This window comes from Lissotriton vulgaris, chromosome 5 (assembly GCF_964263255.1).
Source record: "Lissotriton vulgaris chromosome 5, aLisVul1.2, whole genome shotgun sequence".
Lineage (NCBI taxonomy): Eukaryota > Metazoa > Chordata > Amphibia > Caudata > Salamandridae > Lissotriton > Lissotriton vulgaris.
In genome coordinates this window covers 1,965,704,759-1,965,848,937 of record NC_141693.1, presented here as the reverse complement: position 1 = coordinate 1,965,848,937, position 144,179 = coordinate 1,965,704,759, and the positions used below count along the sequence as shown (strand labels likewise).

The following is a 144,179-nucleotide window of genomic DNA, read 5'->3' as shown; positions in this document are numbered from 1 at the left end:
TGCCTTCAGAGAACAAAGAGAAAAGTAGTATAAATATTGGGACCCAGACAAAAGGACTTTAGATCACTTCTGAGAACAAGACAAACCTTTTGCCAAGGAGAAGAACCAAGGTAGCTGCAGGAGTCTGGACTGCCCCTCTGCCGGTGTGCTGTTTGCTGGGTTGGCCTGCAGTGGTTTCTTCATTGCCAGGGAAAGGAGAAGGAACTTTTTAAGGACTTTCCTCATCTTACAGAATATTTCTCCAAGGGCTTGAACTTGTGCTTGCCTCCTGTCTCAGGGACAAAAGACTTAAATCTCCAACTCCCCCCTGAATTTCCTTGCTTGGAATTCTATCACCAAAGCCTGCGTGTCAATGGAAGCGCGACGCAACGAGAAGAATCGTGACACCGCCGCAGCTGAAATCGTCGCATCGCCAGAAAAGCGTGCCGCCGCATCTCCCAGGAAGCGTGTCTTCGTCTAAGCTGCCTGCTGTTGCATCATCGGAGAAACGTGACGCCATCGAGAGGGGCACCATAGCATCGCCGGAGAAGCGTGTCGCAGGGCCTGTCGCGGCCCCAAAGTACAGTCATTGCAAGGCTGCCAGGGCGTCTACGCATCGTCGCATCAAGGGCGCCATCTTCGTGCATCGCACCAAGATTGTCGCATTGCATTGAGGCGCCATCTTGCGCATCGCAACCGGGCTGCAGGTCGAGAACCTACGCATCACTCCCGCACTGGTAAGGATCACGACGCATCCCCTACTCTGCGCAAGCATTGAGGCGCGACGTATCATCTCTCCCGGAGCATGGAACCGACGCAACTCCCTCTGCGAGCCTTTTGTTTATTTTGCATTATGCATCCAAGTACTTTGTTGAGAACTGTGTCGCATTTATCACTAACTTGAACTAAGCAACTTTGACCATATAAGTCAATCTTAAGTACTGTATTGTGGATTTTTGTCGTTTGTGGTCTTGTGTTAAGTCTATATAAAGAATACTTATTTTTATAAGACCTGTGTGGTGTCCATCTGTAGTGTTTTCACTGTATTACTCTGTATATTCACAAATGCTTAACACACTGCCTGTGAGATAAGCCTGTCTGCTCGTGCCAAGCTACCAAGGGGGTGAGCATGGATTATCTAGGAGTGTAATCCCCTTATCCTGACTTAGAAGCAAGGGCCCCTATTTGGACAAAGGTTAATACCATTGCCAACTAGAGAGTCCCAGTTCTAACAATGCCACACATATCTTGATCGGAAGACCCACCCCACTACAGGCCCACTCCCTGATACGGAAGACATCCCGGGGTAAACGCTAATGCTAATTGATAAATGTGGCACTGATGTATGTAACCAATCTGCATAATTAACCTATTATTGTAGTTGCATTATGGGAGATACAGAACTGTGGTCGTTATGTCTGCTACACGACTTCTCTGTTGCTCCTTTAGGATAGAAAATGGGTTGCATTACTTCCTTTATTACAGTATGCTTTTATGTGTATGCTTCAAGAATGTGCATTTTGTAATGCATTATTCTTATGGTATTCTCTGGAAGCAAAGCATGTCTTTATTGTAATGTATGACCTAATAAATACAACAATAAAAAAAATTGTTATATGCAATTTTAAAAGCCCACAAATAGCTTCCACAATCTGCGCTATCTTGTAAAGTTTGGCATCTTATATACTGTTCCAGACACTGATTCAGTCTGACCATCTGTCAGTGGGTGTAGCTAGAGGAAAGTCATACCTCAATGCCCATCAGCTCACATAAGGTTCTCCAAAAATGAGAGATGAATTGTGATCCACAATTGGAAAAGAGTACAAAAGGTACTCCAAGCATTTGGATTATGGCCTACGTAATTCCTCTGCCAACCTCTTATCTCTCGGGAGACCATTTATTAAAGGAATTTAAACTATGTCTGAGAATCTCAACTGCATCAAGCACGGAATTCCTGGAGGCAGACTGATGCAGAGGGACACAAAACACTAGACCGCATTTACTGCCTCAGCTGCCCTTCTCCTCACTTCCTGTTTTGGCTGTTCCGCGAAGCCATAGCTGTGATAGATACTTTACAATACAAGTTCACAAGTTATGATACTCAAACTCAATTTCCAAGCAGAATATTGCTTTTTAAAATGAATACTTCTTTTATTTACATATAGGGAAATAGAAGAGTTAAAATAAGGAAGCGCCTTGGTACTGATTCTCCTAGTCGAACTGGTCAGGGCCCACCTGGTCCACGCTGTCCTGCTCCCCTGGTGGTGGTGTAGAAAAGCAGATTTTCTCTAGTTGTCATCAAACACTGCTTGGCTTTAGTCGCCTCTAATTCTCTTAGTTATCAGCTAATCAAATAAAGAGGCAGGCGCTGGGAGCTGAAAAGCAAAGAACAGGTTTATTTCCTCCAGAGGAGAGCACGTTGCTTCGGACACACAGAATGTCTTCAGGAGGTGTTCTAACAATTTCTCTGCTGCCCTCCTTTTTATACACTTTACAGTGACTTTATTGGTGGTCAAACATCCTAGGAATTTCTGCCTCCAGCCGGTTCCCACACAGACCCACCAGCTGTCATTCCCCCTCCCAAATCTAACAGATGATTTCCATCTTGCAGCAGAACATTCCAACAGGACATAAAAGTGTGTGGGTCGGTCAGATCTAAAAGTTGTGCAAGCGATAAGATCAAGCATTTCTGTTTGTGCAACAAGTCTTGCTGTGTGGGGGCAATAAAGTACGTCCACAAGGCTTAGTTTACAGCCTGGGACCGGATCAAGTGGCCAGGTGCAGTTGGGGCTTACCAGAAGGCCTGGCTCATGTGCAGGGGATAAAAGGACAAATATGTTTTAGGGTGGGAAGTGGCTCCGGGGCTTTGTCAGGCTGACAAGGTTTTATGACCTTAGTGCATTTGGTCATTCTGAATCAGGGCACCGGGGATGGTTGCAGGGTCAGGGTGAATCATAGGTGACTTGCAAAGCGCGAGATGGCCGCAGCACCTAAAATGGATGCCGTTTACGTGCGGACAGTGGCTTCTTGTTAGGCAAGATGGCGCTGGTGATGTTCATGCTTGTCGATTACTTTTTAACAGTTGCCCCTTTGAACATTCCCAAGACATCTTGCTAGTCTATTTTGATCCGTTTCTTCAGTCTTAGCTGCACAAAGGGTTTAGAAATAGGGAACACAAGGGCGGTGTGCAATTGGGCTGTCTATTGCGGTCTTTGGTGGCCTATTTGTATTACGGGCAGATGAAAACAATCCTGCTACCAATGCTGACAGAATCGTAAATAACCATATGTTGTCAATGTGATAGGTGAGGAGGCAGTGCATACAAAATTACATTTGTCGTATCATACGTTTATACCTGAAGATGGGCATATTTCTTAGATGATGTAGGAATTTCATTCAAATACAAACATGTTATCATACAAATTGTTCTGGCAGGATAAGGACCATTAAGTGCATTGTTTGAGGTCTAGACTCCATGGGGATCCAAACTAGAGAGCATATTCATGCGGACAACTGGTGTTCTACAATTATCATTATACAGAGTTAACGCTTTCTTGGTTATTCATATACAGTAAAAGTGACCAGTGTAAGGTTTCAAAGGAAAATCTTTTTCTTGTCCAATTGGGGCATAATCAATACGAAGTGGTTGGAAGAGAAATTCAACTTAATTTAAGTGATGGTCAGGGATGGATAATGTTCGAAAAGGCTCTTCTTTCCAGTGTCTTTTTACAACGAGTCATCCCTGGTAGACTCCCATTGTTCTCTTCTTTCGTTGGCACTATTGAGCACCAGCGGTGGAGCTATGCGTCCAGCTCTGATCTAGATTCCGCGTTGCAGGACATGGCCGTTCTTGCTCTCGGACCACAGTTCTTTTTGCTCTGTTCCCTAACTAATCTATCATAGGTACATTAGACAGGGTACTCGCACCCTATTCTTGAGCCGTGAAGTCCATCCCTACTAACCCTATTCTATCTTTGTGTTGTGTTTCTTCATTGAGTCAATTACAAAAACTCCATATGAAAAAGGGGGTGTGCTTTGGAAGGTCGAGGGAAGAGAGGGCGGAGTGGGGTCAGATCTGAAATGGACCAAGGAGGGCAGAAATTTCACGCAAGTGGGCCCATCATTCAGGCTCAATGGGCTGGGACTTTCGGCACAGGCGGATCAACAAGCTGGGGGCTTCTGGACAGCCCTACTTTCTTTTATTTTCCATGTTGGGAATGGTGCCTCGTCCAGCATCTCTTTGCTCTGCGGCTCCACCTTGGTCGAGGTCATAGGTGTTCCACGATCTGCAGCCAGGCTGTGCGTCACATCCGGCACCTCTCCTCCGATGACTGCATGATATCTTTAAATAAGTACAAAACAATTTTTATAAAACTGGCAGGGGAAGACGTTTACACAATTCAATTTCTCTTCCAACCTCAAGTAGCTGGGGAAATGTTTATCGGTTACTCAAAATGACGATAGAGTGGATTTTTTTTAATCCTTACATTGGTGCATATTATTAACTCATAAATCATTACTGTGGTGCAGGTCTGCAAGCATTTCTATGAATTTCCACTATAATTGTTATCTTTGGTGTTCATTCCTTTTACATTCGTGATTGTAGCAAGAAATCTAATATCTGTCAATTACATGGTCTGTCAAATTCAAACCGGCTCCTCCGGCAGAGACTTGTCGTTATAAACTAAATCCTGTTGAGCTATATTTTTCTTCAAGGTCTGCTAACTACGAAAAGTGTGATGTGCTATTATCAAGGGCTTATAGGTACCCTTCCTAACTATTGTTTACCATAAAGTAAACAGGCTAAGCATTGTTCCATCCTGTTAATGTTTCTTACTTTTAGCTAAACATTTTGGTTTCAGTACTCATTCAGCAGGATTTACTACAACATTCCTTTCACTTTGGTTCGAATCAATTTTTATAAACATTATTCTAATTTCTGCATCATCCTTTACAACCTAGCTACTTCATTGGTTAATGAGGGACTTGCAATGTCCATACAACTTATATCTAGGGTGACCGGAATCTTAAAGTAAAAACAACTAGGGACATTTCACAAAATTGGGAGAAGGACTACGATCTTACTTCAAGCTACGAGTGCGCTCCTTAGCAGAGAGCTACAGAACGGTCAGTAAGAACGTACATAAATTGCAAATTTTAAACCTGGCGGCTTGCTTGTCAATTAAATCTTTTCTGGAAACAACGGCTAACTTCTATCAGTTTTAGACGATTTATCTTTAAAAACCGGGTCATGAGCTACATTTCTTAAAATTTTCTGGGACAGCTGGTACAAAACTGGGACCATTCTGGAAAAAACGGGGACGTTTTGGTCACTCTACTTATGTGCAATGGGTAGGGTAATATGAACGATGAAGGTTGTGTCACTAAGGCACTAAAACAAAAGCCACTGACATATAGCTCCCTTTTATGTATTAAATATTTTATTGAGCATGGACAAAAAAATGCACCTCATCCATTTCTGCAAAGGCCGTGACCTGTTTAGGGAGGCCGACATCAGTGGCCCCTCGGACGCCCCGCCTAGGGCCAGCGGATAAGTCATCCTGTTAACACAGCAAGCCGCCTACAACCCAAAAGGGCCGGCCGCGTCTTAAGAGGTGCTACAACGGTGCAAGCTGATCAGTGCTAGTGCATTTTAAGAAAACGATAATCAGAGAACAGTAAACAACCCCAACACCCACCCCCCCCCCATCCCACCCTTCTCCTTGTCCATTTCCGGGCTCTATCTATAGGTTGTGGACCCCTCTCAACAGTTAGTGGATGCCGCGTGCGCGGGGCCTGTGCTTCTGCGAACATGTGATTTGGGGACCGGGAGGGGCGTATCCGCCAAGCGGAGCAGTCGTAGGTAGCGTGGACAGCTCACCTCCCGGAACTCTCCAGTAAGCAAGGCAAGGAATGGCTGCCAAAGGTCCGCAAAGTCCGCCCCCCTCCCCGCTGCCGCCAGCGACAGTTTCTCCATTCCCAGGATGGTCCACAGGCGGTGAAGCCACCCCAGTTGCTGCGGAGCCTGGGTCGCCCTCCAGTGCGCCACAATATTCTGGACTGCAGCCCCAAGCGCAAGCGCGATCAGGCGCCCGCGCCAGGATTTCAGCGGATACATGAGTGCATTTGGGAGGCCTAGTAGAATGTACGCAGGGAAGCGCGGCAGTTGTGTGTCTAGATGAGCATCTATAAGATCCAGGATAGGGTCCCAGTAGGGGCGCAGCGCCTTACAGCTCCAAAGCAGATGTTCCAGTGTCCCTAGTTCCCCACATCCCCTCCAGCACCTGTCACTGATTCGGGCATCCCATTGGTGTAGTCTCTCAGGGGTGTGGTACCAGTATGTTGCCACCTTTGTCAAGGTCTCGGTAAGGCCAGTGTGGTGCGCCGAGTGTCTAGCTCTGTGGTATATCCCCTCCCAGTCCTTCCTAGTGAGCTGCCTCCCCAAGTCCCTCTCCCACCGGACCTGGCCCGCATTGTATGTGTGTGCCTGCGTGAGCAGCAGCTGCTGATAGAGATCCGATATCAGCTTCTTGTCGGAGGTGCGTGTCAGCAGCCATCGCTCATAAGGCGTGAGGTGCCGTCGGGCTCCGGGCTGGACTGAGGGGTGGAGCACCCAGTGGCGCACCTGCAGGTATTGCATACGTTCAGATTCGGCCACGCCGTAATCCGTCTTGACCTGCTGGAACGACAGTACGCCCTTGAGGTCGAACATGTGTCCCGCCGCACGGCAGGGTGTTGTCCGCCACGTCGTGAACGCGCCGGCGGCCAAACCCGGAGTGAAATCGGGGTTCTCAAAGATAGGAGTCATGGGTGAGGGGAAGGTGGTCAGCCCCCTGACCACGGCCACTCTATCCCACACCCGCAGGGCTGTGCTGGTGATGGCAGACGCGTACAGGTTGTGAGGGCGGTGTCGGCGCGGGAGGAAGGGCACACCCTGGAGGGTACGGCCGGCCACTGCCTGATCGAGGAAGAGCCAGTGCTTACCGGACTCCAGCTGGAACCATTCCACAAAGGTGCGCAGCTGGGCCGCCTGGAAATACAGTGTGAGATCTGGCACCCCGACTCCTCCGTGCGCGGGGGGTAGAGTGGCGAGGGCGTGCTTGAACCTGGGTCGCCGGCCGTTCCAGATGAACCGAGACAGTTCCGATTGCGTTTGCTGGAGCCAGCCCGCCGGGGGGTCCAGGGGGAGCGTCTGGAACAGGTACAAAATCTGCGGCAGCAGTGTCATTTTGACTGCTGCAATTCTTCCCAGCCACGACAGTGCGAGCGGCTTCCAGCGCCGGAGCTGCTCCCGGAGCTTGCATGTGAGGGCCTCGTAATTGGTCCGCGCAGTGGCACGGATCGTAGGAGCCAGACGAACGCCCAGGTATGGGACGGTCGTGTCCGACCATTGGATCTGGAATTCCGATTTAATCTCGGCTACCACGTCCGAGCACAGCGAAACATTCAAAGCTTCAGATTTGGCTTCGTTGATCTTGAAGCCCGAGGCCAGGGCGAAGGTGTGCAGCTCCACGAAGAGGGCGCGCAGGGATCGCATCGGGTCAGTGAGGGACAGCAGAACGTCGTCAGCGTACAGGCTGATCTTGTGCGTGTCGGCCCCGAATTTGATGCCTGAGATGTGAGTATGTTGTCGCACCCTCTGGGCCATCGGCTCCATGTATAGTGCGAATAGGAGCGGCGACAGTGGGCATCCCTGGCGCGTGCCCCTGCCGATGTCGAATCTCGGGGAGGTGTGCCCGTTCACCCGTACCGCGGCGTTGGGCCGGCGGTAGCAGTTGAAGATGCGATGGCGGAGTTTCTCCCCGAATCCGAAGTGACGGAGGGCCTGGTCGAGATATGGCCAGTGCACTCTGTCAAAGGCTTTCTCCGCATCAATGGTGAGCAGCATGCAGCCGGGTTTAGTGCGCGATCCTGCCTCAATGAGGTGCAGCACCCGCTTGGTGTTGTCGCTGGTCTGCCGCTGGGGGATGAAGCCCGCTTGGTCGGGGTCTATCAGTTGTTGCATGTATGGGGCGATGCGGCTCGCCAGTATGCCCGTGTAGAGCTTTAGGTCTACGTTCAACAGCGATATGGGTCTGTAGGAGCCGCAGGCTGCCGGGTCACGACCGGGCTTGGGGATAACAGAAATCGACGCCTCCAGCAAGTCCGGGTGTATGGCGCCAGGCGTGTCAAACGTGTTGAACAGGTCACACAAGAGGGGGGCGAGCTGCTGACAAAAAGTCTTGTAAAACGCCGCGGTATAGCCGTCGGGTCCCGGGGATTTCCCGACCTTAAGGCGGGCAATGGCCGAGATGACCTCGTCCAGAGCTATGGGCCTCTCCAGAAAGTCCGCCTGAGCCTGGGTGAGGGAGGGGAGGTCCGCACCCCGCACGTAGGCCAGACCGGCATCCGGATCTAAGTGATCCGCATCATATAGTGCCGCATAGAAGTTGCCAAAGGCCGACGCGATCGCTGCGTTTTCGGTGACCAGGTCACCACTGGGCAGCCGGAGCGAGCGCACCTGTTGTCTCTGGGTTTGCGCCCGAAGCCTACTCGCCAGCAGCTTTCCACAGCGGTCGCCGCCGGTGTAGTAGACATGCTTAAGGCGCATCGCGGCGTATTCCGCTACATCTTGGTCCAAGGCAGCTAGCATTTTCCGTTCGGCGCATAGTTGGCGCCACGCTCTGGCTGCCCCGGTGCGTTGGTGCATCTGCTCCAATTCCGCCACGCGCTGCGAGAGTTCGGCGCGTTTCAGCTCCCTCTCTTTGTTGTTGGCTGTGGCGACGGAGATGATTTCCCCGCGTAGGACCGCCTTGAGGGCTGCCCACTGAGTCGCTTTGGTAGTGTCCTCGTTGGCGTTGTGCTCCAAAAAGTGGGTAATCGCCGCCGAGAGTCGCGTTCGGGTGTCAGCCGAGTGTAGGAGACCGTCCCGCAGCCTCCAGTGCCGCTGTGGAGTCGGCATCGTTCCTACCCGAAGCTTCGCTACCACCGGGGCGTGGTCCGATAGCGAGGCTGGCAGAATCTCCACGCTCTCCACTTGTGGCGCCAGCTGTGAGGAGCCCAGGAAGTAGTCCAGCCTCGCGTATGTTTTATGCGCCGCCGAGTAGTACGTGTAGGCGGTAGTTTGGGGGTACGCGTGCCGCCAGAGGTCGGTGAGACCCAGGTCCGACAGATGCGCGTGGCCCGCCGCTGTGAGCGCCCCCACCTGACCGGATCTCTGGCCCGAGCGATCCGCCGTGTTATGAAAGACAATGTTGAGGTCCCCCCCCAGAAGCAGATGAGTGTGTGTGGTGGCTGTAGCGGTCTCTAGAGCTGTGTGCAGGAATTTCTCCTGGCCCTCGTTCGGGCCATAAACAGAACCCACTAGCAAGGTGTGACCCGCTATTAGGAAGCTATAGAGTAGGAGCCGCCCTCTAATTTCGGCCTCTTTCTGGTGGACTTTCCCCTCAAAGGATTTAGCCACAAGGATCGCCACCCCAGCGGTTTTCTTCGGGGAAGAGGAAAAGAACTGCCATGGGAACGCGCGGGATTTGAGTCTATGCTGGTCGCTGCGCACAAGGTGTGTTTCTTGAAGCAGGCAGATATCTGCCTTGGAGCGCTCGAGGTAGGACAGAATCGCCCTGCGTTTGTTCGGGCTGTTGAGACCCCGCACATTAAGCGTGAGCACTACAAGTTGTCGTGGCATGGCAGAGGTCGCGTCAGGGAAGCCAAGCTAGTCCCGCGGCCGGGGTCGTAGGCCCGCGGGTCGCCCCACAACACTGCGCTAGGGGTCGCGGCAGAGCGCCATTTGACTGCGAAAGGCCCTGGACAAGGAGAACCCCCCCACCCCTCCCCCCTCACCCCCCAAGAACCCTCAACTTCAACCTGCCCCCCCAATCGGGACACGTATCTCGCCTGAATCCACCCCTTCAGTAGTGCAAACTCCCCCCGCAAAACTCCCCCCACCCGGAACCCCCCCCACTCCCTCCCCCCAACAAGCAAAGAAACAAGGACTATCATTGTCCCAGGTCCAGCCCCATGGCCGCTGGACCCGTGGTGAAGTACGTCCGTAGAATGGGAGCAGTGGCGACGTCGCAAGCAGGTCCGTGCACTCTGCGCGCACCAATGCTGGTAGAGCGTCAATGTCATCAGTAGGAAAGGACAGGGGGTGCGTTGCACGGGCCCCCGCCGCCGGGCCAGCAGAGCCCGGCATGACCAACTCCAGAACCACCAGTGCGTTGCCCTCCCTTCGATCAGCCGTCGCTCGTAGGCGCCAGGCCCTGTGCCACAGTCTCCACTGCAGACCTCCGCCCCTCCTCTATCTCCGTGTCCGCCGGGCGTCGCGGCCTGCGTCTGCGCCGCTGCTGCTGCCAGCGGCCCGGTCCCGCTTCGTGAGACGAGCGGGCTCCCGATGGCTCCTCCTCCGCTCGTGGTTCCTCCAGCCCCAGCACCTGGCAGGCCTCCCTAAGAGTGCGTGGCTGGTGCAGGATATTGCCCAGCCGAAACATCAGCCGGAAGGGGTGCCCCCAGCTGTAGGAAATGTCGCGCTGTCTCAATTCCGCCGTTACCGGGCGGAAGGTGCGTCTCTTCTCCAATGTCAGTGCAGCCAGGTCTTGGTAAAGCACCGGGGAGTGCCCGCCGAAGGAAATCCTCTCCATGTGGCGAGCCTTGCGCAGGATCTCCTCCTTCGTCTTGTAGTCTTGCACGCACACCAGGATGTCCGGCGGGTTTGTTGCATTGGCCCTCGGCGGGCCCGTCCGGTGAGCTCTGTCCAGGTGGAGGGGGGCATCCTCTTGACGGCCCAAGATGTGATTGAAGAGGCCCTGGGTGAACTGGAAGAGGTCCTCCGTGTCTGGGGACAGTTTCACACCTCTGATTCGGATATTATGCCGCCGGGAGCGGTTTTCTAAGTCCTCGGCGTGAGTCTGGAGGTCTACCTGCTGGTCGTGAATACGGGCCAGTTCCTGGCGCAGGGCCTCTATTTCGGCGTCACGCGCGTCACTCTTGGTCTCCAGATCAGCCACTCTCTCCCCTATGGCGTCGGTGTCGCGGCGGACCTCCCTGATCTCATCCTGTAGTTCTTTTTTCAGGGCATGGATGTCCTCCCGCAGGCCAGAGAACAGGGACTCCAAGAAGGACCGCGTGACTGGAGCTTCGGGGTCGGCCTCCTCGAGGGGTGGAGAGGCCCCCCCCTTCTTGTCCGTGCCTGTTCGGGGGGTAGCGCCTGTGGGGCCGTTCTGCTTCCCCGTGGTAGGGGGGGCGAAGAGGTCCTTGATGGAGCGGTCCTTCCTGGGCCTTCCGCCGGACATCGTGCCGCAGGGTCTTCGAGGTCGCCCCTCCGTCGGCTGCGAGGCGAATCCCAGGTCCTCTGGGCGCAAAGCCGGGCCTGCAGGGCTAAAGGTGTGGAGGCGCTATCTCGTGGTCCCCAAAATCCAGGCGGGCAGGGCGCGCCACCGGGCGCGGCAGGAGCACAGGAGAGGTCCCAACAGTCGGGGCGGAAAAAGTCAGCTATGGTGCCGTCAAGATGGCGTCTGCCACGTGTCGTCCTGCCTCCTCCAGAACCAAATCGGCCGGGCCTCCACACGTCTCGTAGACTCCCTCGCCTCTGCAAGGACTGCCGCGTGAGAGCGTGGTCGCCGGTGTAGGTGCTCCGGGGTCACCCCGCCACGACAGGCCGGGGGCCCCTCCTGGGGGACGAGGCAGGTGGGTGCAGGCCAGCAGGATGTAGTCCCGCCGGGGCAGGTCCGCTGGGGGGGGGGGGGGGGAAACCTGACCTCCCCCCTCCGCACACCCCCGCTCCGAGGTTCGCCTCCCTGTGGTCCCCTGGGCTCCCCGGGCCGACTCCTGGGCCAAGCAACGTTGCGTCCTGGTGCCCCACGTGTCCCTGTGGCGCTGTGCGTGGCGCTCGGCTGCGGCGGCTGCAGCGCGCCGAGGTTCACTCCCGCTGAGAAGGCGGGAAGCAGGAGCGCCGCCGGGAGAAGGGGGGGGCCCGCTACCACCGTCCTACCCCCCCCGTACCTCCGATCCGCTGCTGTGCGTCTCCTCGGGGCCTCACCCCTGCAGGACAGGTGCCGCCGTCTGATCCTCCGGTGCGGGCCGGTGGCGAGCTGGCCGGGGGGTGCTCCGCCGTCTCAGGTGTGGTGCAGGTCCGCAGAAGCCCCCACAGGACGCCGTGGGAAGCCTCGCGCAGCTCCGCGCGGGCCGGACCTGCCACCTCCGATCACAGGGGACTCCGGGCGGCTCCGAGGCTCCGCCTACCGCGGCCTCGCTCTCACCTCCAGCGAAGGCCTCGGGAGCGCGCTGGGCCGCCGGCGGCGCCGCACTCGCGGCGGGAATCAGGCGGGTGCTGGACACTCGGCTGGCCCAAAGGTCGTCGCTGCCCCTCTGCTGGCGCTGGGTGGTCCTCGAGGGCCAGTTGCAGCCGGGCACAAGCTGGAAATATGCTAAAGTCAACGGCCGGCGGCGGGAGCTCGGCGAGGCACGTCTGCTCACGCCGCCATCTTGGCCACGCCCCCTATATAGCTCCCTTTTAAGGGCCAGATTAGGGGACATCAGTCGCCTTACCTGTCCTTTCTTTCTCAGCCAATTAAGTTCCATAATTTTACAGAAAGGAGAGGTAGTAATATGGCAAAATATGATATTTTGTTTCTGTCAATTTGTTCAAATACTGTCATGTTTAAAGCCAATTAGTCGTGTACCGGTGAGGTACAGTATCGTCATTTATTCAAAAGTGAGCTCTCAGAGAGAGAGAGCATCGTGCACAACAATAGGCTATTCAGTACACGTACAACATAGAGAGAGATAGAGAGAGCGGGTGTACAATAATAGGCTATTCAGTACATATACAACATAGAACAGAACGGGTCGGTTTACATTTAAAACACACAAGCCGAGGGAAAACATAAATGCATAGTTTAGGTACACACAAATATTGGATAGGGCGGGACAGTACATGCATCAAGTACAAAAACCGAAGACAAAACATAGAGTTATTTTGGACAAAAGGACTTTTTCATGCATGTTGTGTATTCTCAGTACTCTACCTAATTTATTCGGGGGTCAGGCTCCTTCTTTCCTAATAGCCGACAGTTTTAGCCAGTGGCCTATTTTGAAAATACTTACGCCCTTTTAATTGGTCGGACACTAGCCCAGTCGTGCTTATACTCACGGTGGGTCCCCCAACATCTAGCAACGATGATCCAAGCTGAGGTAAAGGAGGGATGTCAGTCGGACGTGTGGCTGTACAAATCTTATTTTTCTATGTGGATGGAAGAAGAAGGGGTAAATCTAAAACATGACAATATCTCTAACTTCTGGGTGGAGGAGGATTTGGATGAGCCCTAACCTGGGGTACTCATCATTTCTCTATTTGGTCAGTACAAAAATCAACTCACAGGTGCGCATTACTTTGGTCGCACACTTGGGATATCGGTTGGAGTCGGGCTCGTTGTACTGCAATAATCCTTCAAGCTCCTGATGTAAGCTACCCTCCCATTCACTAGCTTCAGAGAGAGACTCGTTTCTAAGTATGGAATGTGCTACTTTTCTATTCGTCTTCCGCATGTAGGTATCATGTTCAGGCCTATTTTTCTCATCCCATTAACCGTTCGATCAACACTTCAGTCATAAAAAAAAGCATTCTCTTATCGACCCAGACGTACACAACACATACGCATTCATACCATACAAATCAGGACACACACACGCATTCATACCATACAATTTTTCACGCTCCCAGAGATAGCCTCTGCATACAACGTACCCTCTCACAGTACTAGCCTTTTTTTCACGTGGAACACGGTGCGTTTAGGCCTTCTCCATTCTTCAGCTGAAAACTCTGATGTAACCTAAAGAAAAAGAAATGAGGGGGTCAACATTCAAAGCACATCAGCGCGTGTTTATGATGAAAATATTTTCCTTACCATGCACCTGACTTATCTCTTGGGATGCAGTCCTTGGCATGTCGGCATTAAAGCCCAGAAGAACTGTTAGTGTGGCAAAGATAACCAATGATAAGATGCTCACTACATAGATCATCCGAGTGCTGTATTACGGAACGTGTGTAGGAAAGGGTCAGAAGCCAGAGGTACTCAGTATAAGGTGAGGGGTGAACGATCTACAGTGGCCTACAGTGGCCTAGGGCCGTTCCTATTCGTGGAGCAGGGAAACTATAGGATTTAGCAAGTTTTGCTGGGTGCATTCGTGCTTTCAATGGTATGCATTTTTGCCACACGGTAAGACCACTAACAGACTTGTCTAATGTCTGCATGTAGATTAGTTTTGCAGTCGGGTGGAGGACACAGCGCAGTTCTAGTTCGATAATGCGGTAGCACAGTTGTGCCGGAAAATCACAGATTTGTATTTGCCAAGGTTGGCAGACCTATTCATGGGGTCCATAAACACGGACTAGGCCATGCCTGAAATGTTTGTGCAAGGCATACCAATCTATAACACACAAAGAAACTGTGCCTTTCTAAAAACCGGTAATATGCATTTGTGCCCGACTGCTAAAATACAGTGCCTAGAAATGTTTTTCATATATAATCTAAACAGATCACCGCTGCGTTAGGAGATTACGAGAGGTTAAAACAGAGCAGGACTTTCCTAAAAATGTTCATTCTAATCATATGACTTGTGCAAGGACGTCAAACGCTAAAATTTAAAACGAGCTTTCTTGCGATGTTTTTCGAGCCCTGGCTTTGGCCATGCAATATGTTTTAGAGAAGATTTTTCTCTCCTTTTTACTTAATACGTTTATAACTTACTCCTGCCTAATGTTAGACTGGATGGCATTACTTTGGGAAGGCTTAGGAGCATTTGAAAAACTCCTCGGAAACACGTGGTGTGTAAAACAAAGATTACGATGTTTAGGACTCCAAGGACCAGAATGCACTTTGGTTTCATAGCTAACAAATTTCGGACTAATGTACTTCTTTGGGAACCTTACAACTGTAATGTAATCAAAAATTCCTAGTTTGAAAAAGGCGCGCTTTTGCTCCTCCGAGGGAGCTGCTTAGTAAAAGAGGTTCGATCTACTGTCCTCTTCATTGATATATCTAAATATCAGGATCTTTACCGATTGCTTACGTTGTAGGAGTGTAAAATACAACAGATCTTGACTATTCTTTTGACATTGTTTCTGCATACTGTATCTTTTTAACTTTTTATAATCGAGTTACTTCATTTTACTGGCCATTTAAATTCGAGTTCCTTCTTTGCATATTTGTTCCTCAATGAGTCATACATTATGGGACAAATACCATACCTTTTATTCAACAAACAATTCAAGCTAAAACAACCATTTTCCAATAACTTCAGAAAAGACAGGTATGATGGATGTCAAACAAAAAATCTCAATTAATCCCAAATTCAGACAAGGAGTCTGCATTACCTGTCCTTTACTATTTGCAAATAGTAACCATTATTCAAAAACTACCAAACAATCAATATTTACTATGCTAATTCCATGTTTCTCGTGAAGGGCTATTCCTAGCATTTCTATTTTAGCGGGGTCAAAAGATCCCATCAGTGGCCTACTGATTTACTCGATTTTCCTAATGAGTTTTATGCCATAGTTTGCTAAAAGCTACAGCGACTAATCCATATTTCACATACATGTCCTTTGTATTAGGGGTGCCCTCCGGTGGAGCCGGATGACTGACCTCTAATAAACGGTCCGGGCAGAACCAATAACCAATCAGTGAGGAGAAGGTAGGCATGATGTATTATTGGACAAATAAAGATGTCAAACTGTTGTGGACAAAAGTCTGCACTACCTATCCTTCGCTGTCTGCAACAAGAGAGAGAGAATATTTCTATTCTCCGTTGTTTGCAAACAGGGAATATCTCAAAAGAACCAAATAACCTAAGAACCAAAGAACCAAAAAGAGCGCAATACTAGCATTTCAAAACAATTCCAATACAAACAATCAATCAATCAGATGGATAAAACCATCCTACCAATCAGACGTATAAACGTCCTACCAATCAGACGTATAAACGTCCTACCAATCAGACGTATAAACGTCCTACTTAACCTTACCCGGACCACGTGGACAGTTCTTCGCCTTCCCCTTACAGTGTCCGATCGTCCTCTTACTCCAATTTTTCTGCAGCACTCCTTTGGGATCCGAGTCAGGACCGCAGGTCACTCGAGAGAGGTCCGTTTGGAACCTGTGAAGTTCGGATGATTGGCTGCCAGATGAGGGTCTTTCAGGCAGGTGCACTTTTCCGATCATTGCAGTCGTTCACTCCGTCGTTAGGACCTCTCTACTGGACCCACGTGTCGCTGATGGGCCCCGCGTTGGGACGCCAATTGTAGAAAAGCAGATTTTCTCTAGTTGTCATCAAACACTGCTTGGCGTTAGTCGCCTCTAATTCTCTTAGTTATCAACTAATCAAATAAAGAGGCAGGCGCTGGGAGCTGAAAAGCAAAGAACAGGTTTATTTGTTCCAGAGGAGAGCACGTCGCTTCGGACACACAGAATGTCTTCAGGAGGTGTTCTAACAATGTCTCTGCTGCCCTCCTTTTTATACATTTTACAGTGATTTTATTGGTGGTCAAACATCCTAGGAATTCCTGCCTCCAGCCGGTTCCCACACAGACCCACCAGCTGTCGTTTCCTCTCCCAAATCTAACAGATGATTTCCACCTTGCAGCTGGACATTCCAACAGGACATAAAAGTGTGTGGGGTCGGTCAGATCTAAAGGTTGTGCAAGTGATAAGATCAAGCATTTCTGTTCGTGCAACAAGTCTTGCTGTGTGGGGGCAATAAAGTACGTCCGCAAGGCTTGGTTTACAGCCTGGGACCGGATTAAGTGGCCAGGTGCAGTTGGGGTTATCAGAAGGCTTGGCTCATGTGCAGGGGATGAAAGGCCAAATGTGTTTTAGGGTGGGAAGTGGTTCCGGGGCTTTGTCAGGCTGACAAGGTTTTATGACCTTAGTGCATTTGGTCATGCTTAATCAGGGCACCGGGGATGGTTGCAGGGTCAGGGTGAATCTTAGGTGACTTGCAAAGCGCGAGATGGCTGCGGCACCTAAAATGGATGTCATTTACGTGCGGGCAGTGGCTTCTTGTTAGGCAAGATGGCGCCGGTGATGTTCATGCTTGTCGATTACTTTTTAACAGTGGGCCTCTTGGTCTTGGTTCATTTGGCCCAGGTCCTGTGGTCAATGTCCTCCCGGTCTTGCCCTTTTGGTCCTCCCGGCCTGGGTTGTATTAGCCCTCATCATATTGTTCCAGATTGCCTTCTCGTACCTAGTAATACTGTTTCCAGTCCTAACAAACCTGTTACTCATTGAGGCATTTTCCACATTTCACCACATCAGCCAAATACTATACTAACACCATCAACAAAGCAGCTAACAGAAGCAAAACACTTTACTAAACAATCAAGACTACCTCAATCCCAGCTTCACCCTACAATTCCACACTTTATGGCCAAGTGCAATGCCATAAATCACTTCCTTAGTAAAAAAATACTGAACCTACGTCACCAAATCAACAACGCCAAACCTGCTTTTCCTCTGACACCCACTCCTCCGACTGAATCCCACAGTGGTCGCCCTTAATGCCCCTACTCCCTCATAGCCAGTACCTCTGAAGATGTTGTGTTACATTCATCCTTTATAAATATCCTTACGGGAGAAGATCCCTCACCACTATTCATCATTAATGGCTCTCTCAAGAACTCTTCATTGAAGGTCTCAAGTTAAGCTGGGTCCTCCTGCTCCTGAAGAATGCAACACTAGACCCAGATGACCTTGTCAACTACATATCCAACAATCATCTACACCTCAGCTACACCTCATTGGCAAGATCATTGAAAAAGCAGACTATGCACAACTTCAAGATCACACAAATACCTATCATCTTCTATACTATGATCAGTCTGTTTTCAGATCACGCTGCAGCAAGGCGACCGCTACCTTATTATAAGTCAGAGACGATACCCTCCTAACCACATACAAAGTGGACCCCTGCCTCCTGATACCAATGGTCCTCTCAGATGCCTTCTGCCCTCATCCACACCCTGAAGTCTCAAATGGGATTCATGCAGAAAGACATTAACTGGTTCTCTTCCTATCCAAATGACACCAGTTTGTTTACATGAGCACCTGTGGGTCCCAGATGATTTCGACCACCTGCAAAATTCTCCATGATCCCATCTTGTCCAATGTCATCTTCAACCTTTACATAGAGCCCTTTGCGGCTTCACTCACAGAGAAAATCAGGCGTCATCAACACACAACTGTATTTGAAGGTCTCCTCTTCTCCTAACATCTAATACCTACAACACTGCTTGCACCTCATGCAGTCCTGGATGTCCAGCACATAGCTGAATCTTAGCCCCACCAAAATAGAATTCCGAACGACTAGTCCAGCAACATGCTCAATGACAAAACTCCAACTTTCACCCAAGGCCAAGTCACTCAGATCCACCCTAGACACATATCTTATCTCCAAGGAACACACCACCCAGAAAAAAAGATGGCTGGTACCAGCTCTCTCTCTACTACATAAAGTGAAACCATTCCTCCCAAAAAGTAACTTCAGAACTACTGTCCGATGCCCTCATGCACAAATGCATGCACATGCATCATGACACTGCTTGTAGTTCCATCATACTTCATACGCAACAATGTGTGTGCTCCAATATATATATATATTTTTTTTAATGTACTGTTGCAAGATGGTAGATGACACTTGGAGCAGAGATTGTAAAACATGGCTTTTTTTATGCACAAAAACATGTTTTTAAAAGAGAGCTGCCCAGCAACAAATGGCAGCTGCGGGCCCCCCAAAAGGAATTGAAAAATAACAATTGCATTGCTACTGGAGGAAGGAAAGCCATCAAATAGGAAGCAAGGAAAAAAGTTTTATTAACTGCAACCAATAGTAAGCAATAGGCTGCTTCTACAGCCACTGTAAGTTTTTTTCATGGTCTACAAAATGTCTTGCAAAATGTGTGTTCTGTAGAAAAAGACCTACAAGGCAACAGGCTTCTCTATGTGCCCAGGACCTGGAACAATAACCTCATATCCATTGGTACTGCAGCGACCCTTCGTTAATTTCGGAAAGAATTGAAAACACGTCTCTTTAAACATCTCCAAATCATGCTGCATGAACAATCCATCCTCTCTTACAAACCAGCACCTTCTCCTCCCCCTGTTAAATAGGTTTTTGCATCCTGCTGCCTTTCCTCAATGCATATATTCCCTCTACATTCCAAATCTTAGTTTATCTCTTTCCAGCTTGTGAAGTGACATTCTGTATATATTTTTTGCTCTGATGAGCGTCTGACTTTGTATTAACGTGCCTGGTTCCAGCTGCGCTTCTTTGAGAAGTGCTTGCAGCGTTGTTGGGAAAAAGCAGAAGCTGAGTGGCCTTTCGATGCCCCACCGCCCGCTGTAAAGGTACGTTTTCCCCAATGCCCTGCAGAACATTGCAGCACGTCTCTTGCTGTGCGTACAAGGCATCCGGACAAGCGTGGCTAAGGGCAGGAGGAGTTTCGCCAGGAATCTCACACAAATCTGAAATTTGGCTCCATAATAACTGCTTGTTAGCTCACCAACTCATTCTAAATCCCGTCAAACCTGAATTACTCCTCCTTTCTACCTCTCTCTCACCTCCTCCCATCCAATCGTGGATGGATCAGCTGAACTTACGCTACAACAAACCCATCATTGTTGACAGAGCTAAATCCCTAGGCGTCATACTTGACAAAAGACTCAACCTAATGTCCCACATCAACTCTATTGCCAAGAATGCACGATACCAGTTGCGCCTTCTATTATGTATCTGTTGGTTTTTCCACGAGAAACACTTAAAAACCTTGGTACAATCGTTGGTTCTCTCAAGACTGGATTATTGCAATTCTCTTCTGACTGGCCTACCTAAATCTCACATCTCAAATCCATCCTCCATTCACCAGCTCGCTTTATTACAGGGTCTAAACGAAGTGACCACGACCACATCACTCCTATCCTGTCCTGTCCTCTCTTCGATGGCTTCCAATCGAGGCAAGATCTATCTACAAAACTGCCTGCATCACGCAGAAAGCCTTGCATACATCCTCCCCTCGTTACCTGGCAAACAAACTGAAATTATCCGGAGGCTCTCGACCCTCGTGCAATGCCGAAAAGCTTCTGCTTGAGCTCCGCCCCCCCCCCCCCCCGTCGTCAAACGGGAAAGATCGATGGCACAATTCTATTACAGGACCGGAGGCTTCAGATTATGCTTCTCTTTCTTTACTGTATAAACACAGCAGCCAATAAACATATAGTTTAGTGCAATAAAAAACTTCAATGTCCATGGTGCTTGGCGTAGCCACGCCCCCTTCAGCACCCATAAGAGCCTAGGACACACCTTCAGCTTCCTCTTTCTTTGCTGCTCACACAGCAAGAGTTAAGTGCCCAGCCCCTTCTCTAATGCATGTGTGATGTTTGGCAATGTTTTGTGACTGATGCAGGACGATTTGCGTGTGATTTATCACTTTCAATGTGGGCAAATGCGCCCTTGTGCGTAGCGCTTCTGTGTTTTGCCTTTTAGTGCCTGCTTTCAGTTGCTAGGGGCTTTGTAAGGTAGACGCGGGTGTTCCCGCGGTGTGTGTTCCCCGCCGTAGGCGGGCAGTCTGAGGGGCGCGCTCACGCCGTATCGGAGCTCTGCTCCCACTTCCAACGGAGGTGCGCCTAGCGGCGCTGGTGTCAGGAAAGAGACCGAGTGCCGGTCACGCCTACCTGGGGCTTCTAGTCTTTCCCCGTCCCCGGTCAGGCTGCGCGAGGGCTCCCCTGATCGCCCGACCGCCGGAGCGAGCCGAGAGCCACACGGCAGGAGCGTGCAGCACAACGCGCGCCCATTGGGCTAATTCCTAGTAGGATTTGGGCGTGCGTTGGGCTACACACGCCGAAGTCCGTTTTTTCCACCGTTTTTACACACGATAGGGTCGGAGTTGGTTGTATGAACGCCTGACTGGCTGCAATAACAGTCCTTGCCTTCATTTGGAGTGGCACAAGCTCCATATATATATATAATTCGGCTCTGACGCCCTTCTGGGCTGTAATAATACTTGACTACAGCATCTGCTGAGGGGGTTACTACCTGACTCTGTTATAATATATCACTGTGTGCTTGGGGTTGACCCCCACCTGACTCCTCTGGTGCCTACCTCTATTGGATTAAGGTATATATATTCTCAGGTTTTTTGGTCACAGTCCACCATGGAGGATGATGGTTATTATTACGATGAGGAGGCGGAGGAAGGAACCTATGCAGAACAGCAATCTGCTGCAGTGGAGGACAAAATTGTGGAGGCCCTGGATGCATCAGTCCAGGCCTCAGTTAGCAAGGCAGTAGAAAGTGCAGTACCTGCTACTGTACAACAAGCATTGGTGGCAGCATTAAAGCCGATCACCAAGCAGCTCGAGAGCTTCGCCAAGCGCCATGGCTATGCCAAGCACAAGCCCGGTAAGAAGCAGACACCAACTCCGCAGGCAGGTTCATCAGACCAATGGCCACACTCCAGCGCTTTGGGCTCTCTTCCGACCCCGTCCTACTCTGATCATGCTTATGCCAACTGTAGTAAGGCAACGAGTAAGCAGCGTTACGTGGACACTGATACCACCGCCACCACTGACACCACTAACACTACCGACACGGATGAGGAGCAGCCCCCGAAGAAGAGGGCAAAGAAAGTTGCTTCTTCGGCTTCAGGACCAGCTCCCCCCAACACTCCTTTTACCTTCGACCCCTCGGAGATCATGCATCCCCGTTCCACAGAGTGGGTCCCGGCCCCGGCTGTGGCGCAGTACCTAGAGGAGAACCTGAGGAAAGGGTTCGATAAGGAGGTCCGTAACAGACTGCGGTCTGAATGTCCCCGTCCTGATCTTCCCCACAGGGTTGCTGAGACCCCGGAGATCGACGCCAGTATGCTGACGTTTCTAAAGAAGTTCGCCAAAGATCCCAAGAAAGGTTTGGATCGCGCCTGGAGGGGTTGCCAGGATAAAATGTTAGACGTGGTGGGGCCTCTGGCCAAAATCCTGGAAATGGCCTTGCATGCCAAAGAGACCAACGTCATTATCGATCCAGATATTCTGGCGGGGTGGACCCAACGCGCCATATGTCTCCTCGGTAATGCTAATTGCGCAGTGTCATCGGAACGGCGCAAATCGCTGTTGATGAGAATGGATTCGAATTTGACCGAGTTAGCCTCAGCTGAACCGGGTCCCCTAGCAGAGGGCAATCTCTTTGGAGATCGTTTTGTGAAAGACGTTTCAAAGTACGTGGGTACGTTCACCTCCCTGGACAAGGCCCAAGCAGGCATCAAGCGAGCCCTGCAGAATAACCTTTTTAATAGGGCCGGACGAGGAAGGGGACGCTCGCCAGGCCGTTTCGGCAATCAAGGTCCCCCCCGAGGTGACTTCGGAAGGGGTCGAGGTGATTGGGACTCGACAAGAGGAGGTACCTTCTACCCACAGCGTCGCAGATACGCCAGGAACAAGTTTCATGCAGGCGGCAACAGGGCAGGATTCCACGCCCAGAACAATTCAGGTGAGCGCTATGGATTGCTTTTGCATGCCTTTGGGGGGTCGCACGATGTTTTTCTTACACAATTGGAGTCTCCTGACTCAGGATGCATGGGTCCTTCAGACCATTCAAGGGTTTCACCTAGTTTTCTATCAGAACCCCACACAGAGAGCAGCCCCGAAGGTTCTCAATTTTTCCCGACTAGAGTCGAGTTCTATAGACAGCGAAATAGAAGAATTGCTGCGCAAACACGCCATAGCGAGATGCGAGTACAACCCGCACGGGTTTTGCAGCAATATCTTCCTTGTGCAGAAGAGGGGCGGAGGTCACAGACTGGTGTTAAACTTGAAAGATTTCAATTACTTCCTAGTCTACAACCATTTCAAGATGGAGGGGATCCATCTGTTAACAGATCTTTTACAGGCAGGGGACTGGATGGTACGTTTAGACCTAAAGGATGCGTACCTTTCCATCCCCATCTACCGCCCTCACCGTCGTGTCCTTCAGTTTCAATGGAAGGGACGTTGGTTCGAATATTCGACCCTTCCTTTCGAGCTTTCCTCGGCTCCTTGGTGTTTCACCAAGGTGATGAAACCAGTGGTAGCGCACCTGAGGGAGAAGGGGGTGCGTCTCATCATTTACTTAGACGACATCCTGATTTTAGCTCACAGTTCGGAACTGGTGTTGAGGCATCTTCAGATGACCATTACCCTTCTTCAGGATCTGGGGTTTGTGATAAACAGGGACATGTCTGCCCTGATTCCGTCGCAGGAGATGGACTTTCTGGGCTTTGTGATCAACTCGCGGATAGCACAGTTGAGTATGCCGAAGTCGAAGTTGAGGGATTTGAAGAAGGAGATCTCATCTCTTCTGAGCAAACAGGTGACCTCTCTCAGGTCGGTGGCCAGAGTAGTAGGGTTGTTGGCCTCGTCAATACAAGCGATTTTTCCGGGCCCACTACATTACAGGGCTCTGCAGAGACTCAAGATCCAGCACCTTCAAAGAGGGCTGGCCTACTCGGACCTGATTCCACTGACTCAGGAAGTGCGAGACGAAATGCAGTGGTGGTTGAACCACGTGGAAGCGTGGAACGGCAGAGCCATCTTCGGCTCCGTCCCGGAAGTTGTCATAGAATCAGACGCCAGCCGTTGGGGTTGGGGCGCGCGTTGTGGCGAGGTTTCCACAGGCCGAAGGTGGTCGCAAGAAGAACTAAAGTTGCACATAAATTGTCTGGAGCTCCTAGCGGGCTCCTTCGCGATCAAGACGCTCTCACCCCAGAGGCACTCGTGTTGCATCCTCCTTCGGATGGACAACGTGTCTGCGGTTCGATATATAAACAAGCTGGGGGGGACGAGATCGTCCATGCTGGTGGAGATAGCCAAGGATTTCTGGCATTATTGCCTCAGTCATCAGATCTCGGTGATTGCGGAATATATTCCAGGGCAATCCAATGTAGTAGCAGACTGGAACTCGAGACATCTTCGCGACTACAGCGATTGGCAGCTGTCGCCCAAGATATTCCATTGGTTGCAGGACCTGTGGGGTCCCTGCCAGTTAGACCTGTTTGCGTCCAGACTGAACCGTCAACTTCCCAGGTTTTTCAGCTGGAGGCCGGATCCAGCAGCGGAGGCGACGGATGCCTTCTTGCAGGACTGGTCGGGGGCGGTGAACTATGCGTTTCCCCCCTTTCTATTGATCCCACGAGTGGCCTCTCATATTCTCAAGCAGAAGGCCGAGGTGATTCTAGTGACGCCTCTGTGGCAGTCGCAACCATGGTTCCCGATGCTGTTAGAGATGTGTTGCGACCTCCCCAGGAGACTTCCATGGTCGGAGACGCTATTGCTGGGACCAGCACGGGAGCGGCACCCGCTAATCACGTCCCGGGGCCTCACGCTGATGGCATGGAGGCTTTCAGGCAACAGTGGCACGTGCCTGGAATTTCGGGAGCGACTAGCGATTACATTAAGCAAGCCTGGGCTCCCTCCACGAGGAAAAGGTACTCTTCAGCCTGGAAGAGTTGGTTATGTTGGTGCGTGGAACGGGATCTGGATCCCGTGGGGGCAGGAATTTCTCACATAGTCAATTTCTTGTCCGACAAAGCCACTAGCGGTTTGGCCTACAGATCCGTGAACAATTTCCGGTCGGCCATCTCGGCGGGACACGTTCGCATTGACGGGAAACCAGTGGGTATGCATCCCTTGGTTTGTACACTGCTTAAAGGCGTTCGGGTAGCGAATCCTCCCAAGCCCAAGTATTCGGGGCTTTGGGATGTCTCTGTGGTCATTAAATTTCTGGACAACTGGCCGTCTAACGACTTGCTTTCTAGGAAACAGTTGTCAGCGAAGTTAGCGATGTTGTTATGCTTGTCGGCGTGCAGAAGATCATCGGACGTTCGCGCCTTGGATATTGCAGGTAGAGTATTTACTCCGGAAGGAGTTTCTTTTACTTTCACAGGCCGCACAAAAACACTGTCTGGACACATTGAATACAATGCTTTTCCTAGTAATCCAAAATTATGTGTGGTCCAATGCTTGAAATCATACGAGGAGTGTACTCGTTCCATAAGGCCCGCGGGGGTAACGCAGCTTTTGATAGCTGTGCAGAAACCTTTTAAGCCTGTGTCCTCGGCTACTATTGCAAGATGGTTGAAATTTATTATGAAGGAGTCTGGTATTGATGTTCAATTGTTCGGGGCGCACTCGGTGCGAGGTGCCATGGCTTCAAAATCATTTCTGTTGGGGGCTAATGTTCAAGACATAATACATTGTGCAGATTGGTCTTCTGAATCTACATTCAGACAGTTCTATTATAAGCCGGTGGGGGACATTACCTCTATGGTATTTAATACAGCTTTGAACTAGCATAATCTGAAGCCTCCGGTCCTGTAATAGAATCAAAAATTAGCTAGCATTCGCGCCAAGAATTTTCAATTCTATTAAGGACACGGAGGCGAGGATTATCCCACCCGGCTATGTTCATTGTATGATCATGCTTGCCCACCCGTTGTTTATGAATACTCTGTTGTTTACAGCAGTTACGGGTTGTCTATTTCGTTTTTTCCAGGCAATGACAAGAACAAGGAGTAAGAAGTCTTCCGTTGAAGAATGATGTTGGACCAGGGTCCCGGTTTTTTCCATGTTGGAGAAGTTATAGACTGTTATGGTTCATGGACTTGTGCAGTTCGCGCAAAGAAAGAGGAAGCTGAAGGTGTGTCCTAGGCTCTTATGGGTGCTGAAGGGGGCGTGGCTACGCCAAGCACCATGGACATTGAAGTTTTTTATTGCACTAAACTATATGTTTATTGGCTGCTGTGTTTATACAGTAAAGAAAGAGAAGCATAATCCTCGCCTCCGTGTCCTTAATAGAATTGAAAATTCTTGGCGCAAATGCTAGCTAATTTTTGATCCTTCTCAGGCAATGCAGTGAGAATCTGGAACTCACTTCCCTCATTGCTCCGTGCCACCTCCTCCACCCGGATCTTCAAAGCTGATCTCAAGTCTCTCCTCTTTCAAAGACACTTTCAGAACTAATACTTTCATGCTCAGGCCCCTCTTGGAAGTTCACTCCTCATTGTAAATTTGTATTTTTTCATGTACATTCACTCCTGCGTGCTTTGTTGGATTTTGTGCCTATGTAACCTTCATTTTTAGTCTCCTGTTTTTCTTTGTAATGTTTTATTGTGTTTCACGGTTCTCTTGTAGTGTAACTGGCTCTATTGCACAGCGCTCTGACTCCTTATAAAAATGCACTAAACAAAAATTAAATAAATAGGTTCCCAGGTCTGGACACAACTCCCGGATAGTACTGGGCCGTACCATAACACCTCACGAGTAACGAGTCACGTATCCTGCTGCCTCTGCCCACAGTGCCCGCATGTCCCCGGAAGCAGTGGAGACATCCGGTTCCACGCTTCCGGTCCGAGATCGTCATTTCCGCGGTGTTCGGTTTCGATTCTACAATGCAGCCAGCAGGTGGATACCAGTAAAACCAAAGCAGAGGAAAGAAACTGAGCTCGGCTGAATGGGGAGTGCGTATACCTGAGAGCCCCGCCCTGGGCAGGGTCTGGCAGTGCCAGGTGGTGGGCCAGAGGAGAGCTCTGCTGCAAGGAGGTACACTCCCAGCCTACCATCTCTTTTTAAATCCCTGTGCGTAGATCCTGCAGCCTACGAGCTCCCGGCGCGAATCCAGCATAGACTGATGCCCTGAGCGCTTCGAAGCCATTCATTCTCTATGATAACTGCAGAGCCTCCTCGCCTCGAGGTCATCTAGTGAGGTAGAGCGGTGTTGTTCATTCAAGAGAGAGGACAAGGTTCATCATTTCTTGGAAGGATTAAGAACCCCTGATGCCCGAAAAATCATTGAGTTATACTGCTCAGCTGCTGCACCCACCCCACCCGGAGAGGTGTCAATGTTGAAAGTAATAGGAGGCTCGGACTGCACTAGGTGAGTATGTTTAGGGGATGCATTGGCTGTGCACTAGGCGAGTGTATGGTGGTGCACTAGGTGAGTGTGTGCGAGAGGATGCATTGGTGTGCAGTAGGTGAGTGGGGGAAAGGGTGCCTTGGATGTGCACAGGCGAGTGTGCGAGGTGCATTGGATGTGCACTAGGTGAGTTTCCGAGGGTGCGTTGGGTGTGCATTAGGTGAGTGTGCGAGGGGGTGCATTAGGTGTGAGTTAGGTGAGTATATGTGAGGATGCATTGGGTGTGCACTTGCTGAGTGTGCGAGAGAGTGCATTGGCTCTGCACTAAGTGAGTGTGCAAGAGGGTGCAGTGGCTCTGCACTAGGTGAGTGTGGGACAAGGTGCATTGGCTCTGCACTAGGTAAGTGTGCGTGTGGGTACATTGGTGTGCACTTGCTGAGTGTGCGAGAGGGTGCATTGGTGTGCACCTGCTGAGTGTGCAAGATGGTGCATTGGGCGTGCACCTGCTGAGTGTACAAGAGGGTGCATTGGGTGTGCACTTGAGTGTACGAGAGGGTTCATTGAGTGTGCACTTTGTGAGTGTATGAGAGGGTGCATTGGCTCTGCACTAACTAAGTGTGCAAGATCGTGCATTGGGTGTGCACTTGGTGAGTGTACGAGAGGGTGCATTAGGTGTGCACTTCGTGAATGCGAGAGGGTGCATTGGCTCTGCAGTAGGTGAGTGTGCAAGAGGGTGCATGGGGTTTGTCGTTTCGGGGAAAGCGCTGAGTTCGAGCTGTATTAAGTGCCCGTGTGAAGGGAGGGGCTCTGTCTGAGAGAGCAGTATGCATTAAAATTAGTGCCGACATGTACGTGGAGCATTGTATATATCCACAGGTAAGTGTTCATAAAAAGAGAATTGAGCGCACTGCAAGGGCCATGTCCGAGTGACCCACCCAGTCCAGATGTTGTTCTTTTTTCCTGTAGTTTTAATGTTACTACTAGTAACATAATGCAAAGCTCGGACTGCATGAGCTTCTCACGTAGAGACTTGGGAATCTCTTCTCCTTACCCAAGTCAAGCTTATGTGCAAATGTACTCATATCAGTTAGTAACGGAGAGCGTTCACTGCACTTACATCTTTGTTACTGTATGTGAGAAAGGACACTGAGAGTGCTCATAATTTGAGTTTCTGTCTCTGCACCCATAGTGTATGTGAATGGCTTTCAGTGTACTCATATAAATGTGAGTACACTCATGTTGAGAAGAGAACTGCGGATATTCAGTGCACTTGTATCAAAGTGAGTATGAAACGAGCCCACCCATGGCAAGGTGAGTGCGGGATGGGTATTCAGTGGACGTTTATCAGAACGAGTACATCAATTTCAAGATGGGCAGGAGAGTGGCATTTATTTTATTTATGCCAGTACGAAGTGATTATTTCCGCTTTTGCTGTCTCGTCCCGCAGCGACATCCATATCACCATGCCCGCATTCTGGCTGGTCTTGAGATACTTTGGGGATTAATATCGGACAAGCAATTTTTGTATGGGGACGCCCTTTTCGTACTTAATAAAGTTTAGGTGCCCCACGATACCCTCAATATTGGGCTCATATGACACTTAAAAAGAAATCCTCCCAAGACCGCTACGGGCCATTTCTGATTCGGTACTTGAAAGGTGAAATATGCCTCCTTTTACACTAGGCACATATGCGATAAGCAGTCGTTGTTATATGGAGATGACGGGATATTAAAAAAAAGTCAGAGAAAAGATACTTCTCGTCGCTTCTCTATTGCCATATTCGCCCTGAGGCTGGCAGATCAAGACACCTACTAAATTGGATGTTTCATTGCTTGCTACTAATAATCAACATTGAGATATATACTCCGGACAACAACTTACAATTTTATACCGTTTACGTTGGGGAACGACGCCCTTATATAGGGATGTAGCCCTGTAGATCAATTCCACTTTCTATTAAAAGAACACAGGATCACAACTTTGCACGCAATATTGCCCTTGACGGGTAACTTCAACCAGTTAGAAATTATGCACTCTACTGATCCCACCTTACTATTATTCCCTGAAGAAGCCCTGTAAATGGACGAAACGAGTCGGCTGTCCGTTGTGTTGAATGCTCTGTTTCTCCTGGAATAATAATAAAGGAAAAAGAAAAAAAGAAACATCGAAGACTTCTTTATTCTTTTTGGTCATGGACAATTGATTTGCTTTTGCTGTCAGATGCTCTGGGTGGTGCACCTTTGCTTTGTTTAAAATTGATTGCACCTATGCTTAGGTGAGTACAAGAAGAGCTAGGGTGCAGTTCTATGAAAGTGTGTGTATACAAATAGGGACGTTGAGTGCACTTATATGTCAGAAGGTCAACAGACGCACACCTATCAAAAGGAGTGAATATGAATTACATTCAGTGCACTCACATTTAGATGACTTTATAAGTGTCTTCATGTCATTGTGAGAGAAGGCATTATGTGCACCCAACTAAATGTGAATGTGTATATGGAGCCCTGATGCATGTTCCCATCTGAAAGCGAGTGTATGTAAGAAGAGCTGTGAGCACACTCCTACGAGGCGCACACAATGGTTATATGATGAGTCTGTAAAGGTGCACTCTCCGGGCATGAGTCTGGGTATAAAAACCCTTTACACCACTAATCACTTGCTTAAGACATGAATATGTTGCCTACTGCGTATCAGTTGTTTTACATTTGCAAGCACTTCTTTTGAGAACCCTTTCTTTTCTTTTTCTTTTTATTTGTTCAACATAAACTTAAAAACAAAAATTGCTTTTCCTTTCGTGCTAGTTAGAAACATTATAGGAGACACAAGAGGCCCACTTATACCCTCCATCAGGCGTTACTCATTCACCAGGATCAACACGGACTCTTAGTCCTGAGCTTTGCCACATCACTTGCAGGTGTGTAGGGTAGTTTGGTCATTTTAAGTAAATCAAGACTACGTGTCCCAGAAGTTGTTGTATCTCAGGCTTGGACTGGAAACTCCATGATCAGCAGACCTGGCTTAATCTTAACACACTACAGCCTCTGCCCCTCATACTGACTTCTGGCCCCACTCTGGCTAATGTAGGAGGAGGTCCATTATATTCCATTCATTTTCCCTCTCAGTGGTTCTTCCCCATTACCCAACTCAGATATCGCGTCTACTTTTCTTCAAATGGCCAATACAACTACTAAAAATTCCCGTTGACACCAGTAAATGCCAGCTTTATTTGATTAAGCTAAAACCATGGTTACAAATAAGTTACTTCTAGTAGTCGCTCAACATAAACAGAGTTACTTGAATGTGTCTTAAAATATATTCGTTTACTGTGGCTAGATTGGCTTACTGTTGTCAGTCAGGTTCAATAGGCGTGAACATGGCTGTTTTGGAAGCACTTCCATTGGGTAGAGTTGGCATTTTTTCTTCAACATTTTTTAGAAGTATTTCTCCATCTATTTGAATAAAAGTTTGTTCTTTCAGCACAAAATGGCCAGTTTCCATCTCACTGATCATCACTAAGAGAGGGTAATTTTGCTGGCAAGCATCCGTGAAATTTATAGATTTCGAGGTTTCTCCCACGAAGGTGGGGATTATTATTATTATTATTATATTCTTATATAGCGCCAGATTCGACCCCCGAAGGGGTATCTCCGCGCTTGCCTTGGGAACCCGTCCTGGCTTTTCCCTGTGAGATAGCCCCTACAGGGCATCCCCAAGGTGAAAGCCAGGCATCCCGCCGCGGGGGGCCGTTGTGGAGATTAAGCAAGCTTAATGCCCAGAGTTGCAGAGTGTGAACCCATGATGATTAGGTCAGGCACCGAAGCGAGAATTATCGAGTCCATGGACATTTGAGCTCAAGACCCTGCCGCGTCGGGAATTGAACCCTGGTCCCGGGTCTGACCTCTGCTTCAGGGTCTGCCTGCTCTAACCAGTGAGCCACACTTCTCCACTGTGGATCTGTGAAGCTTTCACTGCTACTGCCAGTGCAGTGGTTGCATTGAAGGCTGATGTGTTTTATGGATAGAGGGCTTGTTTGTTTGCATAAACATATGTGGCATGCTGTGAATGTGTGGTTGAGGGTCTCCGATACAATTCTCTTGAGACTCTGGAATACTAACACAATTGATTAATTCCCCTTTGATCATGAGATTGTTAGCTTCGAAAGCCGATTGAATGTCTTCATCTCTCTCCCTCTTATTTCTGCGCTGGTTAGTTCTGCTAGCTCAGCGCTCTTTTTTTTTTTTTGTTTTCCAAAAACAACCCCAAATCAGGACTTTATTTTTGAGAAACAAAGTAACAATTGTCATGACATGGAGTGAGGTTTTTCCCTGTGCTACAGGGCCATCGTGTGATTTCCCTACTGTACATCCATACCTTTCATGGTTGTCCTGGGTAGAGAAATCTAGTGCAGTGGAAAAGGACATGGCGAAGGGCGCTATGACTTCATGGTTCTCTAGAGGATGGGCCATCACGTTAAAATGGTCAACTGGTGTAAACATCATGCTGCTTCGAAATCTAAATCTGTTTGGTAGGGTAAGTAAGCTGCTGAAATTATGTTGGGGCTCAGTTGCCCCCACGTTATAATGGCCCTATTGATTTGTTTTTAGGTCTCGCCTGTCGATGCGCATGCGCATCGAGCAAGCGAGACTATGGGGGCTTATCCACTCTTTGTCCAACTTGCAAGGAATCGTGGCGATTCCTTGCAGTGCCCGTGACTTTTAAGCTCAATGCGCATGCGCATTGAGCTTAAAAGCGCGTGCACATGCCCCCAGCCGCCTGCCTTGCCTACTCTCCCGCCCCCTCACTTCTTGATTGCACGGCCGCTAGGCCGTGCCTCCCCTACTCTCCTCCTCCTACTCTCCTCCCCTCGCCGTCTGTTCCCGCACTCCTCCCACACCCCCGCTCCGCCCCCTCCCCTGCCTGCCATGTCGCGTTGCATTTCTCCTCCCCCCTCCCCACAGCAATGCCCTCCGTTTTGACTCGCTGCCTCCTCCTTGTTTGCTATTTGTTGATTGTATTCATAGTTTGAGGCGAAAAAAATTGTGCTACAAGAATGCTGCATATTAACCATCAAAGTAGGCGTCCATAATACTTTATTTTCCATTTCGACTTAATTATATTTTATTACCTGTTCAAAATCAGTTTTTGCGTTTTGAATCGTGGCATTAGTACGTGCTCCGTTCAGTGTTACAAATATCAAGGAAATAGCTTCAAGATGGCCGCTTTTTTTAACTTACAATACACTTCCCTTCCGTTGCTTTACGTGCATGGGTTGTAGGCCTATCTTCGTTTTTTTTTCTTCATTTAAAGTTCGAGCTTTCAGACGCGCCCCCTGTTGTGTTGATTTTTAGGTCCAATTAGAAGCGGTTCGGTATGTTTTTTTGTATACATTTTTTTAGAACTGTATTGACGGTGTTCCTTTCGCTCCGCCAATATTTTAAAAGAAATGTATGCCCCATAACAATAACATTCAGCAGGGGTATGCGTGTTGTGTGTACATGCCAATATAGTTCTCAATAACGACACGTACTCTTCTTTGGGGCACACTATAATCTGCTGCTCATATGCAGCCATATGCATCCATCCAATGCCCTCTTTCCCACCTCCTCATACCACTGTGCTCTTTCCTCTACAGCCCTTCTTCCTTTACCTCGGTGTAGTGGGAAGATAGATTGACAAACGGAGAGATTCAAGGTAAAGTTTATTACAAGCTCATACAAGGGCCCACAAGGAGCCTGTAGGTCGATGTGCATCAGTGGCATAGCGGGCACAGCGTCTCTGACAGCTGTGACGTCACATAAGTCATCTCCGAACATTCGGAGATGACGTATGTCTCGTGCAGCAGTAAAGAGTGAAAACAGATTCTTCACTACACAATACAAGAACAATTCTCAACATCTCCCTTTTTCCACAAAAAAACATGGAAGGTAACTTTGACATGTACAGAAATAAACGCTATTCGAGTACATAATCTCCAAAACATTTCGGCATCCTGACAATTCTTCCAGATTTAGATTTAGTACATGCAGTATCACGTGTGCTGTCATAAATCATTTGTCCTCCAGTAGTTTCATTACTCCCACTGGGCAAAACTGGGTCAGGATTAATTGGATCTGTCTCATTAAAACTGTCTTCTTCCCTGCCACTCATTGACCTGTCACACACTTGCACAATCACTCACACAAATGTGTAATATAACTTACACAGTCATTGGCTAAAACACACCCAGTGACCCAGACATGCACCAATCGTACATAGAAATGGTTCCCTCACAGCTAGTAGGCTTGGTGTCCTTTTGAGAGTTTCAGTGCCTCTTTGTGTCTAGAGGTTTCTTTCAAGTGTGCTTGTTGCATATTTCGCCCTGTCCTTCAATTTTGCAATCACAAAACAGCTTAGCAGAAGCCCTTCCATCGATACAGTTTTTGTGAGATGTTCATGAATACACGCAGCCTTTTTTTTTTTTTTTTTTTGGTTTGAATACCAACATCTGTGGAGATCTGAGAGGAAAAATAAGTTGTACGGGTATCCAGTGTGTCCTCGCAAAGCATATTTATCACTCTAACAATACTGATAAACTTTTAAAATACAGAAGTAATCAACAACCACAACCATGTTTAATTTGAATGTATTGCATTACATGGACTTCAGACTCACCTGCACTTGTGATGGCTTACTTCCTCCCATAGTTGTAACGTGTGTGCTTGTTTTTTATTATGCATCAAGCTCCTAAACCAAACGTGCCTTCCTGGTATTTCATGGTGCTGGAGTCGATAACATGGTTCTCACTCTCTCCTCCTCTATCCCTCTCCCTGCTCTCCTCTTTCTCTCTCTCCCTTTCTCCATTCCCTCTCCTCTCCCTCCTTCCCTCGTCCTCCCTCTCTCTCCCTCCCCTCACTCTCTCACTCTCCCTCTCTCCGTCTACCTCTCTCCCTTTCCCTCACTTTCCTCTCTCCTCTCTCCTCTCTCACCCTCTCCTTCTCTCTCTCCCCATCTCTCTCCTCTCTCCCTCTCTTTAACTTCCCCCTGCTCTCCTTTTTCTCCCCAGCCCCATCTCCCCCTCTGCTTGCTCTCCTCTCTCTCCCTCCCTCCCCTCTCCCCCTGTCCTTCGCTATCGTCCTCCCCCTCTCTTCTTACCCTCCCTCTTTCCCTCTCTCCCTTTCCCTCACTTCCCTCTCCCTCTCTCCCCTCTCCTCTCTCCCCGTCTCCGCCTCTCTCCCCATCTCCGCCTCTCTCTCCTCTCTCTCTCTCCTCTCTCTCTCTTCTCTCCCTCTCTTTACCCTCTCCCTGCTCTCTTTTTTCTCCCTCTCCCAATCTCCCACTCAGCACCACCACAGCATAACTCAGCACTACCACAGCATCCCTCAGCGCAACCACAGCATCACATAGCACCACCACAGCATCACTGGTTCAAATATGTTCTTTCAATGTTTCAAGCTGTTTTCAAGCTTTCAAGATTTATTACGATGTTATTATTTCACTTCTGTTCTTGGATTTTCGTCACAATAAAAAACACTGAACATAATCTTCACAAAAGTTATTTAGAAAAGTTTAAGCTATTGACATTACAAATTAAATAAATTATTTAAGTATTAATTATTTAAAAAAATTAAAAGCCACTGTTATTTGTAATATCAATACATCTAAGTCACGTAAATACAAAACATGTTGCATTACAAATGCTATAGGTGTCACATTTGCGAAAGTTATAACTATTGGCATTGTAAATGACAAAGCTATTAACTTAGCTATTTAAAAAAAAAAAAAACATAAATAAAAAAAATAGTCATTTATAAGACCAATAGCTCAAACTTTCCTAATGCGAGACCTATTGCATTTCCAATGCTTGTTTGTATTAGTTTGCATGGTCATTGCTTAAGAGTACGAATAAATTGGAACAGGTGAGAGTAGAGGTGGGCGAACCACTGAAAGCTCAAGCCAGAGGCCTAACTCTGGATCAGCTCGAGGTCATCTTAGAAACATGAGCCCAAAACAAGTCAAACTTTCACGTTAGATAATGAGGTCTAGCAGCTACAGCTGCTGACCATGGATCATTGGGAACTCGGTTCGAATCAAACTATGATCAGCATACTGTGATTCCTGTCAAATTTCACTGTGCCCAAAAAATAAAAATATGCTTTGCAATCTGTGTCTCTATGAAAAGATTTTATGTTCTTTAGCAAGGTTCGTGCAGTGTAAAACCGCCCTAAATATATAGTGGATTCTGCTTGACCCCTACTTTCTTGTCTTGTCTTGAGATCTTGTAGGACCTCGTTTGTAGTTGTGGCTGTTCGATATACTTCCTAGTGTTGTGTGGGGGATTATCGAAGAAAAAGTAAAATCTTCTATAGATTTGACCTTTTCTTCAACATTCTTTAGGGTCAGTGGCAACTGCTATGGCATTTAAGTGTGAGGCAGTGCGGGGGAGAGCAGTGCAGGAGGGGCAGGGCCGGGGTAAATGAATTACCAAAAATAATGCTTACCTGCATTCTCCAGCGTCGGTGCTCTTCTGGCCTCTGCTCCTTGACCTTGATTCCTGGCATACCAAAGAGTTCTCGATGCCAATCAAGAGGCTTCTTTCATGCTGGTATTACCCAGCAAGAGAGCAGCACTGTGATTGGTGCTAGCACCCTACTTGGGGGCCGATTAGGATTGCGGTGAATCCGCATCCTCTGGGCCGGCGGAAGCCACCGCCGGCCCGGAGGATGCATATTCACCGCTGCTGTGCCTTCAAAGACCCCCCCCCCCACATTAGGATGGCTGGGGGGTCAGCGGCGGACGGGAAGACCGTCCGCTGCTTTTCCGCCACGGTCACATTCCGACCGTGGCGGAAAAGCTCTAATATGGTGGCGGTGTCTATCAGACACCGCCATCCATATTAGGATGGGGCAGAAAATATGCTTTTCCGCGGCGGCTTTTCCGCCGTGGAAAAGCATGTGGTCCTTCGTGTCTGGGGGCCCGTTGCGAGCCCCCAGGGTGTTGGAGGGTGCACATGGGGGGTACCTATGGTACCCCCCTGCTTTGGCATGCACAGGGTGGCAGGCACCACGCGGTGCCTGGCAAGTTGTGCATGCCAAGGCTACACATGCATATTTTACATTGGGGCGGGTGCTGCTTAAGCAGCACCTGCCGAAATGTAAAATATATGGTATGTAACCGCCAGGGTGGCGGTCACATCTTAATTCGCACGGAGGGACCGCCGCTGCCCCTGCGGACGGTCCCTCCACCTCGGGGTGGCGGACGGACGCTGGTCCATCCGCCATCCTAATAGCCCCCCTTAGTTAGGCTCTCACTAAGGGTCTATGACCCTCTGCTTGTTCTTCACCAAGCAGAAAGCACAGCTCGGGTGGAGAGATCGAAGTGCAAGAGTTTGTGGCCGGCCTTTCACAGCCTTCCTGCGGCCATGCCGATATGCCGGAATGGACAGCCCGGCTCTCAGCTCAGCTGTTGATATTCAGCACATATTTCTGTTAACTCCTTTTAGGCTGAATTTAGGTCATGCACTAGTGACTAGTCACTTTCCTAAACATGGGTCTGTGGAAGGAGTTCTCCATGTCTCCGCGATAATCATTCTGCACAATCTACAGTTTGTTTTATTATGTTTTGCTATTTCTATAAATTGCCTAGAAAATAATTGTGATTACTTGTATTACGCACTTTTAATTTTAGTGGTTACAGATCAGCATTTCATTTGTTTTTTTTACAACTTTCTTTGGAATAAATATGTTATTCTGTTATCAGGTTTATCCAGCACACATAAAGTTAAGGAAATTATTGATATAAAGTAGGTTAGGATGCAATACTTCAAATCACCAGTCTTTGTTAAGTTTGAACTTAATATATTTTGTAATGGATTTTTAATGAATGGGATTTTAAGAATTTATATTAGTGAATGTTGGTAATCCTTTTATCATTTTATGCATCTTTTATGACTGCCTGGCCAAACAAAGATGGTTTTGAATTGAATTGAGCACCCAATATTCCATGTTTCTGACCTTTTACGCCCGTAGTCCGTTCCACAAGAAACCAAAGGTCTCCAAAAATCTGTTGAGAAGATGTTAAAATACATTTCTGAAAAACTAAAAGATACATCTATGCTTCATTTACAAAGTTAGAACGAGGAATTAATCATGGCGCAAAGGATTCTGCAATTATGATTTTGACTTTTTATAAAGTGAGGGACTTTCAAATATAATATTAATGCCTATTGTTCTGGGTCATTGGTTAGTATAATGTTAACAGCTATGTGTAGAGTCTAGCTTTCATTCCGTTTATAAATTGCAATGTGTAAATTTTGTTAATTTTGTATTCTTCCCTAGGGTTTTAAATTGAAGCCATGTATGCTTCAGATGCGCAGTGGTGGCCGTCGTACGGTGGGGTGCGGTTGAGCCTTCCAACAGCACAGCAGCTCTATGATGCCCCCTTCAACTTTGGCAACTACAGACCAGAGGAGATTGGTTGTGTGTCGCGCACCGCAGGGCGCATCTGTCCCAACAACACTAGAAACAAACGCTACCTGCGGACTGATGCTCAGTGGATGAGCGATGTCCAGTTCGACCTCCTGTGGGGATACCCAGACAGGTACATCAGGTCCAATTCCAAGAGGAAAGAGCGGGCTGTAAACCACATCCAGGCCTGGTGGCTGGAGGTTGGGTGGCAGCAACAGGCCACGCCTGGCTGGGGAGCACCACCATCCACGAGGTAAGGTATGCATACTGCATGGGAATGGGTTCAGACCCTTTTAATCCTCCTGGATTTTTTACATTTGGTCCACAGTTTCACTCACTTTAAACTTTGCTAAAAATGGATTGAGTGCGCTAACCGGCAGTATCCAACTTTTAAAACCCGGTCTGCTTTTGCACAGCTGGGGTAAGAGGCTTATGGTTGGCTGCATTTAAAAACGTGTATGGGCGGTGCGAACAGGACTACCACCCAGCTCAGCCCAGTGTCTGTACACAGGTAGCCTGTAGCAGAAGCAACACTATCGGGATGAGGCTGACCTGGTGTAGTAGGCCTTACGATGTAAGTGGGCGTTTGTAGTGCGAGTCTGTAGTGCTTCATTAAAAATGGTGTGTGCTTTACTGTATTATATATTGTGAGTGGAATCTACGCCTGAGGACAGATTCGCCATAGTTAAGTGTAGAGACTCCGGTGGCTCACAATAATCTGGTAAATATGAATTCAAAGTGCAGATTTAATATCACATCTGTCATATTTCCGGAGTATCGTGCTGCTCGCCAAAAAAGTGCTTTGATGTAGGGGTAGTAAGCGCTATATAGATGCAATTACAATACAATCAATATCTGCACTCTTTTGGCACTTGAAGATTTCTCATACTTGTTTGACTCCTCTCCTATTTAGATTCCTGGATTTTGTTCTCGTTGCTAGGCCATGTTAACACTACGGGCCAGCCAGAGGATCAAAGCCCCTAAAACCCTCTTCCCCTTTGAGTGGGGGATGTTTGCTTCTAAGTAGTCCTGTTCATCGGAGTGTGGATGAGACCTGATTTTGCTAATTACTTTTTACACTGCTCCAGGCCTGGTAGGTCTCATCCCACGGGGGATGAAGGGGAGAAGGTCAGAGCTCCTGAGCCACTCACAGGAGATCTCACCTAAAGTTTTGGAGGGAATGGACCAGGTAGCAGCAGTAGTCTTTCGTGCATGGTTTCAGGCTCTCAGAGATGTCTTTCAACAGACCACATCAAGTTATCATCTTGGAATGACCCAAGGAGGGTTGGGTCAGGGGTGGAGTGATGTGTCATCCCAGGATTATGTAGAGAGACCTGTCTTCTGAAACTTTCCACCCACACTTACACACCTCCCCATGGGCCATGGGAGAGCGAAGAGAGAGAGAAGATGGGGTTTGAAGTATCCAGAGGAAGACCTTTGTCTTGGATGCTGGCGCAACCTGGACTTAGTCTGAGTGGTACTCTGTGAAATTACCCCTTGCGTCCACTAAGGGACAGTAGAAGAATGGTCTCGCTGAAGCACCCTGAAGAAGAAGGGTTCCCTTGGAAATTCTGAGGACAGGGCCTGCAGAGAGGTACACTCATCAGAGGCGCACCCCATGGGGCGCTTCAGCAACATTCACAGAGTGGACGAGCCACTACCAACATTACCAAAGTTATTCTGTGGGATCCCAGGAGGGCAGCACGTCCTAACGAAGCTCCGAGTAAGAATCAGGAAGACCACCCTTGGTCTCCCAGGTCATCAGATGTGGGACCCCGAGAGCCTTCATCACCTTCAAGCACTCCTGGAGCTGATGGTTCTAGTGTCAGAACTCTTGTTGGTTGGTCCTAGGGATCCTTTGCAGCATGTGTAAAAGGAGAAAAAAAGAATCCGAGACACAATTGATTCAAAAGTGAAATGCTTTATTGACAATGAGAACATCAATATGGAATCAATAGTAGTAATGAAGTCCATTGAAATGTTTTCTAATTGTATGCATTTTAAGATGGTACAGTCCATAATGGTTTTAGAGGAGTGGCATTGGTTTATTATGACCTGTTTCTGCTTTCATCATGGAGGTGACACTGTGACAAAGCCAGTAGACATGACTTTTAATACCTGCACCCGATTTTAGGGTTCAGGTTAGTGTGTGTGTGTGTGGAATATGGAACTATTGGTGGAAAGATGTGAGGAAGTCTTGAAGGCACCAAACAACAGACTGAATGTCAGCGAGTTAACGGAGCACTACTTAACTTCAATAGGAAATATCGTCAATGACACCATGCCTCAGACACTGAAAAGAGTATCCGAGAAACCTAAAAATCCTTGGTTCAGTGAGTCACTAAATGAGGACAGGCGTAAATTGAGAATGGCCGAAAGGAAATGGAGGCAACATCCCTCCTCTCCCGAGCTCATAGCCCTCAGGAATACCAGAAGCCAGTATAACAAGAAGATAATTAAATCCAAAAAAGATTTTATAAAAGCTGAACTTGACAATGCCTCAAACAGACCCCGGAAACTCTTTGAGATCCTAAAACAACAATCGAACAAGCTAGCTAAAACAGTTCACGAGAATCCAAAAACTCCCTTAAGTTGTGAGGAATTCTCTACATTTTTCATGGAAAAAACGAAAATGCTTGAAGTGGAACTCACAACGGCCGCAATCAACATCTCGACCCCTACCTCACCTACAGAAGAGGCCAATGAGCCAGCAGAGAGTCCCCAAACAAAAAATAAGGCAAAATGGGACACATTCGAACTGTATGACCAAGATAAGATCACCAAAACGCTAATGGGAATCAGACCGAACAACCACTATCAGGACCCTCTACCGGCAAAGTGCGTTAGAGTAATTAGCCATACCCTAGTCCCGATCTGGACTGACATAATAAATGCCTCACTTACCCAAGGGACCCTGCCCGACTGCCTAAAAACAGGCCAGGTTGTGCCCATCATCAAAAAACCGACAGCGGATGCAACTGACCCGAACAACTATCGACCAGTGACCAACATACCTTTATTGGCCAAAACTATTGAGAAATGCGTACAAGTCCAACTGAGTCAACACATTGCTAAGTTCTCACTACTAGACGATTGCCAATCTGGATTTAGAGCTGGGCATAGTACTGAAACTGCGATCCTGCACATTGTGGATGACGCCCTACAAGCCCTAGACAGAAATCAAGCATGCCTACTGATTCTTCTAGACCTGTCATCTGCATTTGACACGGTAAATCATGAAATGTTGATGACCAGGCTACAAGAAAGGATGGGCTTGTCGGGAAATGTACTGAATTGGTTTAGATCTTTCCTGCAAAATAGGACCCAACGTTTCCTGGTCAATCAAGCGACCTCTTCCCCTTGTCCTACTGCCGTCGGGGTCCCACAAGGTTCAACACTATCCCCAGATCTATTCAACCTATATGTTGAACCTCTTACGGAGATCCTTCGGGGATCACAGATACCCTATCACATGTATGCAGATGACACGCAAATATACATAAAGATCGCCTCCCGAGATGACATTGACCTAATGAACAAGACACTAAAGAGAGCTCTACAGTGGTTAACTACGAACCATTTGAAACTAAATGCCCATAAAACTGAATTCCTGTTAATCTCACCGACAAAGAACCGTCCCGAGGTACAGGAACTGACGAAACTGGTGACAGCACTGAACTGCACCCCGACCCTAGTTAAGTCGGCTAAATCACTTGGAATTACCTTGGATGAGAACCTTGACATGAAAGACCACATAAACTCAATGGCCAAGGGTGCCCGCTTCCATCTGAACTATCTAAGAAAATTGAAACCATACATCTCAAAGACGGACCTAAAACTAGCTGTACAATCCCTAGTTATTTCAAGGATTGAATACGGTTGCACTACGTTAGCGGGTCTACCGAAATCATCCATAGCACCGCTAAAAGCCTGTCTCAATGCAGCGGCAAGACTGATCACGGGATCGAGGAAATTCGACCACATATCCCCTCACCTGAAGACGCTAAACTGGCTACCCTATGAAGCCAGAATTCAAATGAAGATTGCTTGTATTACCCACAGAGCAGTTCACTACAACATGCCGAGATACCTCGCCAAGAAAATTAAGCTATCAGGAAGCAACAGACTAACGAGAAGCGCTAAAGAACTGCTACTGAGGCCAGCCTTCTTCCGTAAGAAAAAGACCTACAACCGAGCGTTCTCAGGAGCCGCCCCCAGAGTCTGGAATTCACTACCTCCCAACATCAGGAAGATTAAAAACTTGGTATCATTCAAACGCGAACTGAAGAACTACATGATGAGCAAATACCTCTCTTAGGGAAGAATAATGGTTACTGATGAGAATATCTTCACCAAAGAGAGACAGCCTCGACTGGAACTTCCTGAAGATCAACTATCTGCTATCAGATTGATTCCATGTTATACATTGGACACACACGTTACTACTAACTTAAATCACAGGGATCTGATATCCATAACTCTCAGACAATACGATGTACCCTCTACCTCACTTTGTTTTATTGCCTAGGATCCCGGATACATGGCAATACTTTTTACTCCTTAATGCTATTTACACATGATATTTGCACTGCTATGCTATACAACCCTACCTCACTCACCCCCTAATACTAATTGGATAGGCCGAATAACTCTTACTTATAATCCCCCTTATAGCTGATCGCCTTAGACCTTATACCCATGTATATCTGTTGTTACTATTGCCTCCATAATTGTCTGTAACCTATCCTTACATGTGAAGCGCTCTGATACCCACGGGTCTTGTCCGCGCTATACAAAACTCTATAAATAAATAAATAAATAAAATATTTAAGTGAATGCACTGACTGGACAATGATTGCCTGGCTGCATTTTGTTGTGTCTGTGCACTTGGATGCTGGCCCACATCACCTCCCCTGAGCCGGCCTTGGACTCCACTACCTCAATTTCCTAAGAGTGCTTAGAACTGCAATGGGGTACTTGGATCCCAGTAAATTGAAGTTTGTTGACTTCTTACTGGAGAATGGGCCTCATCCATTGCAGCTAATAACCCACTGTTTTACACACACGTTGGCACAAATACTCGCAATTTGTTTTCTCATAACTACGCATTTTATGTCTGATCGGTGATAGCTGCTGCTTTGATTTTTTTTTTAATTCTTTTTATTGGTTACAGATTGAGTTTGCAATAACACGGTTACAGATTCAAGTCTTGATATACAAATCACGCTTCACGTTACATTGAATCCTCCATAAAGATGTTATAGATAATACAGTGAGGAGATTATGAGACGAATTCCGACCTGGTTTTCCACCCACATAATTAGTTTGAGTCTATTTCATATTCGACCTGAGGTGGAGTGCAAATGTTCCCTCTAAGCTGCTGCTTTGTTGAGACAAAAAGCTTCTTTAATATAAGTTGAGGACTTTGGGCCATATGTATCAAGGAACCAATTTGCGATTCTGTAATAGCGATTTTTAAGAAATCGCTATTTCAGAATCGCAAAATGGTATGTATCAAGAAAAACTTATTTTTTAGCGATTTCTTGATATTCCTTAATTGCGAATTCGCAATTAAGGAATACGTTCCCATTCATTTCTATGGGCCAGGAGGCCCATAGGAAGGAATGGGAATTTTTTCCCAATTTGCGAATTCACAATTTTCTAATCGCAAATTGGGAATAATTTCAAGGGTGCAGGGGTGTCCAAAGGACACACTGTTGCACCCCTGAAATAAGCATAGGTGCACATGTGGTGCACGTACATGCCCTAAGGGCATGTACGTGCGTCACATGGCACTTTGAAAAATGCAAAAATGTGCATTTTTCAAGGAATTCGCAACTTACCACCTACTAGAAGTTGGTGGTAATTCATGATTCGTTAAGGCCATTTAGCACATTTTTTTGCCTTCTTACATTGCATTTAAGGAATCGCAAAATTTACTATTCCTTATTTTGCATTAGATTTTCCTTCATACATATCATTTTGCGAATTCCCATTCGCAAAGGCCGAAATTCACAGAATTTCGGCCTTTGCGAATGCGAATTTCAATGATACATATGGCCCCTAGACTGTCTTTTTGGTCTGTCCATCACATGTGTCTCTTCTTAGGATACAGTATATGCCTTTCTCAGTATATAATGTATTGTTTAGTGTGCATGCTTTGAATGTGCCGGTGTTATAAAAAAAGATATGCATACACAGCTATATTTGACCGAGAAAGTGTAATAAAACTCATTCAGAAGCACGATTTTAAAGAAATAGTGAGAAATCCCCCACTTAACTGAGCAGCAGTGGGCTTCAGCTCCAAACGTTTTTTTTTGTCTTTGCCCATCCTATGTAGACTCTCGGGCTGTATTTGTCCTTCTCACATTATCTCCCTTTCCATCACTTGGTTTATCCATGAAACACGACTTTGCGTGGTGATGTATAGTGATGCGTTACTAGATGACCACTCCATGTTTTCTACTAGCTGTACGCCAATGATGTTATTGGTCACCCTCAGCCTAAAAATACCCTGTTTGCTAGATACTGTTCTTGAGTGGCACAATAGCAAGCTACTGGGGTCTTAGTTGAGGTAATTTACATTCTCCAGGTCAAATCTCTTAAGTGCTGACCACGTCCCTTGTGTAAATCACGTAAAAAATGTAAGTTTCCGGTCATTACTCATATAACATCTGTAAACAGCACAGTTGTATTTTTCCTGCTGTTGCGCCTGTTGTCAGTTGCTGTCAGAATTCCATGCAAAGACGGATCAGGCAGCTTTAGTCAATCTAGTTTTGCGTGGAATCCAAGGAGTGTTTTTGCTGTCTTTTCACCTAACACCCATTTTGCATATATTGTTAGGGTTTTCACACTGCATAATGTAGCGCTTTTTCACTTTCGGTGCAAAAATCTATTTCCAGTAAAAAGTGGATTGCTACTGTTATTTGTGGCACATTTCATTGTGTAGCACCTCTGTGCGTTGTGTGAGTGCATGTGCTGAAGTGTAATTCCTTTGTGCCTAAGTGTAGCTCCATTTTATACACAGTTCCTCTCACACACTGGGTCAGGAAAATTATCATAGCTGCTCTTTTTAAAAGGTGCAATTTGACACCCAGTTTTTAAGCTCTCAACCCCCATTTCCTCCATAATATGTTGGGAAAGGTAATATAGTGTGCACCATTTGCAGTTTTTGGGTGATCTGAGAACCACTGGTGGTTGACTTTCTTTGCAGCTGTCTAGTCTAGTCCAGTACCTGCTATTCTCTCACTCGATCTCTTTTTCTCTTTCACTTCTAGACCTCTAAACTTTGACTTTGTTGTTCGCCGGGGCCATTTAGCCAAGGTTCTCATCACGCCTCATGTCCAGAATGGCTGGAAGTTGGCAGTCACCCTGTTCCGTGGAACTTACTTCCTCTTGGAAGTAATAGATGATGAAGAGCTCTCTGAGGCCGGACATCGCATCAACTATACCGGGCATAAGTTCGAGCAGTACATGACCTCAGGTAACAGTGCTGGCCTTGAAGAGTAGCGGAGAGGTGGGCAGGCCTTTGCAGAGGACTACTGTTGTGCTGGGATCTTTAAAAAGCTGGAAAGGATTTGAAAGCCAGAGAGGATTTCCTTCTTCTGGGGAATTTTAATATACATGGAGATCTTCCCAATCATTCGGCGACTTTATCTTTGTTCTCAGATCTTTCCTTACTAGGGCTTACAAAACAAAATAACGCCCTACACATGTGGCAGGCCATACTTTGGACATGATCTTCTCTAACTGCTCTAAGATATTATGCCGACCCTCGACCCGAGTAAATTGGTCAGATCATTTCATGATTGAATTTTCACTTCTTTTCCTGGAAAAATCTAATAAACGGCCGCCACTTCCCTCTTTCTGGCGCAGACAGTGGCATAAAGTGACACTGGATGAACTCCAGAAAGTATTGGTGGAACCCCACAACTTAGTTTCTGATGATGTGGAATCCGCTCTATCTAAGTTTAATTCGGCCCTCCTACATGCAGTTGACTCATTAACTCCCATGAAACTGTATAAACAGTGTCCTGCATCCAATCAGGAAGCATGGTACACTGCACAACTTAGATCAGAGAAACAGGGTTGTAGGACATTGGAAAAAATCTGGAGGAAAACCCACTCTCAGGAAAGTAGGAAAAATCACTCTGATGCCTTGTCTTTATATCATAAAAATATCAGGCTGGCCAGGAGGATTTACCTTACTTCTCAGTTGGCGGAAGCCGGAAATTCCTCCAAGGCATTATATTAGATCCTGCAGTCCTTTACTAAGCCCATAGCTTGTGAAAGTCCCGATAACTCCTCATAATCCCTGTGCGATGACATCTCTCTATTTTTCAAAAACAAAATAGAGTTGATTTATGACAAAATTTTAAAGGCTACTAATCCTAAGGGTAGCTCTTCCACCACTCCTTCTTTATTTCCCGTACAGGATAAAGGCACATTTATCGCCTTCCCAGCTGTCAATCAGAGTGACATCTGCTCATTGATGGGTCACATTAAATCAGGGTCCCCTCTGGATCTCCTACCAGCTAAAATGATTGCTCCTCTAGGCAACTTACTTTGCCCTATGTTTCAGACACTGATGAATCTTTCTCTTGGGGAGGGCCGGGTATCGCACGAATGGAAGAAAGCTTTACTAAAGCCCATTCGTAAGAACTGCGCCCTGCCATGGACAGACCTATCCAACCTCCGCCCCATTTCCCTTCTGCCGTATTTGAGCAAGATGACTGAGAAGCATGTTAACATCCATTTGTCTAATTACATCGAGGCATCGGGAGGCTTAGATCATTCCCAATCGGGATTCAGACCCAACTACAGCACAGAATCAGCACTCCTCGCCATGACGGATATCATCAGGATGTCACAGGATAAAGGGGGCTCTATGATTCTGGTGCTGTTGGATCTGTCCGCAGCCTTCGACACGATATCGCATGATATTCTTCTCAGTCGTCTGCAGGAGGTGGCGGTCAGAGGCTTGGCTCTGTCCTGGCTAGAGAGTTTTCTCTCAGGCCACTCTCAAAGTGTCAGCTTGGGCTCCTTTCATTCCACATCTACGGAGCTCACTAAGGGGGTCCCACAAGGCTCGTGCCTAAGTCCCACACTATTTAATGTGTATGTGGCCCCCCTAGCTGACCTTGTGAGAGCACACGGATTTACTCCGGTGTCGTATGCTGACGACACTCAGCTTTTATTTCTATTCCAGACCCTCACTCCTGCAATTAAAAACTCTTTTGCTGAAGGTATGAGAGTGGTATCCTGCTGGATGGCCTCCAATTTCCTACAATGCAACGTAGGGAAAACCGAGGTCATGCTATTTGGGGAGGCTCCTCTTTTGTGGTCACCGGATTGGTGGCCATTGGATCTGGGGCCTGTCCCCAGTCCCAAAAGACAGCGAAAAATCTAGGCGTACGACTGGACCAGGGACTATTGTTAAAGGAACACGCGAATCAGGTGACGGGGTCCTGCTTTCGGGTAATTGGACTCCTGAGACGCGTGTTCCCCCTTTTTGCCAGACACCTTCAGAAAGACCCTGGTCCAAGCCCTTGTAATTAGCCGTTTGGATTACTGCAACGGTCTTCTTTTATCTGCTAATGACAATCTGCTGAGCAGACTACAAGTGGCTCAAAACACCGCGGCAAGGCTGGTTCTTAATGCCCCGCCTAGAACTCCATCCCGCCCCCTTCTGGAAAAACTTCATTGGCTGCCCATTCGGCAACGGGTTAAGTTTAAAACCTGCTGTGTCATTCATAAAAGCATACATGGCTCTGGACCTCAGTATCTGGCTGAAAAATGTACCCCTTATAAACCTGGACGTACCCTCCGCTCCAGTAATCAATCTTCACTACAGGTTCAGCCAATCAGAAAGGCGCAACTTGGTGGCCGAGCACTCTCGTTCTTGTGCCCCAGTCTCTGGAATAAACTTCCTTTTGCTCTAAGACAAAACATCAACTACCTTGCCTTTAGGAAATCACTGAAGACATTTTTGTTTCAGACAGCATAATTTCCTGCGCACTCATGAAGACACAGCCCTAAGCACATAAGGTGAACCAAGCGCGGAGATACCCCTCCGGGGGTCGAGTCCTACGGTATATAAGCCTATAAATAAATAAATAAAGGCTGAGAGAAAAGTCAGTCACACTAGAGACAGACCCATTGATTTGAATAATTTCTATGTTCATTGCCTAAATTAAATACTATAGGCCTGCTCACAAAAGCAGAACCTGAATTCACTTTCCAAGCTTCTTTGGGCTCGAGCCAGTAGCCCATAAACTAGTAGCCCTCCACTGGCTACCCATTGGAAAGAGAATAAAGTTCAAGGCAGTCTGTCTGGCCTACAAAGCCCTACATGGGTCTGGATCCCATTTTCTAAAAACTCATCTGAAACTATACAAACCATCGAGAAGCCTGAGATCGAGCCAGGCAAAGCTGATTCAGGTTCCCAAATTTAGGCAAGTTAGATGGGGAGGAAGACGCTTCCTGCTCCAGGCAGCCAAGACCTGGAACCTTCTCCCTATTACCATTAAAAACTGCCCATCTCTGCTAACATTTAGGAAAGAGGTAAAAACATTGTTGTTCACTGCTTAGGCAGTGCACGGGACCCGGCAGTCCATCAACTTAGCGCCAAGATGCCCACGGGCAATTGTGCGCTTTATAAATTCACAAATCAAATAAAATCATTGACACGTCTCAAGCCCCCTGTTTGATAGTTTCATGATGCCCTTGTGGTCCACAAAACCTATTTTGAACCCTAGCCCTTGCTGTGTGAAAAGCATTGTGGTGATCAACTACAGCATTCAGCCTGACAAATACATCCTGAGGAAAGGTCAGTTGCCATAGCAAATATGGTGAATGATGCCTTTCGAGGGATGAGGCGGCTGCACTTGATATAGTATGGGACAGTATAGTGTAAGTGTTCAGCAGATTATACCACTGTTCTGCTGGCCCTGGGGTTTAGTGTACAGGACGAGGCTTGCACCACTGATGTCAATTCAAGAGAGGTGGGCTCATCTGGTCGCAGGGCTCAACCCTCATAGCATAGCTGATAAGACAGCATCTGTTGCAGAGCTTCAATGGTACTTAGTGTAACCTTTCTAGGTCTGAGATTTTTTTCAGTGGGTACCATTGAGTTGTTTACATACTGGAAACTCAGCACTTGATTTAGACTTTGGCAGAAGGGGTACTCCATCACAAACAATAGATATACCGTCCGCCATATTACAAGGACCAGATGTACGAACATTTAATTTTGCGACTCGCAAATTGCGAGTCTCAAAATCCAATGTACAACAGTGTCTCAGACACTGTTTGCGATTCCCAGTGGGGTCTCAAATTGCGTACATCATGAATATTAATGAGGCTGTCGCACTTTGCGACCCCATTGGGAATGGCTGGCACTCCCAGGGATGATCGCCTGTTGGGGTCAGCAGACCACCATGTCTGGGACTGCTTTGTCAATAAAGCAGTTTTTTAAAAAAATGCAGCCCGTTTTCCTTAAAGGAAAATGGCATGCATTTAAAAAATAAAAATAAAACATTTCAGTTTCATTTTTTTAAGGGCAGGTATTGGATCCTGGGACCACTGCCTGCTCATAAAAAATATTTGCGCTTGCTTTCCCAAAGGAAAAGGGGTTCCCTGGGGATACGTTCCCGTTTGCGAGTGCTTTACTACCCTTCTGAGAAGGTTGGTATATTCATAAATGGGTTATAGACTCGCTATTAGGAATGGACGCCTTGGCACACCTCTTCCTAATAGCGAGTCGTTAACCCTATTTTAAGAGTCACTAATTGATTAGCGACTCGCAAAATAGGGTTAGTAAATTGGGCTGACCTATTTTGCGGTAGCAAAGGGGGCGAAATCCAATGACTGTTTATGTTCAAGGATTATCTCAAGGCAATAAATAAAGTGTTAACCCTACTAAACCCTTGTTCCCAGTAACACCACTTGGAGCTGAACTAGGGGGAACAGTTGCCTATGGGGCAGTGGTGGTGTTGGCAGGAGGATCCCTGGCCCTTGAACAATTCTATTCTATTATTCTATTAAAATTATTTATAACGCGCACTATCACCATCGGTTTCTTGGCGCTGATTGACAATTGAGTTTTCTCCTTACACAGGAAGCACCAAGGTTTCTTTTTGCTTTTATCCTTGTTAGATTGTAACTCCTTCCCCTCCCCCTCGCCCCCCCCCCCTTCCCACCTCCCTCCCCCCAGATGCACGTTTTCGGAGCCCTTGTGAAGACTTCTGGACTTAAACCCTTCTCCCCACCCTTATCTGGAGTTTAAGCATCTTGCTTCTTTTGGTCACACATTAATTCTGAGCTTTCTACTTCACCCCAGTTCTGACCCACTTATCTGCCTTCTCTCCCAATTCTTGGGGAGAAGTCAGATCAGAATCAACCAGGTACTGATGCAACAACAAGTTTTTAGAAATTATTAAGGATCTGCTCCCTCATAATTAAATTGTACAATCCTTTAAAATCATTCACTTTACTACCAAGTAACTAGCCTTCCAGGGCCTTATTAGCACAATCTACTAAGTCTACACAGCTCTTAGTCTGTGTCTTCTGAGTGTCTCTGAACTTAACCCTGTACTGGTCTATCGTTTAGCCAAACCCATCAATGAGAGCTCTCTTCAGGACTGAATAATTGTCAGCATCCACTTCTCTAACAGTGAGGAGCTCATCTCTACCTTGGTCAGCAAAGGAGAGCCGCAAGATAGCTGCCCACTGCTCCTGAGGGACCCTCTGTACCTATAGGCCCTCTCTAGTGCAGTTATCCATTTGTGGATGTCATCCCCATTCTGGTAGGGAGGGACTATCTTGTGCAGGTTCCTATTATCATGGGTGTACTCCTTAACCCAAGGGACACTGTTGCAGCCACCATGGGACTCTAGTCCCAATCTCTTTGTAGCCCTCTGGAGCTCCAGGGAATCCCTGTCTAGGGCCAACTGCTCCTTCTTGAGCCTAAGCTTGATTTTCTCAAGCTCCAGAAGTTAACACTGTCTATCATAAGAGGATTCCCTCTTATTTGATATGGAAGTTCCTACAGAAATTCCTGAGTGTCGAGATTCTACAGAGGGAGATCTGGATCTCTTAGGTAAACTCTGTACTCTTCCTGGTGGAGTAAAGAGGGGGCCACTGGGCCCTCTCCCCCACCTAATGGAAGATCTATGTTGTCCAGGTTAGAATAATTTTGACCCTCCTGGTCAGAGTTTGAGTCCAGGTCAAAGAAGGTTTCACTTCCTGGCCTTTCCTCATTCCCTGCACCACCCACTGTATCTACCTCATCAGACCCTGGGGTCTTCCTAAGGTCATCTAAGAGTGACACCTCAATGAGACGATGGTTGTTTGCCCTTCTCCCTGTCCTCAACTTCCTAGACACACACACGTGGCTTAAAATTCCTGGAAGGAGAGCCCTACTAGTGTTATGTGGTGTAGGCACCTACCTAAACTAGTGGAGACTAAACTCTCTTGAGTTGGAGAAAGGGTGTGCTAGACCCTTGACTTACCCAACTCCAAGTTCAGTAGAACTTACTTATTCTAATCTTAGATTTATATGTGCCTAATACTTAGTGGTTTTTAGTTAATCAATCAATGAGATGTATCTAGTAAAACAATGCAGGCTTGAATCACAACCGCTGCACACCAATGTGAGAAGGTGGCCTGGTATATGCTGTCCAATAATTAAAGTGGGCTCCCTGTACCAGTCCAGACGACCCTTATGATGTATGAGGTCAAAAATAACCTTATTGAAAGCAATCCTAGTGGTAGCTATGGAGAGCAGCCTTCAGGCTTAATCTTGAAGGAATGTTAAGCAGCTGGTTTTACCATAATATCGCCTCCTGACTGACTAAACGAAAGGAGAAACAACCAGCAGTTATATAAAAGTATGTATTAATATAACACTCTATACTACCCTCTACACGAGGTTAGAACACAAGAACACAATACTGGTTCAATAGAACATTCGTAAGTAATACAAGACGCAGCTAGCTCCAGGAGGAGACAGAACCATATACTAAAAAAAAATGGTATAACAATCACGATTTGACTAGACACAGTGTCTAGAGCACATAGAATCGCTGGGACCCCTAGGAACCACCCAAGGTGGTGACACAGGGAGCCCACAGAATGACGGGTGCAGTGAGGAAACACAACTAAGTGCCCCGTACAACTCTATGGGAAAGTCGCAGTTGCAAAGTTACAGTTTAAGGACACTTCTACGAGAACTTCAAGCAAACTCTTTGGAACATAGGAGTTCTAGTGCCAACCCACCAGTGTGTACCGAAGTACCTGTGTTACCTACCCCAGAGGAGCCGGGTGCATAGATAGTGGTCAATTGGTGTCGGAAACCTTCGTTTTCAGTGGAAAGCTGCAAAAAAGTATTGCTGCTGGTAAGGCGAAGAGTGTCCGGTGGAATCCAAGCATGGATTCAAGGTGATAGGAACCTGAAAGCAGAGGGGACAGAGTCTGGGTCACTTTGGGTGACCAGTGGCTTGGTAGTCAAATGCCCACCGATGTCTGGTGCTTCTGGTGCGAAGAAGGGATGCTTGACTCTGGAGCCACGGGGACCAGGAAATATCGAGGATGACCATGATCTGGAGGTGAGCTGTCCCACGAAGGATGTCGAGTGCTCAGGTGTCGATGTCCTGCCGGAGCACCACCAAGCCTTGGCAAATGCAACCAACGCAGGAAGGACATGCAGGTTATGGTGTGGACCAGCAAGGTCCAGGGGACTCTCCAAGCAATGGAAAGTCAGGGCATTTCTGGAGCAACCAGGAAAGCCCAAGAACAAACAAGGTGACCCTCACCAGGACCCACAGGCCAACGGACCAGGTAAAATCTAAAGTCCTGTAGCCAGGTAACCCACTTTATACCCACGGGAAAGGGTTGGACAGATACTGTGAACCCTCCCAGGGAAAGGGCAGAACTCTGTCCTGCCCCTGTCCAGTTTCGTGCCAGAGCAGGAGCCAATGGCCCCCAGAACTGGTTTGAGCTGGACTATGCATTTGGGGCCCAATTCACAGAAATAACTTAAGACAAAATCCTAAACTTACTACCATTTTGGTATTCACAGAAGGCACTTACTCATTTTGGTATTCACAGAAGGCACTTACTCATTTCGGTATTCACAGAAGTTAGGAGTCCTAACTTTAGGGCTCTAAATGCCTTCTGTGAATACTGAAAGTCAGGATTTTTCTCAGTTTCGGAGTAGGGCTGAAATGTGTCTGTGGCTGGCAGCATCCATTTTGTGCTGCCCGGGTCGAGAAAGCTGGTACAGGGTAGACCGATGACCCATGAAGCTCGCTGCTGAAGGGCGGAATCCTACCTCCCACCCCAGCCCAAGGTGTTAACACCAAACACAACATGTTTCTAAGCAGCCGTTTTAAAGTTAGCATTTACCGCGAGGTTATAATGCAACTTAACCTATATGTCTGGCAGCATCACAGACCACCCCGGAGAATGGTCTCCGAAGTATGCAGAGAGGCTCTTCTCGTGCAGGGGCACCCTCTCAGGTAAGTAAGTGGTACAAGCACCAGCTTACACAGGTTGCAGTAGCAGCCCTGTTGTGTCGTTTTGAATTGCTTCTAATGGGTGGCACAATACATGCTTCAGCCCATTGGAGGCTTTTGGGGTACCTATGCCCTGGGTACATGGCGTACCATATACTAGGGACTTATAAGTGTACCCCAGAATCCAATCTACAGTGTACCTAAAGTACATCCATAGCAATTTAAGGGAGAAGGCAGATAGACTGGAGTCCTGGATAGCAGGATCCCAGGCAGACTAGTCCAAAAACAGTGAGACATGAGCAAGAAGTGGGGGTAACCATAAGAGGCAGGCCGTACTTACCTACACTAACTCTTCATACTCCGTAGATAAACTGAACTCTGTTATGTGGAGACTAGCACTCGCATAACCAAAAGCTCTTTCACATTGTTGAATGATCAAAAAGTTCCTGCCCTTTGCGCTCGCTCATTCTTTCTTCTGCACAAGAGACGAAGTCCAAGGGAGTATTTTCACACTGATAAACTCAAAAAGTAAAACGCTCGTCACTTGGAAACAATTGTGAAACAGTCATCTTAACAAGACTATTGCGAAACACACTGGCAAATGACCCAGATGTTCACTGCTCGCCCATTGCAACGTATTCACCATTTATACATGTAATCTTTTCAAGTATGTGAAAAAAATACCTTTAAATACCTTTAGCATGCAGAATAAATAAGCAGAAAGGTTAGTATCTTGCATCATATTGGACATCTGCCAAACCAGAATGGTTATTCGCCTTGGATAATTTGTCTTTTTTTCAGTTGATGCGTTAAGTAAGAATTCAGCACTCTCTATAATGAATATAAATGAGCTGATAGATTTCGGAAGCAAATGATTTCTGAAAAGTACCCACATAGGAGCTGTAATTTCCCTTCGTGGGAATGGTGTCATGCTATCTTCATCTAGTTTAAGGGGTAAGTAATTTCAAACATTTTGCGGTAGAATGGCTGAAGGGCCAAAATATTTAACACTTACCAAATCAGCATTGCTGTATAACGCAGATGTGGAGAAATCAAATTCTGCAGCGTAAACATGTGTTTTACAGGTTCAGAACTGAATGAATAACACCGGCCGCTGTCGTAAAAATAAAAGCACGCATGGTGCACTGAAAAGAACAAATAAATAAAACTGAAAGCGTGCATGGGGCGCTGAAAATGAAAGAGGACGCCATTATTCCTTTATTCCAGTATTACGGCAGCATCCTGTGAGTGGTGTGTGCGATCACCATTACAAAAATTACAGTGCATTGTGTGCTGAAAAAAAATGAAACCAAAAGCGCACATGACAGCAGAAAGTAAAAACAAGAAGTGGCCGCCATTATCCTCAAGGGCTGCGTCCTGCCATTGGTGTGTGCGGCTGCCATTGTAAAACTAAAAGCGTATAGTGCGCTAAAAAATAAACCCATGGGCGGAGGGGTGATGTACGCCACGCTAAAGCCTGCTTTCAAGAGGCAGTGCTGTGTCAGGCTGGATATTAAAGAAGCAGCCACCAGTGCTATGTGCTCACACAGCATTTCATGCCTGCTCTGCAAGCCATTCATTAAGTAAATAGTTCTCCCTAATGGCTAATAAAAACTGCGGAGTAAGGACGCATGTTAAAGGGGGTGTACTTATGGGAGGAAACAACATGAGCGAGGGACGAACTAAGGAGGGACTACTAGACTTATTGACCAATCAAAAGCCATTTACAAAGGACAGGAAGAGGAGCCAATTGTAAAGATGAATGGAACATCGGCGGAGCTTAATGCTCATATCCTGAATACAGCATGTCTTGAAGAGACTGCGCAAACGCTGCCTTGGTGAGTCTTAAAAAATCATTGAGGTAAGCTCCAAAGAGAAATTGGTGTCCTGAGATTTGATGACCTCTCTGAAGAAAAGGACATAGATAGTCCAAAGATCTCCAAAACATCTATCAGTACTTTTTGTACTGTCCAACTTTCCGAGGTAGAGTGCAATATTTCTACCACTGTGCCTTACCAAATATAATCATACTGATGTAGGATCAACTGTATAAAATGGCAACAATATCCTTTAAGATTGTGTTATTCTCTTCTTTCAGATGGGCCAGGTCAAGCTCCAAACCCATCACAAGTGCTGGACATCAATGAAGCATTTTACTCTCTGGTGAAGGCATCTCTAAAGAACCACTCTCTGCTCCTGTGTGCCGAGGTGGACTCGGAGGACCCCTTAGTCCGACACCTGAAGGCTCCCGCCTGTTACGTGGAACTGAAAACCTCCCCACTGCGAGGAGAGCCTGGGAACGTTTCGAGGTCAGATTCCAATTTATTTGTGTAGAAAGGACGCATGCCACACCTGATTATTACTCACTTATATGTATGTTGGGCTTGTAAGGCGGGTGGACCAGCACAGTACAAAATACTAGTCAGATGTGCAGGTGTGTTTTGAGTCTCTTTGAGGATCCTTTATTAGAATGATCTCATTATCGGGGTTTCGGTGTGCTTCTAGGGCCTCTTCCCCTCTGTGGTCATGTGGTAGGTTTCTCTCATGGTTTCTAGTTGGTCTTAGGGTCTCTGTTCTTTGGTGATCTCGTGGTAGATTGCTCTCACTATACAGGTTTCTGGGTGGTGTTTGGGTCTTACCTCCTTGGTAATCCTGAGGTAGAATACTCTAATGGTGGTTTCTGGGTATTGTTAAGTTCTCTCTCCTTCGTTGATTTTATCGTGAAGTTCTCTCATATTGGTGGGGTTTGGGTGGTAGTAGGGTCTTCCTTTCTTTGTATGTCTCTTGCTGTCTGTATCCTAAGACTCCCTCTCCAGAACCTCCATGGTGGGCTTGTGGTCAATCAATCAATCATTTGTAAAGCCCATTACATACCCGCAAGGGTCTCAAGGCGCTGGGGGGGCTACTGATCGAACAGCTAGGTCTTGAGTATCCTCCTGAAGGTCAGCAGGTCTTGGGTCTGTCGTAGGCTCAGTGGGAGGGTGTTCATGTCTTGGCGGCGAGGTGGGAGAACGATCTCCCACCGGTGGTTGTTCTTCTGATGCGCGTGACGGTGGCGAGTGAGAGGTCGGTGGAGCGGAGCTAGCGGTTGGGGATGTAGAAGGAGAGCCGTCTGTTGAGGTAGGTTGGGCTGGTCTTGTGGAGTGCCTTGTGTGCATGGATGAGGAGCTTGAAGGATATCCTCTTGTTGACGGGGAGCCAGTGCAGGTTTCTCAGGTGGGGGTGATGTGGCCGTGGCGTGGTATGTTGAGGACCAGTCGTGCCGAGGCGTTTTAAATGCGTTGTAGTCATTTGATGAGCTTGGTCGAGGCTCCCGCGTCGAGGGCGTTTCCATAGTCGAGTCTGCTGCTGACGAGGGCCTGAGTGGCTGTCTTTCTTGAATCTGTCAGGATCCATCTGTAGATCTTGCGGAGCATGCGGAGGGTGTTGAAGCAGGAGGAGGAGACGCCGTTGACTTGCTTGGTCATTGAAAGCATTGAGTCGAAGGTGATTCCCAGGTTGTGTGCGTGGTCGTTGGGTGTCGGGGCTGCCCCCAGTGCTGTCGGCCACCAGGAGTCGTCCCAGGCTGAAGGGTTGGAGCTGAGGATGAGGACCTCTGTCTTGTCCGAGTTCAGCTTCAGACGGCTGGTCTTCATCCAGTCGGCGACAGTCTTCATTCCTTCGTGGAGGTTGGCTTTGGCAGTGATGGTGTCCTTGAGAGGGAGAGGATCAGCTGAGTGTCGTCTGCGTAGGAGATTATGTTGAGGTCATGCTGTCGGGCTACGTGTGTGACCGGGGTCATGTGAATGTTGAACAGCGTCGGGCTGGGGGAGGATCCCTGGGATACGCCACAGATGATCTCTGAGGCTTTGGAACGGAATGGGGGTAGGCGGACGCTCTGGGTTCTGCCGTAGAGGAAGGAGGCGGTCCAATCCAGAGCCTTGTCTCAGATCCCTGCGGCGTGGAGACGTGCGCGTAGTGTGCGGTGGCAGACTGTGTCGAAGGCGGCAGAGAGGTCTAAGAGGATGAGTGCTGCGGTCTTGCCATTGTCCAGCAGGGTCCTGATGTCGTCGGTGGCGGCGATGAGGGCAGTCTCGGTGCTGTGGTTGCTGTGGAACCCTGGCTGGGAAGGGTCCAGGATTCTGTTTTCTTCGAGGTATCGGGTTAGCTGTCTGTTGAGGGTTTTCTCGATGACCTTGGCCGGGAAGGGGAGCAGAGAGATGGGCCGGAAGTTTTTGAGGTCTCTTGGGTCTACCTTAGGTTTTTTGAGTAGGGCGGTGATCTGGGCGTGTTTCCAGATCTCTGGGAAAGTCGCAGTCTCGAGGGAGAGATTGATGACGTTGCGCAGGTGGGGTGCGATGGAGCTGCTTGCTCTGTGGAAGACATGGTGCAGGAATGGGTCTGACAGAGAGCCGGAGTGGATTGTGCGCATGGTCTTAATGGTGTCATCGATGCTCACGCTGGCCCAGGCTATCAGGGGGTCGTGGTCGATGGTGTAGGGAGGGTCTGTTGTGTTGCTGTCTGTTGGGGCTGTCTGGGTGTTGAAGCTGTTGTGGAGGTCTGCTATATTGCGGAGGAAGAAGGTGGCGAGGGAGTCGCACAGGGCTTGCGACGGCGGGATGTTGTTGTTGGTGTTGAAGCTGGGGTTGGAGAGTTCCTTCACGATGTTGATGAGCTCCTTGTTATTGTGTGCGTTGATGTCGAGGCGGTCTTTGAAGGAGGTCCTCTTGGCCGCCCTGATGATGTGGTGGTGGTTGCGGTGGCGTCCTTGTGTGCTGCGTGGCTGTCCGGAGTTTGTTCACTGTGCCATTTCTTCTCTAGTTTGCTTGGAGGCTATGAGTTCTGGGGTGAACCAGCTGGCCCTCTTGCTGGTGTCTCTGTAGAGGGGGGGTTCTTCAGCGGGGCGAGGGTGTTGGCGCAGTCCTCGATCCAGCGCCTGAGGCTGTGGGCAGCGTCGTCGGTGTTGGAGGGTTCAGTGGGTGGGCTGAGAGCAAGGTTTGCGTGTAGTTGGTCTTTGGGGATTTTGCTCCAGCAGCGGTGGGGGATCTGTTGGGTGCGGTGGTTTGTGGAAGGCGAAGTGGATGCATCGGTGGTCGGTCCAGAGGAGCTCGGCGGTGTGGCTGACGGAGACGTACGGGCTTGAGGAGAAGACTGGGTCGAGCGTGTAGCCGGCGGAGTGGGTGGGCGTTGTGAGGAGTTGCTTCAGTCCGAGGTTGTCGAGGTTATCGATCAGGGTTGTGGAGTTGTTGTCGTTATTGTTCTCAAGGTGAAGGTTCAGGTCCCCGAACTAGAACGCTTTCTTTATTGAAGCTTCTCTGTGGCTTTAGGGTCTTTCTCTTGCTCTTTTGTCTGGTGATCCTCTGGTAGGAAGCTCCTATTAAAATGTGATATAGCCTCTTTGGCAATACTGTAGTATAATGCTCTTATTATGGAGATTTCTTGGTGGCGTGTTAGGGTAACCCTTCTTTTGGTGATATTGCTGAATAATTTTCTCCTTGAGGTGGTTCTGTCTGGTGCTTGATGGTCTCTGTTTTGGTGATCAGCTTGAAGCATGGAGGTTCTAGGTGGTGTTAAGGTCCCTTGTCGTGTAGTTCCTATATTACCCATACAAGACCTACGTGTTCGGAAACATAAACTGTGGGTTTGGTGGCAGACTGATTCCGAGCACCCCAACCGAGAATGTTAACCTGTTTCCATTAGCTAGCTCACAGTGCCACTAGAATCTCCTCTTATCGAGGAGAGAATAGTTTCTGGCAACCTTAGAACATGACAACCCTGTTCCCTCAGAATCGTGGAAACAATGTACTACCTTTCACTCAGTCACTCGTGCTCAGTTATTCGGTCTCAGAGAGTTTACGCAGAAGAAACAGTCGGGCGTGTTACAATAAGAGTTTATTGCACAGTTGTCCTTCTTCTTTCAAACCTGGCAACAAGAAGGCCTCATGGTTCAACGATGATCTCAAGAAGTCCAAGAAACTCTGCCGCACCCTTGAAAAAGCTTGGAAAAAAGACCCAACCACCAGCACCAAGGACGCCTTCAAAAACGCCACCCGCACTCACCACCAACTAATCCGAAAGGCCAAGAAAACAGCATTCAAGGATCGACTTGACAACAACGCCCACAACAGCAAGGAACTTTTCTACATCGTCAAGGAGTTTTCCAATCCCTCGGCCAACTCCAACAACATCACCCCCTCTCAAGCCCTCTGCGACTCCCTAGCCTCATTCTTCCACAACAAGATTGCAGACATCCACAACAGCTTCGACAACCAACCCGGAGTCCAACACACCCAACCACATGCTGAACACTCTCCCCCCGCGAACACCCTTAACGACTGGAACCCAATCTCCACTGAGGACACCATCCGCCTGATGAACTCCATCCACTCAGGATCCCCCACAGACCCATGTCCTCACCACATCTTCAACAAAGCAGACTCCGTCATAGCACCGCAACTCCGAGACGTCATCAACTGCTCCTTCAACTCTGCCACCTTCCCGGAAAACTGGAAACACGCTGAACTTACCGCCCTTCTGAAAAAACCCACAGCGGACCCCACCGAACTCAAAAATTACCGACCCATTTCGCTCCTTCCATTCCCAGCCAAAGTAATCGAGAAAGCTGTCAACAACCAGCTCGCCGCTTTCCTCGAAGCCAACAAATCCCTCGACTCCTCACAATCTGGCTTCCGAGCAAAACACAGCACCGAGACCGCCCTCATCGCAGCAACAGACGACATTCGAACTCTACTGGACCACGGAGACACAGTCGCCCTCATCCTCCTCGACCTCTCTGCAGCATTCGACACAGTCTGCCACAGCACCCTTCTACAACGCCTCAGAAACATCGGAATACAAGGAAAAGCACTTGAATGGATCACATCGTTCCTCACCGGAAGAACCCAGAGAGTCCGCCTTCCACTATTCAAGTCCAAGGCCACCGAGGTCATCTGTGGCGTACCACAAGGATCCTCACTCAGCCCCACCCTCTTCAACGTATACATGAGCCCCCTCGCGACCATCGCCCGCCAACACAACCTCAACATCATCTCCTACGCGGATGACACTCAACTAATCCTTTCTCTCACCAAGGACCCCAGCACCGCCAAAACTAACCTACACGAAGGAATGAAAGAAGTTGCTGAATGGATGAAACACAGCCGTCTGAAACTGAACTCAGATAAAACAGAAGTCCTCATCCTAGGTACATCCCCCTCCGCATGGGACGACTCTTGGTGGCCGGAAGCCCTTGGAAAAGCACCCATCCCGACAGACCACGCACGGAACCTAGGCGTTATCCTGGATTCTTCACTTTCAATGAACAGACAAGTCAGCGCCGTATCCTCATCCTGCTTCAACATTCTACGCATGCTCAAAAAAACATTTCGCTGGATCCCCACCGAAACCAGGAAACCAGTCACCCATGCTCTGGTCACGAGCCGACTGGACTACGGGAACACCCTCTACGCAGGTACTACCGCTAAACTCCAGAAGAAACTCCAACGAATCCAAAACGCCTCAGCCAGAATCATATTAGACATCCCACGCAACGAACACATCTCTGGTCACCTGAAAGACCTCCACTGGCTACCCGTCAATAAGAGAATCACTTTCCGACTGCTAACCCACGCTCACAAATCACTCTACGACATCGGACCAGAATGCCTCAACTCACGACTGTCCTTCTACACCCCCTCCCGCCAACTACGTTCTTCCAGCCAAGCCCTCGCCACTGTACCCCGCATCAACAAGACCACCATGGGAGGCAGATCCTTCTCATACCTGGCCGCTAAAACATGGAACTCACTCCCCACTTTCCTCCGCCTTACCCAGAACCACCTAGCATTCAGAAAGCAACTTAAAACGTGGATATTTGACAAGTAATCATCCTCCCCTCCTTAGCGCCTTGAGACCCTCTGGGTATGTAGTGCGCTATATAAATTATCTGACTTGACTTGACTTGACTAGTGTCAAATTGATGTGCTACAACAACCGTTAGACAGTAGCAGATACATATGATTAGCAGCACAGTCAATAATAAAGGATAGTACAGTTCTACTATCTTGCAATAATCATGAATACATACATAAATATAAAATGCATGATAAAAGAAAGCACATACTCCTACGATGCCTGTCTAGATGTACCTAAGTGTACCTAGGATGGGAGTAGGTGTGAGGCCAAGAATCCCTCTAGGATTTAGTCTAACACTATTACCTGAAGTGAGCCGTCATGGTCTTGAGTTGGACACCACGCAAGGGATGTGTCCGACCACTGTCAGCTGGAGCGTCTGCATGCAGGAGCCTCAGCGTCTCTTGTCAGTGTGTGGGCTGGGAAGTCTTGGTCTCCTCTCGTTAACACTAGTAAGATGTGCTGTATTTATACAGAAAGTATCTAGGGTTCCTATGTGCCTTGTTTCTTGTATTAGCCATTGTTAGATTTGAGGCTGACGTATGGGATGAACCTTGTACGTAGATATAATGCATGTGGTGTAGCCCCTGCCTGGTTTCCAAGAACCCTTATGAATATTCATTCATATTGTGTGAGTCTATTGATTAAGTTATAGGACGCTATTGTTCAGGGAAAACCCTCCTTCTGCGCTCAGGACTAGAACTAGGTAAAAGTTCAATCCTAAAAGGTTTGTTACTGTGTAGTGTTGGGAGGTAATGTAGATGAAGGTGTATGATATTACCCTGGCCTATATTAGGGTACCTATATGGAACACCGACTCCTCTTCCGACTAGTGAACAATAATAAAATGCTATCAAACTACTTTCTTTACTAGGTAGCAGCGCATAAAACTATCAGTGAGCCTCGTAAAAACATTGTCTTTAAAATCATTTAAAAATAGTTTAAGACGGGGGAAAAGTAACCAATACACCTCTGTAATCCGCGTTACAGCTCTTGTTTTATGTCCCTCCCCTCCTCAACCGTACCCAGTACCCCTGTGGAGTCCATGTTACTGTACTTGATATATGTGCCCCAATCCTAAACGGTACCCCATCCACATGTTGAACACATGTTACAGCTCTTGGTGTATGTGCCTCCACTCTTGAACTCTACCCCATACACATGTTGGACACATGTTACAGCTCTTGGTGTAAGTGCCTCCACTCCTTACCTGTAACTGATACACCTGTGGCACCTGCGTTACAGCTCTTGGTGTATGTGCCTCCACTCTTGACCTGTAACTGATAGACCTGTGGCACCTGCGTTACAGCTCTTGGTGTTTGTGCCTCCACTCCTGACCTGTAACTGATACACCTGTGGCACCAGCGTTACAGCTCTTGGTGTATGTGCCTCCACTCCTGACCTGTAACTGATACACCTGTGGCACCTGTGTTACAGCTCTTGGTGTATGTGCCTCCACTCCTGACCTGTAACTGATACACCTGTGGCACCTGCGTTACAGCTCTTGGTGTATGTGCCTCCACTCCTGACCTGTAACTGATACACCTGTGCCACCTGCGTTACAGCTCTTGGTGTATGTGCCTCCACTCCTGACCTGTAACTGATACACCTGTGGCACCTGCGTTACAGCTCTTGGTGTTTGTGCCTCCACTCCTGACCTGTAACTGATACACTTGTGGCACCTGCGTTACAGCTCTTGGTGTTTGCGCCTTCACTCCTGACCTGTAGATACACCTGTGGCACCTGCGTTACAGCTCTTGGTGTATGTGCCTCCACTCCTGACCTGTAACTGATACACCTGTGGCACCTGCGTTACAGCTCTTGGTGTTTGCGCCTTCACTCCTGACCTGTAACTGATACACCTGTGGCACCTGTGTTACAGCTCTTGGTGTATGTGCCTCCACTCCTGACCTGTAACTGATACACCTGTGGCACCTGCGTTACAGCTCTTGATGTATGTGCCTCCACTCCTGACCTGTAACTGATACACTTGTGGCACCTGCGTTACAGCTCTTGGTGTTTGTGCCTCCACTCCTGACCTGTAACTGATACACCTGTGACACCTGCGTTACAGCTCTTGGTGTATGTGCCTCCACTCCTGACCTGTAACTGATACACCTGTGGCACCTGCGTTACAGCTCTTGATGTATGTGCCTCCACTCCTGACCTGTAACTGATACACCTGTGGCACCTGCGTTACAGCTCTTGGTGTTTGTGCCTCCACTCCTGACCTGTAACTGATACACCTGTGGCACCTGTGTTACAGCTCTTGGTGTATGTGCCTCCACTCCTGACCTGTAACTGATACACCTGTGGCACCTACGTTACAGCTCTTGGTGTATGTGCCTCCACTCCTGACCTGTAACTGATACACTTGTGGCACCTGCGTTACAGCTCTTGGTGTTTGTGCCTCCACTCCTGACCTGTAACTGATACACCTGTGGCACCTGTGTTACAGCTCTTGGTGTATGTGCCTCCACTCCTGACCTGTAACTGATACACCTGTGGCACCTGCGTTACAGCTCTTGGTGTATGTGCCTCCACTCTTGACCTGTAACTGATACACCTGTGGCACCTGCGTTACAGCTCTTGGTGTTTGTGCCTCGACTCCTGACCTGTAACTGATACACCTGTGGCACCTGCGTTACAGCTCTTGGTGTTTGTGCCTCGACTCCTGACCTGTAACTGATACACCTGTGGCACCTGCGTTACAGCTCTTGGTGTATGTGCCTCCACTCCTGACCTGTAACTGATACACCTGTGGCACCTGCGTTACAGCTCTTGGTGTTTGCGCCTTCACTCCTGACCTGTAACTGATACACCTGTGGCACCTGCGTTACAGCTCTTGGTGTATGTGCCTCCACTCCTGACCTGTAACTGATACACCTGTGGCACCTGCGTTACAGCTCTTGGTGTTTGCGCCTTCACTCCTGACCTGTAACTGATACACCTGTGGCACCTGTGTTACAGCTCTTGGTGTATGTGCCTCCACTCCTGACCTGTAACTGATACACCTGTGGCACCTGCGTTACAGCTCTTGGTGTTTGTGCCTCCACTCCTGACCTGTAACTGATACACTTGTGGCACCTGCGTTACAGCTCTTGGTGTATGTGCCTCCACTCCTGACCTGTAACTGATACACCTGTGCCACCTGCGTTACAGCTCTTGGTGTTTGTGCCTCGACTCCTGACCTGTAACTGATACACCTGTGGCACCTGCGTTACAGCTCTTGGTGTATGTGCCTCCACTCCTGACCTGTAACTGATACACCTGTGGCACCTGTGTTACAGCTCTTGGTGTATGTGCCTCCACTCCTGACCTGTAACTGATACACCTGTGGCACCTGCGTTACAGCTCTTGGTGTATGTGCCTCCACTCCTGACCTGTAACTGATACACCTGTGGCACCTGCGTTACAGCTCTTGGTGTTTGTGCCTCGACTCCTGACCTGTAACTGATACACCTGTGGCACCTGCGTTACAGCTCTTGGTGTTTGTGCCTCGACTCCTGACCTGTAACTGATACACCTGTGGCACCTGCGTTACAGCTCTTGGTGTATGTGCCTCCACTCCTGACCTGTAACTGATACACCTGTGGCACCTGCGTTACAGCTCTTGGTGTATGTGCCTCCACTCCTGACCTGTAACTGATACACCTGTGGCACCTGCGTTACAGCTCTTGGTGTATGTGCCTCCACTCCTGACCTGTAACTGATACACCTGTGGCACCTGCGTTACAGCTCTTGGTGTATGTGCCTCCACTCCTGACCTGTAACTGATACACCTGTGGCACCTGTGTTACAGCTCTTGGTGTATGTGCCTCCACTCCTGACCTGTAACTGATACACCTGTGGCACCTGCGTTACAGCTCTTGGTGTATGTGCCTCCACTCCTGACTTGTAACTGATACACCTGTGCCACCTGCGTTACAGCTCTTGGTGTTTGCGCCTTCACTCCTGACCTGTAACTGATACACCTGTGGCACCTGCGTTACAGCTCTTGGTGTATGTGCCTCCACTCCTGACCTGTAACTGATACACCTGTGGCACCTGCGTTACAGCTCTTGGTGTATGTGACTCCACTCCTGACCTGTAACTGATACACCTGTGGCACCTGCGTTACAGCTCTTGGTGTTTGTGCCTCCACTCCTGACCTGTAACTGATACACCTGTGGCACCAGCGTTACAGCTCTTGGTGTATGTGCCTCCACTCCTGACCTGTAACTGATACACCTGTGGCACCTGCGTTACAGCTCTTGGTGTATGTGCCTCCACTCCTGACCTGTAACTGATACACCTGTGGCACCTGCGTTACAGCTCTTGGTGTATGTGCCTCCACTCCTGACCTGTAACTGATACACCTGTGGCACCTGCGTTACAGCTCTTGGTGTTTGTGCCTCCACTCCTGACCTGTAACTGATACACCTGTGGCACCTGTGTTACAGCTCTTGGTGTATGTGCCTCCACTCCTGACCTGTAACTGATACACCTGTGGCACCTGCGTTACAGCTCTTGGTGTATGTGCCTCCACTCTTGACCTGTAACTGATACACCTGTGGCACCTGCGTTACAGCTCTTGGTGTTTGTGCCTCCACTCCTGACCTGTAACTGATACACCTGTGGCACCTGCGTTACAGCTCTTGGTGTTTGTGCCTCCACTCCTGACCTGTAACTGATACACTTGTGGCACCTGCGTTACAGCTCTTGGTGTTTGTGCCTCCACTCCTGACCTGTAACTGATACACCTGTGGCACCTGCGTTACAGCTCTTGGTGTTTGTGCCTCCACTCCTGCCCTGTAACTGATACACCTGTGCCACCTGCGTTACAGCTCTTGGTGTATGTGCCTCCACTCCTGACCTGTAACTGATACACCTGTGCCACCTGCGTTACAGCTCTTGGTGTTTGTGCCTCCACTCCTGCCCTGTAACTGATACACCTGTGCCACCTGCGTTACAGCTCTTGGTGTTTGTGCCTCCACTCCTGACCTGTAACTGATACACCTGTGGCACCTGCGTTACAGCTCTTGGTGTTTGTGCCTCTACTCCTGACCTGTAACTGATACACCTGTGGCACCTGCGTTACAGCTCTTGGTGTTTGTGCCTCTACTCCTGACCTGTAACTGATACACCTGTGGCACCTGCGTTACAGCTCTTGGTGTTTGTGCCTCCACTCCTGACCTGTAACTGATACACCTGTGCCACCTGCGTTACAGCTCTTGGTGTATGTGCCTCCACTCCTGACCTGTAACTGATACACCTGTGGCACCTGCGTTACAGCTCTTGGTGTTTGTGCCTCCACTCCTGACCTGTAACTGATACACCTGTGGCACCTGCGTTACAGCTCTTGGTGTATGTGCCTCCACTCCTGACCTGTAACTGATACACCTGTGGCACCTGCGTTACAGCTCTTGGTGTATGTGCCTCCACTCCTGACCTGTAACTGATACACCTGTGGCACCTGCGTTACAGCTCTTGGTGTTTGCGCCTTCACTCCTGACCTGTAACTGATACACCTGTGGCACCTGCGTTACAGCTCTTGGTGTTTGCGCCTCCACTCCTGACCTGTAACTGATACACCTGTGGCACCTGCGTTACAGCTCTTGGTGTTTGTGCCTCCACTCCTGACCTGTAACTGATACACCTGTGCCACCTGCGTTACAGCTCTTGGTGTTTGTGCCTCCACTCCTGCCCTGTAACTGATACACCTGTGGCACCTGCGTTACAGCTCTTGGTGTATGTGCCTCCACTCCTGACCTGTAACTGATACACCTGTGGCACCTGCGTTACAGCTCTTGGTGTATGTGCCTCCACTCCTGACCTGTAACTGATACACCTGTGGCACCTGCGTTACAGCTCTTGGTGTTTGTGCCTCCACTCCTGACCTGTAACTGATACACCTGTGGCACCTGCGTTACAGCTCTTGGTGTTTGTGCCTCCACTCCTGACCTGTAACTGATACACTTGTGGCACCTGCGTTACAGCTCTTGATGTATGTGCCTCCACTCCTGACCTGTAACTGATACACTTGTGGCACCTGCGTTACAGCTCTTGGTGTATGTGCCTCCACTCCTGACCTGTAACTGATACACCTGTGGCACCTGCGTTACAGCACTTGGTGTTTGCGCCTTCACTCCTGACCTGTAACTGATACACTTGTGGCACCTGCGTTACAGCTCTTGGTGTATGTGCCTCCACTCCTGACCTGTAACTGATACACCAAGAGCTGTAACGCAGGTGCCACAGGTGTATGTGCCTCCACTCCTGACCTGTAACTGATACACCTGTGGCACCTGCGTTACAGCTCTTGGTGTATGTGCCTCCACTCCTGACCTGTAACTGATACACCTGTGGCACCTGCGTTACAGCTCTTGGTGTTTGTGCCTCCACTCCTGACCTGTAACTGATACACCTGTGGCACCTGCGTTACAGCTCTTGGTGTATGTGCCTCCACTCCTGACCTGTAACTGATACACCTGTGCCACCTGCGTTACAGCTCTTGGTGTTTGCGCCTTCACTCCTGACCTGTAACTGATACACTTGTGGCACCTGCGTTACAGCTCTTGGTGTATGTGCCTCCACTCCTGACCTGTAACTGATACACCAAGAGCTGTAACGCAGGTGCCACAGGTGAATGTGCCTCCACTCCTGACCTGTAACTGATACACCTGTGGCACCTGCGTTACAGCTCTTGGTGTATGTGCCTCCACTCCTGACCTGTAACTGATACACCAAGAGCTGTAACGCAGGTGCCACAGGTGTATGTGCCTCCACTCCTGACCTGTAACTGATACACCTGTGGCACCTGCGTTACAGCTCTTGGTGTATGTGCCTCCACTCCTGACCTGTAACTGATACACCTGTGGCACCTGCGTTACAGCTCTTGGTGTATGTGCCTCCACTCCTGACCTGTAACTGATACACCTGTGGCACCTGCGTTACAGCTCTTGGTGTTTGTGCCTCCACTCCTGACCTGTAACTGATACACCTGTGGCACCTGCGTTACAGCTCTTGGTGTTTGTGCCTCCACTCCTGACCTGTAACTGATACACTTGTGGCACCTGCGTTACAGCTCTTGGTGTTTGCGCCTTCACTCCTGACCTGTAACTGATACACCTGTGGCACCTGCTTTACAGCTCTTGGTGTATGTGCCTCCACTCCTGACCTGTAACTGATACACCTGTGGCACCTGCGTTACAGCTCTTGGTGTTTGTGCCTCCACTCCTGCCCTGTAACTGATACACCTGTGGCACCTGTGTTACAGCTCTTGGTGTATGTGCCTCCACTCCTGACCTGTAACTGATACACCTGTGGCACCTGCGTTACAGCTCTTGGTGTTTGCGCCTTCACTCCTGACCTGTAACTGATACACCTGTGGCACCTGCGTTACAGCTCTTGGTGTATGTGCCTCCACTCCTGACCTGTAACTGATACACCTGTGGCACCTGCGTTACAGCTCTTGGTGTATGTGACTCCACTCCTGACCTGTAACTGATACACCTGTGGCACCTGCGTTACAGCTCTTGGTGTTTGTGCCTCCACTCCTGACCTGTAACTGATACACCTGTGGCACCAGCGTTACAGCTCTTGGTGTATGTGCCTCCACTCCTGACCTGTAACTGATACACCTGTGGCACCTGCGTTACAGCTCTTGGTGTTTGTGCCTCCACTCCTGACCTGTAACTGATACACTTGTGGCACCTGCGTTACAGCTCTTGGTGTTTGTGCCTCCACTCCTGACCTGTAACTGATACACCTGTGCCACCTGCGTTACAGCTCTTGGTGTTTGCGCCTTCACTCCTGACCTGTAACTGATACACCTGTGCCACCTGCGTTACAGCTCTTGGTGTTTGTGCCTCCACTCCTGACCTGTAACTGATACACCTGTGGCACCTGTGTTACAGCTCTTGGTGTATGCGCCTCCACTCCTGACCTGTAACTGATACACCTGTGGCACCTGCGTTACAGCTCTTGGTGTTTGTGCCTCCACTCCTGACCTGTAACTGATACACCTGTGGCACCTGCGTTACAGCTCTTGGTGTATGTGCCTCCACTCCTGACCTGTAACTGATACACCTGTGGCACCTGCGTTACAGCTCTTGGTGTTTGTGCCTCCACTCCTGACCTGTAACTGATACACCTGTGGCACCTGCGTTACAGCTCTTGGTGTTTGTGCCTCCACTCCTGACCTGTAACTGATACACTTGTGGCACCTGCGTTACAGCTCTTGGTGTTTGCGCCTTCACTCCTGACCTGTAACTGATACACCTGTGGCACCTGCGTTACAGCTCTTGGTGTATGTGCCTCCACTCCTGACCTGTAACTGATACACCTGTGGCACCTGCGTTACAGCTCTTGGTGTTTGTGCCTCCACTCCTGCCCTGTAACTGATACACCTGTGCCACCTGCGTTTCAGCTCTTGGTGTTTGCGCCTTCACTCCTGACCTGTAACTGATACACCTGTGGCACCAGCGTTACAGCTCTTGGTGTATGTGCCTCCACTCCTGACCTGTAACTGATACACCTGTGGCACCTGCGTTACAGCTCTTGGTGTTTGTGCCTCCACTCCTGACCTGTAACTGATACACCTGTGGCACCTGCGTTACAGCTCTTGGTGTTTGTGCCTCCACTCCTGACCTGTAACTGATACACTTGTGGCACCTGCGTTACAGCTCTTGGTGTTTGCGCCTTCACTCCTGACCTGTAACTGATACACCTGTGGCACCTGCGTTACAGCTCTTGGTGTATGTGCCTCCACTCCTGACCTGTAACTGATACACCTGTGGCACCTGCGTTACAGCTCTTGGTGTTTGTGCCTCCACACCTGCCCTGTAACTGATACACCTGTGCCACCTGCGTTACAGCTCTTGGTGTTTGCGCCTTCACTCCTGACCTGTAACTGATACACTTGTGGCACCTGCGTTACAGCTCTTGGTGTTTGTGCCTCCACTCCTGACCTGTAACTGATACACCTGTGGCACCTGTGTTACAGCTCTTGGTGTATGTGCCTCCACTCCTGACCTGTAACTGATACACCTGTGGCACCTGCGTTACAGCTCTTGGTGTATGTGCCTCCACTCCTGACCTGTAACTGATACACCTGTGGCACCTGCGTTACAGCTCTTGGTGTTTGTGCCTCCACTCCTGCCCTGTAACTGATACACCTGTGCCACCTGCGTTACAGCTCTTGGTGTTTGCGCCTTCACTCCTGACCTGTAACTGATACACCTGTGGCACCTGCGTTACAGCTCTTGGTGTATGTGCCTCCACTCCTGACCTGTAACTGATACACCTGTGGCACCTGCGTTACAGCTCTTGGTGTATGTGCCTCCACTCCTGACCTGTAACTGATACGCCTGTGGCACCTGCGTTACAGCTCTTGGTGAATGTGCCTCCACTCCTGACCTGTAACTGATACACCTGTGGCACCTGCGTTACAGCTCTTGGTGTATGTGCCTCCACTCCTGACCTGTAACTGATACGCCTGTGGCACCTGAATTACAGCTCTAGGTGTATGTGCCTCCACTCCTGAACTGTGCCCCATACATATGTTGGACACATGTTACAGCTCTTGGTGTATGTGCCTCCACTCTTGAACTGTACCCTTTACACATGTTGGACACATGTTACAGCTCTTGGTGGGGTGGCAGGGCATTAGTCTCGGTCACTTCTTTTTGCGATAGCCTGCTAGGTAACCTCGCGCTCTATACTCCCAATTGTAACATTGAAATAGCCATATTTAGTTGCTCTTTTTTAATCGAGTTTTGTTTTAACCAAATGGCATTATTTAGGTTGTGTTTTTAAAACGTTAACATTTGCACTTTACTTTTGAATTGAACTTCTCACTCTCACCTCAACTCGCAGCCTGAATACTCCCAAACAACTGCCAGCAATCTGGCGTTCGGACCGTGCGGTACCCGGAAGTTAGCCGGGACCGCACTGCACTGGGGTTGATGCTCTATTTTCTCTGCCTACCACCACTATATCTGACAGGCTGGAGTGGGCGCGCCAAAGGCAAGCCCGTCTGCGCCCATCGGCGCCTAGAGCACGACCAGCGCCAGAACCCCTGGACAAATCGGACCCCACACATATGGTAGGCAAAAACTGTTCGATTTACGAAGAAGCGTGTGTTCTTCTCATTTTATACTCCCTCAAAACATTATAGGGACTGTGGTTCAATGTATAAACTGCCCGTTCAGAACCAACCTCAAAGCATGCTCGACCCCTATGCCCACAAACAAACCTAGAAAAGGGTGGGATGAAACAGAGTCTGCCACCGGTGGAAGCGGTGAAAATGGAAGCTAGGACAAGGACACACACGGGACAAACAGGGTCTCTATGACAACATCCATGGAGGATACCAAGTGCTTGCTGCTCAATGCCCGCTCTGTAGCTAAGCACAAACATGAGTTGGAAGATTTAATCTAACTCTCCACCCCAGATTTAATTTTTATAACTGAAACCTGGACAGACACTACATCAATACCAGACTGGAATATCGCCATACAGCAGGGTATGCTTTCTTTTCACAGGACAGAGGGACAGTTAAAGGGGGTTGGATAGCGATTATCTATCGTGACCATTTTAAAGTACAGGTGGAGACGATCTCTGCTCTGCCTGCAGAAGTACTGCATTTTCGCATAAAGCTAAACAACTTCCAGATCTTTCATGGGATACTTATCTATCGCCCACACGGTACAAAAGCAACTTTCCCCCAAGCTCTCCTGACATTCCTGGAAACTTACACTGATTCTCACTCCCTCACAATTCTTGGGGATTTCAACTACCACATAGAATCTAAAAGCAACACCGATACCGCTAGGCTGCTTGATAATCTTGAGGCTTTTAATCTCAATCAAATTGTAACCGAACCTACCCATCAAGTCAGGGCACAGGTAGATTGGATTTTTACAAGTAATCCTGATATCACCCTGTCCAGTCTGTTCCATGGACAGACCACAAGGCCATATACTTTAACCTTAAAGCTAAGCAGCCACATTTTAGTGCACAGGCTATATCATCCAAGGTGTTAATCAGGCGGTGGTGTAAACTTAAAGATGGCGTTTTCGAGTCAGCCCTCAACTCTTTTCCTGCCTTTTTAGAATCCGACAACAACGGGGCTGATTAGCTGTTCAACAACTGGCTATTGTCAGCCGCCGACCAGGCTGCGCCAAAAAAACTAGTGACGGTAAAAAGAGTTAAGATATCGTCACTGTAGTACACTACAGAGCTCAAAAGTTTAAAGACCTGTTGCAGAAGCGCTGAGCGTCTTTGGAGGCAGGACTACGATAGCCAAAAAAAGATCCACCATTTTTCAATACAAGGAGGCAATCACTGTCGCAAAAAAACGGTGTTTCACAACAAAAATTAAGGAGACGGGAAATTCCACAAAGGTACTGTTCAAATCTGTTAAAATGTTAACCAAACCTCAACAAGACAACGTTTTCAAGCCTGATCTAGGCATCTGTAACAGACTAGCTGAATATTTCCAACAGAAGGTGCAAGGAATCTATAACTATTTCCCAAGGGCCCCAGAACCTCAAGACATGAAAACACCGGTGGCATGCCCTCTTTGTAGACTGACTTGTTTTCAGTCTATAAATAATGAAGTAACACAAAAACTCCTACTCTCCCTAAAATCAGGTGCACCCACTGATCCCTGCCCCCCTTCCATTATGCATCAAGCTGCCCATAAGATCTGTGAAAATCTCACCCCAATCCTGAACCAAGTTTTGGAATCTTGTTGCTATCAAAAAACCTGGAAAACAGCCTCTACCACTCCCCTCCTAAAGAAACCCAGCCTGGACCCAAATAACCTTAAAAACTACTGATCTATTGCTGGTTTACCAATTGTGGCCAAAGTTCTAGAGAAACAACTGAACACAGTGCTGACTGAATACCTGGATGCAGACAACCTGCTAGACGTCTCTTAACACTGCCTCCGCTCACGCCATTCCACCGAATCTGCCTTAATCCTTGCAGCTGAAAAGATCCGCAGGTTGGTGGATGAGGGGGGGGGGGGGGTTATGGAAGTCTTCGTGCTCCTTGATCTTTCAGCCGCCTTTGACACCGTGAACCATACTATTCTGGTGCAGTGGCTCGGGGACATAAGGGACCGCCCTGGCCCTCCTGTCCTCCTTCCTGGAGGCAAGAGAGCAGAGGTTGTTCTGGGACGACATGAAGTCGGACAGTTTCCATCTCCCATGCGGCGACCCGCAGGGGTCCTCCCTTTCCACAACCATGTTCAATCTTTACGTTACCCCTCTGGCCAATCCCGTCAGGAGGCACGGTTTTGCTCTGGTCTCGTACACTAATGACTCCCAACTTGTCATCTCTGTCACCAACCAGCCAGAGACCACAGCAGCCAGGTTCCACGCTTGTCTCACCGAGATAAGGGCCTGGATGAGTCAGAGCTACCTAAAAATAAACACAGACAAGACAGAGGTGATGGAGTTCGGGCCGAGCAAGCCCCTGTGGAATCGGTCCTGGTGGCCTATAGAAGCCGGAGAATGTCCTGGTCCAATAGAGAAGGTCAGAAACTTATGGATCATCTTTGATGGTAAATTGAACCTCGGCCCCCAGGTAAACAGCCTCACTTCATCGTGTTTTTTTCTCTTAAAAACTCTGAGAAAAATCTTCCATTATATCCCCCAAGAGCTACATAAGACAGTGATGGTTGCTCTTTTTCTATCCAAACCGGATTATTGTAACACTCTATTCTTGGGAATTGATAAATACCAGCTGCAAAAACTACAATCTCTGCAGGAGCCAGACTTCTACTGGGCATCCCCAGAGGACAGTCAACCTCGGCCGGTATCATATCACTCCATTGGCTACCCATCAAACAACGCATCAAATTAAAAAAGTTAAGTCTTGTGCATAAGGCAATCTATGGTGGCGGTGCCGAGGACCTTCAAAAACTTCTCACCATATGTTCCTCCACGCGATCTTAGATCGGCTAGTCTAGGTATCATTACAACTACAAAGGTAAGGCGGGCGAGAAGGGGGGGCAGAGCAATAGCACACTGCACGGCGAAGCTCTGGAACAAACTGCCGCTCCCCATGAAGCTTCAATCCAACCTTCGGCTTTTCAGGAGGAGTCTTAAAACCTGGCTGTTTACAGCCACATAGGCTTTAACTATAATGTTCCTTCCTGCCCACACGTCACAGCGCCAAGACCCCTCGGTAATCGAGCGCTATACAAGCACATAAACATGTTGGACACATGTTACAGCTCTTGGTGTATGTGCCTCCACTCCTGGACTGTACCCGATACATATGTGGCACCTGTGTTAAAGCTCCTACTTCTCCTTTTCGTTGAGACTTTATCTTTCTGCCTCACCCAGTTGTAGGTCAGCAAGAGGTCTTGGGAAATCTTATCTCCTGAAGGTTTGCAAGTTGTTTTCTGTTTGTTTAAAACATGTTCATGCGCAATACTGCCTCAGGGAAGGTGTTACCTGGTTAGTGTTTTTAGGTCTGGCAACAGGCAGTATTGGTGTGAGCTCATTACACCCATTTTCTCTCGCCTGCTCCCTCTCCTTCTCTTCTGTTAGGCAGCACCTTATGCTATTGACTATCTATCAGATGGCTCTAAGTATTAGCTTTAGATGTTGTCCATCAGCACTGATATCAGCCCGTGGCAAGTCAAGGCTGTGAATTAACTAAAAAAAATCACTCTATGGACATATTGGTTACTTTTTTATTGTTTTTTTGTATTTTATTATGTGGAATGCCCCAGTGTTGTGTTTTTAATTTACTCCTGGTGATGTAGTTTGGAATCTAGAGGGGGTATAATCCCAGAATGTTGGGAGAGCGAGCAAAGGGATCTCAGTCTCCTGGGGATGTGTTGGGGGTTTTCTAATTGAATCATAAATCTGCATTCGTTGAAGGTTCTTTACACGCAGCTTCTCTCCTTAGGTTCTCAACGCTCAATCCCCTCCACCTCTGCTCATCTGTTTCTCCATAGTGCTCCCCACCCATCTCTGTCCCTCTCCCCCTTTTTTCCTTTTTCAAGGTGGTGGAGGCTGCTAAATGCTACAGGGCTGCTCGCTATATACAATGCGCTCGCGCACATATTTGGTATTTTTATTTTGCTTTTCTAAAACGGTTGTCAACCGTGTTGAATGGTAAAGAATAAAAGCCTATTGGTTTATCAAGATAGCTACTGGGGGAGCAAAGGTGAGTGACAGGTTTATTCTGAAGCAGTAGAGAACAATAACTTGGTCATGCGAAGTGAAGCTGAACGGTTGGATGGGTAATTCTGAAGCAGCTGAGTCATATGACTGGATCTTGCTAGGGTGGCAGAGCTGGGTGACGGGCTCCTACCGAAGCAGCTGAGTTGAGTGGCAGGATCATTTTAAAGCAGCAGCCTGTGGTTCATTCTGAAGCAGCAGAGCTGGGTGACAAGTTCTGTTCATTTTGAATCAGCAGAGCTACGTGACGGGTTCAGTTAATTTTGAATTAGCATAGCTGGGGGACAGGTTCTGTTCATTCTGAAGCAGCAGAGCTGAGCGATTGGTTCAGTTCATTCTGAAGCAACGGACTTGGGTGACTGGTACAGGTCATTCTGAAGCAGCAGAGGTGGGTGACTGTTTCAGTTTATTCTGAAGCAGCACAGCAGAGTGATGGGTTTATTTCATTCTGAAGCAACAGAGCTGGGTGACGGACTCAGTTCATTCAGAAGCAGCAGAGGTGGGTGACAGGTTCAGTTCATTCTGAAGCAGCAGAGCTAGGTGACGGGGGCAGAGCTGAGTGATGGGTTCAGATCATACTGAAGCAGCAGAGCTAGATGACTTGTTCCATTCATTTGGAAGCAGCAGAGCTGGGTGACAGGTTCAGTTCATTCTGAAGCAGCAGAGCTGGATGACATGTACCATTCATTCGGAAGCAGCAGAGTGGGGTGATGGGTTCAGTTCTTTTTGAATCAGCAGAGCAAGGTGACGGGTTCAGTTCATTCTGAAGCAGCAGAGCGGGGTGACTGGTTCAGTTCATTCTGAAGCAGCAGAGCTGGATTACATGTTCAATTCATTCTGCAGCAGCAGAGCTGGAATACATGTTCAATTCATTCTGCAGCAGCAGAGCTAGGTGACGGGTTCTGTTCATCCTGAAGCAGCAAAGCTGGATTACATGTTCAATTCATTCTGAAGCAGCAGAGCTGGATTACATGTTCAATTCATTCTGAAGCAGCAGAGCTGGATTACATGTTCAATTCATTCTGAAGCAGCAGAGCTGGATTACATGTTCAATTCATTCTGAAGCAGCAGAGCTGGGTGACGGGTTCTGTTCATCCTGAAGCAGCAAAGCTGGATTACATGTACAATTCATTCTGAAGCAGCAGAGCTGGATTACATGTTCAATTCATTCTGAAGCAGCAGAGCTGGATTACATGTTCAATTCATTCTGAAGCAGCAGAGCTGGATTACATGTTCAATTCATTCTGAAGCAGCAGAGCTGGATTACATGTTCAATTCATTCTGAAGCAGCAGAGCTGGATTACATGTTCAATTCATTCTGAAGCAGCAGAGCTGGATTACATGTTCAATTCATTCTGAAGCAGCAGAGCTGGATTACATGTTCAATTCATTCTGCAGCAGCAGAGCTAGGTGACGGGTTCTGTTCATCCTGAAGCAGCAAAGCTGGATTACATGTACAATTCATTCTGAAGCAGCAGAGCTGGATTACATGTTCAATTCATTCTGAAGCAGCAGAGCTGGGTGGCGAGTACAGTTCATTTTGAATCAGCAGAGCTACGTAACAGGTTCAGTTAATTTTGAATCAGCAAAGCTAGGTGACGGGTTCTGTTCATTCTGAAGCAACACAGCTGGATGATGGACTCAATTCATTCTGAAGCAGCGGAGCTGGGTGACTGTTTCAGTTTATTTTGAAGCAGCACAGCTGAGTGATGGGTTCAGTTAATTCTGAAGCAACAGAGCTAGGTGACTGGGTCAGTATATTCTGAAGCAACAGTGCTGGGTGACAGACTCAGTTCATTCAGTAGCAGCAGAACTGGGTGACGGGCGCTGAGCTGAGTGGCGGGTTCAGTTCATTCTGAAGCAGCAGAGCTAGGTGACGGGTTCCATTATTTTGAAAGCAGCGGAGCTCGGTGACTGGTTAAGTTCATCTGGAAGCAGCAGAGCTGGATGACATGTTCAATTCATTCGGAAGCAGCAGAGAGGGGTGACGGGTTCAGTTCTTTTTGAATCAGCAGAGTAAGGTGACGGGTTCAGTTCATTCGAAAGCAGCAGAGCTGGGTGACCGGTACAGTTCATTCTGAAGCAGCAGAGCTGGGTGACAGGTCCAGTTCATTCTGAAGTAGCAGAGCTGGATTACATGTTCAATTCATTCTGCAGCAGCAGAGCTAGGTGATGGGTTCTGTTCATCCCGAAGCAGCAGAGCTGTGTGACTTTCAGTTCATTCTGAACCTTCTTTGCCTTCTACATTTGTGATTTTCAATGCCGTGGAACTGCATGTCTTGCTGTTTTTTTCCTTTCTGCTGTGTATATCAAACGTATGCTTGTGCTCTTTCCCATACTCCCTGGGCACCTTTATCCTATATTTGTCTTCTCACCTGAGTCTTTCTCCTTCACTCCACCTCTCTCCCGCTGCTCTGAAACCACTCCATGCTGGCTGTCTCTAATGGCTTTGTGGTTGCCAATACTTTTAAAACTTCTCCAGTATTAGCAAAGCCAATAGCAGCAGCCGGTCATTTTGAAAGTGTATTTTGTATCATTTTAACATGTCCACTGTAGGAAAGTAGATTATTATTTGTGGTACACAAATGTCCACCTCAGAAAATAAGGCCACCACCTGATAGATGTGACACAAATTAAATAAAAATAAAAATAAACCTGATCTCAATCCCTGGTAACTTGACATGAAGCAGTCCGGATTAAAGAAAAGGCGCAATGTGTAAAGAATTTAAACAGTGCATGTATAGTAGAAAAAGTAACAAGCATTGGAAATGCAATACGTCTCGCATTAGGAAAGTTTGAGCTATTGGTCTTATAAATGACTTTTTTTTATTATTGTTTTGTTTTTTGAAATAGCTAAATTAATAGCTTTGTCATTTACAATGCCAATAGTTATAACTTTCGCAAATGTGACACCTATAGCATTTGTAATGCAACAGGTTTTGTATTTACGTGACTTAGATGTATTGATATTACAAATAACAATGGCTTTTCATTTTTTAAAATAATTAATTCTTAAATAATTTATTTAATTTGTAATTGCAATAGCTTAAACTTTTGTAAATAACTTTTGTGAAGATTATGTTCAGTGTTTTTTATTATGACAAAAATTCAAGAACTTAAGTGCTTTGGCCAGGGTTAAAACATTGCGTAAAAGGCGTGCATGGGCACGAACAGAGTGTTGTGTCTCAGAGACCCGCTGCATGATTACACTACGCAAACTATGGGCCTTATGGCCCGATGAGGGAGAGACACGGCCTGGCGGCCGTGAATAGTGTAAGCTTCACTTCAAAGGTGTGTGAGGAGTGAGGAGTGAAACAAGTTTTTAAAAAAATGCGGCTGAGGCAGAGCGCACGCTGGGGGAAGCTTGTGGGAGGGAGGCTGCACTGACAAATATGCGACATGTAAAGCGCATCGCCGCCCTCTTGAGCTTGTCTGCGCTATATAACACTACTACATGTAAGTAAATAAAAGGTGAGCATGTCCAGCAGGCGAAATGCTTCTTTCTGCACAAAAGTAGAGTGAGGGCGGTGTAAAAAACAAAAAGAGCGATTCCAAGAAATAAACACAACACCAAGATGAACATAAAAAAGCAGAAATATATAGAACCGGCAGTATAAAACCACAAAGACAACACGTGACATGAGACAAATGCCACAAGAGGATCAAATTATCTTAATATTTACTTTGTCTAGTTAATCGGGGGGACATTAAAAGATTAAATAAAAAACCGTGATCAGGACTTGATTACGCCGTCCTATAAAATATATAAAAGAACAGGCTCCTTACATGCGATTCCTTTCTCACTCCGGGAGAGAGGACGTGAGAGCAAAGCAAATGGGCAGCCTGTGAAGATTTATGGCCCGATGAGGGAGAGACACGGCCTGGCGGCCGTGAATAGTGTGAAGTAGGGGCCTTTGAAGTGAAGCTAAGCTTCACTTCAAAGGTGTGGGAGGAGTGAGGAGTGAAACAAGTTTTTTAAAAAAATGCGGCTGAGGCAGAGCGCACGCTGGGGGGAGCTTCAGATGCCTGTCACCCCTTTAAACCTAATGTCATCAGAGGTAACTGAACAAATATGTTACACTATACAAGAGAAGGTATCCTCCTTAGAGTGCAAGCCAGAAGAGTCTTGAATGAAGCAAAGGCTTCTCCGGAGTTCTTCGCGTACTACATTTCATTACTAAATAGTCGATATCTTAATGCGTGCTGTGTCAAAACATGAGAAATAAGCACACAACGATTTATAGGAAACCTCAGCAGCTCTCTTGAATGAATTTGCACCAAGACCTTTTACAAAATATTTGGCTGTAGTAAGAGCATACCTGAAATGCCAAGCCAATCACGTATATATGCTCATGTAGAATATTAGCTGCCGAAGGGGAGCACCTTTAGACTATAACATGATAGTATTCAAAAAGTGTTAGAATTATATCGCCTTGGCTCCACTAACACCACAGCCCGCATCGTCAGACTTAGAAGTACCACCCCACGGCTAATATATCGATTTTGCGTATAGCTAACCAAACAAGCCACGAATAAAAAAAGTGAAAGTCCGGCCGGCGCAAGCCATGAATAAAAAAAGTGAAATTATGGCCAGGGCAAGCCATGAATAAAATCCAATGGGAGCACTCATGAAGGGCTCTGATGTTAATACGAGTGAGGCAAGCACAGTATTTGTTTCATATAAACCTATGCTGCAAGCCATGAAAGACAACACGTGACACGAGACAAATGCCACAAGAGGATCAAATTATCTTAATATTTACTTTGTCGAGTTAATCGGGAGGACATTAAAAGATTAAATAAAAAACCGTGATCAGGCCTTGATTACGCCGTCCTATAAAATATATAAAAGAACAGGCTCCTTACATGCGATTCCCTTCTCACTCCGGGAGAGAGGACGTGAGAGCAAAGCAAATGGGCAGCCTGTGAAGATTTATGGCCCGATGAGGGAGAGACACGGCTTGGCGGCCGTGAATAGTGTGAAGTAGGGGCCTTTGAAGTGAAGCTAAGCTTCACTTCAAAGGTGTGGGAGGAGTGAGGAGGGAAACAAGTTTAAAAAAAAATGCGGCTGAGGCAGAGCGCACGCTGGGGGGGAGCTTCAGATGCCTGTCACCCCTTCAAACCTAATGTCATCAGAGGTAACTGAACAAATATGTTACACTATACAAGGGAAGGTATCCTCCTTAGAGTGCAAGCCAGAAGAGTCTTGAATGAAGCAAAGACTCCTCCGGAGTTCTTCGCGTACTACATTTCATTACTAAACAGTCGATATCTTATTGCGTGCTGTGTCAAAACATGAGAAATAAGCACACAGCGATTTATAGGAAACAGCAGCAGCTATCTTGAATGAATTTGCACCAAGACGTTTTACAAAATATTTGGCTGTAGTAAGAGCATACCTGAAACGCCAAGCCAATCACGTATATATATGCTCATGTAGAATATTAGCTGCCGAAGGGAAGCACCTTTAGACTATAACATGATAGTATTCAAAAAGTGTTAGAATTATATCGCCTTGGCTCCACTGACACCACAGCCCGCATCGTCAGACTTAGAAGTACCGCCCCACGGCTAATATATCGATTTTGTGTATAGCTAACCAAACAAGCCATGAATAAAAAAAGTTACATTACGGCCGGCGCAAGCCATGAATAAAAAAAGTGAAATTACGGCCAGCGCAAGCCATGAATAAAATCCAAGGGGAGCACCCACGAAGGGCTCTGATGTTAATACGAGTGAGGCAAGCACAGTATTTGTTTCATATAAACCTATGCTGCAAGCCATGAATATAAAATAAAACGAGACAAGGCCTGCCGGCCGTGAAAGTGAAAGTACGGCCGGCCGGCCGTGAATAATTAGGGGAGGAGCAGGCAGGAGAGAGCAGGAGCGGAGGCACCAAGCTGGGGAACAGATGGCTGACGATTTGATGCTGTGCACGCGCATTTTAGCTCAATGCGCTTGCGCATTGACCTAAAAGCGCACGGGCACAGCATCAAATCGCCAGTCTAGGTAAAGTCTGTTTAAGCCCCTATAGTCTTGCAAGCTCAATGCGCATGCGCATTGACAGGCGAGACCTAAAAAGGAGGAGAGGTTTTTCCCAAAGTTTCCAAACTTTCTTTAGGTACCCAAATAGCCACAAAAGTACACTTTTAAGGCCCTGGGACCTCATAGAAGGACGCATAGACACTCTCAGGGTGTCATCCACTGGCTAAAGAGCAGCCCAGACCCAGCTGACATCGGTAAGCTGAATACTTCTAGGAAACGGCCACTGGCAGCTTGTTGTGTCCCTGTAGCCTCACAAGAGGTCATCCAGCTGATCCTTTGAGGCCCTGTCCTTCAGGGCTTCCCTCAGGTCACAGACAGCAAGCCAGGTCCTCTTCTGTTCTTCCTCAAATCCAGAAAGTATTTTAAGGATGGTGCCTGTGGATGCAGCATTTATGCTAATGGATGGGGAGACTCTTGGGCACCCCGTAACCAATAGAGTAAAGTTCTTATGGGCAACAGAGGGGCAGCTAGATATTGTTGCTGCTACCTGCACCCAGAGCACTACCCTTGTTACGCCTATTCACAGGGGTCAAGAAGGCTGCTACGGAAAAGTTATTATGACTGTAGTAGTCTAGTAACCCTGTTAATTTTCTGTAGTTTACATTCTGTCTCTGGATCTAAGCACTGCAGTAAATTGATGAATGAGTAAGTGGGTGTCCAAAATGTCAACCCTGTGGAGTCTTGTTACTGGTGTGAAAGGGGGCGTTGTGTCACTTCTACTATCTCCACACACACATTTGGTTACATTGATGGCCATTGTGTTGGTGTCAACGTTGAACATTGTTGCTTCCTCACTGCTCGCCACTTACTGATGCCACATTCAGCGAAAAAGCTGTTGTTAGATCACAAGAACTCCCCTCGCTTGTGAGTGCACAAACACAATGCTATTACGAGAACACAAGGACTCCTACCTGCTCCTCACTTGTTTAGAACACAGCCAAGAGGCCGGTACCAGAACACAAGACCCAAGCATGAGGCAGGATGTGAGTATAGTTCTCAGAGAGAAGAGCCTGGGACTGCAGCACCTGGAAGCTACTGGAGGTTCATTTATTTTGGAAGATCGGGGCCCCTGCCTAAAGTGATGAACCCTAGCAAGGAAAATAACTTTTTTTGGAAGGAATAAGTCAGGTTATTAACATTTATATTTTGTGAGTGAGCTAGACGCTGTTTAGATCAAAAATTCTACCAGATCATCACTGTTCAGAATGTTTATTTGTATTTCATCTTTTTGTTTTTTTCTTCCCCTCCTTTTTTTCCCCTTCTTATTTCATTTCTATTGTTTATACATATATTGACGCTTTTTTGTTTTTTTTATACACATACTTTTTACATATAATACATTATGTAATACATTATGGTTACTGTACAATAGAAAATATTTAAAACATTCGACAATACGCAGAGATTATTCCTTTCAACGCGTTTCGGCCGTTCGCCTTCCTCAGGAATTCTGAATTTTTCTTTTTTAAATCAATAGTAGCTTAGTTATTCAGACTTGATTGCGTTTGGATTGGACCTGTAACGTGTCCTTTGAACGTGGTACACAGCCAAATTATTTCCTGATTATAAGCGTGGCTGCCCAATGTATATTCAGTTATAGTTCATGCCCGGTTGCATTAGGAAAGATACTTTTTAGATGTCTTCTGGATAATATTTCTGTATATATGAGGCTGCTCCGAGTATGGTTCTTCTTATCAAGTTAATGGTATTGTCGCCTCTGTTAATAGGGCTGGATGTCGACTCGTATTATGCCTCTTTAAATTCTTCTGGCTTCAGCTTTTTAGGTTGAGCATTACGTCGTGTCCCTCCTATGGATGCTTCTGGAGGTTCTTAAGAGTAGAGAGGCTGAAACAAAGCACTCACAACTGGTAATCCTGCGATGAGCTAAAGTTTGTACCAGCGGAAGGTATCAAAGCAGGTATTTGGGGATTCCAATATAAAGAACATTTTAAACATTATCATAGACCTTAGGAGTTAAAATTGTGAAGCTAACCTGTGAGGTAAAAAGAAAAAGACTGACACAGTCAAGAACCACAAAGTGTCTAAAGTACTAAATCCACACTTTTTACTCCACTAACAAAGGACTGCCCTTCTAACAACTGAGATTTATTCCAAAACAAGGTTGCATAAAGTCTTAGAAACAATAATATTCGTAGTTTCAAATTCAATGCCAAAACTAGACTTAATTAGGCATTTCTTCTCTAAAATCAATATGTTAGGCATTTCTTCTCTAAAATCAATATAGTTCATCTTGCCCAAGCATTAAATTGAGATTTAGTCTGATCAATGACATTACATAGAGTTTGTGGCATGTGGGATCAGGGAAGACATTCCAGCATTGAGTGGTCCAGCTCCTAGCCCGCTCTCTGATTAGCCGGGTATTTAGGATTATCAAATAAACATCACAGACCACATTTCATGTTAGCTAAAACTGCCAAAAAAGATAGATTGTATGGATCTTTTCAGTAGTCCAGAGAATAAGTCCCCCGAAACATTTACAAAAAAGTGTGCAATTTTGCAGCAAAGTAACAGTCGAAAGGACAGCGCGGAGCATGTAAATCTGTAGGAAGGCATAACGCTATGAAAGGGTTGCTATAGATGTAACTTTTGTGTCTGTAATTTGAAACCTCCACTACCAGGATACCTCCGTCTGCCTATGAAGAAACATAATAAACCTAAGTATACTGTTCCAAAAGCTACGTCAGAGAGAAACTATCTCAAGCTGTCAGCAGGTACTCTTGGAAGCTTGTGCTTTAAGGAACAATTGCCCACACTCACCCGAAAGTGACATGCTTCATCATCGGGCTATGCTCCTCGCCGGCCCGCACTGCAATGATCATCGAGCCCTTCAAGACGGTACTTTACCGGAGATCTTTTTCAAAATGCCCGATGAGCACAGATCGACAGAGAATGGTATGTCCACAAGGTGAGAAAATTGACAAATGTGTGAGGCTAAAATCAACTATGACCACATGTATCAATGTATTTAACGTGATCTCACCGGTCAATGTCAAGATCAATATGCTTCATCTTAAACCCTACGGAAGCGAGGACAGGAGTGAGTGCAAGTAGCACGCACTTCAGATTCACTCTCTGGTGTGGTATCCTTGTTATCTTAATGGTCACTTTACCCTGACTTTGAGGAGGGTTATCTCATATGGAGCTCGCTGTAAGCCATTGCTCCCCAATAATGGCAAGATGTCAATGGGCACTTTATCACCTATGCATTTTGTGGGAGTTTAAGATGTTACTGAGCTCCTCACTCTTCGGAGAAAATTAGGTCACATTTATTTGACTTTGGTCCTGACGAAATACCAACAGATCGCTTCTCAACTATGTAAGGCATGGAACATGTTGACCTTGTTTGTAGACCCTAACACATAAGCAGGTCTATGACCAACACTATTGCAAACAAAGATAGGGACCATTATTTCCTGATCCCTCTGTTACATTTGTTTTCATCTCAACATTGACCAGTGAGTTCACATTATATACATTGATACATACAGTCCTTAGTTGATTTTAGCCTCAAACATTTCTCAATTGTCTCGCCTCCTGGACATACCATTCTCTGTCCAGCTGTGCTCATCGGGCATTTTGAAAAATATCTCTGGTAAAGTACTGTCTTAAAGGGCTCGCCAGGCATTGCAGTGCCGTCCCGGCAAGGAGCATAACACGATGATGAAGAATGTTACCTTCGGGTGAGTGAGGGCAATTGTTCTTTAAAGCACATGCTACCAGGAGTACCTGCTGACAGCTTGAGATAGTTTCTCTCTGACTTAGCTGGTGGAACAGTATCCTTTGGTTTATTTTGACACATATGAGGAGAGTGTATACTGGATTGCTAAATCTCCTTGTCCTCTTACGTGATTTGGGTATGAAGAAACACAGCCTCATAGCACATCTTGGAAGAAGCCAGGCATGCCTGTCTGTCAAGCACACAATTCCCCAGGATACACAGCATGAAGGATACATTTGTGTACGTATGTGGCTGGAGTTGTTGAAGAGCAGATTAGTGAGTGTAAGTTCATGTTCTGAGTTTAATGCTTATACATTTTCCTTTGTTGTACTTACAATTACCTGGTTCTACCTTACACTTTGTTGCAGTATTAAAAAGTTGCGCTGGTGGGCCCAGTCCTTCCTCGGAGGGGTACCGCGAATCCTCGTGGGCTTCAAGTGGGATGAGCGTACCGTGGTGAATTGTAAGATGTTTGACGTCACAGCACGTGGCCTGACTCAGGTTCGTAAAACACTTTTAGAATCTACCAGAGTGGTGTGAGGCTGGAGTGCCATGATAATAAGATAAGTGCTCTGAATCAGGTTCTGGAGTTAGGTGAGATCTGGAAATTGCTCATATGTTACACTATACGAAAGTGATGCTGCTTGGTATTAGGAGAGACCTGGGAGGTGACACAATAACGTATGTTTCATTTATATAGTTTACACCATAAAATAGATTTTCTGTAGGGTGCTTTAATGTCATGTGTTCCTGACACCTAATTTCCTGGTGCTTAATCTGCTTCACGAGGAAAAAGGCTAACAGGCACATGCATCAAAGCCTTTTGCGATCGCAAACGGTGCGATTCGCAAAAATCAGCCGTTTGCGATCGCAAAATTAGCTTTTGCGATGCATTATGGGTCAATCCCCTCGCAATTTGAGAATTCGCAATTAATTGCAAGTTCTCAAATTGCGATTGCAATGCAATGCAAGAACCACTTTGAAGTAGCGATTTCGCTTCTAGGGGGCGCAAATTGCCATGAAGTTGAACTTCATGGTAATTTGCAAAAACTTTAAAAAATGCACTAAGGTGCATTTTTTAAAGTTCAATTTTACACACACACATGCCCTTGGGGGTATGTGTGTGTGCAAGATGTACTCATATGCAGATTTCAGGGGTGAAGCAGGGTGTCCTTTTGACACCCTGGCACCCTTGAATTGCATTTTCAATTTGGGATTCTCTAATTGAGAATCGCAAATTAAGAATGTCTTGAGGGCTGAGGAGCGGAGATAGCACCAACAACGCGGCTGGGGGCTGAGACGAGGAGCGGCTGGGGGCTGAGACGAGGAGCGGCTGAGGCGAGGAGCAGGAGCGGAGGAAGCTTGAAGACGAGAGGAGGATACAGCGAGGACCCGCGGGTGAGATTCCTGCCCGGGAAATGAACAATGCTGCAAATAAGCAAATGAGGCAGCACTCGAAGCGGCGCGCCTGACCCTAACATGGCGGCCGCTTGAGACACTCGTCCACCCTGTACTGCTTGAGACATTTAGTCCACCCTCTATTGCATGCCAACAGAAAACTACGTGGAAGCAGGAAATAAAAAAGGGACTACCAAACAGAGTAAACAGAAGTCTACCAACAGAATCTATCTGGAGCCAAGAAAGGGAAAACGGACTAATTAAATTAAGGGGAAAGAAAGAAAGTCCTTCTGCCCATAATAGTAGTACCAAAATAGCGGACATACTGTAATATTCAGTTTTAAATACAAGAGCACAACAGGGGTCTGCATAAATCCTGGATTAATACGGCCATTTGAAACCACAACTAATAAGTTGCCACGAAATCTATTAGAAATCTATCAGAAGAGAACCTGACATCTATCACTATCACTATCATAGAAGGAGTTTACTTACAGAGAAACTGGATTTATCACTACCATAGAAGAAACTCACTTAAAAGACATCTATGCCTATCAATATTCTTCTATAATCACTGGAACAATTAAGAGACAAACAGTGAAGAGTCACCAAAAGACATATAACGCAAAGCGAACATGGACGAAAGATACCCAGAGGCGGATGGCTCAAACGCCCAGATCATAAAATATCCACCTAAGTTATCTAAAAACGGAGCCAAAAAATTCAAACACAATACCCTGAAGAAAAACGCGGACACACTGTTCTCCGACCCATACTTTAATTCAGATAAAGGCAATATAACTAATGACCTGATATTCTACACTAATAAAACGGCTAAATGGCGCAATGCCTTCACAAGAATGCTTTACATAAAAGATATGAAAAACATCCCACATGGAACAAAGATATTGACCTCACCATCAAGAAGATGTAGAGCAGAATTATGCATCACCATATATAAAACTGGAATAGTGTTGATACAGGCAGCGAACAGTGAACTTATGAAGTTCGACAAGGTATTCCCTACCATAAAAGAATCACTAGAGGGCGTAAGAAACCAACTACACCTAACTTCTCCAGAACTCACTCCTGAGAATATTACTGGCAGAGACGCAAATCGAACTGGAGAGAAAACTGAAACAGAAGCGACTATATCGGAAAATGAGACAGAAAGGACAGAGAGGTCTACGAACCATGAGAATAAAGAACAAGACCAGCTCCAAAAGGAAGCGTCAACACCGATCCCAAACGCCGGGCCTTCCCAAGCAGAACGTACAGGGGCGCCGAGTAAATCACTCAAGGTGAATCAAGAAACGGCTAAGATAGGAGACATCATCCATGTGAATAAAGAACAAGAACAGCTCCAAAAGGAAGAGTTGACACCGCTTACAAACGAAGAGCCTTCCCACGTAGAACATACAGGGGCGCCGAGTGAATCACTCAAGGTGAATCAAGAATCAGATAAGTTAGGAGTTATTAACCATCCTCTGCTCACTCCGAATACGTTACTAAAGCCTTGTACAACCTCACACACGAAATCGCTCCTAGCCTCAAAAAACTCAGGTAATTCTCATAACATCTCAAGAAGGAACGGAACCGACTACCAAACTAAGGATATAAATAATATGACTGGGACACTAAAAAAAGATCAAAAACAGAGAAGAGCAATATACAATCCTCGGACACTCAGGTTAACCATCCCTAAGAATTCAACCAGGAATCTGAAGGCTATTAAAGATCTTCAGAAACTAGTCTGCAGCATAACACAAGTCACAATGAATACCCTACAAGCGACTGAAGAAATACTGGTAATGACGGCAAGCACCAACTCCAAGATCACGAATATTCAAAATCTCGTACATTCCTTGCATAGAAAGAGTAACGAGATGGACATGTCATTAGCGAATAGGATCAACCGACCGAATAGGACGAAGGCCCTGCCGAAGGAGGAAGCCCTTGCCTTACTCCGAACCTATGAATCACCAGACCGTGAAAAAGAGAAGAACATCAAAACAGTTCCGATCGACTCTAATAGAACAGCAAGAAAGAAGGATAGGAAACCCATCCTCAACAATTTAAAGCAAGTCCAGCTTAATTCCGAATATGAGAATCTGAATGGTAATACCACTAGAAAACAATTGACTTGCCTCCTACTCAACTGTCGATCGGCTACCAAACATGCATCAGACATAGCAGACCTCATCATTAACAAAGAAATCGATCTGGCAATCCTGACAGAAACGTGGCTCTCGGAAGCATCATCTCCAACCATGGATCTCTTAGTACCACCTCAATATAACATTGTGAGACTAGACAGACCTATAAAGTCTGGAGGAGGAATTGATTGCATTCACCGATCAGATATCGAGGTCAACCAAATTCAAGCCGATCCCCTAGAATCCTGCGAATACTTAGGTCTCAATATAAGATCGGCAACCAACCAAAGATGCAATTTACATGCGTTCTACCACCCACCAGGAGAGAACGCTAAGTTCATAGAGCAGTTAATGGAGATCATTACGACCAACTCTAACACGGATGCCAACAACATTTTCCTAGGAGACTTCAACTTACACTGGGATGACTGCAACGACAAACTAGTTAATACACTCAAGGATTTCCTTGCCGAGCTAAACCACAATCAAGCATGCACACAACCCACACATTCTAAAGGAGCAACACTGGACTGGATTATCTCGGGCAACAAAAATTCATCAATCCTCTCAATAGCCCCTTGTGACTGGTCGGACCACTACGCGATAACTTTCTTGATACCCATATTGAGAAAGGGCAAGACCGTTCAACCTGCCAACAGCAAAAAATGGATCCGAGACACAAGGGAGGCTAATATTGAGCTACTAGTAGAAAGCTGTGAGAGAGACTTAAAGCCTCCTAGCTACCTGCAGAATGCAAATGAGCTGACAGATCACTACCTAACCTCGGTCGGGAATATTGTCAACAACACCTTGCCTTTAAAACTAAAAAGAACCACGGAGAAGATGAAAAATCCATGGTTTGATGGATCACTGAACGAAAACAGACGCAAACTGAGAATGGCCGAAAGAAAATGGAGACAACACCCATCATCCCCTGAGCTGAAAGCCCTCGGAAAAATTAGAAACCAATATAACAAAAAGATCATCAACTCCAAAAAGGAATTTATAAGATCAGAATTGGATAATTCCAAAAACAGACCTCGGAAACTCTTTGAAATCCTGAAGCAACAATCAAACAAACTTGCCAAAACAGCACATGAAAACTCAAAAATATCTCTAAGCAGCGAGGAATTTTCTACATTTTTTACAAAGAAGGCTAATACGCTGGAAACAGAGCTCTTAAGCGCTGCGAGTAATCTCTCCATCCAACCACGGACTACGAGCGATCATAACCCAACATCAGTATGTAGCAAGTTAAAAAACAAGGCAAAGTGGGACACATTCGAACTTATTTATTTTATTTATTTGCGGGTTTATACCGCGCTAGGATCACCTCCTGGAGGAGTATCTCCGCGCCTTGAAAACCTTTACAGCTTTTGGCAGTAGGTACACAGATATCACTAGTTGGAAAATAGGAAGGTTTTTAGCTGTTTTCTGAACGGGAGATAGTCCTGGCAGAGTCTTAAAGAGAGAGGGAGGCTGTTCCACAACCTTGGTCCGGCTATGGACAGCGCCCTTCCACCTTGCCTGGTCTTTCTAGCTCTTGGGACCTGTAGTAAGGCTTGATCACTAGATCTCAGGGACCGTACAGGTTTATAGAGGGAGAATCTGCTGTTTAGATACTCGGGCCCTCTGTTCTGGAGGCTCTTATGTATAGTACATCCAATCTTGTACTTCACCCTTTGTTTAATGGGTAGCCAATGTAAGGTGTTCAAAAGAGGCTTCGATGATGATGAACTTGATGATCAGGACACGATCGCCAAAACGCTATTGAAAATCAAACCCAACAACCACTACCAAGATCCTTTACCTGCAAAATGCTTAAGAGGAATCAGCCATATTGTGGTGCCAATCTGGACCAAAATAATAAACGCATCATTGTCACAAGGGATCCTCCCGGACTGCCTAAAAACAGGTCAAGTGGTTCCCTTGATCAAAAAACCAACGGCGGATGCTACAGACCCGAATAACTTTCGACCAGTAACTTACATCCCTGTATTGGCCAAACTTATTGAGAAATGCGTGCAGAGCCAACTGAGCCAACACATCATTAAGTTCTCCTTACTAGACTAATGCCAATCAGGATTCAGACCAGGACATAGCACGGAAACAGCGATCCTCCACATTGTGGATGACGCGCTTCAGGCTCTCGATCAAAATCAAGCATGCTTACTAATTCTCCTGGACCTGTCATCGGCATTTGACACAGTAAACCATGAAGCATTACTGGCCAGGCTACAGGACAGGATGGGAATATCTGGAAATGTGCTGAAATGGTTCGACTCTTTCCTACGGAACAGAACCCAACGATTCCTGGTCAACCAATCAATTTCTCCACCTTGCCCCAACTCAATCGGAGTCCCACAAGGATCAACACTATCTCCTGATTTGTTTAACTTGTATGTCGAACCTTTCACAACAATTCTCAGAAACTCACAGATATCCTACCATATGTATGCGGATGATACGCAAATTTACATAAAGATTGCCTCTCTTGAAGACATTGAGCTAATGAATGAAACTTTAAAAATGGCATTGCAATGGCTAACTACCAACCATCTGAAGCTAAATGCTCAAAAAACAGAGTTCCTACTAATTTCTCCACCAAGGTGCGTCACAGAAATAAAGGAATGGTCCAAGTTGATGACTGCGCTTAACTGCACTCCGACGCTAGTAAGCTCAGCTAAGTCGCTAGGAATTACTCTAGACGAGAATCTTGACATGAAAGCTCACATTAATTCAATGGCTAAAAGCGCCCGCTTCCACCTGAACTACCTAAGAAAACTGAAGCCATTTATCTCTGAAGCAGATTTGAAACTGGCAATCCAATCCTTAGTCATCTCTAGGATTGAATACGGTTGCACTACCTTAGCGGGTCTACCAAAAACTTCCACAGCACCACTAAAAGCTTGCCTCAACGCTGCAGCGAGACTCCTCTCTGGATCAAGAAAATTTGACCGCATATCCCCGCACTTGAAAGCATTGAACTGGCTACCCTATGAGGCGAGAATTCAACTAAAGATAGCATGTATCACCCATAGGGCGCTTCACCACAATACTCCTGGATACCTATCCAAGAAAATTGAGCTGTCAGGAGGCAACAGACCAGCTAGGAGTGCCAAGGAGTTGTTGCTGCGTCCAGCCATCTTTAGAAAGAAAAAAACTTATGACCGAGCGTTCTCAGGAGCTGCCCCGAGAATCTGGAACTCACTCCCTCCAAGCATCAGGAAGAACCCTAATACCTTAACTTTCAAGCGAGAAGCGAAGAGCTTCCTAATGAGTAAATACCTCGCATAGAGGAGTTAATGGATCACTTTGGGATCTGATTCTGTCCTCAAACAAATCACTCACGTCATCAGAAAGAGAAGGATCGACGTGAACTAGATGAAAGATAAACTATGGATCGAAACGGACAGACGTTCCTGGTGATTAAACTGTATACCAGCTGCAACCTCATGGCAAAGTGAATGTATATAATTATCTCACATCCCTAAACCATATAACCTCCTACCTCATTTATTTGTCGAAATCGACAGCTGTTAATGTTGCATGCTTTATAGATGCTGCTTACTGGAATAGAATAACTCGAATGGAAATTAGTTTCTTAAATGTTAGTATTGCCTGCTGCATACTGGAAAGAATAATTCGAATGGAAGCTAGTTTCTTAAATGCTAGTATTGCAGGCTCTGTAGTTACGACGTAGTGTAAAAGAATGCCTCGAATGGAAGCTAATTACATAAGCACTCTCCAAAGCTATATAACAATCTACCTCATATCTATTTGTATTCAATGGTTATCATCTTGTTAATATTTATATCATACTTTTATGTGAAGCGCTCTGATACCCACGGGTCTTGTTCGCGCTATATAAAACTTTACAATAAATAAATAAATAAACAATTCCCATTCATTCCTGTGGGCCTCTGGGCCCATAGGAATGAATGGGGAGGTATTCCTTAATTGCGACTCGCAATTTGCGAGTCACAATTAAGGAATGTTTAGAAATCGCTATTTTTTAAGCGATTTCTACATGCATAGGCTTTTGCGATTCCTTAATTACGATTCCTTAAAAATCGCAATTAAGAAATCGCAAAAGCAAACATTGATGCATGTGCCTGTAAGTTGGCCTTGTTGGAATTTTAACCTGTGGCCTACATTGTAGACACAATTGTGCATCCGGCTCTCAGCCGCAGAGCTCTGCCCTCACCGTCTCCACAGCAATGTTGCCCCATAGCTGGTTTAATTCCTCTCTACCATTCTGCACAGCAGCCAGGAAAACTCTTTGTGGTGTGGTCAGAATTGGTTTGGAGGCCACAGAGTGGACAATGGGCATTGGACTCTAATTGTATCCACTGAGGCCTGTTCTGATGCCATACCTACTAGGAGACCGATAAAGGGTAATCAAGTACACCTTTTTAACACTGGATCACAGGATAGTAAAGTAGAGAAATCCAAGGAGCTGGTGTGGGGTTAGATACTCCGAGAACAGTGCATGGTAAATGACATGTAATAAACTAACTTTAACCTCCTGCTGCGAGGCAGCGATTCAGCACTGCTGGACACAATAATCTCGAGAGTGTATAGGGGTATATTTAACTTACCCCAAAATGCCTCGCCAGCACAAGTATGTCTGGAATTTGGGATAACCAAACAATCATTCACCACACGATGACAACATCAAAAGCTGCTAAAGGCCAAAAACTACAATTGGATACACCATCAATAGTTTGTGATAGCCACTTGTCCTACAAAACTGGCTAGGATATATCTGGACTCCGCATTACAAATCTTCGTTTTGCTTTCATTTTGGGATCTAAATTTATCTTATAAAATTTTAAAAGAACTGGTTAGCAGCTCAATCAAGAAACTCTTAATTGTTGCAGACAAGGCACCACTTTTAAAAAGATCACAAGCCTGGATGATAATGCAGAATTACAAGATCTTAAAACCACTGTCATACTTTAAGTCTGGTTACTCGTTTTTTAGGTCGAGCCTAGAGTCAGCGCGCAAGTGCTGCTCTCGTGAAGATCTGCTGTAGTTCAGTACGCGAGGGAAGCCCTGCCCACTCCCCCACCCATATTTTTCATTGGCTTGTGTCTTTGTCCTTCGTAAATGCTGCCTTCGAATAAGTTTATAGGCTTGTTAGTCCTTCCTTATTACGGCCATGTTGTCATTTGTATCCTCCCATGGTTACTAGCCCCTTTACTTCGAGTGCTACACGGTACGTGTTATTTAGACTGTGAGCACTATGTTCTTTAATAAGGTTCTCCTACTGCCTTCTCTACTCCCCCTCCCTCCTGTTTTCCGTGCCTTCTCAACTCCCTTTAGCCCCCCCACCCCCTCCGTCAGCACTCCAGTTGTCCATACCTTCTCGCCCCCTTCTCCCCCTCCCCTGCCCTCCCTCCCGTTGTCCGTGCCACCTCCACGCTCGTTATCCATGATGACTACCGTTTACAATGCAATAGGTCATGCATAAATGTGAGACCTATTGTATTGCAAATGCTTGTTGTTGTTTGTGAACCTTAGCCATAAGGCCGACACTCACCACAGAACCCCGCCATCCAGCATCCTTCAACGGCTGACTAGAGGTGGAGGTATCCCTAATACAGCAAAGTATAGCCATTCACTGATGACTGACTCTAGCATGATCTGAATCCTGCAGGTGTGACCCAAGTTGCCCCCCACCACATGACCGGTAGAGGGTAGTACCTGTAGTACCTGCCATCTCAAGATGGGATTCTAGCACATGATGCGTACAGTGGAGATACAGGTGTTTTTATTTTAATCCAATATGGCCACCAAAGCATTGTTGTCCATTTTCTGTTTCCAATGGGCTGGGTTGTAAACATCGGCAGTTCTGAGATCAGTGTGTGACTGAACCTGTATGAATTCTGACTTGGTCAAGTTATTTGGTTCCGCCAATTAGGTATTCATAGGCAAAGGCAGTCTCCTGTGCTCTAGCATGGCACTTGGAAGACAGCCTACTACAGATACCAATGTGATTTATTAAGCATCAATGTAGTTAGTTTGGTAATTTTACATACACACGAACGATAGAATCACTACTAGTGGGCAATACTATTCACTATTGGGTTAAGCTATGTTTTGATAGGGGTAATCCGGGTCGTAGCTCACGCCCATTTTGCCTGTTGGTTAAGCTCCTAATCTAACTATATACCAAATCTGATGGGACTGACTTTTTCCAGCAGGAGGACCCTATGCTGCATTACTGACGATGAACAAGCCCACTTCCAAGAGGCTACGTGGTGTGCGAGCCCAACGTTCAGATCTTTCGAGCTAATACTCTACTTGTCCTACTTGAGTTTCTAGTGGGTGAAGGAATGAAATGCAATCATAGACAAGTGAACATCATCAACAGGTTCTGCAGATGGGCGGGCACCATGCGCAGCGGGCTGCCTTCCACACCACAGCTAAGTACAGAGAAGGGCGCAGGCCAGAGGGGGTGCGGGTACATACTTCTACTTGTTAGCACAGACAGGATTGTTCATTTATTGCCGCACCCCCATAGCATTCATGTTTTTTTTTAACTAACAACAATTCACATTCTAGGAATTGTATGTGCTTGCTTAACCCCTTGCATGCTGATCACGGCCCCCGTCCGTCATGCAGCAAGGTGCTAGTGTGCAGATGACACCTGGGGGCCGTCATAAACCCGCCCACTCTTTAAAAGCGCCACACAGGCGCAGAATCGCGGCCGCACGCAAGGGGTTAAACCGATCAAATTGATTACACAAGTCCTACGAATACCAGAATTTTGATTTTAAAAAAAATCATAATTTCCAAACGGGCTAGATCAATGGAGATCGTCTCAAAGTTCAAGGTATAAGCACTTTTGGTTTACTACCTGGGGGACAGGGTACCACCAGGGTGCACCCTCTCATCTCTAGTGGAATATCTTCGATGCATGTGCAGGATTACTAGGTTAGCGTTTTCTCCGACTTCCGGGTTTTCCTGATTTGAGGTCTGCTGTGGCTTTCCATTAACACTTAGAGGAACTCTATGCGCATGTGCAAATACATAAGATGTTCATTGGTGAGCAGGGGCTATATACTTTATGCCGTACATTATAAAGGTATTGAAAGTAACAGAGGAGTTCCGTTTCTGCATAGAGCAGCACTCTTGAAACTGTGGTGCGTACTCCCTTGTGGGTCCTTGGATGGTTTCCCATGGCTGCGCTAATGCTTCTGCAAGTACATATAGAAATGAAGGTGGTCTGTGCGTTGCTCCTGGCTAAGCTCAAAATTGCCATTCACTGGGGTAGCAAACGCCCACCCACTGCCAAAGGCTGGTTGAATAGTCTAATACACAGTGGCACCACAAGTGAAATGTATGCCACTCTCCAACCCCGACTTTGAGACCAAAAGATATCTGGCAACCACTCGGGAACTACCTGCGGACGTTGGAGACCACAGAGCAGGATGCTTGTCCCCTGGGTTTTGTAGGTGTGTTTTTTAGGTTGAGCCTAGACAGCGCTTGCGCTGTCTGGAAGATCTGTTGTATGTACTTTGAGGGGTCTGGAGATCAGCCCTAGGACTTGTCTGCTTCAGCCTTTGCTTAGGGACTTTTTTTCTGTTCAACTGCCTCTATTTGACTGTCTTGATACAAAACAACCAGTAGAGGTCAGTAAAATACAAAAATTGCTTTCTGCTTGTTCAACTGCCTCTAATTGCCTCTTGATTGAAAACGATCCGTAGAGGTCAGCCAAATACCAGAATTGCTTTCTACTTAAGGTCTTTCTTTTTCAAAATTTTCTGGCAACTGCCTCTATTTAACTTTCTTGATAGAAAACGACCAGCAGAGGTCAATAAAATACCAGAATCACTGTAGCATTCCCTTGATTCCAGGCCATGGAAACTTGTATTCAACGAGCACCTGTTTCTCAAATCTTGTATTTTCAGTGATAAGACCACCGAATGGGGTGATTATATATTAAAAACAGAGCTTTGGACAATAGAATATCCTGCTGATAGGCAGTATTTCTCTCCATGTGTTCCCATACCTGGCGTGTTCCACAGTTTAGTGCTTACTTTCCCCCCCATGTTAAAGAACAGTAGATGTTTTAGCACCCAGGCTAATGGCTGCATAGCTAAATGCATATAAGGTCCCAAAGGCAAAGCCGATTGCATTGAAAATGCTTGTTAATAATGCAAGTTTTTGGACTTATGCTTTGGTAGCCTATCTTTGCTTCAGCATAGCCTCTCATGGCAATGGACCAGTCAACTGACCTCCTGTCCTTTATGTAAGATGTGCAAAGAGTACTTATTCCATCTGGTATGCACATGCCCAGTCAGCTTTGCTGCAGGATAGAAGAGTACTCTTGAAAGCATTTATTCTACCTTGTATTAGCTCCTGCAGGCAAGCAGTCCATACATGTTTTAATCCGGCAGACAGTATTTTAAATTCTCACTTTATAACGTTTGTACCAGGGGTCGAGCACAAAAATGTAACTGTACAGTTGGAGGTATGTCCCAGGTTCTCAAATGTTTTCTTCTGTTAACATACAGCTTTATGAAATCCTATTTTATTATATGCAATGATCTTGACTAATTATGCATAACAAACAAGCAATACCAAACAATACAACGTGTACTAAATCAATGTCTAACCAGTGCCTTGGTGTATAAAAAGACAAGTACTTAATTTTAGCCACAAGATACTGCACACACAATAACACAGATTAGGATATCTAAGCAGTTCTTTTTGGGCAATCATAAGTCTAGGGCTGACAATATGTTAATGTTATTGAAATTTATATAGCGCGCATATACCCGTAGGTGTCTTGGCGCTTTCAGGATCAAACATACTGCGCTGGGGTGTAACTAATTTCTGAAAAGCCACGTCTTAAGTTGTTTTCTAAAGGCGAGGAGAGTAGGTATATTCCTGAGATATAAAGGAAGGGAGTTCCACAGCCTCGTTGTACTGTGACTGAAACTCCTACCACCCCAGCTCGACTTTCTAATTCTAACAGTGGTCACAAAGCGATCATTGGCCGATCAGAGAGATCTATTTGGAGAGTACCATCTAAATATATTCTAAATACATTTTGAACCTTCTCTGTGCAAAGCCTTGTGAGCAATGCAAAGTGCTTTAAAGTTGACTCACTGGCATACTGGGAGCCAATGAAGATCCTGGATGCCTGTCGCTATTGACTGATATTTGGGAACGACGAGGATTAATCTGGCTGCAGCATTCTGTACCACCTGCAGCTTCCTAAGTAATCTGGCCTGAAGGTTCATATATAGGCCATTACAGTAGTCCAGTTTGGACAAGAATAACGCGGACACAACCGTTTTTCTGGTGTTTCTGGGAATAAAGGGAAGAATTTTTCTTAAGGTTTTGATGGTGAAGAAAGAGGAGGACACAACCTTAGATACCTGGGTCTCGAAGTTAAGTTTCTCGTCCATAATGAAGCCAAGGTTCTTGGCTTTTGCTACCGGAATAGGGGGAGGGCCCAGGTTATTTGGCCACCAGGCAGGAGACCAAGGTGGAAAGAGGTTACCAAACAGTACCAAGAAAACCCAAAGGTGGTGATGGACGGAGCGTTGCCAATACAAACACTCACCCCCAGTCAACTGATCTGGGTTTAATCCATCACCGTTCTTTAGCTCACTCCGCCACCCCAGTTCAGACATGGCCATATGCAAATCAGTCTGACCCTGTGCCTCATGGGAACAGTCCAGCCCGAACTGCCAAGCCATGTCTTCCCTGGACCGGAATCAAGCATCCTAAGACCGGTTTCTGGCATTACAGCCGTCTTCAGCCGGGCTTGCTTGACTCCAGTGGCAAAGTGAGCAAGGGACTCACGTCTGATGCATACCCTGCCAACTTAGGGCGAACAAAGAAAAACCAAAGGTGGTGATGGACGGAGCGTTGACAATACAAACCCTCACCCCCAGTCAACTTATCTGGGTTTAATCCATCATCCCCTTTGGTTTTTCTTTGTTCGCCCTAAGTTGGCAGGGTATGCTCAGACGTGAGTCCTTTGCTCACTTTGCCCCTGGATTCAAGCAAGCCCGGCTGAAGACGGCTGTAATGCCAGAAACCGGTCCTGGGAAGCTTGATTCCGGTCCAGGGAAGACATGGCTTGGCAGTTTGGGCTGGACTGTTCCCATGAGGCAAAGGGTCAGACTGATTTGCATATGGCCATGTCTGAACTGGGGTGGCGGAGTGAGCTAAAGAACGGTGATGGATTAAACCCAGATCAGTGGACTGGGGTGAGTGTTTGTATTGTCAACGCTCCGTCCATCATCCCCTTTGGTTTTTCTTTGTTCGTCCTAAGTTGGCAGGGTATGCTCAGACGTGAGTCCCTTGCTCACTTTGCCACTGGATTCAAGCAAGCCCGGCTGAAGACGGCTGTAATGCCAGAAACCGGTCCTGGGAAGCTTGATTCCGGTCCAGGGAAGACATGACTTGGCAGTTTGGGCTGGACTGTTCCCATGAGGCACAGGGTCAGACTGATTTGCATATGGCCATGTCTGAACTGGGGTGACGGAGTGAGCTAAAGAACGGTGATGGATTAAACCCAGAGCAGTTGACTAGGGGTGAGTGTTTGTATTGTCAACGCTCCGTCCATCATCCCCTTTGGTTTTTCTTTGTTTGCCCTAAGTTGGCAGGGTATGCTCAGACGTGAGTCCCTTGCTCAGTTTGCCTCTGGATTCAAGCAAGCCCGGCTGAAGACGGCTGTAATGCCAGAAAACGGTCCTGGGAAGCTTGATTCCGGTCCAGGGAAGACATGGCTTGGCAGTTTGGGCTGGACTGTTCCCATGAGGCACAGGGTCAGACTGATTTGCATATGGCCATGTCTGAACGGGGGTGGCGTAGTGAGCTAAAGAACGGTGATGGATTAAACCCAGATCAGTTGACTGGGGGTGAGTGTTTGTATTGTCAACGCTCCGTCCATCATCCCCTTTGGTTTTTCTTTACCAAACAGTACCACCACAATAGAGCAATAGTCCCAGTAGTAGGAAGGATCCCTACCACTGGATATGCTGGTCCTGCTCACAGCTATTTATGCCTTAACTTTAAGATGTCCTGGTGCATCTGGGATAGAATGGAAGTACCCCACTTGGGGTTAGTTCACTCACTTTGAAGCCCTCCTGTTGCAGGAAATCCTGCTGATTCTCTGAAGTGGGTCAACCCTCACTTCATATGTACCCATTTCAGTGTCACTTGTTTTCTTTTGGCAGTCGTAGATCTCTTCGAGACATGCCCACATCCTAATCAGCAGTCAGCACTTCCTGCATCTGCACAGACCACTCTGAAGCAAATGCAGCAGCGTGCGCTGGGAGCACGAGGCAACACTTTGCCGTGATTGTTAGATGATACTGACTGTGGGACTCCATTACCTCCTCAGCCCTCTTACCCATCACATTCCTTACTTCAATGAGGATTGGCTTCTTCCATTAAAGTAGTCTTCAAGTTTAAGATAGTTTCCTTTCTACTCCCCGTACTCTTGTTATTAAACAAAACCTTGCCCACCTTATTTCTTGCTTATTTCTTCTATGAAGATGTAGTCACCAGGAACAGGTAAGGAATGCTACAATTTTTGATCTAATGAGGGTCTGATAAGCCACCTCAATTACTTAAGACCACATTGTAAGAGGTCTTGCTAAATGGATCAAGTGGTGGTGTCTGTCTAGGAGTAAGGGCTGCTGTAAACATGCAGCTACAAAAAACAATCAGTAGACGGGTGCTGCATGGCACCGAAGCAGATTCTTGGAGCTGCACTGGGATTGGACGGCAGTTGCCTGGCAACTTGTGTAACAGGAAATAACGTGTCCTGTTTTAGAGGAGCTCTCTGATTGGTGTCTGGCCTGTGTATCGCATTGTTAGTATCATGTGGTTGGCCCACCTATTTTGGTGAGGATGCATGGGTATTGCGCACTATGTTGTTGGAGGCTGGTTCATTGCTTCTAGCGCCAAAATATCATTTTGGTGACAGTGCGCTTGATAAATGTTTAAATAAATCAATAAATACAATTCCAGAAAGAGCAAGGTTTAGAGCATGAGCCTAGCATTTAGAGGAGCGATTGGATTGGTTTTCTAGTTCTAACACCAGTAATGACAGATGTTGGCTCCATAGTGAGTCGGGGGACTTTGGTGGAACAGTCCTCAGTTCAGGGGTGATGTCCGGGTCTGGATTTTGATATGGGTCTAGCTATCTCAACTTGAAAAGCCCTTACTGCGCAGAAGTAAGAGTTTTTAGGCATCCATAGTTTGTGAGCCAGTCTTCTTTGGATCCAGATTGTTAAGATGCTTACTCCTTAAGCGACCACTCTTCCTTAGTACTATTATGCGCCTTGGATTTACCTTTGGTGTTACATACTGTACTGGTTTCACCCTTTGATCCTGTAGATCACATGGGATTGAAGTTTCTTACCTACACAGTAGTTTTTTGTGGCCATTTCCTCAAGGCATAGGGTTGGAAAATGAGGGTCTTTGTTAGCTTCAGAACCGTGTCTGAGGTTTCTGCCTGTCATGGTCATTCTTCATCCCTATTCTCAGTTTCTTCCAAGGTTGTGGCGTCTTTTCACTGTTCTGAGGTTCTGGTTTTGCCCGTTTTTTTCTTTGTCCTTCCCCGAGTTCAGATGAGGAAGCTGCACACTTCAGCCCCAAGCAATTTAAAAAAATCTTCACAGATTCGTTTTTACGTGGCAGTGAATCAGCTATTTTTGGTGCTTCGGTGTTGAGCCTAGTAGAAACTCACTGATATGGTTAATCATGAATGTTTGATGGTACAATCTAAATAAATAAACATTTGCATTAAACTTATGGTTCTATTAATGAAGCCGATTGCATGCTTGAATATCAACTAATTGAAGTAAGGACAGTGATGGGGAAGAAGGACAAAGAGGTAATGCTTGGCCACCTACCTGTACTGTTCATTGAACCAAGTTGTATTCTTCCCCATTACAGACCAATTTCCCATCCATCCCATTGGTTCTCTTCTTCAGATTGTTTGGAAATTACAGAAAGTATGTTGGGTGAGGTTGCCTTTTATAAAAAGTTCACAAGAAGGAGAAAGGAACCCACCTTGAAGGGATGGGAAACATTGTGATCTTAAGCTTGGTGACTCGTCTAGGTGTCAACTTGGTGCTGTATGGGGTTTTGGAAGCCCAATGGGGGACTAGTGCCTGCCGACCACACACCAAGTCTCTCTGCTGTAGTGGTGCACAAAAGATAGGCACAAAAAGGAACAAATGCAGCCCCTTTCGGTGTGACTGTGCCACAGTTCATTGAGATCTCTCAGACTACAAACACTGGAGTAATGTGGTCCCCGGAGTCAAGAAAACATCCGCCTGGCATCTGTTTTGTCTAATTTTTCACTTGTGGTTATTTAAGCCTAGAGGTAAGCCTCAGCCTGAAGAGATCTTGGTGGCACAACAGTGGGAACAGAGACTGCAGCAAGGTTATAACATTTTGGGAGCATGGCTCCATCCTCGGCGTGTCTCTTGATCGTTGCTCTCTTCAGCCCTTCCTGCACAACTCTTTATTCCTTGAAGCAAATGTCAGGTGGATTCCTTCACTAGCCAACTTTTCACTCTTTGGAACCTCCCAATTCCACCTTCACCTCAATGATGGCTCCTCACCTCAGGTCCACTCTGAAGCAGCTCTTCATGCATGATTGTTGTCAGACTACAGGTCCATTCCTGTCTTGAAAAGGGAATGTTCTCCACTTTTGTATAGCCTGACCATAAGCCAATGAGAGAAACGCCTGGCATACTTATCTAGGGAGCCTACCCAACCTCTGTCCCCAGCTAGCAGACTAAACGGTAGGTTCTAGAGCTCTGCTGTTCTTTGGGAACCCTCTTAGCTATAACACTTCGATTCATTCAACACTTCCTCAGGTTTGGCCTACTGTGTTTTTAAAGTGCCTGCTAGAAGTGCTCTGAATATACATGTCTGTAGATTTGCTCCTCTCAAGGATATTTTGCATAAAGTATTTACTGCAATATTCTTTTTCTTTTTCAGAGTACACCTACATGTGCGGTAAGTCTGTGCATTTTCTATTAACATTTTAAGCTCTGACATTGCCTATCTTCTTGTTGCCCTTTCTTTTACAACCTGATTGATTGTTAATAAATGCAATGACTGGTGGTTAATAACCGTGATGCCATCAGTGCTTGGTTTACTCGCTGGCTAAGGCGCAATCAGAAAGTTGCACTCTCATCCCACAGTCAGTCCATGCTGTTATAATGAAGCATAAAAGTCTAGGTCATACGCATTGTCCTTGACCTTTACTGAGCAAGGGATCTACATCTGCAAACGTATTGCTGATTAATTGTGCACATATTTGGGTGTTCTAAACCCATCTCCTCCGATCATGAATTATTTCAGTGAGGAAAGGGAATCAATGCACTGGGCCTGGGAAAAACAGGGGTCGAGTGCTGGAATTTGTGGTTGCCCTTAAGAAAAGGCTAACGTGGGAAGCGAAGAATACAGCGTTAATGGGAAAGAAAGACTCTGAGAATGCTATTCGACAAAGTAGCAACTGTCTTGTAGGCTTCAGATCCACACACAGACCTGCCCTAGGTGATGGGGACCACAGCACAAGCCATGAAAGAGGCATTTGTGTGCTTTTTGTCTCTATAACGGAATGTATTTGGTAGACATCTTTGTAAACTGAGACCACCACATAAATGTCCAAGCGCTGATCGCTGCCTTGTTGACCCCATAGGAAACTCGTGACTTCTGGAAGCCGGCAGTGTGCTTTAACTTCCTCGAAGCGTTCCTGTCCTTCGTCAAGGAGGTGGTGACCGAAGACAACTACGCGTAAGTAATGGTTGGACATCGTCCCCCACCTCTGTGTCTATGGAATATTTTCAGCCCGTCCAGCAACATTAGGGAACTGGTTCAGCCTGACTTTTAATGTAAGCTGCAAGTGACCCACATTTTTTGCTGTCTCCTACACTTGTTTCAGTGAATAAAAATGTGCCTTTCCTGCTAGAATGTTTTCAATCAATATAGCCTGAGTGGGCGTGTTCTCTAGGTCATCATCTGATTCGATGTCTAGATTGTTTCCTGTTTACTGACCCCATTTTCTGAATCTGAGCAGCGTCAGTAGTGTCGAGGATCATGTCTTGTATGTGGTGATGGGCCTGCCATGACTACCTCTATAGCCTGACTACAGAACATGACAAAAGATGTATCAAGCTAAATTGCGATCGCAAATGCTGAAATTTGCAGAATTTCAGCCTTTCCGATCGCAAAAACGCTGTGTGCAATGCCGGTAAGAATAATCCCATTTGCAAAATAAGAAATCACAAAATTTGTGATTCCCAATTTTGCGCATGCATTTAGAGAATTGCAATTTGCGATTCCCTAAATGCTATTCTAGTAGCCATCGCAAATTGCGATATTGCTTTAAGGAATCGCAAATTACCACCAACTTCAAGTTGGTAGTAATTTGCGATTTCCTAGAAAAATGCATTATTTAGCATTTTTCAAAGTGCCATGTGGCTCACATACATGCCCTTAGGGCATGTAGGTGCACCACATGTGCACACATACACATTTCAGGGTGGCAACAGGGTGTCCTTTTGGAATCCTTGAAATTGCATGCACAATTTGCGAGTACCTATTGGGCATTCGCAAATTGCGCATGCAATTCCCATTCATTCCTATGGGCCTCTTGGCCCATAAGAATGAATGGGAAGGGATTCCTTAATTCCGCATCGCAATTTGCAATGCGCAATTAAGGATTATTTAGGAAATGCAAATATTATTGCGATTACTACCTACATAGCATTTTGTGAGTCCTTAATTGCGATTCTCTAAAAATCGATATTAATGACTCGCAAACTGCTACAATTATACATCTGCCCCTTGATGTGTAGTCTGGGCTTGAATGCAGGAGGAAAGAAGGCTCACTGGCTCCTCAGTAGTAGACATACATTTAACCGGTGTTGATGGATTCATAAGCATTGGCGGACTCCAGGTGGCCTGGTTTCTTTAAGAGAATTGATTGAAGTGAAGATAGCAGTAGGTCCAGAACTAGTGCCCAAGAGGCTTGTCTCATACGCCTACTTAGGACCAGAGTTTTTCCACCACCATACCGATCATTATACTCTAAAAGACCCACGATAATACGTTCACACAAACAGCACATAAAAACAAGAAATACTAAAATGAAATATCCTAAAAAAGTTAAGTTGATATGGAGTTACGGTTGACTAATATGTCAACAGCGGCTTCATCAAAAAATCCTTAAAAGGTCTCAAAATTCATAAATATGCTACCTAAACGTCCGTACCATAACACACCATGCCTTTAGAGAATATAATTATTTGGGAATTGGTAATACAGACTATAGTCTACTTCAAATCATTAATGACAGATCAACACTAGCCACACATAGAGGGATGGATGAGACAGAGTGGGGATGTTGGAAATAGAATTAGTGTCATTGGAAGTGGCAGAGGAAAGGATTGGGAAAGAGAAAAGATGGCCAGCATCCGTGAGGCGGCCCAATCTGAAAGAAAGGCAAGAACAGTTGAGTTATCATTCACAAAGGACACTCACATTGCAAAACTTTAAATTCGTTATTAAAATGTGGAGGTGGAGGAGTAGTATGTTCCACATAGCAATCCTATACATAGCTTAATTTAGCAGTCTGAGATTCTTACACGTTAGTTATTATGGTTATTTTATTTTATATGTGCTATTTATAGAGCAAGGATCTAACTCTGGAGTAATTAGGGGTGCGACTCTCTTGAGCTTAAAAAAGAATCATCAGCAAGCTCCCTTGATGCAGGGTTAAGGATGTGGTTGGGAATGGAGCAAGGTATGCATGTTTGACACTGTGGGCTCTTCATTGATAGTTATAAATGTTAGAATAATGCACCACTGCATGCAGGGATACTTGTCCAAATATATCTTGGAGAGGATGAAGAGTCCAGCCAGTACAATGTAACACCCTCCAAAGCCTATCAAAGGGAAGTTTTCTGTAGTGTAGACTGCGTAAAAATACAAACATCCCTTCTCAAAATTACATTGCATCACCCGTAACGTAAACCGTTCCCAATCTATAGAAGGAGGAACAATAAAGCCTAATATTCTTTAACATTAGAAGAGCTAAAAATCACTTTATCCCAGTCCAGGGGCTTCCATATTCCTTGATGCCTAATACTAGCAGTTGCTTGCCCGTCAGTTCTTTTTTCCATCTCACAAGAGTGAGATCTCGGAACAGCTGGGGTATTTTTTTTTACTCAATTTGCCTCTGGAGTTTCTGTCTGAAATGTTATGTTTCCATTTTTGCTTGACATCCTTTGCCTCCGAGAAGCTCTTCAAAGTTTCTTTGGCTTTTTAGCCATTCGTTCCTGTCATCATACATTCACTTTTCTGTGAAGTGCCTATGATATAGGAGGAAAAATACATCTTTTGATCCCCGCCAGGTATATGGTTTGCCGTCCTGCTTCTCACTGCAACTTGACGAGAGAGTTTTATTCTAAAATGTCCAAAGGGACTCTGAAGGATAGGGAATACATCAGGCTCAGAAGAAATCTGAAAGTCCTCTGAGATACGGACAAGAAAAAGGGAAAGGGCCTACAAGGGTGGATCGGCTTCCACTGTGACTCTGCCGACACATCCAAAGGGCTCTCGGACACACAGATTGAAGGAGTGTTGCAAAGTCATCCTGTGCCCTGGGCACCCCCCAACTTTCTGCTGACTGGAACTGGTGGTAACTGACTCTGACTGACCCTGGGCTCTGTTTAACCAGGCCCAGGGCCAGTGCCAAGCTAAAAGGAACACATTAAAACACAGTTAAGACACCCAACATACACTAGGGTACACTATAGTATGGTGGGGTACCCCTGTAGTTGGCATGACCTACCACCTAAGCCCCTAGTATGTAATAGGGCAGGGGATTGAAACTACCTAGAAGTCTCCAGTATCCTGGTGCAAGGCAGTTTAGAGGCCAGCAGATTCTCTGCACCAGCATGTGTGCAGTGCTGAGCCTGAGGTCAGTTTAAAAGCTGCACTGGTGGCCAGGACAGCTTTTAAACCTTACATTGTGCCCAAACTCGACTTTGGGGGTAGGGGCTCTTAAAAATGAAAAACCTACCATGCTTTTGCATATTAGGGACCCCCTAGGTATCCCAGGGGTGGGGGGTCAGTTATCTATAAGGAGCGACTTTATAAAATGAGTTTTTAGAGGCCTGGGTAAAGTGAAATTTTACATTTCACTCCCCACATTGTATTAAAGAGGTGCTCAAATTCGACTTTGATGCTGGAAGAATTGGGTAAGGATGATCTGCAATATTTCTGCAGATTCAAAATCCCTGAAGTCTCCCCTAGTTGCACAGGGGGTGGGGGTCCGTTAGAAATTAGGGAAATACTTATAAAATATGGTTTTATAAGCCCTGGTGCTACAAAAGTCGCGAAAGTCATTTTCCCCATTGCAAACCCCATGGCCCATAGGTTAACATGGTAGGAAGTGATTGATTAATAAATATTGATAGGAGAGGACTAGCCGGACCATTCAAAGACTTCCCAGAATTGTCGTTGTAAATCCAACAATATTATATTGTTGAATTTCTCCTAAAGTGTACATACAATAAGTTATGAGACTTTCTTGTTTGTAAGTCCAAATTCAGCCTTTCAGTGGTCTGCCCTGATTGGTCAGAGTTAAGTGGATTAGCCAGGCTGCTGGGAGTGCAGTGATCTGTTCTATAGGAATGCCAGGCCAGGAGGTGGCGTCGTAAAGTACGTTCCTCAAAGGAAGAAGGGAGGCCTGGGTTTCAGTCCACTAAGACAGTCGTGACCCAGAGTTAGGGCTAGGCTTAAGAAAGGTAAGTGCAGGACATGTGGGGGGGGGTGGGTTCATTTGCCCTAATTACTTAAGAGTTGTTAGAGGGGAGTTGGGTTCATGGGTAGGTTGACGGGAATCCATTGGCGTAGCTGGTCTCTGGGCTCCCGTTTGGGGCCTAGAGGTGGCTGTACCGCGACAGGTACTTCAGTGTTTTTTGAGGTATGGGGGGGGGGTTGGGGTGGGGCGGAGCACTTTGGTGGGTTACAGGGGGGACTTGGGGGTGTTCGATCGTATGACAGTAAAAGAATTTCCGGTGTTTCTGTGTGCTTCCTTTCGTGGCCCGCCTTGGGGCGCTTTCCCTTCCCGAATTATGAATGGCGACTGCTGGGTTGAAGGCCTTAGACCCTAGAACATCCCTCCGAGTTATGAGCTGGAATGTGAGGGGTATGCTTGATAAGATTAAAAGGGTCGCAGCCTTGCGGCAGGCGAAAAGAGAACGTGCAGATGTGCTGTTTCTGCAAGAAACCCATTTGTTGGGAAACAAAATCCTTTGCCTTCCAGCGCTTTGGCTATCAGCAGGTGTACCATGCGGGCTTTGTTAGGGCATCCCGGGGGGGTCGCAATTCTAGTCCACCGTAGGCTCTCATATGTCCACGCCACCCAATGAGTTGATACACAGGGCAGGTACATATTCATTAAGGGCATGGTGGGAGAAGAGTTCCTAGTTTTGGGTAGTGTGTATGCCCCGCCCCCGCTGCAGTGATCCTTAGTGGAGCAGCTGTTTACCATCTGGGCTGACATCCCCGAGACACCAGCGATAGTGGGGGGGGGGGACTGGAATGATGTCATGGATAAGTTGCTGGATAGATGCAGGCCCGGAGGAGGCCAATTGACGGGTGGGGGCACTAAACTGGGGGATTTGGTACGAGGTCTGGACTGGGTGGACACCTGGAGATATTTACATGCGGGTAGACGGGAGTACACATACCTTTCGGCGCTCCACGGGTCCTTCTCGAGGCTCGATTATATATTTGTCTCCCGCTCGGTAATTGGCAGGGTGGAATCGGCTGCAGTGTTGTCCAGGGGGCTCTCGGATCATTCCCCTGTAGCCATGGAATTCACCCTGGATAGGAGACGACAGGTGTTTCCATGGCGCCTCTCTACGTCGCATCTCCGTAATGAGGACTATCAGAGGCACATGAGGGAAGCCATAGCTCATTATTGGGTGGAGAATGCGGGATCTGTCTCGGAGGCTGGCACTATGTGGGAGGCTTTGAAGCCCACAGTGAGAGGAGTGGATATTGCGTGGTGTGCGGTGGCGCGCTGGCGGCGGAAGGCAGAATTGATTCGGGCGGTGGCGGAGGTGGAGGCCCTGGAGAGCCGCTGCAGTATGAGTGGTGATGGCCAGGCGGTGGGGCAGCTCCTCTTGGCACAACAATCCTATGCGGCAATACTGTTGGATGAGGCACGGCAGGGATTTGAAACGTGACCGCGCGCTGTGGCCAGGCGCTGTCTCCTGGGAAGCTCAAGCACCACACACGCATGCGCATACACACACACACAAGCGCCCATGCACGCACGCACATACATACAGAGACACCCCCCTGACACATACACACACACGCGCGTGCGCACACACACACACACACAAGTGCACCGAGGCCCCCCCTCCCCCGCCGTCACCGTCGCACACATACATACATACACACACACGAGCATACACACACACACGTGCACCAATCCCGCCCCAGCCTTTTGGAACTTACCTTACCTCAGCACGCGGCACCCAACCTCCTGCTGGCGCGGCCCCGGGGCTCTACACCGCTCACAGGAGCCCCGGGCCGCGAGACGCAACGACTCCGCCTGCCTCCTCTTCCGGTCTGAACGTGGCCCCGCCCCCGTCACAGGCGACCGTGCCTGACTTCCGGGGCGGCCGCGATACTAAGAGACTGCATATTTCCCACTTAGAGGTTCTACTTTTGATGCGTATTTCCATGTGGACAGGGATGAGGAGTTTAAGGTAGGTCATACCAGGCCAGACCAGTCACATTTTCAGAGTAGCAATGAAAGGAAAATGTACACCGCATTAGAAAACAACACAACACGATGGAATGAATATCAACGACTATACCCGGTAACTACCATAAAGTCTGGCCTGGCATCAGCACAACAGCTACTCGGGTTTCACCGTATTTGTTACTTATATAAACTCACCTCCGTATTGCCACGCTAAGACCAAGGGGATATTACCGCCTGCAGAATGTAACTATTCACTGTAGCTTATCCTAAAGCATTGCAACTCAGATAGTATGAGTTCATACACAGTCCCCCACAGCGGATTGCAGTAGTGCACTAAGCCCCCCTACACAGAGTAATCTGCACGCGCCGCCAAACAATGTATTAGTGGCTCCATAATGCTTCTAAGAGCATTTAGTACACTCACCATTCCAGGGCCGAGCACGCGGGACTGCAGCATTCGGCGTTGGTCCAACTCTGATACCCCCGGCCGGACCGTATGAAGACAGCAGGATTCTAGGCTCGCACAACCTCGGCCAATAAACTGTTGCTGCCCGGAGCATTGCGCCCCCAACGTGAACCGCCTATGTTGCTCTGCAGCTCATCGCTGATCCAGTCCCCTGGTCCCACAGCAGAGTGGTGAGTGGTGAGTGCAGAGTGGTGAGTGCAGAGTGGTGAGTGCAGAGTGGTGAGTGCAGAGTGGTGAGTGCAGAGTGGTGAGTGCAGAGTGGTGAGTGCAGAGTGGTGAGTGCAGAGTGGTGAGTGCAGAGTGGTGAGTGCAGAGTAGTGAGTGGTGAGTGCAGAGTAGTGAGTGTGCAGAGTAGTGAGTGTGCAGAGTAGTGAGTGTGCAGAGTAGTGAGTGCAGAGCATTGTGTGCTGTTGAGTGCAGAGTGCTGTGTATTGGCAATGTTAATGACAATGCCCATTTATTTTTGATTTAAAGAAAAAAATGTCATGAGCAATGCCAATAGCTCTACCTTTAATGATGCCGAGACCATTGCATTGCAAATGCTTGTTTTATCCTATGTGAGACTCTTGTATACGGATCTGACGACGTCAGTCAGGGTGGCAGGGGCCATATCATCCAAATTTCCCGTTGCACGTGGTACGCGCCAGGGGTGCCCCCTTTCCCCGTATTTGGTGTTTATCTCCGCGAGTCCTGTGCTCTCCTGGAAGCACAATTTGATGCCGGTTTGGGATAGAGTCCGCCTGGAGATGAAGGCGTGGTCCCGAATGCCCCTTACTATATATGGCAGATCTGCCATCTTTAAGATGGTGACCCTCCCCGATTGCTCATCAGCTGCAAAAACACCCTTACCCGATCTCGCCCCAGTGGTACCGACAAGGCAATTCAGCATTGGGACAATTTTTGTGGGCCGGGGGAATGGTGCGGGTAGCGCTGCACACCCGTTTCCTATCCACCTATGATGGGGGTCTGGCAACCTCCGATATATTGTCGTATTATCAAGCCTCTCAACTGTTAGTTCTAAATGAATGGTGGTATGGAGATTGGGGGGATCCAGCATATGCTCTGGAGAGACATCTTATGGGATCCGCTACGCTGCATACGGTCCTTTATGCGCCGCCGCTGCGAGGGGGACTGCCCCCGGCCACCCAGGTGGTTTTTCAAGTTTGGAGACAGGCTCTACGCCGTATGGGATGGTGGGATAGGCTGACGCAGGAGACCCCGCTGTGGCGCAACGGACATCTACCCGCACTGGTGTCCCTCCAAGGCTTTGGGGACTGGGATGCCATCGGCATCTCAACTTTGGGAGATGTGATGTCAGGGATGACGCTCAAATCCTTCCAGGATTTGCGAGGGGAGTATGATATGCCCCAGTCCCAGTTTTCTAGATACCTACAGTTCCGCCATGCTATCAGGCCGAGTCATGAGGGCCTGGATTCCCTACCGGAGTTTAGCCCACTGGAGGCCAAAGGCTTCATGGGGTACCTAGGGGACAAAAAGATCTCCCGCATCCATCGCACACTGGTAATACATTGCTCGACGACATTACAGAAGCTTCGGGAGTCATGGGAGCGGGATATAGGGGCGCTTGAAGAAGAGGATTGGAGGGAGGCACTGAAGGCCCCAAGAGGCGCAGCAATAGCGATCAGATTGCGATTGATCCTATTTAAATATCTACATAGGGTGTATTTTACAAGGGAGAGATTGTGGCGGGCTGGTCTCATTGCGTCCCCAGACTGTCTCAGGTGTGGTAAGGAGAAGGGGACATTGATGCATACGGTCTGGAGCTGTGGGACACTGGTTGGATTTTGGGCTGGGGTGTGAAACTGTATGGCCGAGGTGTTGGGGTGGGAACTTCCTCGCACACCACATTTAGGATTACTACACATCCTGGAAGGGGTGGGGGGTAACATATATAAGAGGCATTTGCTGCTGTTGGGCCTTAACCTCGCCAAAAGAGATATAGCCAAGGCGTGGAAGGACCCTCGCCCTCCCTCAGTGTCAGTGTGGAAGAAGGGCCTTGATTTATGCATGGGGCTGGAACAGCCAATCTTTGTGGCCCGAGGGTGTCCACGGAAACATTACAAGATATGGAAGAGGTGGGCAGAGTATCGGGGCCTCAGCTGGAGCCCCCGATGGACAGGGAATTGGATCAAGAGATAGGATAGGCGGGTCAGGAGGAAGGAGTACACATGATTTTTGTTTGTGATTGTGTTGAAGAAACCGGGAGGAGATGTCGTGCGATCGGGGTGGGTGGGATCCGAGCAGGGGGTGTTGGGTAGGGCTGGGGAGGGAGAGCGGAGGGGGGGATGTTTGGTCAGTTTGATGAAACCTTGAATTCCAAAAAATGCTGTATAGATTGCCAAATTCGTGATGCTTTATATTGATATGCAGTTAACTTCCATGTGCGAGGTGCTGCCTTTCTAGTGCGACCTATCAATAAACTATGTTTTAAAAAAAAAAAAAGGTATGTGCAGATATTAGGGGGTGTGTTTAGTCAGCTCTTACCTTCTTGCTGGAAAATCAGCCATTATGGATTTGGAAGAATGATGCACTGTGAGACACACTAATGCCACACTCCACAGGATGTGGTCATAACCATGAGGAGTTGCCCTGCTCTCATTGGTCAGCAGTGACCTGGTGCTTGACCCAGAAAATTTTGAATAAGTATCTGAGAGGGGCAGAGCCCTCCAGATCTGCTGCTTGAAACTGAATGAAGCAAGAAGTACCCTGCTGAAGTTTGCTGTGCAAGAAACTCTAAGGCCTGACCTATGAAGACTGCACCATTTGAAACTACAGCCCTGTTGATTACCTTGCTGCCAAAGGACTAAGAGTGGACTCCCTGGAAGCTACAGGTTAACAGAGCTCACCTGGACAGCCCCACAAAGAATTCAAAGACTAGAGTACCAGTGGATTTGTAAGGGTTTTGTTCAAGTGGATTGCGGAATTGAAGTCTCACACTTTCAAGGACCCTCTTGGAGATTCCAGAACCTTGGATTGCGTGTTGGAAACATTGGGACCCGCAAGCAGAACGCCAGGAAGGTGTTCTAACTGGACCCCGCTTGCTGAAGAAGGCGGCCCACTACAGTGGTGAGAATTCTTCAGAACAATTGTGTCCCTGACAGAGAAAACAAAATGACTTAAGGGGCACTGTTAGTTTCTAAGCACTAGAAAGTGACTAATCTTTAAAAATTCATATCTCTGGTTCCCTACAGTGGATTATTTTCGTTTTGGTGTCATTTAAAAGATACAAATATTACCTATTTTTATAAATTGGTGTTGGATTTTTATTTTGTGTTGTGTCTTAATTATTTACTGAAATGATGTTTTTAAATGCTTTACATACCTGTCTTTGAAGTTAAGCCTGTCTGCTCGCAGCCATGTTACCAAGGGTTGAGCAAGGGAATACTTTTCTAAGACCTATGCTGAGTCCTATCATGTGTTAATGGCCTTATTGCCAGTGGCAGACCTACATTTGCCCCTAACAATAACCCACTTTCCAACAAGGAGAAAATGTCCCGGAACGAGGACAGGAAGAAACATTCTCATTATCTCTACTCCTGACAATGCAGATTTTGTCCTCGGCAAAAAGTATGGCCGTCCTGTTCCCTGTCGAGGGCAGGATCTATGAAACTTCACTATTGCTTGGCATCATGTAAATCTTCCTCTTTTGAGTCTTTAAATCCCATAATCTGCCACTGTCAACCTGCTTAATGTTGTACCATTAGACAGGATGACACCTACATGATGTCTGAACATTAGTAGACATCACATAGACCGCCATTTAGATACTCAACACTTTCGGTAATGGAGAACCTTTTATGCCCAAGAAAAGACTGAAGCTGTCACCCACACTATCTGCAATTTTTAAGCCTCTGGTCCTCTGTGCTTCATCTTACCAGCAGAATTACCTCTACATATTCCTCTGAAGGCTCTCCAGCTTCCCCCACCTCCAGCTTTAAGAGCATTTATATTCTACAGGAAGACCTTTATGCCACCAGTCAGTAGAGGGCCTCATTTCCCGCTCTAGGCTTCAATGCCACTTTTACCATCAGCCCATCTCCAACTCCTACCAGGTTCTCTAACATTTGTATAGACGTTGCACGTGTTTATCCTTTGCTCCAATATCCATTGGCAGTACTGCTTCAAGAAAATCTCTGTGGATAACCCCTCCTCTGTCCATGGTGTTTTAACACGAGGTGCATCCAAATTGAACATCCCTATGGAAGCTTTCATGGCATTGTTGGTTATCAGAAAACACCGCCTCCTCCTAGAACTCTGCTGCCTCCATTCTGCCATATCAAAGACAGCTACTCATTGCCTCCTGCAAAAAAGTACAGGCCCCCAGAGCAGGACCCTGTTTTTCTATACTTCTACCCGTTGCCTAATTTTGTTCCATTCTAGACTCTCTGAAAACAGTACACATTAGCTCCAGATACATTTGTTCCCTCCAATAGGGAAAGCAGGAGAACAAATGCAACAGGAAATATGTTGCAGGACACAGCCTCTGTAGCCCTCAAGAACACCAGTGTGACAGCTAATGCAATGGGTGTATTGGATGTATGACTAATCCTTATGTAAGTTAGTACTACAGTTTACAGACCAACTTCCCGAATATCACAGCCAGGATGTGAATGAGGTGATTTAGGAAGATCATGCACTGTCAAATCTGGTGTAGCCGTTGACTCTGCAAAACCTGGACTCTCAGGTTATTGCCCCGGCATCACTCAGGCCCTCATCCTGACTATGCCTCACTACCTTGAAACCGAATGCTGTGCCATCTCCAGATACGGTGCCATGCCTGGTGTGTTAAGTGTAGCAATGTTTCCCTGACAGTAGGTTTAGATGATTCATTGTCCTCTCTGGAATAGTGCTCTTTTGTTATAAACAAGGTTTTAACACGGGCCTTTTTGTTTTTTGGACAGAGTTTCGGTCTTACAAACAAGCTACGGCTCCCACAGATCTGTCTGGGCAGATTTTACATAACTAATCCAGGGAATATGCAAACCTCTGTCACAAGAGAAACAGCACTGAACGATTTCCCTGTTAAAAGCAGCGTGTTGATTGCTCCAAATCGAGCACCATAACAGAAGGGAAGCCAGGTTAAAAGAGTCCTTAACATAATCCATTCATAGTGCAGAATAAAGGTGGAACAAGTAGGTGGGATGCCCAGGAGTCTCATAAGTTAATAAATGAGCCACAGGTTTTTCCCCAATGCGTCTGGCCAGGCTAAAAACATACTCAACAGAGCCTAAAAGTTTCTGGCGCACTTTAGCCACACAAGGACCCCAATTCCCCTTTGCATCAAAAACTACACCCAGGAAGGAGAGGTTATGGGTTAGAGCCACTGGGTAACCTTGTAGCTTCATACTCGGTATCTTTGTCTGTTTTGGATTGCACGTCATCGTAAAGGTTTTTGAACAATTAGTAGACCGACCAAGGGAGTCCATAAAGGTGACACACTATTGGAACATACAACAGCAAATCATCATCTGCATGTAAAAGGATGGCAGCCTTTTTGCTGCCATTGGAAAGAGCATCGGAGATGTTAGTGGACTGGGCAGTACCTAGGTCATTTATGTACTACAGAAACAGCAGGGGGGCTAGGACGCATCCTCGTCTTATTCTGAACCAGTCAATCTTCTCTCCGGCTGGGCCGAACCCAACTGAGGCAGAAAGATCATAATGAAGGATCCTCAGACACTGAACCAGAGCACCATCCACGCCCAAGCCTGTCAGTATTTCCCAGAGTTTAGACCTCACCGCGCTTTAAAACGGTGCAGGACAGGTCCACGAAGGCCAGGCAGGTGGAGCCCTGCTTAACAATGTTGTATTTACTAATCCGCAGGTGTAAATTTAAACATTGCTCCATCGTGCTTAGCCCCTCACAGAAACCATATTGGTCCTCTGACAGGATTCCGGCCTCCCAAATCCAGTCCAGAAGGCGTGCCAAGGCCACTCTCCCCACCAGTTTAACAGCGGAATCCAGTAATGATATTAGGCGATAGCATTCTGGAGATTGGGGGTTAACCTTTTTAAAAACTGGAACAATTATGGCTGAGTGCCATGATTGAAGGAAACCTGTCTTACAAAGAGCATTAAAACAATTTCACAAAAGAGGGATCCAGAGATCCAGGACAAGTTTGTATAAGTCCATGGGAAACCTATCCAGGCCAGGTGCCTTCTCGCATGGACTTTTATTCAGTCCCTCACTCACGACTTCTACAGAGAATTCCACTGACAAAGGGAATACCACCTCTTCCTCATCCACTGTTGTTTCATTGAATACCCATACATTGCTTAAAAATGACAAGTGAGACTTCTCTAGGCAGTCGTACTGCTGCTGGCTCAGGCAGCTGGATAAACAAAGTAATCATGGCTGAGTGGAGGGGAAGAGCACTTCCTATGGAATTACACAAGTACTGACCAATCAAACTTTTGCATGCCTGTCCACCAGCTTGTGTGCGGAACCAAACCCCTCACTGTTTTTTAGGTTCATCACATAAGGTCTGGTGACAGTAGTGCATAAATCAGGTGAGCTGGAATAATCCAAAAACATTTTCTAGCCGCGCTTCCACCACGTCTAAAAAATGTGGTGACCACCACAAAGACCACAACAGGCTTTACCAGAGGGTTCAACCTCCTAGATAATCATACTAACCACACAAGCAGTAAAAGCAAAGGTAGACTTACTATCACAGAACAAGGTTCCAGAAGCAAGTCCCCCACCCATTCCCAACGTGCCTGTTAATCTGGATGAACTAACACTGCCTATTTCCCGACTGTGACTGCTCCATCCACCTCTCAACTTGTAAAAAAGTATCAAAGTATTACAAGCAACAAGTGGGTGCTGTCTGTTGTTAGTTTCAAAGGACCTCCTCCTCCATCTGTTCTACAAATGGTGACTACAAAATAGCATCTAGCCGACCTTTGCAGAACAAAAAAAGAATATACCCTGTTCCCCTTCCTGCTCAAGGGAAAAGCATCTATATTCCCTAATCGGGAGCGGAGATCCAAAAAAAGATTTCAGATCCATTCTAGATCTACAGCTGGCTAACAAATGGATCAGGATAGGGAGATTCTGCTTGCTAGCAAGTCACCAAAACTTTCCCCATCAGAATGAGAGAATAAATGTGTGCTATTTGCTTCCATTATGCATATTTCCACATTCCAGTAGCAATGGAACACAAAGTTTCTTTGGTTTGCGGAAGGAGAGTCGTATTTCCAGCGTGCACTTCAGCTCTATGTGATGTTTATATACCTGGCACCAGCTGTTCAAAGTAGGCAGTTAACACTTGAGGCAAAGGTTTTACCTTATTAGTATCAATTTAACACTCAGAGAATCCATCTCCCACCGTTCACATAGGAACCCAAGAAGATAATCTGCGGCATCCCGCAAGGATTGTCCCTCAGCACCACCGTCTTCAATATGTACATGAACCCCTTGGCCAATACTGTCAGATCGCACTAACTCAACATCATCTCCTACACCGAAGATACCAAGCTCATCCTCTCGCTGTAAGAAGATCCCTCCACCACAAGAGCCAACTTCCACACATGTATGATGAACGTCGCTGGCTGGATGAAGGACAACTGTCTGAAGCTCAACACAGACAAGACGGTAGTTCTGGTCTTTGGAAACAACACCTTGCCTGCGAACGCCGCTTGGTGGCCTGTTGAACTGGGCCCTTCCCATGCTTTAACAGACTATGCCCACAACCTCGACATCATCCTGGAGAGCAAGTTATCTATGCAGTCTCATTCACCTGCTTCCACACCCTACGCATGGGCCGTGCGATTTTCAGATGGCTTCCAATTAACATAAGAAGGACCGGACTAGGGCCCTCTTCACCAGTAAATTGGACTACAGAACCACTCTACATAGGAATCACTGCAGACCTCCTGAAGAGACTACAGACAATACAAAACTCAGAGGCAAAACTCCTCCCCAGACTGACTCACATCACTCCGCACTTCAAGAAACTACACTGGCTCCCGATCCAGAAGAGATGCCAGTTCAAGATGTTGACTCACTGATACGAAGCCCTGCAGAATGAAGGACCAGCATATACATCAACAAACAAATAACTGTCCACCAACTGGCCAGACACCAGTGATCCACCTCCCTCTTACTTGTGGACAACCCTTGGATCCACTGAGCCAATAGTGGCGGGCGCTCCTTCTCTCACCTGGCGAACAAAGCCTCAAATGGCCTTCCCCTGCACCTTGAGACCACCTCATCGCTCCAGGAATTCAGGAAAGGTGGTAAGGGAGACAGTGGCAGTATCGACCGAGCCACTTGACGCCTGCCAGTGCTCCGAGCATTATTTTAAACAGAGAATTGTAAATTGTGAATTTTAAAAATCGTAATTGTATAGAAATTGTACTTGCTCACTTTTAGTTTAGTATTTACCTGCTGCACACTACCTCAATAATAACAGCCTGTTTGAACATCTAGCTTGCTGCTATCTGCACACTATTGTTGGGGGAACACTGGGTTGCGTTTTACCGGGACTACACCACTTCCGCTTTCCACATTTGCGGAGTGGTTAGCGCTCTAGCCTGCTGTTAGGAGGGGCAACTTAGGCAGCGAGGAGTCGGCCGCCGACGGTGGTAAGGGAGACAGTGGCAGTGTCGACCGAGCCACTTGACGCCTGCCAGTGCTCCGAGCATTATTTTAAACAGAGAATTGTAAATTGTGAATTTTAAAAATCGTAATTGTATAGAAATTGTACTTGCTCACTTTTAGTTTAGTATTTACCTGCTGCACACTACCTCAATAATAACAGCCTGTTTGAACACCTAGCTTGCTGCTATCTGCACACTATTGTTGGGGGAACACTGGGTTGCGTTTTACCGGGACTACACCACTTCCGCTTTCCACATTTGCGGAGTGGTTAGCTCTCTAGCCTGCTGTTAGGAGGGGCTACTTACGCAGCGAGGAGCCGGCCGCCGACGGTGGTAAGGGAGACAGTGGCAGTGTCGACCGAGCCACTTGACGCCTGCCAGTGCTCCGAGCATTATTTTAAATAGAGAATTGTAAATTGTGAATTTTAAAAATCGTAATTGTATAGAAATTGTACTTGCTCACTTTTAGTTTAGTATTTACCTGCTGCACACTACCTCAATAATAACAGCCTGTTTGAACACCTAGCTTGCTGCTATCTGCACACTATTGTTGGGGGAACACTGGGTCGCGTTTTACCGGGACTACACCACTTCCGCTTTCCACATTTGCGGAGTGGTTAGCGCTCTAGCCTGCTGTTAGGAGGGGCTACTTAGCCCTCTCGTCGACCTGAGCGCGCAGCGATCGCGCGCAGGGAAGCGCCAGAGAACGCGCCTGAGACAAGCCAGAGAGAGGCCCGTCTGCGACCGTCCGCGACAGGACGGGACTAGGGGCTAGGGGATTAACATCTGCAGATATGCCTGGCATTCAGGGCATGAGAGTCACCTATACTCCTCAGGTATTATTACACCTTAAATCTCTCACAACGCTGGACTGCCGTGGCTGTGTTTGCCCACAGGTTGAAGGTCCTTTTTCATGTCTACACTGCCGCTCCCAGTTTGACATTACCCTAAAGGTCCCTAGTATAGATAATGTTACATGCCACATGCTACAAAGCAACACTGCCAATCATGTCTCTAATGACCATACTATCCGAGTCGGAAGGAAAAATATTCTCTGCAATATCAGGTCGCTCTCGAAACACTCAGCCCAGGTCTGGGATCTGATTTCCTCTAAACAACCCGACCTGTGCTATTTTACTGAAACTTGGTTAAAACCACATTCTACTCCTGCTATTGCGCTGGGAGTTCCTAATAACTATAAAATGACTAGGCTAGACTGTCCTATTAAAATGGGCGGAGGAATCGCCATTATATATAAACAAGACATTTCAGTTAAAATCTTAGAGGAATTGACTACCACTGAAATTGAACTGTTAGTCTTTAAAATTACATACTCGTCTAAAGACTGTCAGACAGGTGCCTTAGTTTATCGCCCTCCTGGCTCCTGTACAGGCTTTTCGAATCTTCTGATCGAGTTGCTAGCTCCCTATGTCAACAGTGATAGTAACTTTGTATTAATAGGGGACTTTAATGTTCATAGTGAGAAGTTCGACTGCAGCGAAGCGCAAGCCTTGCTGACTGATCTGTCACTATTGGGTCTAAGCAAACGAAACTTTGGACCCACCCACATAGCTGGCCACACGCTAGACCTGATTTTATCTAATTCCTCACTGGTCTCCTGTCTGCCTGCGTAGCAGGTTAGCTGGACTGACCATTTTGTCCTGGAATTTTATACTCCATTTCCTGGGCCTGTCAAGTCGCAGCAGATTTCACTACCCGCTGTCCGTAGACAATGGCATAAAGTCACACAGAGCTCTTTTGAAGAGAAGTTTATTATGCCCACTATCCCTCCTAGTGATAATATTGACATGGCATTAATTAAATTTAGTAAGGCGACCAAAATAGCCATTGATAAAATAGCCCCTCTGAAACATTTTAAACCCCGACCTGCTGCTAAACAGGAAGTGTGGTTCTCTGATCACTTAAGGACCTTGAAACTTTCTGCGAGGAAGTTAGAGAAGAGATGGAGAACAACCCACTTGGTAGAAGATAAAAAAAGATACTGGAATTCACTTTCTATCTACCATAAGGCAATTCGGACAGCACGAAAGACACACATAACAGCGCAAATTGCCGAGGCTGGAAACTCCCCCAGAGTTCTATATCAGATTCTGCAATCTTTTGTTAAGCCCTCAGCTTGCGAATCTGTAGAAATAGCATCCCAGCAGTTGTGTGATGAGATATCTAATTTCTTCACCACAAAAATTGATAAAATCTATGAAAAAATAATTAATGCTGGTAATGATAAGGTTTCCTCAATAACAGCATTCTCTCAGGCTGATACAGAATGGAAACAGGATATACACTCTCTAGAATCTTTCCCCTCCATTTCTGGGGAGGAAACTTTGACATTGATGACCAGTATTAAAAGTGGGAGCCCGGAGGACATTATTCCAGCCAGGATTAAACCTGCTCTAGCAGGGCAGCTCTGCCCTGTTTTTGAGCAACTTGTGAATCTTTCTCTTACTTCTGGCCATGTCCCCAAAGATTGGAAACGAGCCCTTGTCAGACCCATTAGGAAGAACATTGCCATTCCTTGGACAGAATTGACCAATCTAAGGCCAATTTCACTGCTACCTTTTCTTGGGAAAATATCTGAAAAGCATGTTAATTTCCATCTATCCAGATATATCGAACTGGCAGACGTTCTTGACTATTCCCAGTCTGGGTTTAGGCCAAGGCATAGTACGGAATCCACTTTGGTATCTGTGACTGACGACTTACACATGTACCAAGACAGGGGCTTTTCAGTGATCCTGGTTTTGTTAGATCTATCAGTGGCGTTCAACACCGTGTCACATTCCATCTTGACAGAACGGTTGTCGAACGCCGGGATCAAAAACAAAGCCCTTGCTTGGCTAAAGAGCTTCCTATCCGACCGCACCCAGAGTGTCACCATGGGTGCATATCGGTCAGCGGCGGTACAAATTTCCGAAGGGGTGCCACAGGGCTCTTGTTTGAGCCCTACTCTTTTCAACATCTATGTGGCACCCCTGGCAAGAGTGATGCGTAAGTACGGTTTCATCCCCGTGTCATATGCTGATGACACGCAGCTCCTCTTCCCGTTTAAAACTATCTCCGCTGAAGTGAAGAGCTCTTTCTCAGCTGGTATGAAGGCAGTGGCACAATGGATGTCGGCCAACTGCCTTCAGTGCAACGTCAGTAAAACTGAGGTTATGTTGTTTGGGGAAGCTAAATTGCTTTGGTCTCCGGACTGGTGGCCCAGCGACTTGGGTGTTGTTCCCGAACCCAAGTCGATTGTAAAGAACTTAGGGGTCCGTCTGGATGAAGATCTGACACTCAAGCAACATGTTAACTATATCTCAGGTATATGCTTTCACACCATCAGCCTACTGCGCAAGGTTTTTCCTCTTTTGCCTGATTCGGTGAGGAGAACCTTAGTCCAGGCACTTGTTCTAAGCAGGATCGACTATTGTAATGGTCTACTGCTTGCTGCCAATGAAGGGGTATTGGATAGACTGCAAGTCATCCAGAATACTGCGGCCCGCTTGGTTCTTAATGCCCCTCCCAGAACTGCCTCCAAACCCCTTCTTGACCAATTACACTGGCTTTCTGTCCGGCAGAGAACGAAATTCAAAACATGTTGCATGATTCACAAGTGCCTAAATGGCCAAGGACCTGCTTATTTGAAAAATAAATTTGTCCCTTACACCGCCACTCGATCTCTGAGGTCGAGCAATGATTTTCTTTTGCAGGTACCACGGGCTAAGAAAGCCAGACACGGCAGTAAGGCACTTTCTATAGCAGGACCTATTCTCTGGAACAAACTCCCTCTGTCACTCAAACAATGCATAGACCATCTAAAATTTCGGAAACAATTGAAAACAATACTGTTTAAAAATAAAATTTAGCTTCCACCTATATTTATTTTTTGGTGTTCTACAGATGTCAAAGCGCAGAGATACTCCACTGAGAGTTGATTCCAGCGCTATACAAACCAACAAATAAATAAATAAACAAATAAAGGGACTCTTGATCTGTCTGTTTGAATGAACAGAGCACCACGAAGCAGCTAGCAACTCCAGCGCCTTGAGACCCTCACAAGTTATTTGCAGCGCTTTATAAATCCTGGTTGATTAACACCTAATGACAGCAAGAGGCAACTGAAAGGTGACCAGTTAATCTAACAAAGACCTTTCCACTGTGCAACAACACGTTTCTGCATTTTCAGCAACTTTTGATCAGTTTCAGCTAGAAACAAATTAGTTTTGTTAAAATCTGCACATTATGCAGCAGATGATTGAGTATATGGCTAGTGTGAGAAATCCCTTGGTGAACACTCTGCGACCACACAATAGTATAATTTCAGGGGCCCATCATATAGGGCAATAGGCTTTGCACTGTGTGCACTCAGCATGGGAATGCTGCACATAGGGGATGCCTGTCGTCTTTTGGCTGTATTCAGATCCTCTACAAACCCTTTGAAAGGTATAATCAATATATGCCTGTGCAAAATGCATGAAAATCCCTGTTAAATTTTTTTTAAAGGGTCATTCTGGTTATTTACTAACATCACATGTTAATCTATTACTACAATGGCCTTACAAATGTTCAGAGAACGTTCATTTGAAAGGTTACCATCCAAAACAACAAGTGTCTGTTTGTGAGCTGTCAACTTATATTGCCTTCTGCGTCCCCTCACAGAGGAACTCCAGGAATTGAAGGCCATCACTATCGAACATCTCCCCATCCTCAGAACACTTAGCACGCAAGGGACCAGACCCAGCGTCCTTTTTGATGCAGTTCCTGCCCGTCACTCACACATTCCATAACACCTTGAAAACGTTTCCCCTCCCAAATACCTCCTCCCGCCCCAAAAGACTGAAGGATGATCTCTCGACCAGTGATATCCGTGATCCACTCTTATCTTATTCCCCCCCATTAGACTGCTGGGTCAAATCCAAGTCATTCACGCTAACCCTGACAGGGAACCTTCCCACAACCTCAGAGCTATAAATAGAGACAACCTCAAGAGCGTCAACATGCTTCAGACTCCTACTTCCCACTCCACTGACCAACTGAAATGCGTACTTTTCAACTGCAGGTCAGCTAGTAAATATGCCACCGATATCTATTATCTCATCCTTACTAACGAGCTGGATACCATTATCCTCACGGAAACCTGGCTAAATTGCTCTTCCTCCCGTATCCTTGACTTTCTAGTCACGTCTAGTTATGACTTAATTTACATGGACAGATTTTTGAAACAGGCTGGAGGAATAGCTTGTATACACCGAAACACACTCTCTGTTTCACAATCAGATACCCTCACTTCGATCTCCAGTGAATATCTATGCATCACCATTTATAGCAAAACCCGCCGTGTCTGCAAACTTCATACATTCTACCACCCCCCTGGAGACAATCTTTCCTTCATTGGGCACTTAATGGAAATGATGACCCTCTAGTGTTCCCAATCTTCCTGGTAGACTTTAACCTCCACTGGTCTAACCCAAATGATCACACAGTGAATAGTCTTAAATCCTTCTTTTTGGATCAATAACTGACACAATTCTGTGACCGCCCAACTTGCAGCAAGGGTGAAACTGCATCTCATCATATCCAAAGGAAACACCATCACACTGCACTCAATTACCACATGCGATTGGTCCGACCACTACTACATCCTTTTCTTTATTAACAGGGAAGTGTCCGTGAAGGGAGGCCATCCCAAGAAAATGAAGCAATGGAAAGGAAGCTCTGAAATATCAACACTGAAGAGCTAGCAACTGGTTCCTAAAATGTCTTGACTTCCCAAGCAGACGTGATTGATGTTCATGTCCTCACCGATTTCTATAATTCCTCTATCTCTGGTATCATGGATGCTAAAGCCCCTTTACAACAAAAAAATGCCTCCTACAAAATCTCCCAACCTTGGTTCAATGACAACCTAAACTCAGAACGCTGTAACCTGAGGGCAGCGGAAAGATCCTGGTGATTCATACCACCCACCGAACATTTAAACCATCTTAGAGCTGTCAGGAAGTCTTGCAACAAAAAAATCAAGTCTGCAAAAGCCTACTTCTTCAGATACCAACTTAATCAAGCCAAAAACTGCCTTAAGAAACTTTGCGAACTTGTTAAACAACAACAGTCAAGGCACCCAACCGCCATGACCTTGGTGACGGCTCTCCTACAAGTGACGGATTGGCCGCCTTCTTTGCTCAGAAAACTAAAAGCATCAATATAGACATTGAATCAAAGAGGGTTCTTTTTCCGATTTCTGGGATCACTGCTCCACTTGTCCACCAGGAGCGACTAGTCCCCCATAGTGTTAGCCTCAAGAACAATGCATCTTGGCACACCTTTTCTCCCTTCAGTGAAAGCGACATCTATAACACTCTTCTGGCGATCAATCCATCTAACCTCTTCAGCGACACTCTACCACCTCCTGTCTTCAAAGAAATACCATCCTCTCCTTATACTGTATGATCGTTAATGCTTCACCAGTACAAGGCAGATCCCCAACTGTCTAAAAGCAGAGCAGGTATCCCCCATCCTAAAAAACCTAACGCAGACAGCTCTGATCTGAATAACTTCTGTCCCATTTCCAACAACCCCACACTGGCGAAACATCTTGAAAAGTGCGTCCAATCACAACTCTGCTCACACATTCAGAAATTCGAACTGTTGAATCAAATTCAATCTGGTTTTCGGAGAGGGCACAGGACCCAATCTGCTCTCACTCACCACATGGATGACATTTTAAAATTTCTAGACCAAACTGAATCATGCCTCCTGATCCTCCTTGACCTATCTTCTGCCTTCGACACGGTTAACCACATCAAACTACTAACCACTCTAGAACACAGGATGGGCCTATCAAGGTCGGTATTGAAAGGGTTCACCTCTTTCCTCCAAAACAGATAATCAAGATGAATCAATCCCTATCTCAACCCTATACAGTAACTATGGGGGTACCACAGGGGTACGCCCTGTCACCATACTCTTCAATATATTTTCGAACCATTAGCATTCTTTTTCATATGTATGCGGATGACACTCAACATTATCTGAAAATCCCCCCCCCTGAAGACTTCATCCCACTCAACTCCATCCTGATGAACACTCAAAACCGGCCCACTGACAACTACCTCCTGCTGAATACCTCCAAAACAGAATTCCTTCTCTTCGCTCCCCCAGTCATACTCCCAAGATTGACCTCTGGATGAAACGTCTTACAGCCTTCATCTGCTCCCCCCCACATTTTTGAGTCGGCTAAATCCCTCGGAATCACACTAGACATGCACTTGAACATCAAGAACCATCTCAGCAATGCAACCAAGGGAGCTGAACATCAGTTGATTATACTAAGGAATCTCAAACCATTCCTTCCACAGGAAGACTTCAAATTGGTGGTACAAGCTCTAGTTTTGCCAAGACTAGACTATGGTAGTTCCAGGCTCTGTGGTCCCCCAAACAGAACTCGGCCCTACCAAGGGCTTCCATTAATGCTGCAGCCAGATTAATTACTGGGACAAAAAGAAATGATCATGTATCTCCAGCCCTAAATCCCTAAACTGGTTGCCATACGATACTAGAATAAAGTTAGAAATTACCTGCATGACTCACAAAGCCCTTCATTTGAAGACCCCCATTTATCTGGTTCAAAAACAAGAATTATCAAGGGGTTGCAGAGTGTCAGGAAGTGCAAGTTCAATGCTCTTGAAACCACAGATTTTCCACAAAATGAGAACGAGTAACAGAGCCTTCTCAGGCATTGCCCCGAAGATTTGGAACTTTCTTCCTCCGGAAGTCCGTCGAATCTCCTCCACCGTTTCTTTCAAAAAGGAAGTGAAAAAAATCCTAATGCTTAAGTTTCTGCTCTAAAGGCCTTGGCTCCTATGCTTCATTCATGCCCTCTATTCGGTTGTCTGGATTGACATTTTACATGTTTATATACCTGGGAATAACATTGTTAGCATGCTATGTACATATATGTGTTGAATGTTCTTCTTCCATTACTGTCTCCATCTGACCCTAATGTAAAGCGCTCTGATACCCATATGGGTAATGCATGCGGACTCCCTTGTGAGCACAACAGCATGTAAAAGGTCAGCATCACAAAGCACAGGTGACACTCCATCTCCTGACAAGGAGAGTAAGTGAATTAATGCTGCAGGGAAAAAGTGGCAACTGGCCAAGCCAATCATTGTCAAGATACAACAGGGCCTGGGATGAAATGGAAGATCTGTTGCAACATGACAGAAAAAGAGGGGAGGACCTAGTTGCAGAGGGAAAGCAAATTTAAAATGCAACAATACGATAGGCACTGCATAGTGCAGACACCACTGCCAGAGGAATACACTCATCTGTTATGCTACGTAGGCATGCATGGCTCTGTATATCCGAATTCAACCCTGAGGTACAGCAATACATTCTTAATGTACCCTTTAAGGGTGAGCACTTATTTTGTTCCGAACTACTCAATTAAAGAAAATAAGGACACAGAAACCGCTAAATCAATAGGAGCCTTGCAGTCCACCAGTCACATACAGCCTTTTCGCCGCTTCTGAAGGGGGGGATCTCCAAGAATAACACCCAGGAAACCCCAAACTACAAGACCCCGCAGCAACAATACCATCAACTCTCAGGAACAGATTAATACCGAGGTGGTTACAGAGGAAGAGGTGGTGGCATGCCCACAAAGACAACCACAACCAGCAAACAGTGACTTACCAATCATTCCCCCCGATCATACATACCTGTCGGGGAACACTACAGCAATACAATCAGTTGTAGCCTAAAGTAACAACAGACTAATTTTGGTCTTAGAAATGGTCAGACATGGATATTGTCTGGAACTCAAAAAACAAGCACCTAGAACTGCTAAACGAAAAAGTAAAAGCATTAATACAAAAAGTGGCTATAGAACCAGTTCCACTCAAACATCAAGGGAAAGGAGTATACTCCCTATACTTACTAATTCCCAAAAAGGACGGAACGCTACTCCCCATCCTAGGCGCACGTCCAATAAACCACTGCATCCTATCAGAACACATTCATATGGTAACTTTACAGGATGTAATACCACAACAACAGGAAGGCGACTTCATGACTGCTTTAGATCTGAAGGACACATACTTTCAAATTCCGATCCATTAGGCACATAGTCAATACCTACGGTTTGTGGTAAGTGGACGTCACTATCAATTCACTGTACTACCCTTCGGTGCAACAACAGGCCCAAGTGTGTACACCAACTGTCTAACAGTAGTAACTGCACACCTAAGGAGTGAAAACATACATGTTTTCCCTTACTTAGACGACTGACTGATCATAAGTTCCAGTAAACAACAATGTTTACACAACACCCAAATTACAGTCAACCTTTTACACAAACTAGGATTCACAAAAAATGCAACAAAACCCCAGCTGCAACTCCTCCAAATACAACCGTACCTTAGAGGAATACTCAATTCAATAACAGCGAAAACATACTCCAATCCCCAGAGGGTTCTAAATCTCCAAAACCAACTGGCTCAGTTTCATCTACATCCTCAACTAACAATCAAAATGGTGATACGTCTGTTGGGTATGATAGCTTCTTGCTTTGCGATAGTACCACATGCCAGACTACATATGAGAGCCCTTCAAAACTGCTAGGCATGACAATTGTCACAAGCGGAGGGCAACATGGAAGATCTTGTGTTGGTTTCACCCAAGGTCCATCAGGCACTACATTTGTGGAACACACAACAGGGAAGAGCCTTCAAGGACCCAACCCCCCAGGGACAATAACAACTGATGCGTCACTCATAAGTTGGGGTGCTCACATGGAAGACATCACAATGCAGTGTCACTGGTCAGCACATCAACAGACATTCCATATCAGTGTACTAGAACTCCTAACCATACAGCTAGCTCGCATGTTGTTTCAATCCAACATATTTGGAAAAAATGTACTTCTAGGCACAGACAATATGACTGCAATGTATTACATACAGAAATTAGTTATCCCATTTAGCACAAGGGATATGGGCAGGGCCGGACTGGCCATAGCGGGCACCGGGCGTTTCCCCGGTGGGCCGCTAGGGTGGGGGCCGATTTTGGACCCCTGGGGGGCCGTTTTTTTGTTACGGGGGTCGGGAATATCGGCCCCCAGTAACAAAATCGTCCGAAACCGGCCCTCGCGCACTGCTTTGCTTCACTCCCCCTCACCCCAGGGGGGGCTGGCTGAGCAGTGTGCCAGGGCCGGTTTCTGTTCCCAGTCCGGCCCTGGATATGGGAGTGGGCAATCAAACACAAATTCACCTCCTGGCACAGTACATACCAGGAGTAGACAATTGTCTAGCGGATCTACTAAGCAGAACACCACAACAGGTACATGAATGGTAAGTTCACACGCACGTCCTACAAACATACTTCCAACGGTCAATCTCTTTGCCACCACAGAAAACGCAAAATGCTAAAACTTCCCATCCATGTACGCACACACGCAATCCATGGGCAATGCACTATGGATGAGCTGGTCAGGGACATTTGATTACACTTTTCCACCTCTCCCACTCATACCATGTGTGTTCAGGAAACTTTGATAAACAGAATTAACAATGATACTTATAGCTCCAACATGAGCATGGCATCCATGGTACACAACCCTACTAGAGCTATCCCTAGTACATCACAAAAAGCTTCCCAACATACCAGACTTTCTCACACCCATTGGGGGCAGAGTCAGACACCCCAATGTACAACAACTCAATATTGCTCCTGAGGTCATAGAATTCCCTTACCTTCAATTACCGGCAGAATGTGTGGACATTATTAAGGAAGCTAGAAGACCCATAACACGGGCGTGGTATGCTGCCAAATGGAAACGCTTTGTTCACTACAGTGCTGCAAACTAAATAAACCCTTTTTCACCAACAGAAAAATCAACTAATATGCTATTTGTTACATCTACAAATAGCACACATTTAGCATACACATCTATATGACTACATCCAGCAGCAATCACTGCTAACCTACAAAATAGGAAGCATCAATCTATTTTTCTTATTCCAGTCATAAATGCTTTTATGGAGGGACTTAAAAACGTAATTCCTCCCAAGTACCCCCGTACCATCATGGAATTAAAACATTGTCCTAACAAAGTCAATATATACACCCCTCGAGCCCCATGCACAATACAATTTGTCACATGTAAAGTAGCATTTCTTGTTACAATTACATCACTACGCAGAATTGGGGAAAAATAAGCAGAACGTCACTTCCAAGTGTTCCAAGACAAAGTTCGAATATGCAAAAAACTGCCAAAGGTCGTATCACCTTTTCACCTAAATCAGACATTAGATTTACCAGTATTCTTTCCAAAACCAGAAACAGTCACAGAAAGAGCGTTACATACATTAGATGTGAAACGAGCCTTAATGTAGTATATCGAAAGGACTAAAGCATTCAGAAAAACACAAATATTTGCCGCATTTTCAACCCCCAGAAAAGGTAATCCAATGTCAAAAGCTATAATTGCGTGATGATAAAAAATGTATACAAATTTGCTACAGCAGAGCGAAACAAACATTAGCAACAATGCTTTGGGCACATTCTACAACAAAAAAGCTGCATCAATAGCATTTTAGGAAACATCCCACTAACCAAAATTTGCAAAGCTACAACATAATCGAACCCACACGCATTTGCCAAACACTATAGTGTAGATGTACAAGCCAGACAGCAAGCTCTAGTGGGACAAATGATTTTTAGAACATTATTTGGAACAAATACACCATCCCATGCCTAAAGCCACGGCGAGAGGAGTACTGCTTTACAGTCTATGCATAGTATCTGCTGCCAACACAATCAACGAATGAGTATGTTACTTAATCTTTAAGCTTCTATTCGTAGTGTGCAGTGCTGCAGATTCACATGCACCCCCTCCAGCCTGCCCGACAGGTATTAGATAGTGGCACAAATACACAATAATATACAGCATGTTCAATAGTATACAGCTAACTCAGCAGGCTATATCCGCACTTCCCTCATGGTGGGGAAAAACACTACAATCTAACAAAGGAGCCGTTAAACATGCATAATACCTCGAGGAGTAGGGAATCCGGTACACATCGTCGACCATAAAGACTTTACTGGAGAACAACAACTTACAGAGTCCAGGCCCAACAGGAGTGTACATAGCGTGTGAGTCTCCAGCACTGCACGCTATAAATAGATGCTTACAGGGTACGTAACATACTTCTTTATTTACATAGGTTACATTTTATCACAATGTGATGATGGCTTGGTATACTCTAAGATAAGTAAAGGCTTATGGCATTACTTTTGAAATTCCAGCCATCAGTAGTAAAAGTATTTTGTTCCCATTTTTTTGTATCTGATAAGGACACATATTTGTAGGACTGTTCTGCTAAGCTGAGAGACGATTATAGTATTTTGTGGAAAGGCTATTCGAGTGATCGATGACTCTGAATTTACTTTACAAGTATTTAAAACAAAAACAAGCATTAGCAAGGCAGTAGATCTTGGTAGGGAAATGGCTATGCTTATGCTTGTTTTGGCATAGATAGCCATCACAAATGCATATGCATCTGTGGTGGGCATCTTGGAATGGGGTGTAAACACTCCGAGTGCATTCGAAACTAGCCACAGCACATGTGTGAGCATCTTTGTTGGCTATCTTTGAATGCATGTGTATTGTTTTGACATGCACCATACAAAGATGGCAACACTGAATGTGTGCACATCCACAGCGGTCATCTTTGAATGCAGTTTGGTGTACATGAATAAATCCCATTGAAAGATGGCTGCATCGAATGTGCATGCATCAGTGGTGGCCATGTTTGAGTGGGATTTGTTAAAATAAAACACACCCATTCATAGGTGCTCTTCATGTGTGCGCATTTGCACTTGAAAACTTCCATTTTATAATGGTCAAAGAAACATTTTTAGATGGCTAGCTTCCAGTAGCTGAGTGGATGGAAAAATGTATTTTTTTTAAAAAAACGGAGGCAGAGGCAAGAGGTTGCTGGGTGAAAAAGTAAGAGACTGGGCCATGGGGGAGCAGGAAGAGGAAACAGTCCCTCTACTACCCCAAAGCCTTACATCAGCAGTGGAAGGATACATCAATCAATTGAAGCACTATAAGACCAAAATGCTCATGGGCGGGACAAAGACAAGTATAAAGAGGAAAGTAATCGAATCAGAATCATGGACGTGATATAGAATACAAAGTCTTCCAATCATGAGCAAGGGCTTTCCGAAGCTCATTCTTTAAGCATATGTTATGAATTTGAGTAATTACATACACAGTCAATAAGTGTTGCAATCAGACAGCTAAAGATGAACATAGCCAAGACCTAAAAATAATGTGTGCAATCCATGTTGTTTGGATAAAATATGCCCTGATATCTTCTGTCTCTAGAGCCATCCGCTTCACTTCACTTTACTTTTGCTAGCGCCTCCAAAATGGTGGTGTGGGCCTTTTACCCTAATCGCTGTTTTTTTGTTGTTACAGGGTGGTGTATGTCTTCTCCTGGAACCCGGGTGAAAATGTGCGCTATCACGTCAAGAGAGGCCAGGAACACTGCTTCTTGCTGCCAGAGTATGTTCAGTATTTGATGACGCCTTACCACTGAGTGCAAGAAAAGACAGCCAAGCTCACAAAAGGCCAAGAAAACTTTTTAAAACTGCTTTTAAAAACTGATTTTAGAGTTTTTATCCTCAAAGTGGAGCAAAATTGAAGACAACATCTTTGTTACAAACATACCTTTCTTTAAGTGATTATTGGTGCATTTTTATCTGATGTCACCATTTCTGTGGCATTGAAAAATGTACTTCCATGCTGTTCAATGCATAAGATTACCGATACAAGAAAATACTGCAAACAAGTGTCCTTTCATCCATGCTGTAATCCATGACTGCACCTTTTCTACTGGACGTTGTTATCTGTCTGTCGTACATGGTTTCATTTTTAGATTTTGCATATGATTTCAATACTACACCAGTCCTATGTTTAGCTACTGATAAATGTGCCAATTAGTGTCGTTTTGCCTTGCTATCATGCACTTCTCTCAGATCTCGTTCCTGAATAGAGTTTGGCTTAGAGTGCCATAGGATATAATGCATTTATAATAGGGCGGATGGGATATCCGTCGCACTTGTGGCAGAATAACCCGTCTGCCAGAGGGTAACTGAGGTCCCTAATGTCCTGTCAGGGCTTTGAAGCAGTACATAATCACATGTGTGCCAACTGATAAATGTATGTAACCCTTGCAGAAATTACACAAATAATTAAATGTATGAAGTTGTGTGCCCTAATTTCTGTATACGTCTTAAATCCCTCTATTAGTAGATCTGTGGTTCATTTGCTTTTAAGTAATCCACATTGAAACCTCCCTAAATTCCCCTCTCCCTTCGTGACTGAGGCCTGGTCTGCAAATCTCAAGAAGCCCAGATATTCCTGATATGACTTTCCTTTTATCAAGTCTTCTTCTTTGTGTCCTGAATCAATTTTTTAAGACTATTAGCTATTCTCATATGGACAAATACGAAAACATTTCGACCAGCTAAGGCTGGTCAACTCCTTGTTCATGGCAGGGCTTGAGAGAATTTCCCCCGCATTTCTTACAAGCTCTCTCTAGTTTTACTGTATGATTGTTTTATTTTCTTTATCATTATTTTCTTTGTGATCCTTGACTTGTAGCACACTGCTAAATGACTTACTCTGTAGAATGGAAGAGAAGCACTGTCATCAGTTTTCATGTAATTGTGCACAGAGAAAGTTCCATTCCCTTTGTTGCGTCAGGATATCAAACCAGAAAAATGCAGATACTTGATGAGTTGTGTATCCGTGTTACACATATATGTATACGCTTGTGTAGTGGTCATGTCAGACACAAACGATCTGAATAAGCAAACAAGTGGAGTGTATAATATTAAGGCCTTCGTTATTAGTTTGCAAGAATTGGGTGCAGTTATCCCGGGTCTCTGATTCTGGCTGGTATCTCTGCACCAAATTCCAGAAATTACTAGTGTTGGTTCCTAGAATGGGATTACCCACACAGACAGAAGATTATCAGGTCCTTTACCTTGAGGATTGTCAGGACAAACCTGCTGACAGTTACTGCCTGCTCAGGACAAGCAGATAATGTCAGCAGGAAGGTTGGGTGGGGTAAGGGTCGCTGGGCAGGTTAGAGTATGGAAGCTCCAGAAAGGGCAAGGGGGGCTAGTGTTTTCTCCTTCTCTGGTGTTCTGCTCTGTGTGCAGGGAAGGGCAGGGTTTATATGAGTTCACAGAGGCCTAATCTTAGTAATTAGCCTTTGGCTGTTACTCCTGAAGGGGGATGATAAGGGGTACCCTGCCTGCTTGGATGGAGCATTGCAGGCTCTCCCCCGATACTACTGACATCGAAATTTGTTTCTGTCATCGACGCCTGGCGTGTTAGCACCGGGTGCACATCTGGTGTACCAGTCGTGGGGTCTGTGAACCCCGAAATATGAGGTTTGCGACCCCAGAATTCCTGACCCAGAGACACCAGGATAGGGGGAGCCATAAGAATTGCTAATTACAGAATTCAACCCATAGTTGGTTGAATCCTGCCTCTTGTCATTAGGACTTAAGCGTGGGAAGGAGAGGCTTTGCAAAAGTGTGGGCTGCCATTTGTAACGTTGGCACGCAGCAAGAATGAAAATGTGTCGAAGTGAAAACTGTTTATGTAAAAGATATCATCCCCTCCACATAGTCTCCACTTTTTCACATAGTTGTAAGACATCCTTTCTTTTCTTGTCTCAAAATTCAAGAAATCTGCACCTTTGAGGTTGATGTTTGCACATTAACCCCTTGTATGCTGATGACGAACCCCAGCCGTCATGCACTACGGTGCTCGTGTGCTGATGACGGCTGGGGTTCGTCATGGCCAGCCCCTGTTCATTTGTTTACCGCACAGCGGCAGAAACGGGCCAGCAGCGAAGGGGTTAAGCGTCCCAGGCTTGGCATTGATTGCCCTGTAAACAATGTGTCACAATAATCCCAGTTCCAGAAAAGTGGCTCAAACACCTGCAGATGGTGTAACCCCTATTTACCTTTTTCTTGTTTTATTTTATTTAGTTCTGTGTACACCTACTTGGTTAATTCCATCAGGTGCCACTTAGAAACTGTTCAGAATTCGGAATTCGGCATTTGTGTGGTGTTGGGAGTTTAGAGTCTTCTGAGGGCCTCCAGGGTATTGGAGAGGGGTCGATGCGGAGGGTGGTTGTTGAAGGATGCGCAAAGAGTCTGACTGCTGGGTGATGTGCATTGTAATCTGGGTGGCGAGCATTCCACGTTATGGTATATCTATCTTTAGTCAATTTCTGAAAGCCAGATGATGAGTAGTTGTCCTACGGTCCATGTTCGCGGGTTGGTCGATGGCTGAGGTTCAATCTCAAAACGAGACAATTTTTTCCTTTGGGGCCATAAGTGTGAGAGTTTCATTTATCTTTTGGGTGAAAAAGTTTAGAAATTCAGAACATATTTCACTTCCTGGAAGTCTAAATTCTTCAGGTTTTGAGTTTGTCTAATATTTTTAGGTGTGAGAGCAAAGTGTATGGCAGAGCAGGTGATTTTCTGTCTCTTTCTCGACACTAGATCTGGAGTGTTGAACTCCAAAATGTTCAAGGGAAAAGATCTGTCCATCAACAGGTTTAAGAATTTCTGCAAAACTCCACAGCTGAAAGTGAATCTAAGCGCAATGCAGTTGTGAACATATTTGGCTTCCTATCTCCTAGTTAAGGAAATTATTTGGTTTTTTCTAGCCTGAAATTTTCAAAAGGAGCTTAAATACTGCACAGAATACTTACTTGTCTGTAAGTTGTTTATCACATGAAATTGCTTTGCCAATCAGGTAATATTTTTTTTGTGACGGTCTTATTTGATGATAAATCATTCTTTTATTTTAAATTTGAATTGAATTTGAAGCTGTGGGTCAGTCGGTGAAGTATGTCTGCAGCCTCCTCAGCAACTTCAACCGAGCCCCTGGGTGTTTGGACCAGTTGGCTGTTGAGATCAACTTTATGCTGGTCTAGAATCAGAGTGGCAGAAAAGGCACCCCTTTGAGAAAAATTAGTTGTTAGGTTTTTAAGTGGTTGGGAGACTGACTTTAGTTTTCTCAACAGTTTCATAATGCCGCATCACATGCTTGTGAATTACTCAGTTTGCTGGGTAAAGGATCTTGGAGTTATGTAGGGCTTCATACGACTCATTTGTGTAAATAGGCGGCAGTTGGGTCAACTGGCAAAAAAAATCTAAGAATGTACCTACACTTTGTAGCCAACTTAAAGAAATGCCTTTTTCTGATGGATACTTCCACCTCATAGTCCTCACCTTTAGGATATCGTCAGGCGCCAGACTAGGTCTGAAAGATTTTTCAACACCAGTAGTTGGTGTAGTACAGCTCTACGTCAACCCTGCTCTGCCCTCGAAATGACGGCTGGAGACGCAATTAAGACCTATCCAAACTCATTGATGTCTCTTCCTTTCTTTCTGTGCCTTCATATGCGGATCCGGAGCGAGCTCCTAGCATTTTCTTGACAGTTGACAAGTTTTTCTAACATCACAGCTGGATTCGGGAGGTTATTTGAGTCAGCCCTTTCAGCCTATTTATGTTTATCGGACCAATCTTTCTTCTTCAAATCACCTGTTGTGCTGCAATTTCTCAAGGGTTTAATCCATATTTCCTGTTAAACCCTTTGTGATCCACAGTGGGACCTTTACTTGGTTTTCACTTTTCTTATGTACACCCTTTTTAGCTGCTGCACATCTGTCCTTTGAATCTCCTAACCCTGAAGATGGTCTTTCTCATTGCGATAATCTCAACTCGCCTTGAGAAAGCTTCAAGCTCTGTCAGTCACACCACCCTGCACCACTTTCTTTCCGAACAAACTGGTGCCGAAGACTGGAGCAGAGTTTCTACCGTTGTTTTGACTCGTTTTTCTGCCTACGTTTTTCACTCCCTTTCATGACTGTCAGTCCATGACACATGTCCATGACTGATATTCTTTGCACTACTTCACCCCTTGAAAGATGAGGGGGAGGTTGCCTCGTTTCGTCTCCAGAAGAGCACACAGTTTTTACATTGATCGTACCAAAGATCATGAGGTGGAGGATCAACTCTGTGGTGTTCTCTGGGGGAAAGAAAGGCAAGGCAGCGTAGAAGAGGGCTTTATTGATTTGGATAGTCCTCAAAATTAAGATTAGAGCGCAATGGCCAAGAATCAGCCTCCAAAGGGTTTGAGAGCCCTTTCTACCAGGACCAAAGCTGCTAGCACTGTGCTGGCATGCAGAGTGCCTGGCCTGGATATTTGTGAGGCTGCAACGTGGGTAACTGCACACCTTCATGAAGCAGCATTGCCTCAAAAGCCAGATCCGACATGAAAAGCATTTTGTTCGTTCAGTCTTGCAGATCTTTTTGATCTGAGCTATTCCACAGACCCACCACCGGGGGAGGTACTGTTTTGGTATCTATTCTGAAAGTGTGGAATCTGCAGTTAAAAGTATCCATCAGAAGAACAAGTTACTCGCATTCGGTAACAGTCTTTCTGGTGGATACCCTATGATCCCTGTGCTGTGGAATAGACTCTTCTTCCTTCTAAAAAGATCCCAGAGTACTCCACTGCACACTGGCTCAAATGATTAGTTCTTTGAGTTCCTCCTCCAAAGGTGCAGACTATGTCAAGAAAATGGCATAAGTGTGCTTGGGTGGGGCTTATATGTGACTCTAGCCGTCACTTCTGGGCTGGAGCCAGGGTCAGTGCTAAACCTACCCATTCGGATGGACTATACTGAACAATATTCTAGATACAATGTACCTATCAGTCCTATCCTGATTTTGAGGATTCTTGTATGTGTCTTGGAGACTCTTTCCAAAAGTAGCCCTGTGTTCCTTGACGGAAACACAATTTATGCGGTGAATCAAAGCCAGTGTGGCAATCCTCGAGGAGATGTTGTGCAGGTTGGTTGGTCATTGATTTTTCTGGTATTTCTCCAGGCTATGCTAGGTTTAGGAGAGGTAGTTGGTAAGGCCTGTGGGCTCCACAATATATTTTTATTTTGTTTCAACACGTTATTATTGCTTTTCTACAATTTAATTGCAGGTTTTCCTGCTATGCCACCAACAAGCCAGTCCAATAAGAATACACCCTACCAATTTAGTAATGTATCCATGGTGTGGCACCAGTTGAACTGGGCTTGGTGTTCATACTATGAGATGTTTTGCAAATCTTATGTTTTGTTGGTAACCTATATTAAGAAAGGTTATGGTTAAGTCCAATAATTAAAAACATCTAGTTAGGTCATCACCTTTTCCATAAAACACAATAAATCCATTCTTGTTTACATTGCAGTTGTGCCCATCGGTATGTTTACTTGGTGACTATAAACTTGGCTGTCCAATTTCAGAGATTTTTAATTCTTAGATTTAACTATAAAATTCCTTAACAGATGTTTTGTTACTGAGTCTTGAAATGATACACCTGTTCAAGCAGGTAACATTCTTCTATGTAGAATGTGGTGCTTTATAAATGTATATTAATTGTAAATTGTGAGGTTCTTTAATTTGAAATTTAATTCCTCAAATTCTCATAAGTTAATCAACCTTTAATTTATGAATGCTGGAAGCTCAAACACACACATACATGTACCACCCTGTTTGAGTAAGTCTGCATTTTTAAATCACTAATACCCACCGCCGACAGAGGCTGCGTTTCAGGTTCTATAATGTAAAGTTTGCAAACTGAAGCAGAAAACATACAGTTCTGTTTAAAACAGTCAATCCCTGTACAGTACGACATGACCTTCACAAAGATCTGTATATTTTTTGATGTTTCCATCCAGATATCTGTGGATTTTAGAAATACAAAAAAACTACAAAACTGAATTGCACCAAATTTACAAAATAAAAAGGGGTCTCCGTGTACTTGCAAATCTGGTGTTATTCTGTTTTACAATTGTTTTAGCATAGCCTTCCAAAAAGAATGATTGATTTCATACCCAACTTGTCCTTTTTGGCTTTACCTGTAATCTTATAATTACTTGCCAATTCAGCAGCAAACTTTAACAGGAATGTTCAAACATGAAATACATTTTGTGTGACAGTGTGTACAGACTCAGCAAATGATGCAAATGTTTTTGTCACCTTGTTATACCTCTTAATACAAATTCCTCTGACATGTATATTGTAATGCAATCTAAAACTGATGAAATTTTTCTAACCATAAATTATTTCTATTTTGGTGTATTAGGTTTTTCAAATATGAAATTTTATTTTACTTTACAAAATTCATGAAATAAAAATAATTTTAAAAAATCAATACTTATCCCTTCAAAAGTGCTTTTCCTTTTTTCCAGTGCTCCTCTGCAATACTTGTGTACTATTAATTATGTGTTTGCACTACATTTGTGTATACGTGGTATTAATAGAACTATTTATCAGAGAACATTTCGTTGGGATGCAATAACATGGACCTTAACATACAATGCTGTACAGGAACCTCATGTTTTTTAAAGGATGTGCTATAGAGTAATAGCGCTTCTATTCATGCACCACCTTCCTTTTTAGGTCTCGGCTAGGCAGGGCATGCGCTGTTGCGTCGAGAGATGTTGTATACAGTATAGTGGGGGAAGCTCTGCCCACTTTCCACCCATGCTTTTGATTGGCTCAAATATGAAATGCTGTATTCTGATTGGTTTCCGGCATATTAGTCCCGCCTCTTGACCGCTATGACGTCATTTTTGTTCTTCCATGGCTCTCGCCCCTTTTAGCCTTGCCCCATCTCCAACAGAATAAAACTAAGTTTGAGAAATGGAGGTAATTTTGAACTCACTTCACTTCCACCTTCACTGTCTCTGATCACTACTGCAAATACCAATTGGTCTCCCTCCAGGCGGAGGAAAGCATAATTAAGACCCTATGATGATGCTTTTCACATAACCACTGAAGTGGAAAATCAAGATATACCTTTCCGACTTCTTTCACGTGAATGAGGGTTTTTGAGACAGTAAGAACCAAAGACCCTGGTTATAAAACAGGACAAGTGATCCATTCTCTGTTGATTACTTGCTTATCGATTGGAAGCCGAATGGATCTCAGCTTCTCTCTCCCCTGATTGATTACGAGACAGTAATACACGACCGCATGTCTCTGCTTTAATGCTTGAACTGGAGAATTAATCCTGCCAATGAACATATCAACCATGTCAATACAAGTGTTCAAAGGTTAAAATATGAATCATGTGAGTTTTAATAGGGCAGACAGCATGGTAGAATGACGACACTGAAATAAACGTTTGGTCTTACTTTTAGGATCCAAAGTTATACTTCAGATAGTTACATACAGGCACCCTATTCAGAAAATATTTTTGGAAAACAGTGCCACGTCAGGGTGTATTTAATCTTAACAAGCAACTAAGCGAATCCACTGTAGCGCTCCGAAAGCCCAAAATGTAAAATGCATTCAGGCAAGTGTTCATGGTTCCTTCTACTGAACACAAACAAAGTAATTTATTTTTTGTGTGCCTTTTAAATGAGACCAGCTACATAAATGGATAAAACTAGCTGCGGACGGACTACAATTGGAGATGTAGGAGGTTTTTGTAAACTAGTTTCACGAAAGGCAGGAGGGGTTTTGCGGCTGAGTAGTTAGTTATATTTTAACTCGCATGGAGTCAGTGGCACGTTTAAAACAGGTCAAAAGGTCACTCATTTCTCAAACCCGGCCTTTGAGATGTATGTGCGCTGTGCACACAGTTTATGATTACAACCTCCCAACAATAAATCGTCCGCTTCGGGAGCAGTACTGTGATGCCAAGGCCCTCCCACCTCCAGCTTCCATCCAACCACAGTCAGAAGCCCACAACTGCCCTGACAAGTGTCCCAGTTCCATCCAAAGACTTGCAGTCTTGTTTACTCCATTAGAAATCAGGACTACAAGTCCCAGAATTCAGAGAAAAAACCTGGACTGGTGCAGCACATCATGCATGGACCTGGGAAATTTTGCAGCTATGTAGCTGCAAGGATGTTTGCAGCGAGGAGGGTAAGAATTGGGGAGGAAGCGCCAAGGAGAGGCACCAGCAAATAAGGGGCAAGCATGAGAAATGCACAATGGCAGCTCTCCTGAAATATCCCACTGTTTCAGCTCCAAGTAGTGCGAGTTACAACCATGATTCTTAAAAGTGCAATCAACCCACCAAATATTAGCGATTTGTGGGTGAAGTGCACAACAGAGTTACTCCTCTCCATTTCACATTGACCCGAAACATGAAATGTGGGTCTGTGGATCCGAGACTGCAAAAAAAGGGGCCGAAAAAGCATTCTCAGCTATATATTTCTACTTAGAATAAACACACAATGCGAAGAACGCCATTTGGTCTATAAGCTGTCGCAATTGAGTACCATGATGAAGACATGCATTTTCTAGTTAGCATTTGGGAAATGAGCATGCACAATTAAACTCTGAATTCAGGAGTAGCTCATACCAAGGACGGGAGAGGGGTTGGGAGGGGTATAGAGTAGGGTGACCAGATGTCCCGGATTTGCCTGGACAGTCCCGGGACTTCAAGGACTGTCCCGACATCACAACAGTTTTTTTGAGAGGGGGTCTGGTGACCTGCACATTAATCACAATGTGGCTCACATTTCATCGGACCCTCTCTTCACACCAGGGACAGAATCTGGGTTGTTAAAAGAGTCACCTGCTGTGCTCCCTTGCCTCACTCACTCAGTACAGCAGGATTTAATGAGGAATGAATCAGTGTCCAGTCACCCTAGGCCTTCTCATAAGAGCTCCCTGGAATATGGTCGAGCCCACCCTGACCTTTAGGAGTCAGGCTGAACCCGATGATGAAGCATGGCACTACTAGAGTGTGTGAGGCTTATTTAAACACAAGGAATTTTTTCCTCCCCCACGCCTAGGGACACAGAGTCTAGTTGGGGTGAGCACTCCCCTCATCCTGTCACGTGTTGCAGGATACCTGTGAGTTATGTATCTTCCAATTTTTGCCCGAATCTCTTGACTTGATATCCTTTGCAGTTTTTATGCACACATCATTCTTATAACCAGATCAGATCAGATTGGAAATGAATGATCTGGGACTTACCATGATTTTTCTAAGATAGACATTTTCTCTGCTTGTTGATTTGCACATTGGACGGAAAATACATGAACTGTGATATTCTTGCTTGCAAATACATGCCCATCCCTGATACAACAAGTAACTATAACTCGCGTTCCTACCATGCATAGAGTTGTTATCAATTAAATAATTTCAGATGTTGCCATGGCATTATCAGTGATGTCATAAAATATGTCATGAGTGATATAATATGTGAGATATTTAGAGCTACACTCAACGGAAATCTGCAAAGTTGTAAAAAAAAACCCTCTGTGGGATTCCACAGAGTTCCGTGAGCTAGCGGAGTTGTATTGCCAAGTGAGGTTAGGTTACAAACATGACTGTTTAGAATAACTACAAACGAATCTGCACATGTACATTTTTATATTAATCATGAGTCTTTTTTTAATATAAAATAGATATTTCTGCACCCGTGAACTCTGCCTATGCTGCTCTCACCTGCGCCTCATGGCTCAATCCCTCACAGTGCCTGGTTGATGGAATGGATGTGTGCCCGGGAGGGCTGAGCTCCTGCGGGGACTTGCGCTAGCCTTTCTTCGGCGTTCCGCCGCCCATAGCTCGGGTCTGTGAGGGGCTTCCTTCACCGTGGGATCACTGGGCAGACTCCATCACTTTTTCCTGGCTCCATGCTGCCTCTACTAAACTCTGACTTCCTCAGCGTCACCGCATGCCCTCGATGCACTTCTTAAGAGGTTTCTGAGAGATGTCGTTTGTCCCAGCTGGACGCCGCACGTAGAGCGTCTTCCCATTGCTGCAGGTGCTGCTACTGAGGCAGATTATTGGTGACTGAATTTCCCCAGCCCTTACGGCATTAGACAAAAAATAGCTTGCATGTAACCACACGCTTTCTGAAGAGAAATACACAGACAAGACACCTTCTTTGTGGAAAAAATTGCTGCAGGTTTATTTGCATAACAAATATGCCAACACGGTGGGTTATCTTAAGGGGGATACCAGGGCAGGCAGACCCTCGCCTTCTGGCCACCTGATGAGCCAAATCACACCGTGGCCATAGCCAATCGGTGTTTGCCAGATTTGGGGGAGGGGATAACCCCTCCCACCGGTGGACTGCTAGTCCATCCCATTACTCACGCCCCCAGAAGGGGCAGAGCGTTCCAGGCAATCCCCGGTTGCTCAGGTCCACAACCGTCCGTAGGACTAACAGGGTCTGTCGCTCCTCCAGAGTCCAACGCGAGGACCTCCCTGGGGGTATTTAGCCTTTGCACTCTTGTGCTCCCGCAGCGGGTACCCTTGGTACCTTACAGCCTCTGGATCGCCCTGTAACTCCGCCACAGCTTTGGGTGTGGCCACCGTCACAACCACGGCCCTCACCAACATAGGCATCTTTACCTACACCCTGCTGACCCTCTGGACCTGTGCACCCCAAACTCTAAAAACTCCCTGTGGATTTCTGCATGCAGCAGGCCATGCCCGATCACCCAAAACCCCCTTTGTTCAATGACTCTGCACCTGGCACTGTTTACTCTCTTGCAAGATGTTCCCGCGGCAACCCCTGACCGGTCCCTCGCCACACTAACAGTGGCGTTATCTCTGGCCATCATAACACACATGCCGACAGTTGGTTGCTTAACTTACACCACGGGGGTTTCATTTCTGGCAGACATGCCCTCCTACCCAGGAAAGTAAGTCATTGCCTCCAAGGTGTATGGCCAAACTTGTCAAGAGGGGAGACCCCCCCCCCTAGTCTGTGTCGCAGCCTCTACAGAAAGCTGTTCCAGTGCATTCCTGGGACCCCCACTCACAGGAAGCCCGGAAGGCCCTCCCCCCAGACCGTTGGTCCTGGCAACTTGAAGAAATGCTAGGTTGCAAAACCTCCTTTGTTGAGCACTGCATACCATTCTATACGTCATCCAGCTTGCACATATTTGCCTAACAACACTGCACCCCAACAAACCTCAGGTGCCTCACAGGGGTGCCTATGGTATATTCACCATTCGCTCCTAAATAAAGCACTTAATCTGTCATCCGGCCACCCCCTGGGTGACTGTTGACGGATGTATCTTTTAACACATTGGGATTCATCTCGGCCCACCTGCATGATGTGCTCCACTGACAAGCTTGCCCAGAACGCTGGGCTTGCTGCCCCTTCAAAAGAGTGCTTGCAAAGTTGGCTGCCAGGACCCGCAAACCTGACATTTAATCATGCCTTTCATACCCGTTCAACCCCAAAATAGTAAGGGGCGTGCTGTCAGCATGAACCAGAGAGTACCCCTCCCCCGAAGGGCCAGGTAAGGGGCGACCTGACCCAATGGGCCACACATCTATCTCCCAGCTGGGAGTGACAGAATACCCTTCAGCCAAGCCTGGTCGGATTGTGCCCTTCTCCCTACCCTTTGTAAGGGAGCAACACACCCACCCGTCTTCCTAGGCCTAACTTGGGACATTAGTCCCCTTGTTGGCTGACCGCTCCCAAGGATATTTTGCTTAACAGAAGCAACCTGTATCATGCCGCTGAGGATCGGAGGACATGAAGTAAACCTATGGTCAGTTTTCCTGTACCCTCTTAAGTATACAAGCAAAATGTGCTCTGATAGTAGTCTGTCTTTGTGATCCTAACCCTCTATTCCAACACTATTAGGGTACCAGCACCCTTTTGGGAATGGCAAACTCGCGCCCCAACTGACCGGATGGAGCCTATTCGTACTTGGTCTAAACAACCAGACCGACACCTCAAACACTGACAAGCGGAGACCTGTGGAAACCACAACCTGTGCAATATTCGGGAAAACTGCCACCCAGAAAACCCTCCCCGGCACCGGGGGTCGTGCATCTGCTCCTTGGCCTGAAACTAACCATGTTCACATGTGGATGAAGTCAAAGGACCCATCACTCAGCACATGCTTGCAATCTGTCCCCTGGATCACCCTAGTCATAGAG

At 46.5% G+C, this 144,179-nt stretch overlaps 1 protein-coding gene across 1 annotated transcript; it reads left to right on the top strand.

Moving 5' to 3' along the window:
- The first annotated feature begins 26,403 nt into the window (after positions 1 to 26,403).
- LOC147717896 (decapping and exoribonuclease protein-like) lies at positions 26,404 to 138,457 on the top strand. Its single transcript, XM_086924666.1, has 10 exons — positions 26,404 to 26,613; positions 26,762 to 26,907; positions 37,201 to 37,582; positions 44,607 to 44,812; positions 54,943 to 55,153; positions 85,073 to 85,205; positions 102,251 to 102,268; positions 102,957 to 103,051; positions 131,633 to 133,958; positions 134,104 to 138,457. The coding sequence occupies exons 3-9, from the start codon at positions 37,218 to 37,220 to the stop codon at positions 131,751 to 131,753; spliced, it is 1,149 nt and encodes a 382-aa protein (XP_086780792.1). The 5' UTR covers positions 26,404 to 26,613; positions 26,762 to 26,907; positions 37,201 to 37,217; the 3' UTR covers positions 131,754 to 133,958; positions 134,104 to 138,457.
- The last annotated feature ends 5,722 nt before the right edge of the window (positions 138,458 to 144,179 follow it).

Coding starts and splice junctions, on each gene's coding strand:
- LOC147717896 (XM_086924666.1), top strand. CDS start 37,218: ATGTATGCTTCAGATGCGCAGTGGTGGCCGTCGTACGGTGGGGTGCGG. Junction 37,583..44,606: donor GGAGCACCACCATCCACGAG/GTAAGGTATGCA, acceptor TTTCACTTCTAG/ACCTCTAAACTTTGACTTTG. Junction 103,052..131,632: donor GTGACCGAAGACAACTACGC/GTAAGTAATGGT, acceptor TTGTTGTTACAG/GGTGGTGTATGTCTTCTCCT.